The 144,179-nt window shown below is 40.5% G+C and overlaps 3 protein-coding genes across 3 annotated transcripts; 1 reads left to right on the top strand and 2 right to left on the bottom strand.

The window, feature by feature from the left end:
* Nucleotides 1–35,103: 35,103 nt before the first annotated feature.
* tmem229b (transmembrane protein 229B) lies at nucleotides 35,104–50,631 on the bottom strand. The gene is made up of 2 exons (XM_030719037.1): nucleotides 50,485–50,631; nucleotides 35,104–38,584 (listed from the first exon to the last, which is right to left on the bottom strand). The coding sequence occupies exon 2, from the start codon at nucleotides 38,527–38,529 to the stop codon at nucleotides 37,933–37,935; it is 597 nt and encodes a 198-aa protein (XP_030574897.1). The 5' UTR covers nucleotides 38,530–38,584; nucleotides 50,485–50,631; the 3' UTR covers nucleotides 35,104–37,932.
* Nucleotides 50,632–57,386: 6,755 nt separating this feature from the next.
* mta1 (metastasis associated 1) lies at nucleotides 57,387–100,980 on the bottom strand. Its single transcript, XM_030719269.1, is given in 20 exon segments — nucleotides 57,387–58,510; nucleotides 60,254–60,402; nucleotides 62,745–62,900; nucleotides 63,058–63,147; nucleotides 63,260–63,449; nucleotides 64,437–64,475; nucleotides 64,477–64,589; nucleotides 65,273–65,409; nucleotides 65,728–65,750; nucleotides 65,752–65,787; nucleotides 65,985–66,059; nucleotides 67,485–67,673; nucleotides 68,078–68,177; nucleotides 69,493–69,595; nucleotides 70,793–70,910; nucleotides 71,259–71,322; nucleotides 73,914–74,040; nucleotides 87,540–87,633; nucleotides 91,531–91,598; nucleotides 100,849–100,980. Coding segments are annotated over 19 exon segments (1,860 nt in total). The 5' UTR covers nucleotides 100,877–100,980; the 3' UTR covers nucleotides 57,387–58,510; nucleotides 60,254–60,292.
* Nucleotides 100,981–115,247: 14,267 nt separating this feature from the next.
* On the top strand, nucleotides 115,248–132,994 carry crip2 (cysteine-rich protein 2). Its single transcript, XM_030718486.1, has 8 exons — nucleotides 115,248–115,426; nucleotides 127,289–127,383; nucleotides 129,959–130,016; nucleotides 130,289–130,417; nucleotides 131,289–131,357; nucleotides 131,491–131,585; nucleotides 132,121–132,178; nucleotides 132,422–132,994. Exons 1-8 carry the CDS (start codon nucleotides 115,384–115,386, stop codon nucleotides 132,487–132,489), a joined length of 615 nt encoding a protein of 204 aa, XP_030574346.1. The 5' UTR covers nucleotides 115,248–115,383; the 3' UTR covers nucleotides 132,490–132,994.
* The last annotated feature ends 11,185 nt before the right edge of the window (nucleotides 132,995–144,179 follow it).

The raw sequence follows: 144,179 nt of genomic DNA, 5'->3' as shown, positions 1-144,179 counted from the left end.
GCACTTCTCACTTCCTCAAAACCTTTGCAACTGAAAAAAAAAAAAAAAAAAAAAGAAAACAACAAGATGGCTGACCTTAGATCAGGAGGAACACGGCCACTGTGTTAAAGAAATAATTCCAATCACGTGAACCGTGTGCCCAGAGCAGCTGTGTGCTCTGCTGATTCAACACAATTGGAACGCCTTTCAGGTTTATCTTTTTTTTCTTTCAGCCATTTCACCATGTTTGGAGTAAAGTATTTTGACATGATCACATTTTCTATCAGACCAGAGCCCGTCGGAGCTGATCCGAGGCCAGGGCCAAAGAACAGGAAAAATAAGGAAAGGGCGGGAAGGAAAAAAAAACACTCAGAGGGGTTGTTTTGAAAGCCCCAATCGTTTATTACCCACGATTTTCAGTGGCTGAAATTTCAGCCTCGCTGTGAGGAGAAACTCGAACCGGTGGTCCAGCTGTCCACAGCCTGCTAGAATCGAGAAAACCTCCACCGCACATGCTCTCACAGACCCACTCCCACACTCTTCCGTTCCTCTCCCATGTCTCCCGCCCAGGTAATCAATGGGCAAAGCACACCCAAACACAACATGGCACTGAGAAGGATTGGGACAAGCTGTTGTGACATGTAGGCCGTACAAACAAATCTGTCATTTGGCTAGGTTCTCGGTTGTATGTTTTAGAGCAAGCAAAAAAAAAAACACAGACAGGAGATAAAACAATTTCAAATACTCAGCTTTTTATTTTTATTAATTCACAGGAGGAATCTTAGGCTATATCCATTATTGTCACATGTATGCAAATATAAAAGATAGCATATTTCTCACTGCTTCAGTGTCATATTGATGTTTGTCCCACAAGTGGACCCCAGGTGGTTTCCATTCAGAGAAAAAAATGGCAATGTTCCCTTTTTCATGCTATATGTATGAAACTTTATAATTTATCAAAGTGGAACTAAAGAGAGAACAGGAACCTCCAGATCACGGATTGTTGAGCTACTGCTTTATAGTAGCTCTATAGTAGCTTTTGGGGGGGGGGTCATGATCTGCTATCCCAGAGGCTCTCTTTTCTCAATCTACCACAGAGTGAAGGAAGGCCACACTGACCGTACAGTGACTCATCAAAGTCTATGCCACACACAGAGAATTAATGACCTTGAGCACCTGACAGTAAGAAGTTGTCTAAACTGCTTGTCAAATCAGTCTCCTCTAGCAGTCTTTCTGTATCTGGGAAACTTATCATCAGGTCTTTTCAGGCTAAATTCTCCCACAGCCTCCTACAACTCTCTTCAGCTCAGACACAAGATATGTTAACCATGGCAATGTGGAGCTTAGCTTTGATGTGCGATATGGTACAGTAAATCAAATCAATTATACTCCTTCTTGTGTTACTTTATTTATCCTCAACACTTTCCAACAATATTTTTCCATTCAGTAGTAAAAGTTACTTGAAGCTGCACTTGAATGCCTTCAGTCTTTTGAATACAAGTATATATTCTTTTTTTCAAACAGGTGGTATTTTAGTCTTGTACTTTCCTACAAACCGGGCATCACAGAGTCGAAGAGTATGTGTGCAACTGGCTTATGAAAGCAAATATGTAAGAGTTTAAACATGCGCTTGTTAATTTTTTGGCCACTCACCACTGTGATGTTATTCCTCGAAAAGTTGTTATGGGGAAAACATTTCCCTATTTACACATGCAGTAGACGGAGAGCATTAATTTGGAATTTTGGTCATGTCCAGTTTAAAGTTTTCTTTTAGGTTTGCTTTGGTTTTCAAGAACTTGGAGGGAAATGCAATATTTCGCCATTCTGGGCTGCTAGAGTACAGACGATCTATTGGAACAGTTGCCTACTATGTCTTGAGACTGAGTCCTGATGAGAAAAAGAGACAAAAAAAAAACATGAAAACAATCAGCTGAAAGACGGGCCTTTAAATGCTCTGTAAAGTTAAAGGGAAAGTGAGTCTGTCAATAACTTTCTGTGACTTAATCTCCATGATTCGCTGTTTTTACGCTGAAGTAATCAGATCCAGTTTAACTTGAAAGCATTAAATCAGCGCACGCAAGTACAGGAGGCAGCTGTTGGGGATGTTAGGCAACAGTGTAGCAGCGAGGATGCAGAGCCCAAGGTCGTTTTATGCAAACTGAATCAGCATAAAATTGTCTAAAGCAATGTGTTATTGCGAGAGATGAGTAAAAGTCATAGATTTGGAACTTCTGACTATAAAAAAAAAAACGACTTCTGCTTTAACTGCCACCATTTGGTGATGACAGAAGAAAACTGGTAGCTGATGTAAATATGCAATGGATGCAATGAACAAACACAATTCTAAATGTTTTTGAGTAAGAAAATTCATGCAAAAGCTTTGTCGGGCCTCCGGGGTGCACAAGCTTGATGACAAACATACTGATGTGAAACACAACCCTGTGACTGAAGGTGTCCTAACCAAGCAGCAACATCGAGACTGAAAAATGAAGCCAACACTAAAGTGCCAAAACTGCAGTTCCTTTAATGGCCACTTGGGGTTGGCTTCAAAATAGCCATAGAGTTCTATGTTAAAAAGCTCAATTTAATAGCAAAAAATAAACATGATTACAGTCTGGTACAAAATTTATTGTTAATTTCACCTCAAGATAACTGCACTGGAGTGAATTTCTGTATAACTTGCCCATTTAAATTTTATTCAAACTTAAGTTAATGCACAACTGCTTTGAGTGACAGGATTGTGTTTTTTTGTTTTGTTTTGTTTTGTCTTGTCTTGTTCACTGTTCAGCTGTACAAAAAGACATTCTAACATGAGTGAAGATGCTAAAATCAAGACATCGAAACGGTAGCCCAAAAACCAGTAGGTGAACATTGTGGTGCCTACTTCCATCTTTTATATGCATTCTATGTTCTTCACACATGTTTCTGCGCTTTGACCTCATTGCTGTAATATGATCAAAACTATGATACATTAACATCTACGCATTTGTACTTTCTTTCCATTATAATTGGCTTAATAACAAAGTAGCTCCTGTTTCCTAATGAGTTCATAAAACATGTCACATTTAAGCCATCATTCAGCTTTTTAGGTGCTGTTTCCTGGATTTGGAAGTCTGTGATGCCGGCAGTGCCAGAGCAAAATGAAGGGCGGAAGAGGGTACAGGGAGGAGGAACATGGTCCAGCAGATGTTTTAGCTTTTGGGTTTTGGCTAGAAAAGGGCAATTAAGAGCTGCTCTTAATGAGGCTGGCAGCCACCCCATAAACTGTCTGGTTCAGTGAAAGAATTGCTCATTAGACTGAAATGCCCAGAAAAACGCCCACCTCCCCTGATCGCCTCTACCCACACTGGAACAGGAAGTGATGGATCAGAAATTTGAAATATTGTAAGCCAGCATCAGACAAAGTTGCTTTCTGTTATGTCTGGCTTTAAAAACACTAAGTCTTGTGTGCATGTGTTCATGAGTGTGTGTTTCAGTGTGTGTCCTTGTGTGCTGGCATGTTTGTTGCACACCAGGCCAAGAGTGGTAATGATGCACATTTTCCATGAGGTAGCTAACTGCGTACCTCCAGGATTAAAAGGCCAGAGCAGCCAACTGAACATTACTGATGAGAATGGTAACATTAAAAATACCAAACAACCAAAATAGACCCCGCTATGATCTTCAGATGTTGTTTTCCCACCCCCCAATTTTTGTGCACCATAAATTTCTAATTTAGCTAATAAATAGCAAGAACCACAGCAAGGACTCTAGAGAGCTGGCTTACAGCTGGTTATCAGTCAGACACAAATACAGACACTGATTTTATTTCCTCCAGTCACCCACACGCTTCCAAATGAGGACTTCACCAATGGAAAGTACATAAAAGTACCTGAGTTTGTTTCATTCCACTGTATCCTTGTACTCCACTGAAAAGCTCTAATACAATGAGGCCTTTTTATAGATTTAGAAAAGCATTTATTGTTTCAGTGATATTTATGCAAAATACAAAATACTTAATAGTCCTGTTTAACTCTCTTGCATTACAGCCAAATCATTTTTGGCTGGTGGCTGGGCAAAACAAGTAATGAAGGTGCCACTTTGACTCTTCGTAGTTGTTAATTCTCAATATTCACATAAAAATAAATCGACTAATTGACAAAATATTCCACCGATTAACTTTTTCTCCATTGCTGAGGGATTCTCCACTCTCACGCTATCTGATGAGGCCTGTACCCGGACCTGTCTGGCATCGGGAGGGCTTGGCATGACGCTCCCTATTGAGTCTTGACAAAAACTAGGTCACTTGCAAAGCCCTTGCTGGACACGTGCAGTGGAAAGAAAATAAACGGGGCAGATGAATGGAGCTCGACTGGAGGTGGACGGGCTTCCTGTAAGGGCCGCAAAGGGATGCTGAGAGGGAGGTTATAGTAATTGAAAGCGCGTAACGTAATGCTGTTTCTGTTATTTGCTATAGCTGTGGAGATTGTCATCCTTCTGATATCTAAGTCTTCCTTTCATTGTTCCATATTTTGCATGCAATGTAGCTGTCCAAACCTCCTGCTGTTGAGTTCAGTAACATTTATCTGATCCTATAAATCATGCAGGAATTTCAAATCCCATGTCTCTTTCATAAGGCATCCTCCCTTTTCTCTACAGCCACTACAAGCAGGCCCTGGCTAATGTCTGATAGCAATTAAGCTTTGGGGAACTTTACAAACAAACAAAGTTACAACACATATGACCTATTGTTCACAGCACTGCGATGCCTTCGACAAGTTTGCAGCACACATGTTGTTGTCATCACCACAAAGACAAGGCTTCTAGAAATATTGGGTGGAAACCAGCCATGCAGGAAGTGAGAAGAAAAATGCTCAGATGATAGACAGGAAATCAGGCGACTTTTATTGTTGTTTTTTTTTTTTCCCCCCTCATTGTGTCACAGTAGGAAAAGATGCAGTAGTGCCAAACAAAACAGCACAAAAAAGCTCACATTCACACCTGAAAGAGTCATATTTCTCTCAGTGAAAGTACTGAAGTTCTCAGTCAACAGTCCACAGAGTCATGGAATAGATCCCTGCCCCCACATCCTCCCTTCACCATGCGCCTGAAGCGTATGTCTGCCAGATGTCCAAAGCAGAGCGAGGGATATGAAAGAGCCAAAGACTGGCTAGAGGTGTCTTATATCGGAGGAATTATTATCCTAACGATATAACATAACACATGCCGTCAGTCCCTCCAGGAGTAACAACCCTGGATCTGCATTAGAGCCTAATCCCTTTCACTGAGCTGACCTTTTGGAGAAAGAGGAGAGAGAGAGGCAATGAGGATTTTCTTTTTTTTCCATTATAGATAGATAGATAGATAGATAGATAGATAGATAGATAGATAGATAGATAGATAGATAGATAGATAGATAGATAGATAGATAGATAGATAGATAGATAGATAGATAGATAGATAGATAGATAGATAGATAGATAGATAGATAGATAGATAGATAGATAGATAGAGCTGACAAAGAAGGATACTCAAGAAAAGCATAACTCCTACCCTGACCTAACATGAGCAGCTCAAATAATGATGCCTGAAATCTGTTCTTGAGCTTGTGCAAGTTCTCGTAAACTATATAAATGTAGGGAAACCTGATCCACTGACTTGACTGGAGTTGTACTATGTAGCTCACATGTATAGAGGCCCTGCAAGATGGATATCTACTCCTCAGCCCCTAGAGCATTCAGTGAATAGATGAGGAGGAGGGTAGACAGTACCTGACATTTACTTAGTACTGCAGGATAGACAGGGCATTGTCTTTGCTGAAATGAGAAACTCTGCCACAGAAGGGTGAGCAGAGGAGAAAGAGGGTAGTGTCACACAACCTGATCTCAATCTAATGAAATAATAGCAAGTTCTCTGATGTGGATATCTGGGATATCTAGACTTTATACCCCATTGTCAAACTCTTTTTCGACCTTGGGAAGGAGAATGACACAAAAAGGGTGAACTTTGGTACACACACTCACTTTCACTGCCTCAAAAGGAGACACAGGTCAAATAAAGCAAAACTCCCTTTTACGTGAAGCTTCGGTAAGTGTGACCACAGAGAGAGATTTCAAAGGTCTGATTGAGATGGCACTGATGAAACTCACAGGCTGAAATGTCACTCTGTCTGTTGATAGCTAACAGAGAAGTAAACAGGCAGAAAGAGGGAGACAAACAGCACATGTGGCAAGCAGAAACGAACATACAATATAAAGTCCAAGTCCAACAGCACACGATGTCTCCTGATCTGGATTACTTTCCTGCATCTATGCAGGAAAGTAATCCAGATGCAGTAAGACCAACATGCTTCCACAAAAACAGCACGAACCACTCAGCATCCATCAGAAAAAGAGGAAGAGAAAGAAGAAGTCAAGAGCTAGTGAAAGGAAGTGAGACTGAAGCCAGCAAAACATCTGCTCTAGATCCTTTTTAGCAAAGTCCGTCCCCTTCTTGCAGTGTTTTGTTTGTCCGTGGGTCAGGAACACAAGCCAAACACACACACATATATATAGAGACACAATGAGGCGCTCAGAGATGTGTGCACACAGAGGGAGAAGTTAATAAGTCAATAGGACAAGGCTCCATATCTTATTGGGCCTTGTTTTAGTGGCTAGTCCAGGAGAATAATAAACGGGACTGACACAAATCAATGTTATCTTTTCACTCATGAGGGTGGATGGAGTGAGCCAAAGAAACAAAAACAGACAAAAAAGAACACAGGAACAAAAAGGAGGAGAAAAAAGGAGCGAATAAGAGAATGAAAAGCCCCCTTCTGACTCGCAGTGACCCACATACATTTGCCCAGCTTTTCTGGGGCTCGCTCTCTCTTGGCAACCGGCAGCCTCTGTGAAAGAATCCCAGCGTTCAGCCAAAGGCAAAGCCCATGTGAGAGTAGGGTAGGGGAGGGCTGAATGGCAGAGAGAAAGAGAGAGAGCGATGTGGATGGATAGACATCAGGCCCCTCCTTCTTCTCCCAAAGGCCTGTTGCTACTGGTGACGGCGCTAAATGGATTCCTCCAGATCCAAGAGGCTAAGCAAGCACAGACTACAGCACTCGGGAAAAAAATAAAGAGCAAAAAGGTAAAAAAATAAACCAACAATAACACCCAGGTATGAATAACTATGTACAGCATACTCAAAACAACCCCCTGTACGTAAAATATAATTGTGACATATATTATTTGTTTAATTATGGCACCTTCTGTGAAAACGTCATAAGATAAATGTGAGGGAGTGTGACCAAGCAGCAACCTCTTGACCTGAAAAATGAAACTAACATGGAAGTGCCTCAAACCTGCTTTTTTTTTTTTTTTTTTTTTTTTCAGGTAATCCCACAGTTATTGCCCAGCAGAGGGTAACACCTGTAGCTGCAAAAAGATTTGGGTTCCTATAGAAAACTAGGGGGAAATGGCCTTGCAAGCTGACTTAACCCTAGAACACTAACATCGGCTGATTTTTAACCGCGTGAAAGCGAGAGTGATAATGTTACAAAACTCACGTCACGTTTCCAGATGATGATTTACGGTCCCAGTTTTACATTTTGGGTCATATTAAGTGAAACATTAAGGCCCTTTTGTAACTGTTGGTCATTATACATGTCAAATGGGAGAATCATTCACGGTATACTCATCGGCTAACAACTTGTGAGTCACAATAGCCAGTGAGCATGGGGTTTCACATTTAGATCCATCCCTCTTTCATCATGTCTGGTGTCAATGCACCAAAGTGGTTATGGTGAAAAGGCTCATCTCATGGCTTCAGAACCAGACTTCACTAACCAAAATATATGTTCATCTTTTATGCTGTGTATGGTAGTGACACCGGCTATGATGTATGGTTGGGAGACAGTGGAGCTGACAGAAAGACAGGAGGCATAGTTGGAGATGGCAGAGTTGAAGATGCTAAGATTTTGATTGGGAGTGATCAGAATGGACAAGATTAGAAATGAGTGTATCAGAGGGACAGCTCAGGCTGAGCATCTTGGAGACATGTTAGAAAGGGAAGTTGAGATGGTTTGGATATGTGCACAGGAGGGATAGTGGATATACTGGGCAAAGGATGTTTAAATATTGAATATGGAGCTGCCAGGCATGAGGAAAAGAGGAAGATCTCAGAGGAGGTTCATGGACGTAGTGAAGGATGCCATGCACAGGGTTGGTGTGACAGAGAAGGATGCCAGTGACAGGGTGAGATGGAACCAGATGATCCAGTATGGCAATGCCTGAAAGGAGCAGCTGAAAGAAGAACGCATGGAAAAGCAAACACTGCAGTTCTATATGTGTCCGCTTGAATCTGCCTTCAAAAACAAATCAGTAGACTTTGATGTTACAATGCTCAATTTTTCAGGACAAAATAACAAGTCTGGTTAAAGCAACAGCGTTAGTCTGTACAGCTAATTTCCCTTTTACGTCACTTGTATTGGGCTGCTCTTTATATTATTATTATTACTTCGGAGATGTAGTGGGCTAATCAATGAAACATTGGAGATGGAGGGTGCCCACTTGATAACCCTCACCTATCAACCTTATGCCACCCTTATTGTTCTCATGTAAGTGTAACACCTCCCTGTAACAAGGGATTAATTAACATCTCATCCTGTGTTTATCTGAGTCCCAATTTAAACTCTATGAATACTTAAAAGTAACATTATTAATGGCATGGTCTCTTCAAGTGACTGGAGTGCTATACTGGGCTGCATTCTGCTAGGCCTCACCTCAACTAATTCCAGTCGCTGAGCTGGACCTCTCGACCATTGCAGTTAATTGTACAAACACTCTGTCCAAATGTCAGTGATCCAGTAGAATGAAATTCTGGTATTTTAACTATGTGTTAAATTGCAATAATTAGCATGTATGTATACCTGTGCAATGGATCCAGACAGTGTATGGATGCATGTTGCTAACCAAGCTTGCTATGAATTATGTCTTGGGAAAACCACAAATTGCTGAAGATTGATTAACCTGCTCGAGTCTGAAAATAGTGGACAAGAAACAAAATTGTATCTAAGTTATTTTAAATGAACTGCATTATTCCTTCTTTAATCAGAAGATCTTTAAAAAGATTATTATTAATCTGCATACTAATTACAGTTGTCAGATACTGAAGTGAAGTAAAAACTGTGCATTATGGCATAAAATAGAAATACTTAAGTACAACACTTGAGTACATTTACTTACTTACTAGTGGACTGCATTCAGCAGGCTACACTTTGGCAGTTGGTAATGTCAACTTTATTCTTCCAAAAGCACCATCTTCCAAGCATCTATGCAGCTTAACACAAACAGCCGTAATGTAACTTGCCACACCTACATCTATTCACCTTCACCTTTATCAAGGAGAGGAAAAAGAGACAAAACTGAATTATCTTGGCACTCTGGTTTTCACAGGACAGAGCAGCAGCTGCAATCAGTGAACAAACTGAAAAGAGACCAGAAGAAGGTTTTAATAGGGCGTTTGATTGGGATGTCCAGACTTGTAGCCTAATGATGGATGAATGCGGAGCCTTCTAAGCAACAGTGACATAATCAGAGAGCTGTAGGTCTGCTAGTGACAGCTGAGTAGCTGCGGCTGAGCAGGAGAAAGGGCCCTTTCAGCTCCAACGCTCACGGATGCCGATCCAAGTTCATTAGCAGTCAGACTGGCTACAGGGCCTGTTGCAGGCTTCTCCAAGCCACACACATGACACACATACACATGTATCGGCAAGCACTGACACACTGAACATCACATAACAAGCAGCTTTTTCTTCTTAAAGTGAATCCGTTTTTGTTCTTAATGGTCCCAGGCTGTGAATTTTCTCCCCTCTGCTTGCTTTTTAATGGCTCTGGCAAAGCGTTTTATCTATAAACAATAAAAGGTTGGGGCTAAAACATTTTTCTCTGGTTTGGCCCCTTCACTACTAATCATCTATACACTCTCCCCTCTTTTCCTGCCATTAAGCTACGATTGAGCCAAACCCGCAGCCCAGCCAAAGAACCTGATAGTCGTGGAACCCACGCAGCTCTCCCCCACCTTGGAATGCATTTCTGCTGCGCTGCACTTTTCGCCATCCAGCAGGGAATGGATGCAACCCCCCCAAAAAAACCCCACCCGCACCCACCCACTCAGACGCAAACACAACACCACTTGCTTTTTGAAAAATTGCCCTGCAAAGCTCACTACAGTATACTCATGAACTGACTGACACCAAGCAGCAGAAAACATCTACATATTTCACTCAAGCAATTATCAGCTGTAATTAAATGGTTTTATTTTATTCATGCCAAAACCTTTTTTGTAACACTTGTTAAAATAGTTAAATCTACTTGGAACTTTTTGCTTTTCAATCTCAAAGGGAGATTTTCCTTTCAGGTAATGAAATGACTCTTCAAATTATGCAATATTTTAGAAAAGACAAAGAAGAAAATCCAAATTCTTGTACCAGGACATTGTCATTTTCTTCCTATCCCATTAAGTATCTCGCAAACCACTGGGCTATAGTTATCTTTACATTTTCTCATACTTTTACTCTAGACTTCTCCCACCATTACTGACTCCAAATATCAGAGTTTAATAGCACATATAAACTCAACAGGCTCACACAAGCACAAAGAGCCACAAGCACTCACACCCTTCTCCTCATAAATGACCACAACTGAACAGAGACAAATTCCTCCCCCATCACACTTATGCAGCCTCCCCAAACCACAGCAGGAGCAGTGATGGAGAAACCTACTCCTCTGGCCAAATGCTCATTCTGGACGTCCACCTCTGCATGTGTTTTAAAGTCAAAATGCGTAGACACTTCACTTTGTCTTCAACCCCCTTTGCATCAAAGTAGAGCATTTCCTTTCTGGTGCATCTTCCACCTTTCTACACACTGTACTCAACTCACTTCTTCCATCACGCCCCCCAAAATGCCAACCTCACACCTCTTGTGAGTGGGCCTACAAACCTACAGCAGTTTATTTAGATGTGGAGGTGTCTGGACCAAGAATAGGTGCAATGTATCTGTGCTTTGAAATTTAAAATGGGAAGGCAGAGTGCGCAGAAAACTGACAGGCATCCCTACAGTGAAGCCCCCAGTTCCTGTGGGAACTATTCTACTGCCCCCTGGTGGCATAAACCCACAATTAATGACCTTATATACATTGCACACCTCTTTCCCAAAGTACAGTAACACCATACCCTCCTACACAGTTCATTCACTCTCTCTGTGATGACTCAAATTGTACACCGCATTCATTCTATAATTACATAGAACCGAATGCGTTTACCTCATATTAAAAGGCAACACCCCCATGCTCAGGTAAAGTCAAAGGAGCTGCGTGGTCCTTGTGTGATGAAGGTTTTCCACACCCTGCCACACTATACTTCACATGCACATGCCTGCAGTGCAGCAGATTGTTTCATGAAGGCATCAACTGTGTTACGACCTGATTATAGGCATAATGAATGTGGAGGCAAAGAAAAAATGACACCTGAGATTGTCCCCACCCCACCCTGGGGCCTGCCATTCTGCTGTGGGAGTGTGTACAGGGATTTGAGTGTGTGTACTTGTTTGTGAATAACTTTTCTAAACAAATCGCAGAAAGTTTTTCTCAGCTTTAAAACACTTCCTGAAACATTCACAGCTTCACTTTTTCTCGTACTTTTGTGACCTGCTCAAAAGAGAACTCAGCATTGTTTTACAGTGGTAGGTTGACCTTGAATCAATAAACACCCACGAGGGAAAAACTAAACTACACTAAGTCCTTCAGCCCTATAGTGGCAAAGAAGGTATACAGGGAACTTTTTGCTGCTGCTGAGCAAACATTCAGTTTGAATTCAGTTTGAAACCTTAACAGGAAGAAACCTCAGTATAAGCAGACATGCAATAGATGCTGTTTGTACAGACTGGCAGACAGTGTAAACACATATACACAATAAGGATTTGGGATGACACTGAGCAACAGCCTCCTCTCCACCACCTGACAGGCTGAGAATGTGTGGCTCATGCTTTTTTTCACATATGAACTGAACCAGAATATGGCCCATAGCGAAGTAGTGGGTGTGTATTGTGCACGTAATTTAGACTCTCTGCTCTGTTTTTGCTGTTGTTTTCTGACAGACCTCCTGTACTCCTGTATGTAGCCATTTCTTTTGTTATGCTTGCAAATGGCAGGGACTACTTGTAAAAGGAAACATTTCTACTAGCTGAAACAGTGTGGTTTCTATTGTTTTCATCTTTCCTGGAAAGATAGCAGGAAGACAATTTTTTTTGTTTGGTCTGTCTGCAGACAAAACAACAATAACTATCAGCCCTGACAGCCCAGCTGTTTGTCTTCACCATGAGTCTATATGTGTGTGTGTGCGCCACCATGGGAATTTGTGGTCACAGAGACACTGTTGCAGGAATTCCAGCAAAGACAGGTTTTTCTATGTCATGCTTGGAAATCTCTGAGTTGAGTTGCCGTAAAGATTTTATTCAAAGTGATCCCGTCATAGTTACAAAGCTTCACGGATCAAATTGAAGGCCATGTTTGGAATGCACTGACTCCCAGATATATAAACTTTGAAACCCAGTGAGTGTATATTTGCATCAAAAGCACAGCGTGTCTGCATGTGTAGGAGTACATCTGTCTAAGTGCTAGAGCTGGCATGCTTAACTGATGTTAAATGAGCGTGTGTGTGTGTGTTTCTCTGATTTTCCTACAGCCCCATACAGTCTTTCCTACAGTCTTTTCCCTAGCCTGCATTTGAGTAGGTTATGGGCTCTGGCTGCAGTATGGGGAACATAATAGTCTTATTGACTCAATCACAAGCTCTGACCTGCCAGCCTGCCAGCTTTGTGAGCAAGCTGCGGAGTGAACATTATTGCAAAAAGCCTTTTAAAAGTGCTATTAAGCCACATTAGATGCGTGTGTGGGGTGCTAGTTTGAATGGGTTTGTACAGAACAATGTTGTTTTCACACTTTGTAAAGGAGGTAGTACATCGTTTAGTATATCAGTTCAGACAAAGAGCAATTTTGCTGACAGACTTAATGGAAAAAGAACTTGTGAATCACAGGTTTTGTGATTCTTTTTCCTGTGTGGTCGATTCAGGATCTTCGGTTTCTGCTGATGTATCTCAAAAAAAAAAAATTTAGAAGTACACATTCCTACGGCTGATAGTTACTCATCATCATCCCACTGACAGATACAGGTTAGATAATTACAACGAAAATAGGAAAGAAAATCAATGACTTTACCTGTGGCTTAATGTGGTTACACTATCAGGACAAATAAGGGTGCAGAACACCCATGTAGGGCCCTGATACACCAACCCAAGAGCCTACATGGACTATGCACATGCATGAGTAGACACAGCCAGTCAGTAGCCTGTATTGCTTTCCCAGCCTCCTTTCAGTAACCCATCTAAGGACAATATACAAGAGGAATAATAATAAAAGGTGAAACCAAAAGCCACACATCAGCGCTACAGATAGGTGGAAAGAAGAAAACTGCACTATAAAATGTTTTATTTTATTACTTTGTTATGTGAAAGTATAAACTCCCAGTTGGCACAGCTTTAACTAAGTGCAAAATCGCTGGCCAATCAAACAGGTAATGCAGCTGTTTACATCCTAAATTACATCTTATATTATGTCTTAAATTGTCCCAGTGTGACATAATCACCTGGTGACAGACAACAAGTAGTGATGATGGCACCAAGAAATCCAGAAGCAACGGTCTGTTGCTGTTACGATTTATTTACTAAAATGCTGATTCTCAGTCCATCATGAGAATTCTTATTATTTGCTCATTTTTGCTTATTGTGAGTGTGAATCACATTTTATGATGTGAGAAAAACAGTCGCAAAACACAATGATGACTATAATGCCAATCACAAAGTCTCCCACACTTTTAATGGGTATTCTGTGCAATCACGCAATGACTCATATCACTGCACAGTCATAAAATGAATGTGGGTGAGAAAATACAGTTATTCATTATTCTTCCGGGAATTGCTATTGCCATGCACAGCAATGAGACCTGCTAAATATTAACAAATAAAGATCGAAGAATAAAGGCTCAAAGAAAATCTTTTGAAGGCAACATCTGTGTAATTACAAATTTCACATAAGCTTGGAGCCAGTGCTGCCTTAAATTCTTATTCAAATTCATGTGCACATCCATCATCCACCAGAATCTGGTTCTTTTTGTTTTTTTTTCAATACATGCTTTTCATTTCTTTTGTATCCATTCCTTGTATTTCATCTTAAAGTAAAAGTTTTATGCACCAAGACTAATGCATAATGGTTGTGTTTCATGAACACAGGTAATCTCTCTAAAACTTCCCTTGATACATGATCCATGTATTTCATTCTTAGTTGTTAGTTGTTTACTTATTAACTAATTAGTTAGTTTTTGTTTCTGCCCTCAAATATTTTAATTTGTAATTTAAGCTTCCTCCTACTATGCATGCACACATGTACACTCACCGGCAACTTTATTGGTTACAACTTGCAAATACTGGTTTGTACCCCCTTTTTGTCTCAAATCTGTATTAATTCTTCATGGCATAGATTCAATAAGGTGCTGGAAACATTCCTCAGAGATTTTGGTCCGTGTTGGCATGATAGAACTACATGGTTGCTGCAGATTTGTTAGCTGCACATCCATGATACGAATCTCCTGTTCCAACATATCCCAAAGGCGCTCTGTTGAATTGAGATCTGGTGACTGTGGAGGCCATTTGAGTCCAGTGAAATCATATACATGTTCAAGAAACCAGTTTGAGATGATCTGAGTTTTGTGACATAGTACATTATCCTGCTGGAAACAGCCATCAGAAAATGGGTACACTGTGGTCATGAAGAGATGGACATGGTTAATACTCAGCCTGTGGCATTCGAACAATGCTTAATTGGTAATAATTGGCCCAATGTGTGCCAAGAAAATAACTCTCACATATTACACCAGCAGCAGCCTGAGCTGCTGATACAAAGCAGGATGGATCCACGTTTTCCCTTTGTTCACGGTAAATTCTGACCCTACCATCCAAATATTGCAGCAGAAATCAAGGCCTATCAGATCAAGCAGTGTGTTTCCAATCTTCAATCTTCCAATCTTTTGGTGAGCCTGTTGAAATGTAGCCTTAGGTTCCTGCTCTGATCTGACGGGAGTGGCACCCAGGGCTGTCTTCTGCTGCTGTAGCCCATGTGCTTCAAGATTTGGCATGTTTTGTGTTCAGAGATGCTCTCCTGTCTTCCTATCAGCTCAAAGCAGTCTGGCCATTCTCCTCTGACATCAACAAGGTTTTTTTTTTTCCCAGAGAACTGCTGCTCATTGGTTATTGTCTATCAGAACATTCTTGGTAAACCCCAGAGATGGTTATGCAGGAAAATCCCATGCCACAGTCAAAGCCATTTAAATCACATTTTTCCACATTCTGACACTCAGTTTGAACTTCAGCAGGTCTACATGCCTACATACACTGAGTTGCTGCCATGTGATTGGCTGATTAGATAAAAGTGGCTGTAAGTTTATACTGTATATTTATATAAATTATTTGTATATGTAGAGGCTCTCTCTTCTCATCTTTGTACAGCTTATTTTTTTCCCCTTTCCCATCTGAGAATCCCATTGATTTCCCATGTACATTTAGAATAGTCCTAGATGTATTTTGCAATTTTCATGTTAATGTTGAAGTCCTGGAAGGACTCATTCATTCTCTGTAAACCATTTAACTTCACCTTCAGGGTAACAGTCGCAACTGATAAAGGTTTTGCTCCAATAGTGCATGGTACATATCTTTAAAGATGTAATCTAGCCTGCTATAAGTGAAGTAATATGTACTGTATAGTCTTTAGTGGTAATGCTCTCCATATAGCCATACAAGTCCAGTGACCTTTTCTCGGCTTTATGTGTTCCAGCCGTCGAGTCCACATCCGGTTTTAAGGGCCAAGTTAAAATCTCCAGTGATGATTATGATTCCTTTTCCTTGTGTTGTTATCAACTTTATCTTCTGAGTCACACAATGACACATGATCTGCCTCTAGAGGACAATAAACATTTGTCAGAGATGTTTCAGCTTTTTTCTACAACCAAAACAAATCTTACTTCCTTATCCTTTATGCAGGTTATCTTTTCTAAAGTCATGCAGACTTGCAATCATAGCAACAAGCTGTTTGAGTTACATGAGGTCAGAAATACTTGTGCATATTTTTGATGAAAAACCTTTTATATTTAGGCATTAAAAAGATCTAAACTCTACGAGGGATTGTGTAGAAGACATGCAGTTTGATAGCTGAAAACATAAAATTGAGTTAACACTTAACTATCAGTGCTACATGTTTTTCAGTTAGGATTAGGACCAAGATAATCAACCACATTTTTGTTAATCACAAAGTAAAAGTTTTTAACCAAGGAAAAACCCCAAATATGTGCTGTTCCTGACTTTCCAAATATGAGGATGACAAGCAGAATCTTACAATAAAACACAAAATCTCTGTTTGTGTCTTTGACCGCAAACTGTTTCGACACAATCAGGAGTTGAGCAACCAACTTGGCACAGAGGTACATTTTAGGCCCCTGAATGTTCTTATCTATATCAGATATCATGACAACATTATACTGCCAAGCAACCAGTTATGATGAACTAAAGAAACCCACTTTAAAAATTAATGCACGCATAACACCTTTTAAAAGAATTGAATAATTTTTATTTCATGAAAATAACATCTCATGAATAACTACACAAGTTTATGCATGATACACCAACATTTTGTCCTCAAAGTTGTATTAAAAGCAGGAAAAATGGGCTAGTGTAAGGATTTGAGCAAGTTTGACAACCCTTAAGGGAAAATTGTGATGGCTAGAGGACTGGGTCAGAGCATCTCCACAACTGCTGCTCTTGTGGGCTGTTCCTAGCATGCAGTGGTCAGTATCTATCGAAAGTGGTTCTAGGAATGAACAGTGGTGAACCAGCAACAGGGCTATGGGCAACCAAGGATCACTGATGCACATGGGGAGCGAAAACTGGTCTGTGTGATCCAATCCAACAGACAGCTACTCTAGCTCAAGGTGCCAAAAAAATTAATGCTAGAAAGGTGTCAGAATACACGGTGCATCATAATTTGTTACGTATGGGGCTGCATAGCTGCAGACCAATGTTCTGCTGGGAAACCTTGCCATTCACATGGATATTGCTCTGAAATGTACCACCTACCTAAGCACTGTTGTTGTACACCCTTTCATGTAAACTGTATTCTCTGATGGCTGTGGCCTCTTTTAGCAGGATAATGCGCCCTGCCACAAAGCATAAATGTTTCAAGAATAGTTAGAGGGGCACAACGATTAGTTTGAGGTGTTGAGTTCGCCTCCAAATTTCCCAGATCTTAACCCAATCGAGCATCTGTGGGATGTGCTGGACAAATAAGTGGAGCCCCCACCTCACATCTTACAGTACCTCGACAGGTCAGAGACTTTTTGGCAGTAAAAGGGTGACCAACACAATATTAGGCAGGCGGTCATAATGTTATGCTTGATCGGTGTATATTATGAAGCCATCACACTGCCTGGCAATGACCCGTTTTTAGCATTTATACACCTACAACACTTTATGGAAGCATCCTATTTTTAAATTTCATGACAATAACATTTATATCCACAAAACCTGAATAAAACATCCCTAGCAACCAACTAGCAATGGGCTAAAATGACCATTTTTAGCATGTAAACAATAGCTACCACTTCTATTTTTTTTTTTTACCGTTCTCAGTGCAAATAAGTATATCAGCCAAGAGCATGAATAGGGCAAACTGCAGCATGGGTATGTACTAGTATAAATAACATGAAGGCTGAAATGTGTCTTTTTTTTCTTTCTTTGTAATTGAAAAAGATTGATTAACATTAGTCAATAAAATGTTTAAAAAGTACATCACATTTCTAACCCTTCATTGCAATGGTACATTACATATGATTGAGTTAGAAATATAAACAAATGTAATCTTTTTTAATACTAAAGGTCAAGTTTACTCATATTTGAAAAGGTGCCATTTAAAGGCTGGAATGTTCTCAGAAACCCTCAAGTTGCTCCAGTTTATCATTTTTAATGGAAAACAAAATGACAAGTTCACCGGGTGCAAACTAATATATTGTTAAACCGCCTCTGACTGTTGAGACAGCACAAAGCCGTTGAGGCACTGACAAGATCAATTTGTGAAGAGCTGATAGTTTGCGGTTCCAGATATGAATGATTTCTCCCAAAGGTCTTTGGTTTCTCTGAGAAATATCTCCCCATACTTTTTAAGGTACAATGCACTGCAACCACCAGTTAACTTTATTGCATTCATTATTTTCTTACACCAGGAATGTAACATCTGACTACACATAGGGAACAGCAGTAAGTCTGTGAAGCCAAGAAGTGAAGTCCATTGGCCAAAGCCAAAGGTTGCAGTTCTCCGACGATCTGCCCATTATGTCACGTCTCTCTGGTGGTGTCTCACCTGCACACACTGACACAGACAGGTGCTGCTTTAGTCTCAATCCAGTTGGGTTGGATATGTCTGACAACTGTCTTCCCTCCCTCCCTTATCTCCACAAACAGGCTCTTTACCTTTTTTATCTGCGTCTTTAAGAGCCCTTAACATTTCACATCTGCTCCGACAATCTCCAATAAACACTATCAAATGCTTCCCATATCAAAGTCAATCACCTGCCGTTAGTCTGAATAAACAAGGCAAGAAGACTTTGGCCTGCATGTAAAACGGTGAACTGGGGTTAAAGTACTCCAAATTAAGAATGGGCAATATAAAGAGGAAAGTACCTTTAATCTGCTGCATTTAATCTGTCTTCAGTCTGCACTAACCCAGCCTTTGTTGTAAGTATGCATGTGTGTGCCTAATATGAAAGAATGAGCATGTATGTGTGCACTTTGCACACAGTGGATCACTGAATCATTTATTGACTTTAAACAAGTGAGCACAAGTGAATTTCTTTAGATGATATTGAGACTTTGGAATTAACTTACAGAGGCTCTCAATTGTCCCCAATGACAAGGCCACACACTCAGATCATGCCACACACTTCACATGGAGACTGCAATCATAGCAGAGTTTCCCAGGTTGAGAGGGGTCCAGATGGACGGCGGGATGCTCAGATGGACCGCATTCTTGAGAAAATTTAAACCTGCCAGTACATTTTTTCAAATTTGGGTGGTCCGGCAGAGTAATGTAGAGCAAGCAAAGATGCAGAAAAGCACCAACTGTCAGCGAGGCACGATGAGCAGACATCAAAGCAGTCGTGCACGCGGTGGAAAGTGACCCGTGGTCCAGTCTGGCTCAGTCTGTCACCCTGAGCACCCTGCCCCTCTGAGATCACAGCCGCACTGTCAAAGATCTGCTTCATGTTGTCCCAGAGGAGTAATGCTCGAATGCTCACATTCCCAGCATCCCAGAATCCCAGTCAAGGTTGCACTGTGACACCTGCTGAACAGGACTCACAGAGAGGGTTATGTGCAGAAGAGTGGGAACTCCTAACCCTGTAACCCTGTGACCTTTTGAACAGTTTGACCTCTTTTTAAACAGCTGCAGGGGACCAATCACATCTTCCTTTGAGACCTAACTATGTATGAAAAATGGGGCTGTTAAATGAAGATTTTCATTTTATAATTAAAGATAAATGGAGGTTAACATCATCTTTAAGCACATTGAGTTAATCGGAATTCATACTTTACATGGTTACACTGCAGCTAATGTGTTCCTCCCTTAAAAATGTAGATACTTATTAGAGCAATTAAAGTTATGTGCTCGAGATACAAGGAAAACTCATTCCTGTTAGCCTGAGCTTTACTGTTTGTTTAGTGTTCATCTGCAAGCATGCTAATGCGCAAAGTAAAATGGTTTCTGCCCAAGTTCAGAAGAAATCAATCTTAGCCCTCTTGGCCTTTTGGGTAAAGTGTTAGGGTGAGAAAAAATACATTAATATGGGATATTGCTCACTGCCATATAATTCAGTTTCAGTTTGTTTTCCTCTGTATTTCCTTTTTCAAAATTTGTGGCTGGCATGACAACAGAATTCCTTGGAATTAGCATTACCACTTAGCCCTGCTGGTTTCCCAGTCATTGTCTAGACCTGGTAATCTTGGCTCCATGTGATCCTGACCATGTTGTTTTCCAGGGAAATTAAAAGAATGAGGTCAGTGATGAACTCACAGACAATGAGACAGACCTGCTTACTCACCCTGTCCTTGCACAGCCATTCGCACAGCTTACTGCTACCGCTGAAACCCCCCAAACCAGTAATTCCAGTTCGCGCAACCTATTTTTCCATCTTGATCACTAGAAAAGTCAGTGTATGTGTTTGTGTGGATGCCTGCATGATCGTGTGATTGACATGTCAGAACAGCTTGAGCAAACATTAAAGGATCCCTGTGAGCACTGATGAAAGGTTGAAGGGTGTGTGCATTTGTGCGATATTAATGACTAACGTAAAGCATGCTGACTCACAGAGGTCGAAAACAGCTCAGGAGAAACAAAAGGGGAACCCTCAGGTAAAGTTCCCACTGTTACATCACAAAGGCTGTCTACTGCCTGGCCACTGGCTCTAAGCCAGTGAGCTTGATGCAGGGAAGGGCCTGCCAAGATGATGGATGAGGATTAAAGACTATTAGGAACTGGCATCAGTTTAGGAAAGAAAAAGACACATGCTCATCAACAGGTCAGATCACATCTCAGTTATTTCTGTCTCCTCTGAGCTTGGAGATTTATTAGTACTTAACAGTCATGTGGGAAAAAAAAAAATTCACAGGACTCTATTCAGTTCTGTGAAAAAAACTAAGCATACCCCATAATTCAAGAACCACATGTAGCAGCAATAACTTGAAGCAATTATATTCTGCATCACTTTATCATGGCAAAGTTCCTCCACATCCTTGACTCTTTTCTTTTTCAGCCATTCTGTTGTAGATTTGTCCACCTTTTGCCCATCTAATCAAAGGACATTGTTCCAGCAGTCTTGTGGTTTGTTCAGATGTAACTTTGCAAACCTAAGTTCTAAGGGGACTTAAGATGTATTTCTGAAAGCACCTCATGCATGCAGCACCTGCAAAAGGCTGCAACTTTCCCAAAACCTTCTTGTGTCAAAATAAAGTCTACGTGTCAGTGAATACATCCACAGACAAAACATGGGGAGGTTGATGTGGCCACGTCAACCTCACACCTAATGCGCTCCTCCCCAGTGTAATAGAGGAAGAGCTGGCATGCATGCAACATCCATTTTCTGCACTCTTCTGCATCTTGCGGGTATCAATGTAAGCTGGTGACTCATAAAACTGAGGAGAACTGAGGAGAACAGGAGGAAAACCAAACCACAGTTTTATGTTATTTCCATTACTTGGCTGCTTATCTACACACCCTTATGGAAATGTAAAAAAAAAAAGTTTAAAAATATATATCTTATTGTGGGCTGCGGAAAAGAATGAACTTCATGTGAGGTTATTGTGTCACTAGAAGCCTGCCAGCATCCAGTTTATAGTCAGCTTCGATAATTTAGACGAACTGGCCCTTTAAATAGCCCAGATGGCGAGATATCACTCTGTTTTTTAGAGGAAACATCACTTCTATGAAGATGTGAGCAAGTTTTAGTTACTATCTTATGATAAACAGTCATGCAGACAATAATGATACCATAATAGCAACACTTTGGATTAAAGGGAGAAATAGGGGGGACTCTGACAAGAAATATATTTTTGACTTTGGTAAACAGATTAGACCATCCTGTGATTACAACTGTGGTGGATTTGGGGCTAAATCTAAAGACGGCTGCTGTATAAGTAAAACTGTGACACAGCTCAGTTATGTCAGGTCCTCACATAGACATCCATAGGATGGTGAAGTGCCAGTGTTGGCCTTGTGTTGAGTGTTTTCTATCATGGCCTGTAAGTTTGTTATTGTGAATGTTCTTCAGGTTTATCCTGTTAGGATTTCTAGTCTTATTTATTGTTTTGTTTTTTTAAATCTAGATTCTGTTAGCATTTACTCTATGTTGTCTGATTCCTTGTGTTTTGGCTTAGTTCCCTTGTTTCCCTTAGTGTTAGGTTTCTGTGTGCATGTGTGTTTGACCCCTCTAATAACTGCTTCCTGTTTTGCTTTGGTAGTTACTTGTCTCTTGTGTCTTGTGCGCTGTTTTACTTCCCCTCCTGTCTCATTGTCTTCGATTTTTATCACCTGCATCTTGTTACCCTGCTGTGCTCACGTCTCCAAATCACTTTTTTCTTTTTTTCTTTTTTTTTACCTTTTTTTAGGTCTTTTTTTAACCTTTCTGTATCTTAACTGTGTTGTGTACATTTGTTTTTATGTCTGTGAAGCACTTTGTAAATTTTGCTTTTTTTAAAGTGCTACACAAATAAAGCTTTCTTTCAATGCCGATGTGATCGGAAGGCGTGCGTAACGTCTGTGTTTTTATTCCTTAATGCTGAATGCTTCCCACATGAGGGCTTTCAAAAGGACATCTGAGCTGTGACCTCGGCCATTTGTCATAATTACACCTGACGTTGGAAACTTCTCCTGTCACGCTGACAACGGCTCCTATCAAGCAACTTGTACAGCAGTCACCTGCGAGCAATCACTCATCCACATTCTACTGTTCCTTCAAAATCACACTTCTGCACACACTCGTAGGCATGCAGTACCCAAGTCCTGGCCCACAGAGGGGCAATTCTATTGCCAGATGCTGGCGTGCAAAGCTTCAGCTGAGGACTATTTTCATAATGACAAGAGAGATTTGCAGAAAGGGGGAGAGTTGTTTTGGAGAGTAGACATGATGTAAAATAACTGCTTCATAAAATGCACTGGAGGTGGGAGGCAAGGGGGAGCGGGCAAGGGGAAGGAGAAGCTCCCATGAGAGGAACAGGGAAGCTGAGGACCACATTCAGACTACGAAAACCACACCACGCTCTGCGCCAAAATCCACATGAGCAAACTGAGCAAATGCTGTTTTTGTTGCTGCCAAATTGCGCTTTTTTGTTACTTGACCTTTTTGTAGATGGGTAAACATGTATAATTTAACTCCTATTTCTCATTTACAGGATATAAAAATAATTCATAAATGATTTATAATAAGAAATTATAATTAAGCTATAAACATAAGTGTTTATTACTATATTAATTTATATACTAATGCACACTGCTAGTCTATTAATAGTTAAAATAAATGTCCAAGTTTGGGTATTATCATAGAGTTATACAACGGAGTCATCAACCATATAGGGCCGCAATTACATTAAGCCTTGCAGCCTTGCAACAAAGCATGTCAAATAAAGTTGTCTTCTCCCGTGATGAACATTTATTCTGACAGCTCCGCTGTGGCCTGATGCCAGCAGTACAGTACAAGCTTCCTCTCCACATCTCCATGGCGGTGAGAGGAGGACTAACTAAGCAGCAAGGCTCACAGGTGGCTCTCCGCAGAGTTCAGTGGGTCGCCCACAGTTTAACATTGTACCTTGCAAATATCAGCTGTCAGCCTGCACATCAAAGCAGCTCCATAAATAAACGCTGACTGTGCCCCTCTTCTTTCCCCTTCCCCAACTCGAGAGGGTGAAGGGGGTTCTGGTGGTGCAGGAGTGGTTGGAGGCTAAACCACAAAATTGACCCAGGCCGGAAATCACGCTGTTTTCCTTTACTCTCAAATGGGGGCTTTTCTGATCACGGTAAATGGTTGAACAAACAAGGCCAATGAATGTTCAGCATATTTCATAATCACACGTCATACTGCAGCACACCTGCATAAACAGCATTCACACTGTATAGCCTCCTGCAGAGCGGCTCCCATACCAGTGGTTCATACACACAGTATACAGTAATAGCTGTATTTTGGCTAAGGCATGCCCAGCCTATATAGTTTCAACACTGAGTGAAAACAGAGAGCAGAGAGCTGCCGTGTTCACTCGCATACAGCCAAGCATATCAGCATTACAGTGCTTGGGGGGGGTCTTGGGGGCTTATAACTGAAGTCCACTTTACAAACCTACCTACCAACACCACACACATGGTCAGGTGGTCCAATTCAGTGACTTAAATTAGTTGAGCTAATTAGCTGGATACAGTCACCTCTTGCTAGTGAAAGCAATCACTAACTTTAAGCCTCAATAAAGTTTAAAAGGGTGAGTTTTTTTTTTTAATTTGCAAAGAAAGAAAGAAAGAAAGAGGCACTAACTGGTACCATCTTCCTGTCCAAATATGGGCACATGCTTAAAAAACAATAATCATTGGTACTGTCATTAAAAATTTTTTTTTTTAAATCACCGGCCCGCAAACCAGTGGTTTATGTCATGGTGGCTACATCTATCTTTTACATACAGTCTGTGATCTTTACTCATGTTGGTCACAAGATAAATCTAAGGGGGATTTTTTTTTTTTTCTGTAAGGATTGTTTTCATCAGGGGGTCACGAGCCAAAAACTCTGGGAAAATATTTTAAAATAAGTGTTTAATTGGGTATTTATCTTTTTTTATTACTTTTTTAAATTTGGTAATCACTACTTAAGATGAGGCGAGTGTGATTTCCGTGTTTTTAGGACTGAATACACTAAACCTTAAGCCTTGAACCAAAAGAGCAGCATCAACTTTCAGATGTACAGCACCACTCAAAAGTTTGGACACACTCCAAACTTTTGAGTGGTACTGTAGTTCAAAGAAAAATGGTTTGACATTTCTCAGATGTTTCCACTCCACTATAATGTAGTGGAGTGGAAATGTAAAGTAGCATAAAAAGCATGAAAGTGAAATTTTCATGCAAAGTTTAAATGTCTTGACATGAAACTTAAGAGCAGTGCCTCAGTGAATGCAGGTAGCTGCTCTCTCACTGTGCCTGTAATGTCTCCACAGCTGCAGTAACAAAACTAATTCTACGGTATAACCAAAAGATAGTTATTGCTACACATGGGTGACTAAAATAAAAAAAAAAAATTAGGCCATGGGTGCAGAGTGCTAAGGTGGCAGTAAGCCAACATAGCAGAGACCCAAACACACACATACAAACACATAGACACATTCACTCATAGCCACAGTCACTCAGCCTAATAGCATTCTGGAGTTCCTCAAGAGGCCCGTGTCAGACTGCCAAAACCGCTGTTTTCCACAGTTGGCAAACATGACAGGAGGATTGTGACCCATGAGGCTTATGCAACAAAAAGCATCTGCAGCTCCACTCTAGGGGATGCGTAATACTGTTAGATTCTTATCTTAGATTGTTTGAATAAGAAAATATTGTGCACAGACACACACGAGTGTTTGCACCCCACAGCTGTAATTAGTGTAAACAGACGGGTGAGGAGATAGTGATGCCGTTAAATACAGTTAAGTTGTAACTTGGAGGTGACAGGAGGTTTGCGCGCGTCTACTGTAACCTGTTCCATCGCTTTCTCCTGCTATTAATTGCACTCCGTTAGGGCTGTAGTCTTAATCACACAGAGATTTCACAATTTTTACGGTTCTGTCCAGTCTCGGAAAGACTTGTTAAAACAAGTTTTATTACACCTATTAATAAAATGTTGAAATCAGTGTAATGTAATGTAAATTTCATTCTATTATCCAAATGCAAACACTCTCACACATGGATGGACAAGAACGTTTTTTTTATCCATTAATCTCCATTACTGTGGATTAAAAACAAATCTGCGGGGCTATTCTACAGTATGTTAATGATGCAAACATGCTCACAGCATCAGTGCTATTAAATTAACCATGTTGAGCATGGTGATGGTATGACTGCATTTCTACTATGAATAGCAACTCAGAACTATTTCTATTTTATTCTTTTTATCTGTGCTGGCATGTTGTTCTTCCACATTGCAGAACGATGAGGTCAAACTCATAGTGAGGAAGCTTTTGTACTGCTGAGTTATATCTTCTTCTTTCAGATGCTTCCTTTAGGGGGTCACCACAAAGAATCATTTGCCTCCCATCTCATTCTTGATGATCCTCATATGTCATCTGGCAAAGATTTTATGCCAGATGCCCTTCCTGATGCATACCTCCCCATTTACCAGGCTTGGGACTAGCACTAGGAGTAGACTGTAGCAACTGCTTGAGGCCCTGCAAGCGTATTTTGTATTCTGCACTGTTTTCAGGATATAATAGAGAATGAAGAGAAAGTAATGCAGGCAACAAGAGAGCACATTTTATATTTTATAAGGTGTATCTTGCTAGTACCAGGTTGGAACCACTTTTGCTTTCAGAACTGCCTTAATTCTTCATGGTATAGATTCAACTATGTGCTGAAAACATTCATCAGAGAGTTTGGTCCATATTGACAAGATAGCATCACACAGTCGCTCCAGATTTGTTGATTTTGGATTGAATAACGGATTTATGATACAGTGATGAACGAACTGTTAAAACACTATTTGGTTATAACTTTGTTGTAACTGTTAGAACTTCTCTGAGCTGTGTGGAAACAGCCTGAAATATTTCACTTCATAAGCTGCATGTTACACCAACAGAAAGCATGTGCCTGACTCATGAACAAAAATGACACAAAAAACATTTATTACTCATCATAGTCATGCAGTTATTTGTTGCAATGAAAAATGTCACTGCTAACTGGCATAAAGAGAGCCATCTCTGCTCCATCTTAGGTGGCCAAGCGAGTGTCTAAGGTCATGTGCGGTAGGTGGAAAACTGCAGTGTAGTTCAAAAGGAGCGAGCATAACAGAGCCAGACTCTTCAGTTGGATACCATCAAAACCAAACTATGATGGTAGAATGTGCTAAGTGCAAAGATTCCCACTTCAAAGTAGCAAGCAAAGAAGGACCCAAACTCCGGCACAATGTGGCGTCTGTTTGAAGCTTAGCGGACCATATTAAGACACAACACAGACTGGGGCCTTTGGGCCTGCTGGACTGAGGGAAACTGGCATCGACTGTGTTGGACAACTAAGACGCTCTGATCGGTGCCCAAAAAAGCTGGATCTGAAAAGACCAAATGGAAACAAAGCTAGACTTGAGATTAAGCAGGGATGACACATGTGAACACACAAAAAATAAAGAAGCATACGCACCAAAGCCCTCTGAAGAAGGGGAGGGATATATGTTCAATGCGCATCTAAACACAGCTTGCGTTTTTCCTGCAGCCACATCCTCGGCCCACATGAGAAGCAGCAGCATTAATTTTAATAATTGCTCTCATTTTCTTTCCTGCCAGCAGCTATTACCATAATTCACGCTCTGCTTCGTACCTGGAAAGCAGAGCTGCTGTTAATCGTCCCAGACATCGTGAACAGAGAAAGTACACAAACAGAGAAGGCAGGAAGGATAAGGAATGGTGGAAGAGGTTTTAATATCTTTTACAGTGTATAATAAAACTAAGCAACAATGTAAGGCTACATTAAAGAAGTGCAGGAGTTTTAGCAGAAAATCTTACTAAAAATATCAAACAAAACAAAAACCCCTGTTCTGTAGCATAATCCAGACACACAAATCATAATTCAAACAAACAAATCAGGTGACAATCAATGCTGAAACTGTAATAAGGTTCAGTAGTTGAATGTTCGCTTCAAAAATTTACAGTTAGGGATAAATGCAAGATAACTAATTGAAGACGTTTAATAATTAGACGAATAATTTTACACTATTTTCCTCTAGAACTTGCTTTGTTGTGGGATAATGATTAATGTTACCTCTTTTCTGAAGGCATTTGAGAAGTTTACAAGTGAAAGCATTCAACACTCAACAGCATCTGGTCTCTTTGTGAAAGATTGCAAGCACAAAAGAGTGGGAAACCAGAGGTTTAAACATTAACAGTCTGTTGTGTCTTAAGATTAATGATCTTTTAAAATGAAAAGCAACTGTAGTTAATAATAAATGCAAGCATTCCCTCCACAGTGTAGTAGTAGGAGTAATAAAAATGAAGCAGAAGTACTTAGAAAATAAAATACTTCAGTACTTGTTGCAAATATTTGCTTATAATGTGATATACCAAAATACAGGATGTGGTAAATGGGCTGATTTATAGTGCAAACGATGAATATGGAAAAGAGTTTGCACAAAAATAGGCAGGGAATTGGAACATTTCTTCATCTTGGCAGCTTCTCCTTTGACCCCAGGCCTAGATTCGTTGTGCTTGAATGTTGCCTGGTTATGAAAGCACTTTTCGCCCGAGCTTCACAGTACATTGCTTAAATCAGAGTTCACAAGAAGGCTTTGTAGCCATGAGGTTGTTTATGTTGTTTGTATCCCTCCTACCACTTCTGAATCTGAGTTTCACATACTGTAATAATTCAATAATAGCTCACTTAAAGGTTTGGTAATAACACCTTATCTTCAGTGGTTAACTCTGCGCTTTTAACTTCATTACAGGGACTCATGATAGCTCCTCCTTAACACACTTCCATTTCAGACAATTACCCCTGATATAAACACATGTAAAGCAGCGTGGGAAAGCACTGTTCCATCTCGTTATGCAAAGCCTCATAGTAGATAAGCTGTGACCGTTAACAAAACGGCAGGTTTCTAGAGCGCTACAGATGTAAGTTCAAACCGTCAACTTCAAATATGCATAAACCTGCTGCCTGCCTGTTGTGGCTTTACACAGGAGCTTTGCCAGCTACTAACTGGCAGGGTCAGAGGCAAGCTGATTATCCTGACAATCCAAAATACGGATGGTTTTCATTCAGGATGTGTCCCATTTCACATGCCTTAAGATAGGACATAAATAGTGGCTCTGTTTTAAAAGGGACGTCAGGGAGCACACCTGGGAAGCAGGAAAGGTTGCTTTCTGATAATCCAGGACATCGCCACTGTAATTAAAGCTAAGCTGGAGCACTTTACAGAAAATATGGATATAGATTTATATTTTTCTATTTATTTCTAGGCTCCTCCAAAGAATTGCATGTCAGAAGTTGTACCATTTATTTATGGTGAAGCATCTGTAGCCTGGCATATCATATATTACTAAACCAGATTGCATAATAAATGTTAAATCTGGGTTTTTCCTGGATTAAAGTGGGCCTCTGGGGGATTGACTATGCATGCATGCATGCATCACTGAGCTGCATATCGCTAAAATAATGAGTCTATATTTTCATGTTTCCTGACATTTGATAAATAAAAATTAAACTTTAACATAACACTTAAACACTTTATCACTATCCTGATGGTTTTTCTTTAATGGAAGGCAAAAAACCCAGAAGCAACCAATATCCAAAAAATACATTTGCATTGTGCTGTAGCATACTAGCTCATCATTTATTCAACAAAAATTAATCCAAAATGCATAAGCAAAAAAAACTTAATACACCTTTACTGCTTCCATAGGAATTAAGAGGTAATTAGCAGCCAGGTGCTGCACTTGATAAACTGATCATCAGTAAGTGTGAGTACCTTTATAAAAGGTTTGGCAGTTTGCAGTTTGCAGGTCTGGAGCATTCAGGTATGTGTTAACACAATGCCATGGAGGAAAGACATCAGCAATGATCCTTCTGAAGCCACTGTCACAGCCAATTAGTCTACGAGATGCTACAAGGACATTTCTAAACACTTTGAAGTCCATCATTCTGCAATGAGAAAGATGAGTCACAAATGGAAAACATTCAAGACAGCTGCCAATCTTTACAAGAGTGGACGTCCCAACAAATTCACCCCAAGATTAGACTGTGCAACGCTCAGAGAAACTGCAAAGAGAAAGCTTCTTCTCTCCAAAAAGTTCATGGCAGCTCAGCTGAGGTTTGCAAAGTTGCATCTGAACAAACCACAAGACTTCTGGAACAATGTCTTTTGGACAGACGGTACCAAAGTGGAGATGTTTGGCCATAATGTAACATAATGCAACACAGCATACACAGCATATCAGCACAAACACCTCATACCAGCTGTCAAGCACGCTGTACTTTGTTTTTCACACACTGCTTCTGCATTTTGTCTCAGTTTTTGTTAAATAAACAATGACGCTGAGTAATACGACATGTGCTGTTGTTCATCTGAGATTGTGTTTACTTTTTTTTTTATTTTAAGACCTGGTAAGGACTAGATAATTTTTCTACGTCTTGACACATATAACTTAGAACAGACAGAGACTACACTTTCTCTGTTCCATGACTGTATGCATGATGGTTTTATAGCATGCAAGATAGGGATTAAATCTATAAATAAGAACAGCAGTAACTATCAAACACTACATCTAAATGCTAACTTGAGTGTCATGAATTTGGTCATAAATAACATAATTTTGACAATGTGGTGGCACTAGAGTCATAGCAGAGTCAATAGGATTCATCTTAAGGGCACCATAAATGACTGGATAATATCATTGTAACCAAAATGGTGGCCTAGCATGCTGTATATTATATTGTTTTTTTTTTCTTGACTGTTTCTGTAGCCGAGAGTGTTAAATGCATGTATTTTATTGATTTCAATTGTCTAAATGTGGACAGAAGTTTTGAAGTTTCCATGTTGCACTTGTAAGCTACATATTTCACTGTGGTTGCCCTTCAAATTCCAGCATCTAACCCAACACATCAGTCATCATGCCATGTGCATGGCAAAATCAAACATCCAAGAGAGCAGATTTATTTGGCCTCTCTAGAGCAGCCTGAAGACACAGGAGTACAGTAAGGTCAAGGAAAAAAAGAAAGCAAGCGATCAACATGCCGCTCTTCATCCTGTGCTGATCCAACCCTGACTGCAGGAGGGCCCGACTGCCAAGCAGCCTACATGGGAGGAAAAAGTGACTAAAAAGGTCTGAGATTTCCAGTAGGATCTGAGCAAAAGACCTAGACTCTGTCCAAAGCTGTGAAGGCATGAATGTGCTTTAGCAAAGGCCTGACGCATTCGCTCATTCACACGTCAAACAAGTTTCCCCTCAATGGAGAGCTCTTTCTTCACGGGCTCTAATTCAGTGGAAATGCAAATGTTAAGGCCTCGCCTTGATTTGGTGGAATGATTGGTTTTGTCAATTTGCCCTCCCAACCAAACCTCTGCCTTCAACCCCACCCCCAACAACCTTAGTGACGCGCACTAAATGGACCATGGCGCTGTCATTCGGCCCAGTGCTCTGCAATGCCAACCTGACATTCAGCTGTCATCGATCCCTTACATATACACATAGTCAGTTTAACAAATTCAGTATTGCAATAAAAAAGTAAAATGAATGAGTAAAACTTTTGCTTGCCAGCTATAATTTGAGAAGCATGTTAAATTAGAGAGCAAGAAGGTTGTGAAAGCAAACCTGCATGCATTTATCCTTATTACTGTATATTAAAACTGGTGCCAATATTTGATCATTTCATTTCCTAATATTAAATTAACTCATAGATACTCATATATGCTCAGTACCCTAGTGGGTCCTCTCACAGTAAGAGTAAGATACCTTTTGATACTTTTTTCTCTTCAGGGCGCAGAACTTAAAAAGGATGTTTGCCCAGAATCAGCGAGTTTATTTCAAAGGCTCATTTAGTGATAAATACTGGAAGAATTTGACGTAACAAAAAAAGCAACCAAGAAGAGCTCTGAGCTCTTTGACGAGGGTCTCGGTGGAGGTTAAGGAAACTTTAAGCCCAGTTTCACATCCATACAAAATAGAACTGAATAGGACATCATAATTAATTCCTAAAAAGACTACTAGTCTGCTTAAGCATTGTGATTTCTCCCTGGCAATTTAGTTTCAGTGAGGTCAAGCTACTGAGGATATTCTACATTAATCCCTGGACTTTAATCTACTTCCTGTTAAGGAAACTCTAGACCTAACACGGAGAACAATGAAGTTACACAAGAAAAGCCCGGTGAAACTTAAGCCTAACATGCGAGCAACACAACACACTCACAAGACAGTAAGACAGGCCTTAAATTCCCGCCTCAGGCAGGACACTCGCAGGTTCTGAATTTCCTTATTTGGAGTGCGAGAGAGTGATTGGAGGAAGTGCGATGAAGCCACTTGCTGGCAGCACCAATTGAGGCAGGGCCGCAGCAGCTTTGTGCCAATTAGTACAGTCTGGCATGTGAAGGAGACAAACCTACCTACCTGCAGGTAGGTAGGCGTTGCTCTAGTGAAGGGCCTAGGGGCCAATTGGGACTCAGAGCCAACTGATTTGACAAGACATGTTAATGACCCAGATTCACAGTAGCTGGTGCAAGGTGTGGTAGCGAGAGGGAGGCGATGGAAAAATTTTCTGTACTTCTCTTCTACAAACAGCGCACCTTTACGTAACTAAACAAACTCCAGTTTTATTGTGCTTACATAAAATGCTGAATTCAGAGCCTGTCATAAATGAATTACAGGTTTAAAAACAAAGATGAGCAAATCCTTCACATTTTATGGGCAAGTTGATGGCTATAAAATCCTAAAAGTGTGCCGCATACAAAGTTATATTTTAAACCAATCTTTGTCCCGTTGCTTGGAAAGCACAGTCATAAAAACTGCCTACACGACGACCTAATCTTTCGATGACTCAGGATCAACCTGTGTCCTCAAGCTGCCTGTCTGAGGCGGGCTTGTCTTTGTTGGTTAAAAAGAGCCATCGTGTGGTTGAAGAAGTGTGCTGCAGCTTACTGCAAACAAATGTAAAGTAGCTACTACAATGTACCCTCATAGGCCAGGGGTTTACTCTCCATATAAGCAATAGCAAAGAATTTGACAGTAGTCAAGTGGATTACTTGCATGATTGATCATGTTTATGAGAGAGGCATGTGCTCAGAAACATGAAGTGTATAATGTAGGTCACTGCAATCTATACTCTAAATGAAAATTTGGTATTAGTATTGACGGTGTCCACGACTGTGGTTAAGATTGAACTATGTTAACTAGTACTTCTAATACAGTACTGTGCAAAAGTCTCGAGTCACCCCCATTTCTTTATATTTTGCCACAAATATAGGAAAAAGTTGCAGCAATTTATTGAAAGATGAGCAAACACACCTGGAAATACAACATATGAGGTAAAACAGAGTTTGTACAATTTTAATGAGTTTGAAAGACAATATTTGGTATGACCGCCTTTATTCTTCAACACAGCCTGAGCTCTCTTAGGCAGCTTTCTTGTAAGTTCTTTCAGTAGTCTTCAGGAATAGTTCTCCAGGCTTCCTTAAGGACATTCAAAGCTCTTTGGATGTTGGCTGAACTTTTGTTCTGTTTTCTGTCAAGATGATCTCACACTGTTTCTATAATGGTGAGGTCCAGGCGCTGGGGAGGCAAATTCATGACTGACAGTAGTGTTCCATTGTGTTTTTGTAAACAGGAATGCTTTTACTGCATCGGCATTGTTTGTTTGTTTGTTTGTTGCTAATAACAAAGTGGCTAAAAATACAATTTAAAATTGGTTCTTGGCTGAGTTATTTGCTAAGTTGTTTTGTGTAAATACAACACTGGTTTATACCTTGAGTTAGGTGCTTAAATGATTCATAGGTCAGTGTTGAGTGGTTTAACAAACATTCCTCTAATAATGTTCAGATACAAGGACTGCACTGAAAATGAGTGAAAAAGCAGACAATGTCCAAAGAAAAACATTGAAAGACCTATTTCTGGACACCACTTAAAAAAAATTACAAGAAAGTCTGGCTCCTTTGATGCAAAATATAAAAAATGAGGGGTGGCTCAAGACTTCTGTACAATAGTTTATTTCCAATATAAAGTAACAGTCAAAACTTTTGACATATCTGTTTAAACTGTCTTGACAATAGATTGTATGGTTTGTGCTTTGCCATGAAAAGGTAACTGGTAACTGCATTAATTTTAGTGATTTCTTGACTTTTCATCAGCCTTTTAAAACAACAAACAGGAAGAGCAGCAGCCTCAATTGTACTTTGTCCCTTTATGGCGATTTTGCACATGGTAAACACATGATGCATGTTAGCATGCTGAAATTAGCATTCTGTTTTGCTTACCTGCTGAGGAGTTTGCTTAAACAAACCAAGAAGGTTTTGTCACTACTATTCTGCAGGTACTTTAAGTGTACTAGAAGACTTTATTCATCACCTGGATGAAAAAATATTAAGTTTGGTGCAAGATTAAAAAAATATATAAAAATGAATAAAATGAGGACAGATGGAGGACAGTTAGTGAATCAGGAAGTGCAGAGGATTAGTGAGCAGGAAACAAGGGAAGCTGAAGAGGGTGAAGAGCAGAAAGGTGGAGAAAAAAGTCTACTGGTACCGATTTTCAAGAACAAGGGTGATGTGTGGAGCTGTAGCAACTACAGAGTTGATGAGCCGTGAAGCTATGGAAAAGAGTTGTTGAAGCTGAAAGTGTTGAGGAAGAAGTATAGAGAAGGTCAGGAGGAGTTGCACCATGTCTTTGTGGATCTAGAGAAAGCATATGATAAGGTGCTGACATCTATGATGACAGCGAGACAGTGGTGAGGTGTGCGGTAGGAGTCACAGATGGGTTTAAGGTGGGGGTGGGATTAGATCAGGGCTCAACTCTGAGGCCCTTCTTGTTTGCAATGGTGATGGACAGGTTGACAAATGAGGTCAGGCAGGAGTCTCCATGGAGAAACTCTTTGGAGACCCAAAATTGCGATCTGTAGTGAGAGTAGGGAGCAGGTGAAAGGGAGCCTGGAGAGGTGGAGGTATGCTCTGGAGAAAAGAATAATGAGTCAGTAGAAGCAAGACAGAAAACACAGTGAGAAGAAGACAGGTGTAACAGTGAAGCTGCAAGGAGAAGAGGTAGTTAAGGTAGATGAGTTTAAATACCTGGGGTCAACCATCCAAAGCCGCAGAGAATTCAATTCAGGTCAATTTTATTTATATAGCACCAAATCACAATAACCATTGCCTCAAGGCAGTGCACAAGAGATGTGAAGAAGAGAGTGGAGGCAGGGTGGAGCGGGTGGAGGTGAGTGTCAGGGGTGATTTGTGGCAGAGGGATAGCAGCAAGAGTGAAAGGGAAGGTGTATAAGATGGTAATGAGGCCCACTATGATGTATGGTTTGGAGATGGTGGCACTGACAAAAAAACACAGGAGGTGTTGCTGGAGGTCACAGAGCTGAAGACGTTAAAATTTTCACCTATGGGACATATTTTATCCTAATGCAAAACTATTTGTACAAATAATTACACACACAGAAACTGACTTTCTGAGGGTAAATGTGTAAATTTTGTTAGCTGAGATAAATGAAAAAACTTCCATACGCACAAATATTCTGATCAAATAAATATATTTAATCCCAACCATAATCATACATGAACAAAAACAAAATGAGTGATATACAGTACAGTTATTTCACTACAAACTGGTACATTTGAATTTTGTTTTTTGTTTTTTAAAAAAAAGTAACTGTTACAGTGCATGGGAGGCAATAATCAGCAGGTTAAAATCTGAGTTTGACAGGGAAATTTTTGGACATGCACACTGGAGGTAAAAATACCAGAGTATCAACTTTAACATACTTTACATGCACACACAGAGACAGCGTCTCTGCACAACGCCCTAAGCACACTCAGCACTCCTTCACTCACATATTGCAGAGAATACACTTGCATGTTCTTGTAATTTGTTCCATTAAAGCAGTAGTACTAATTAGCTGCATACCAGTTCTCATAATGTAGATCAGTGGACTTTAGAGAACAAGCTGAACATAGATGGGCCAAAGATTATATTGCTTTTAAGCCTGTTGATTCACATATGAAATAACCATGTTGAGTTCAGATAAAAATGCAGTGGGGTTAAAAACATGAAATGTCCTTTGTTTTTTTAAATCTTCATGAGTTTTTTGTGCAGTTGTTTGCTTTATATTTTTCATTGCAGCATAATAAAAGTTGTTTTCCAGTCTTCAAAGTGTCCACTGGGTGGCAGCACTTCATCCCACCTTTGGGAGACGGCGAAGGGAAGCCACTGCATTTCAGTGCTGCCACACTGGTAAAGGTCATCGTTTTGCAAAGTCCATGGGTTTCTAATAACTGCTCAGAGTCTGAGTTTATCTATTGTTAGCACAGTGTGTTCTTCCTGGAGAACATATTCTTTTCAGGAATCACATTCCCATTTCACGTGTGATACCAGTCCTCTACCACCTTGAAATCAAAGTGTCTTGCCTCCTTTTACACTTAAACCATTAGCACCACATATGAAGACTGCCATCATTTCCTGCATATGGAGGCAAGTGTATGTATTTCTTGATCATTCTGCCTGTAGAGCGAGCATTATTCTGTGTGGGTTGCCTGTAATACATGAGAGTTTTGAGCATTTTAAACTAGTTTTATCCTTTCATACCAAAGAGGTCAAATTACACATCAATAATTTATGAAAGAAATGAGCAAACACTCATTTGTGGCTGAAATGCAAGTATTTCTTCAGTAAATTATTAAGAAATTCTGTGGTGCACTTCCTCGCCCTCACTAATTCATTGAATGAAACTGTAAGGGCAAAAATAGAAACCTAAAGACCATAGTTGGATGAAAAAAAAAAAGTGGACAAAATGAATGTGAAGCTTATTGTTGGAAATCAAAGCTTCTCCTTCAGTGTCCATCCATGAGATTTTCCTTTCGCAGAATCACTTCTTCCTCACGTCCCGTGTGTGAACTCTGATTTGACAGGAATGACAATTGTGTTCCAGTGAATGGCAATTAATGATGTGGCATGTATAACCTTGACAACATTAAAGCTAACAAAATGCAGACAGTGAGCCGTGAGCATGTTTTTGAACAGCTGCAAAAAAAAAAAAAAAAGGACATTACCAAGAGGCTTTGTGCTTTATGCTGATGGTCATGACTCATAACCATGACAGCAGAAAGGCGTCCCTGATGTTACTGAAAATGGACTGCATTTACTTAACGCCATCATATAAGCTTACACACACACACACACACACACACACACACACACACACACACACACACACACACACACAGTCACACACGATGGCGGAGAAACTGCCATGCAAGGCCATGACCTGCTCACCGGGAGCAGTTTGGGGTTTGATGTCTCGCTCAAGGACACTTCATCATGCAGTCAGGAGACAACAGGCAATCAACCCTGATGGCTGGCAGACCAGCTCGACCTTCTGAGCTACTATCATTTACACACAAGCAGCAGACTGATTCTGGAGACACACAGTATGGCTGCTGAATGAGCTCCGTAAAAATGTCACATTATATTGGAAGACAATTTCTTTTCATGCATTTTTTTTTTCCAGGCATTGTGGGTGTTCACTAATTGCAGAAAAACATTCTTCATGACATAAGCAGACACATGGCGCATTGCTTCCTGGGTGAACAGTATGCTCTCAGAGGTGCTGCGTAAAAGTGTTTTATTTTGAAAGTTCAGTCACTGCCAACCAGCTTACTCTGGCAAGCCCTATGTTGTGTATCAATACCAGCAGGCCATGCAAAGGTCCTCACACACAGGAACTCTTCATGTTTAACCCTGACTGACCTTTCAAAATAAAATACTTGTGTACAGCACCTTTAAGAATCCTTTTGTAGCTACATTACTACAGTACTTTGAATAATACTAAAGGACAATATGTACATTTTAAAAAGGACATTTCACAATCGAGCTACTTTTTATTATGATTTCTAGTCAGCAAGCATTCTCCTTTAATATAGACTGATGTGCCCCTGAAAAACATTAATAATGCATTTGTTCTTGAATTAATTCCTTCACAGGAAAATCATACATATTCTTTGCAACAGTAGTTTTTGTTTGTTTGTTTTTTTTTCTCTTTTCTTTTACCCAAAGTCTGTGGGACAGGAGAGAGTTGGTCATTCAAAACCCTGATCTCCTTTAGGGTCAAGCCCACATGGAAATGGGTGGTGCGTTATGAAATGCAGCAAACACAGCAGCACAGCATAACTGTGCCACTGTGTTAACGGTGTGTGATTTGGGCATTTAAAGCCCCAGTTAGGCGTTTGTTATCTGACTGTTGTGATACTCTTTACATCTCTGCACACCAGCCCAGTCTACACAGCTGTCTGTTCACCCCATACAGCTGAGGGGGATGACTGCCTATGAAAAGAAGGGATTGGATTGGGCTGGTTTGAATTGTGTCCTTCTAGTAATTCCTTGATTCATTCTCCTTTAAGGTAGCCATTAGCATTATTTTCCATCATCCCGCTCCTCTCTCTTCTCCTTCCACCCCTTACAGTTCCTCCAGGCCCTCGTCCTCCCCCTGCATCTGATCGATGGTTTGACCAACCATCCTCGGGCCCTTCGTGGAAACGCAGTCGCAGTGTTTTGCGGATGACAAGGCGCTCCACGATGAAGGATGCGCAGAACCAGGGCACAGCATACTCGGCCGTGATCAGTCCCATAAAGTTGTAGCGGAACTCAGAGTAGTCCCAGGGGCAGGCGTTGAACTGGCGCAGCAGCAGCCCCGTACCAAACTCCCACAGATACGTCCATAACGTATAGATGATGCAGCGCAGCAACACGGGGCAGCGGCCACGCAGCTTCAGGTACATCTGCTCCACGATGAGGATGCAGGTGCCGTAGATGAAGAGCGCCCATACACTGGTCACACCAGGGAACTTCCAGTTGCAGTTGACTACAAATTCCCAGGCCGCTGTGAACATCACCTCACAGAAGTAGCCGTGGATGGCATACAGGTACCAGCGTGACAGCGCTGTTAGAGGAACGGGAGCCTCTGGGGTTTCCGAGGTCACCATCCTTCCTCCTCTCGTCTTCACACAGGATTTATGTCTAAAGTAAAAAGATGCAGATCTGAGGGGGAAAAAAGAGAAGATGCAGGAAGGTGACATTTAGGCAACAAGACTGTATCAATTCTAACAATTCTGAAGTCCTAATCTTTATGATTCATTGACAGACTGTATATACAGCTGGTATTTTTTCAGCAGTATTTACTCAGTGTATTAATATTCATTAATAGTTTGCATTGTTAGTGTTTAGAGACTAAAATACATATTAGGGGTTAACCACTGTGGCGTTTTCAACTTTGCTGTGTGTTGATGGTTTTGTGTTCATATATAAACACTAAAAAAAAAAAAAAAAAGGTCTTGTGTGTCCTCATTAGGATAGGGATGTGTTGGCGTGCAGGACTGTAGCCTGAGGTTTACATTGTGAAGGGATAATTATGTGACAATACATTTCAGGTCATGTTACAGAGTAATGCGAAACTAATGTAACAAGTAGTGTAATGACTTTCTCAATCAAGTAAATAAGTAATGGACTAAATTACTTTTAAGAACAGTAAGAAGTAATGTGTAATACATTACTTTACTGGCTGTGTGGAAAACTATTCAGACACGTGTCTCCCATACTGTTTGACATTCATACCTACTTTTTATTCCCTTTTTTCCCCCCCAATTCCTTTTTCATGTGTCAGCACTTTTCATGAGAGTCTGAAAACGTACATTCCTGATTTTAAATAACACTGCACCTTCTCCCTTCTGAAGTAGTGATGACAAAAGTGTAAGCTGCCTGGAGCCTACAGCTATATGCTGTTATCTTCATTAACAACAGTTTGCCAGGACTGATATCTTGAGGATTACAACTTTAATTGCAAATGGTGCCAAGCCATAGTTCAATTAAGGACAAGGTGATGAAATGCTGTACTGACATCAGGAAGATTAAATTAGAGACTAGAGGGCTGCAGAGCACTTAAACTCTATTCCCTTCCCTCAGTTGATGCTATTTACTGAGTGACTGCGGGTGTTTCTTATGTAAGGTATAGCTTCATCATCTGACTACCTACATCATGTGCTCTTTTCCAAATCCTGCAGCTTGACACACACAGGCTTTGGTATCAGGTATCAGAAGGCCCACGCAGGGCTAGATCCTTCCTCTATTTAAACACTGCATGTCCAATAGAAAAAACACTGAAGGCAAACAGCCTCACACTGGCAGGTTCAAGAACCACACAGTTTATAAGACCACTGTGTATATATATATCATCTGCTATACAATGCTTCCAGAGGAAACTGTGTCATACCAGCAATGATTATACAATGGATCATAACCGGCCTGTTAAATACAAGCTCTGATAGAGGTTAGGAGTACAAAAGCTGGTTTGAAGAACAAAAGCAGATTTTTCTCTCTTTTTTTGGCTCTTTATGCCTTCAAAGGTTTCCTGGGGCCCAGAGTGAGCCCATGGGGATTAGCACATTTCTCCCAAACAAGAAACAAGGGTTTCATGTGAGGAACTGGGCCACAGCAATGGACCAGTTGACCTCCCTAAACCCTTTATGCCATCTTTTCACTGGCTCCCTGGGAAACACTCTCCTTCTCATCCATTCCAGCAAGACTGGGTCAGCCAATGGTTGTCAAATATTGCCAGCATAAGCTTTACTCTTTTGAGAGAGCCGGTTCCTGTTAATGGGTTTAATGCATCAGAACACTTCCTTGGGACCTTTATGAAAATGATTGAGTAAACTAAACCCCTTTTCACTTTAAAGCCTAAAAGATAAGGAAACTAATGAAATCTTAGCACTTATCTTTAAAATGTAAAAAGCATTGAAAATTCAACACATTCTAAGAGTCAGGCTTCTTAAGTGGCACTGAACTACCGGATATATTAAGTGTGAACTGGTGCCGATAGGTGGATCTTATTTGGATGGAGCCAGGCTAGCAGGTTCCACTTCTTTCCACTCTTTGTCCTGAGCTACGCTGACTGAATTCGAGCTGAAGCAGTATATTTTGTGTTCAGACACGAGTGGTATGGATCTTCAAAATTTTAAACTGCATCTCTATCTGCAGACTGTAAGTGAAGGACTGGATGTAGCCACTTGGTATTAAAAATTAAGCCAATGCACAAGGGCACAAAACGGCACTATTTATAGTAGCCAGCAGGGGGCAATGCTTCTAGCTGCAAAACAGTGCATGAGGACTATGACAAAGGCTATAGTGACTCACTTTCTCAGCAGGGGAGACAGGGGTAAGTTGATGCATGGGGAAAGATGAACCATGCCTGCTAGATGGTCACCGGCACCACCTATACCTGACCCTTCCCATGTGATTTACAGCTGTCTCTAATGAAGCACTTAGCAGCAACAACAGAATTGCAAAAGTCATCCATCAGGAGAGGATTTTGCCTGAACAGATAAATGAATTTCTCACATGCATATAGCAGGTAGATTCATTCATTCTATTCATTAGTATCAGATAGTGTAATTGGGCACTTGTGAAGTTTTAATCAAAGAGAATTTAAAATCAGTTCTGCCTGATATGACTTAATTAAAAAAGGAAAATATACCACTTATAGATTGTTTTATTCTACTGTCATTAGGACAAGGTAACATTAAATAAAGATGCTATTGGTTAAAAAAAAAAAACCTCCTCAGCCAAGATCTGTCTTTGGTGCTACCAGTTCTGTAACTGTGCAGACGATGAGTACTCAGAGCACTGTGAATTAGTAATCGTAGTCCTTGTAATGAACTCTAGTAGTCAAAAGTTTGTCAGACAGTAAGAAGTTAAATTGGATCAACTTGCCCCAATTGGCATGGAAAGTTGAGAGTATATTTTTAAGGCCTCTGTACACCACCACAGAGGATTTTAAATCAAACAATCAAGATGTGACTGAAGTGTAGATTTGTAGCTTTAATTCAGGGGATTTAACAAATATCTTGCATTGATGTTTAGGATTTATAGCCATTTTATTAATTGGACAATTGACTGACAAGCCGTTTCATGGCTCCTGTTATTTCATGACAGACTAAGCAGATAAAAATATATGGAATTGATTCCAAGTACTAATCTTGCATTTATTAGCTTTTCACTGGAACTCTCAATATGATCTCCAAAGGGACATTGATGCAAGTGAAGGAGGCCATCATTAGGCTGAAAACCCAAAGCAAACCAAAAACTTAAGACAAATTAACAATCTGGTAAATTCTTACACTGGCTCCCCATAAAGTTTAGGGTTCAGTTTCAGATTCTGATGATCCCTTTCAGAGCTCTTCATGGTCAGATGTTTCCCTGTATTAGCGAGCTACTACATCCATACTAGGTCTCTGAGGTGAGCTGATCAAGTGCTTGCTGGTGGTAGCTACTGTAGGTCCAGGTTAAGGAGAAAAAGAAAATGTGCTTTGAGGCTGTGAAGTTGTGAAACTCGCTTCCACTGGAAGATCTGTGGTCACTGCTGATACCTTTAAAAAGAAGCATAAGACCCACATATGCAAGCTTGCTTTAATTTAATCTATTTATACTATTGTTAAGTGTTGTATCTTGTAAAGCACTTTGTGACTTTTGTTCTTGAACTTCTTGCGCTGAAACCAAGAAAAATGAATGATGGGAAGAGAAAAGTATGGAGGTGAAAAACGGCTCAGGATCCAAAACACACCCCATTATCTGTGGAGACAGTGCTATGGTATGGGCATGTATGACTGCCAGTGGAACTGGTTCACTAATGTTTATTGATGATGTGACTGCTAGTGGAAGTAGTGGGGTGAATTGTGGAGTATACAGAGCTATACTCTCTGCTCAGATTCAGGTAAAATGCTGCATCTGATCAGACAGAGCTTCACATTGCAAATGGATGATGACCCAAAGCATGCTGCAAAAGCAACCCAAGAGTTTCCCAAGGCAGAAAATTGGATAGTTTCCCAAAACTGAATGCAGAAAGGCCAACAAACGAGCCGACTGCATTAAAAACCCCAGGAAAACACCTCAAAGGATGAAACACAGCATTTGGTGATGTCCATGGATTCTAGACTTTAGGCAGTCATTGATTGCAAAAGATTTCCATCCAAGTATTAAATTCCATCCACTTATTTAAACTTATATCAATTACTTCTTGCCTCTGAAAATGGAGCAGTATGAATAAAAATGACTGTAATTCTTAATACATTTGTTAAAGCCCTTGAATTAAAGCTGAAATCAAACTTTTATTGTTTGATTTAAAATCCACTCTGGTCATGTACAGAGCCAAATTACCCCCCAAAATGTGTCATTGTCCAAAAGCATATGGACCTAAATGTAACTTATTCTCCCATTTAATGGCCTTAAAAGAGCAGTTCACAAACTAATAGGCTTCCCATGCTCACTTGAGTATCACATGCCTTAATTCTGTTCCCACACCTTCTTTCAGTTCAGTTCTCCCTTCCTTTTTTTTTTTTTTTTTTTGCTTCACTGACAGCATCTCACACCCACTAAGCTGCTAATGACGAAAACTATGTGAGGCGACATTTAACCGTCTAACCCTGGACTTTGTGCCAAAAGGCCTATAGATAGATTCAGGGGTGAAAGAAAAGGCTTAAGATGATTAGCTGAGTGGTACAACAAACACGACTTGCTGGACGTTGCTCTATTTTGACACAGTGTGGATTGTTTCTTTCTCACCGGTTGGCTCCTTTCCTGTTTTTAGTCTTTGTAAAGGATTTCTGTTCTACGAGAGGTTCAATATCCATAATCATGTATTTCATATCCTCAGTGCCTCCTGTGTATATATCAGAGATATCAGTATTATCAACCTCCCTGAAAAGTTCAGCAGCCCAGCCTGGTCTTTACACTGCATTTTACGCTGTTAACACAAAGGTTAGATTACATTTGAAATCCTTCTGATTGTTTACTGTACAAAGTCTACTTGCGTATGTACACACGAGCAGTGTCATAATAGGCAAACCTGTTTCTGAGTTTCTCGTAGATGGAAAGAGTGAGTTCACCAACACTTGTATCATATTGGGATGAATGCGGGGAACTTGAAGCCAAATGGTAACATCCTCTTTGCTATGGAAATTAATGTGGTTTGAAACGTAAAACCAAAGTACGGGAACAACTCATCAAAAGTTGGGTTGCATTAAAAACAGGCAAGGTTCTGCCATGGAAATCACTGCATGGGCTCAGGAACATGACTGTGAACACATTTCACCGTGCCATCCTTAAACGCAGGTTAAAGATCTATCATCCAAAGAAGAAGCCATATGTGAATATGATCCAGAAACACTACCATCTTCTCTGGGTCAAAGCTCATTTAAAATGGACTGAGGCAAAGTGGAAAACTGTTCTGTGTTCAGAGGGATCGAAATTTGAAATTGTTTTTGGAAAGCATGGACACCGCATCCCCCCGAACTAAAAAGGAGAGGGACCATCCAGCTTGTTATCGGTGCTTAGTTCCTGCATCTCTGATGGGATGGTATTAGTGCCTATGGAAAGGCAGTATCAATGGTAAAATGTATATACAGGTTTTAGAGCAGCATATACTCCCATCCAGATGTTGTCTTTTGCATATTTCAGCAAAATAATACTAAACCACATAGTGAAGCTATTCAAACAGCATGGCTTTGTAGTAGAAGAGTCTGGGTGCTGCAGTCCAGGCCTTTCTTCTTTTTCTTTCAGCTGCTCCCTTTAGTGATCGCCACAGCAGATCACCTGCCTCCATCTCACTCTATCCCTAGCATCCTCCTCTGTCACATCAGACCTCTGCATACCCTCCTTCACTAAATCCATGAATCTTCTCTGTGGTCTTCCTCTTTTCTGCCAGCCTGGCAGCTCCATCTTCAACATTCCTTGTTCAGTATAGCCACTATTCCTCCTCTGCTCATGACAACAGACCCAGGACTGTTGAGCTACTAGAATCCTCTATCAGACAAGAAGTGGACAACTTGTCCTCTCCCAGAAGTCCAGCAGCTGGTCTCCTTAGTCCCGAGACATTTACACACTGTGTGGCAAAAACATTGCATTCTGTGTTGATTTATATTTTACTCAGCATCCCAACTTTTTTGGAATTGAGTTTGTACTTAAAAACAAACTGTGGCATCAAAAAAAAAAAAAGCTTGTTTGGTTAAACCTTTGGTTCCTTTATTATTCTGAATCAATCAATACTATTAGAGTTACCAGTGGTGACAGATGACTCTGCAGTCATTTTTCAGCATGCCTCTTTTTTTTTCGTCATTTTAACTCTTGTGTCATCAATCCCTAACACCTCTGACTTGGAATTACAGTTGGGAGGTTATTATTATACAGTGAATGTTAACACCGGACACCGCAGACATTGTTACCTGACCTTTTTGCTCCATTTTTGCCTTTTTTAGTCAGACAGTGGGGAGCTGACGGGAAATCAGGGGAGAGGTGCTGGTGATGACACATACAAAGGGCCCTTGCTGGTTGCTGTGATTACATTGTCAGCATCTTAAAAGCTGACAGGACAGCACTGCTCACCCTTTAGATGTGTGTGTAGGCATATCTATTGACTTGTTGCCTCAGCGTGACACAGTTCACACACTGGGCGCTATTTGATTCTGCTGCTGTTGCAGTTGTTGTAGGATATCGCCCACCAACCCGCCGCCCCACCAGTTCTCTCATCGGGCCAAAGTATTGATCAGCAAGGCTCCTGCCAGCTCCTGCTGCTGCGACCCGCTTCGCCATTGCACTCTATTGAGCCCCGCGACGGGGCATCACAGTTTGATGATGATCAGAATGGCAGATGTGATAGAGCTGCCCGCTTTGTAAATCTCAGGATGACCATGGGGAGACACAACACAGGCGGGGTGCTCTCTGAACTGAAAGAGGGGGGACGTCTAACCATGGACTGAGAGGGGTTTGTCTGAGGACACAGAGGGTAGACACCAACTGTGTGCGAGCTTTTAAATGAAAACAAAGCTGAGGGTCTGGTTGAAAACAAGGGTGTCAGGTCTCTGAGATGCCTCTCTTGACAGCAGTGGAAAAAAGAAAGGCTTAAACAAAACAGACCGATGCAGAAGTCAGCCAAGGTTAAAAAGAAAACATACAAAATACACACAGAGATACCTTTACATTACTAGCATTATGCTGACAGCTGTGAACTCTGACACTCTATGAGAAACATACCACATTGCAGCACAGGATAATCCCTTCATGTACCATATATCTTCTCCCTGTGGCACAGATCCCAGGCCTATGCAGACTTTTAGAAGGTCACTTTTTGGAGCCTGCAGTGGAGTGTATAAAAACCAGCAATATCCATTGCAGCTAAGTGCCAGTGACCAAGGTGACCTAACCACTGCTTCATCTCCAGTGATGGAAACAGCAAGTGCAAGAGACATGGCCTTGATATAATCAACTTGAAAATACAGCCGATTTAAAGCAAACATATTTCTGTCTTGTGCCTTGTTGTCCTAAAATACACAAGTCCGAACTGTGATGAGCAGATAGGATTAGCCACTGATGCTAAAAAGCCCTATTCTGTTTTTTTTTTTTAAATTAAAATAACCCATTAATTCACTGACAGTGAACAGAAAAGATACACAATTTTAAATTAATTCTAGTTCTGAAATCTATTGGATTGCTGCGTCTTACCTGGTAACCATTACCTGACCCTGAGTAACATTGCTTCTTTAGAAGCATCATGAGCAAGTGGCAAGGAGTGTGTGTGTTTATTGAGGGCCTGAATAAAAAAGACAGATAAGAGCTGGGGGGAGCAAGAAGGGGTGGCGTGGGGGGGACTACCGAGACAGCGCAAAATAAACTGATCCCGATCGATTCCAAAAGCCCGGTCAATTACCCCTGAAACAGCAAGCTGCCACTCAGCCTAAACACCATCACTTCTTCCTTTTCTATAAAAGACAGCAAATAAGGGCTGTAATACAAAATATGCTCAACAAGCCACATCTACATAATGCATTACTTTTTTGACCAACAATTCCAACATGTCCCATGGCACACCCACACATTGCATGTGTATTTTTGAGAAACACACCAGTGCTCTATCATATCCGCGATAATACCGCTATAAATTTTTATGCAATACAAAAAAAAAAAAGTCACATCACGATATGGCTGTGAAGGAGGAGATACTAACAGCTGGTTGTGTTTGACCCAAAAGTAAACAAATGACTCAACCAAGCATCCCTGGAGCACGCAATATGACAGGAAGAGCAGACAGTGGATGGAAATTACTGATGTGGATACAGCAGGGCTTTAAGCAGCTGGTTTAAAAACTCACCAAGATACATCTCAGGTAGAAAATATTTCTCAGCTTTATTATGTGGCAGGTTTAGTTACTTTAGTTATTATTAAACTGAAGTGTTTACACTACCTAGGCTCCATTTGTGCTTCCACTGGAATCACACTGTGACACTGGGTATAATGCTGTAGTACTACTATTGCACTGTAATGATATTATTTTTGATGCTATATCACCCACCCCTCCTGGGAGAACCATCAAACCTTGAGAGCTGCACATTGAAGTAACTGAAGTAAAGGGCATGAAAAACAGAAGAGTATTATTTTAAGAAGTCTTACGACACTATTGTAACTGTTCCTCCCTGCAGGGGATGACTGCAAAGAGTGCTCATCTGAAGTACTTTCATGTTTTTGTTTGTTTTGTTTTGTTTTTGGTTTATGCGTGAAGCAGGATATGAAGCAGGAAATTCTCATAATCTAGAATCTGTGATAGGGCAATGTTTCTATTTTGGTTTGAATCATCAAAAATATCTGAATATTTTTCTGCTGATTGATCAAGCATTGAGAAACTAATCATCCTCCAAGGCTCAGTTAGAAGAAGTATTCTGATTCTGAATATTCATTCCAGTCTCTGGTTTGAAGATGGGATTTCACATAATCCACGATTATAAACAAATGAAAACAGATGGAATTACAATACGATGATACCTTGATGCTAAAGACAACTAAATATTAAATTCCCTTACTCCATTCTCAGCACATTATTCCTTCTTTCTTCCTCCACAGATTCCCCTAAATCCAGAGATTCCCCGGAGGTACGTAAAGTATCCGGGTATCACAAACAAGCTGAGCTTCTGATATAGAGGGAGAGACGCCATGAGGGCGAAGACTAAAAGCCTGGATGCAGCACAGCCAGCAGAGGCTCATATAACTTTATAGTAGGCATTCTTTCTATATCTGCAAGGTGAAAGCCTGAACAAAACAAGCAGAGTGGTGGGGGAGGAGTGCTCTAAGTAAACAGCGTGGTTTGAGCACTGAAGGGTTCATACTCAACAGCCTATATTGATTTGGTAGAAATAAGAATACCTGATAACCTGTCAAAAAAAAAAAGGGTGCAATATCACTTTTGTCAGTCAACATTGCTGCAATATTGAGATAGGTCTTAAATGCTGTGCCTTTAAGTTATTTAAGGCAGTCTGATTTAAATTGATTTAGTTTCTGGAAGTCATTAAATTGACAGTTACATTCTCAATTATATAAGCTTACAGTTATTCTGAACAGCCACACATTAAAGGGGACACAGAGCCGCGGTCTCCCCTGTAAAGCACTCACAGTGCTTCACTCGGTCGTACTCCTGAAAAGTGACAGAAATAGCTGAGGAGCGTCATGAATGAAACAGGAGAGCCTGACAGAGGAGTGAGTTCATCTCTTTACCGCTTCCTCACCTCTCCGGTGACGTGGGATTTCCAAAGCTATTTGACCATCCAACATGCAGAGCTGAGGAAGTATACTTTGTGCTGTTGGTAGGAATACCATTACGGAGACTGATGTTTAAAAGATGAGTGTGTTCGGGTATCCTGGAAGCTGGAAATGCACTGGGTTGTTTCCAGTACAGTTAAACTGCACGTCCTTCTATTGTACTTCTTCTCTGCCAGCCTACATGTGAGTTTACCCTCTCACCTTATTACCTGATAAACAGCTTAAGAATTACCCTTACATGCACAGACCCTCGAAGTTCCAAAAATACTCTCATACTGTCTTCTTCCCATTCTTCCACTCACACTCATTCCACCGCTTGAGCTCGTTGCAATTTAATGAGAGGCCCAAAGACATTGGAGCTAAGCCCTCTAGCCTGGATAGCATGCGGGTCATGGACCGTAGATTAGAAATCTTTGAGCGGCTGTAAAGAAAGCAGGAGATTTACTGACACGGTCATCATGCTGCCATGGAGAGTAATGTCTCTAATGGAGGGGTGCAGGCGCATGATAATCTGCTGTCAGACAAAGAAGCTTTATAATCCATCGCTGACAGTGCACAATTGATGAAGGTCTCGGTGCACAGATTTTAAGGGGGAAGAGATCTTTGAAAAACAAAAGTTCAGTGCTGAACTGTCGCCTGCTCTGATTAGAGTTAAAGGCGGATGGGGTGTTTTTCACATAAATTCCTTAAATTTGGTTACAATATTAACCCAAGTTTTGTGACTCTTTTATGCATGTTATAGATGTCAGCATGTGGATGCTTACTTTTAATCTCTAATTTCTTATTTTCTGTGTTTTGACTGTGATCAATACCTTCAAACACACATAATATATATATAAGGGTAACAATTCAACAATGGTTCTTTTTAACTGACTAAACACAACACAAAAAATATAAATGTACACTCTCTGGCCACTTCATGTATACCCGTCAGACTGCTCATTAAGACAAATATCTAATCACATGGCAGCAACTCAATGCATTAATACATGTAGTCATGGTCAAGAGGACCTGCTGAAGTTCAAACCGAGCAACAGAATGGGAAAGAAAGGTGATTTAAGTGATTTTGAACGACCTGCTAGACCACCTGGTCTGAGTACTTCAGAAACTGCTGATCTGCTGATAAATGCCTTGTTGATGCCAGAGGTCAGAGGAGAAGAGCCAGACGGCTTCAGGCTGATAGAAAAGCAAACAACTAAAAAAAAGAAAAAGTTTAAATTAAGAAGAAGTTAGAAACCTCCATATGTGCACGAAGACAGGTAACAGGCCTATTTGTACAACTGCATTAATTTAGACTGAATGCCCGCACGCTGATGAATGCAGTTCTTACAAGCATTTGATTTTCTATTCCATTCGGGGAATCCTTGCTCTGAAGGCTAGTGAATGGGTTATAAATAGGTCCAAAATGTCAATAGAGTCAGTGTAAAAGGCTGAGGGGGGATATAGGCTACAGAAGCAGCAGCAGCAGGGATTATCTCACCCCAAATGATAGTGAACTGCAGGCCTTACATGGAATAAATCAATGAGGGATTTTGAAAATCCAAACCCCCCATATGGCACCATATTTGTGCAAAAACACATCCCAAAAATGTGGTCATGGTGCGGAAGAGAAATCATGACAGCAACGAATCGGCCCTCTAGTTGTAATTAGATGGCCAAAGTCATCTTATTCCGTCCCTGGAAAACTACGGGCCACTGCGCAGGCCCGGCTGCTGAGACTCCGCTGCAGCATCACGCCTCCTTCCTACTGAGCAGTGCGGTATGGTTTATCCTTGACAAATAACAATTAAAAAAAAAAAAAAAAAGACAAGGTTCAACACGAGGAGGACTTGAAAACAGTTGCTTTCCCTTTACAAAGCATCGCCGTAATCAGAAAAACACATTTATACACGCAGGCTGCTGCTGCTATAATGCGCTCATCTACGCTTAGACCGCCAGTTATCCATATTTTAACAGGTGCAACAACTAAACTGTGCGCAAAACACGCCGAGTAAAGAGCAGTCCGACCGGTGTCAATACAGGGCGTGCAGCTGTTTTCTTTCATTAAACTACAATGCAGTACATTTGTGGCACAGTTAGAAGGCACACGGCTACACAACTAACAACTTGCAAGCAAACACTCATTAAGAACAAGCGGCTGAAATTCCCGTGGTTGGATACATTACGAAAACCTGCAAAATAATAATTGGAGAGCCTCGCGAATACTTGTTTTTATTGTGAACAGCCATTCCTCCTACAGCCTAACATGTTGGCTACATGTCGCTGAGCTCCAGCTGACCGACGTGAATCATCGTCTGCATTTCCTTTACCTTCAGGCTGAGCTCTGCGGTGTCCCTCAGCACACGAGCCGGCCGATCAAACGCATCCCACCCCCCCGTGAGATTGTCCTGGATGACTCGGTGTCCGCCTCCTGCCGCTCATCTGCTGTCCCCGGCTTCTCCTCCACGGTGTCTCTACTGTCCGATGAAAATTGACACATTTTACTTCACTGCAGCAGCGGCGGCACCAGCAGCACATGCTCAGACAGACTCATGCAGTTCTTGCATCTTTGGTTAACCATTTCTCCACCGGAGCTCAGCGTGTGCGGCGCTTCAGGTTGCTTATTACTGAGCTGGAAGTCAGGTGGAAGTCTTCTCACTCAGGTGGTGTAGTGTGAAGCCACAGGACGGGTTGGAAAAAAAAACCACACAATCACACGCCCAGCTGGGCACTAAATGGTTCGTTTTAACAGTTTAGCTTCGTTAACCTCATGTAAACAACAAATATAAAGACCTTTATAAAGAAGTAGCTACACAAAACACTAAGATAGATACAGTGGCTTGCAAAAGTATTCATACCCCTTGAACTTTTCCATATTTTGTCACATTACAACCACAAACATAAGTATATTTCACTGGAATTTAACATGAAAGTCCAACACAAAGTGGTATACAATTGTGAAGTGGAAAGAACATTATACATGATTCAAAACATTTTTTACAAATAAAAAACTGAAAAGTGCAGCGTGCAAAAGTATTCAGCCCCCTTTTCTCTGAGTGCAACCAATTGCATTCAAAAGTTACCTGATGACTGCTAATGACTAAAAAGAGTCCACCTGTGTGTAATCTAATCTCAGTACAAATACAGCTGCTCCGTGACGGCCTCAGAGGTTGGTTAAGAGAATATTGGGGAGTAAACAGCATCATGAAGTCCAAAGAACACAGCAGACAGGTCAGGAATAAGGTTGTGGAGAAGTTTAAAGCAGGCTCAGGATATAAAAAGATTTCCCAAGCTTTGAACATCTCACGGTGCACTGTTCAATCCATTATCCGGAAATGGAAAGAGTATGGCACAACTGTAAACCTACCAAGACAAGGCCGTCCACCTAAACTTACAGGCTGAACAAGGAGAGCACTGATCAGAGATGCAGCCAAGAGGCCCATGGTGACTCTGGACCAAATGCAGACATCCACAGCTCAGGTGGGGGAATCTGTCCACAGGACAACTATTAGTCGTGCACTGCACAAATGTGGTCTTTATGGAAGAGTGGGAAGAAGAAAGCCATTGTTAAAAGAAAACCATAAAAAGTCATGCTCTGGGGCTGCTTCTCTTCAGCAGGGACAGGGAAGTTGGTCAGAGTTGATGGGAAGATGGATGGAGCCAAATGCAGGGCAATCTTGAAAGAAAACCTGTTGGAGTCTGCAAAAGACTTGAGACTGGGGCGGAGGTTCATCTTCCAGCAGGACAACGACCCTAAACATAAAGCCAGGGCTACAATGGAATGGTTTCAAACCAAACATATCCATGTGTTAGAACGGCCCAGTCAAAGTCCAGACCTAAACCCAATCGAGAATTTGTGGCAAGATCTGAAAACTGCTGTTCACAAACGCTTTCCATCTAATCTGACTGAGCTTGAGCTGTTTTGCAAAGAAGAATTGGCAATAATTTCAGTCACTAGATGTGCAAAGCTGGTGGAGACATACCCTAAAAGACTTGTAGCTGTAACTGCAGCAAAAGGTGGTTCCACAAAATATTGACTCAGGGGGGCTGAATACTTTTGCACACCACACTTTTCAGTTTTTTATTTGTAAAAAATGTTTTGAATCATGTATAATTTTCTTTCCACTTTACAATTGTATACCACTTTGTGTTGGTCTTTCACAATAAATTCCAGTGAAATATATTTGTTTGTGGTTGTAATGTGACAAAATATGGAAAAGTTCAAGGGGTATGAATACTTTTGCAAGCCACTGTGGGTAGATAGATACTAGTATTAAAACTTTTAATCCAACCGTTTTTTATCTACACCCTGTACATTATACTGCTCCCTACTCTCACTACTGCCCTCAGTTCCTTCCTACTCATCCTCTGCACTTCCTCATTCACTGTCTTATATCCATCCTCTTCTCTCTCATTTTATTCATTCATGAGTTCCTCAAAGAACTCAACACACTCTCTTCACTTATTAGTACATTTCCATCTCTGTCCTTAATTCTCTCTCTCTCTCTCTCTCTCTCTCTCTCTCTCTCTCTCTCTCTCTCTCTCTCTTCTCTCTCTCTCTCTCTCTCTCTCTCTCCAATCAATACAAGTCCTCTTCTCCTTAAGTGTCCAGCCTCACTTACAGCTCATTTTAAGCTTTTTCCTTTGCCACCTCTTTGTTGTGCACCTAGCCTCCCAGTTCTCCTACTTTCTTCATCTCCCCATCTGTCCTACTTTTTCTTTGCTAATGTCTTCCTTTGAATACTTTCCTGTACTTCCTCATTCCACCACCAAGTTTCTTAGTTTTCTTTCCTCTGATTAGAGGATATACCTGTGAACACCTTCTTGGCAGTTTCCCTCAGCACTACAGCTGTACTTTCCCAGTCATCTGGTAAAGCCTTCCCTACTACCCAGAGCCTGTCTCAACTCCTCCCTGAACTCTGTGCAATATTCTTCCTTCGTTAGCTTTCCAGCATTTAATCCTTCCTCGTCTTGATTTCCAGTGTTATCCAACAGATGCTGCCTAGCTGCTTACTCCCCTGCCACAACCTTGAAGTCTCCCATCTTTTTCAGATTACACCTTCTCCAGAAGATGTAGTCAACCTGTGTGCACCTTCCTCCAGTCTTATACGTCACCCTATGTTCCTCCCTCTTCTTCCACCATCTGTCCTTCTGCATTTCTCACCTTAATACCTCTCTAGCACCTCCTCATCACCTCTGTTCCCTTCACCTATATGTCCACTGAAGTCTGCTCCAATCACCACTCTGGAGACACTCTCTACCAGTTCATCCAACTTACTCCAGAATTCCTCTTTCTCTTCTAATTGACATCCAACCTGTGATTCACTAACAACATTCAATATCACTCCTTTGATTTCCAGCTTCAAATTCATGATCCTGTCTGTCATTCTCTTCTTTTGCACAACACTATTCACACATTCTTCCTTCAAGATTGTCCCTACTCCACTTCTCTTCCCGTCCACACCATGGTAGAAGAACTTGAATCCCTCTCCCATACTCCTGGCCTTGCTTCTCTTCCACCTTGTCTCCATGCACAATATATCTACCTTTCTTGTCTTCGTCATATCAGCCAGCTCTCTCGCTTCAGACATTCCTGCCTTTCCTTTTCTCTTGCTGCCTCCTAGCACACCTTCCCCCTCTCCTCTCCCTTTTGTTGTCAGCCAGCAGTACCACACTTTCCACCAGCATTCTTTTGACCAACAGCAGTGGAGGTGGTCATCCTTAACACAGACCCTGACCTGATGGAAATCTCATTCTCGATCCACATGTTTGATTTGGCAAAGATTTTACGCCGGATGCCCTTCCTGACACAACCCTCCCCATTTATCCAGGCTTGGGACCGGCACTAGGAGTAGACTGACTTGTGCCCCCCCATGGCTGTGTTGCATTTATTTACAAACAGTATGTAAAAAGAAATGACATTTGGCTCATTAATGCTTTGTTTTCCCACTCATTCAAATACAGACAGGAAGCATTATGTTTTTATTTTTTAATCCTCTTTCAAAACTCCCTCAACAAAAGTCAAACTCTTTAAGCAACTGCTGCCCTGATATGATGCAAGTCTCTGGAGCTAACGTCCTTTTCAGGCTAAATATATATTTAATTCTCAGAAAACACACACAGTACATAAACATCATTTCCAAACATCCATTGTTACTTGTTCCTGTTTAGACCTTTGATCTTCAACTCATGGACATGTAGGAATTTTCCCACAGCCTTCCAGCTGAATGAATATTTTTGGAGTTTGCTGAGGTATGGAAATCCAGTGACACCTGCATCTCTTTTTCTTTCAGTTTGTGAAAAGAAGCCGGTCATGGTGTTTACTGGACATGTAGCAAACTGAACCTTACTGTCAAACTACTTACTTCAGCAGAAAAAAAAAACCAGGTGCTTCAGTTACATGATGCAGTTGCTATATAGTCACATAAAACAAGAGCTTAGGTAAGGAATTTCCATCAGTCATTCTAGCATTTAAGAAAACTAATTTCATTCAATGTGCTGCCCAAGAAATATATGTTTGAGGGGAATCAGGGACTGTGAACTGCACTGTAAAAATACAGTATGTACAGTAGATGATGCAGTCTAAACAACAGATAATGTACTGCCTAGCCTTATACACAGTAATGAAAGTAATATTATGTATAATCATTAATCCTGGCATAATGCACTACAGGACATAACTGAAATATTAATATCAACTCTAAGTGGTTCGCAAAGTACCCATAACAAGATTTGAAAGGCCACTCAGTGTTTTGAAAAACTTTATTATATGATTATGGTAATGCTATCTGTATGCTTGGGCACATCACTAGCCAGGTATGGTTTCAAGTGGACTTTAATGGCAGATGCTAAAATACCACAAAGACGTCATTTTCCACGAGGCCACATAAAGCCAGGAGGGAAGCTCTCAGAGTCATTATCAGCATCGACCTCTGGATGAGCAGGCTGGAACAGACTATGCCTGTGTGATATGTAAGAACTGTACCTGCAGGTACTGTAAACATCGAGCTCAGACAGAAGTGATGAGTGCCATGCCCCAAAGATTTTAACAAGATATGCTGGAAGGCTTCAAAACAAAGATCCAGACTCAGAGATTACACAGATCATCTGCCTCTTATCAGACAAGGAAAACTGGGTGAAATTGCTCAAATAAAGCTGTAAAGCTCTCAAACTATGTTTAGCATAGAGCTGCTTGATTCACTAGTTTACCTTGTTATTGTGATTTAAGATTTCTAGCAATTGACATTTGCTCTTCCTGTTATTCCTTGATACAAATTTAATAGCTTAGTTCTGAGCAACTTTTGATGCGAAGTATCAACTTGGCATCAGGGATCTCCTTCCCCAAAATTTGAACACTGTATATTTCACTGCACTGAAGTCATTATTTTAGAATATCGGATGGTTTTGGTTTTGTGACGTCAACAGGACTTTCAACACATCGGTGTTAAAACCACATCAGTACCTGTGCTCAGTCTCCATCTTGACTGAGTGTCCTCCCATTAAAGCTCGCTGTGGAGGTACATTTTTCAACGTCATCCTTCAAATAGTTCTCAGTGAATCCCCAATACTACCATTCTTACCGATTTGTGAAACCTCTAGTTTTGAGTTGCTATAGGCTCATGTCATGAAAAATCAAACAAGTTTTTTGTTTTGCAATAAAATCTTTGTAAATTTTTAGCTTTAAAACATGAACAGTTACTGGCCCCTGAAGAAAATAAGGGTGCTTTGTGCTTTTTTACATTTTTTGAAGATTTTTGAGCCCTCATAACTTTGAGTCTGGATGTAGGTAAGGAGGAGACCTGTTACTTTACTCAAAATGCACATTTTTGAAGTTTTATCCTATGACTGATCAAACATCCATGGGCATTGACGCACATTTCTGCTGTTCTACATCAGACATTAAATTGGTGCAGTTTGGTCAGTCCTATGATATTGATGCTTGAATTTGGTTAGAAAAAAAAAAAAAAAGCTGTGCTGAACACAAGTGAGATTCTGTACTTGTGAAGTTATGGGGGCTCATCTATTTCAGTGCCTGTAACCAAAAATTTTACACACCTTATTTAATTATACTAAAGTTATTTGAAAATGTTTGATTCAGAGAACAGTCAGCATGGTATTTGTTTCAGATTTGATTGATTTTGTATGGAATTACCCTATACTTCTCCCATCATGGAAAAGCATTTTATATTAGTATGTATAGCAACCCTAACTCAAAAATCAAGTTTCTTTTCTGAGACATTTTTCCTTTAAAAACTTTTATCATAGTCCGTGGACAACTGTATTTCCCCCTTATTTTGGCCTTTCTCCCTTAAATTAGTTACCAATCAGACCGGAATAGTGCAGCAGATAGCATTACAGGAAAATCACTTACAGATGGATACAAGTAGCAAAACTTGTACATATACTATTTTATGATCACTTTTTTTTTTTTATAAAAGCCTATTAGCCAACCAATGGGTGTCAAATGACTGTGTCACATTCAACCATGTAGAAACCAATAAGTCATTTGCCAACAGTGGTGTGGGATGCAATAGTAGAACTCAGTTATATTTCCTGGATCAACCCATTACACTCCTCACTGGTTATTTACTTTCCACTTATGTGATTCTCAAGTGGCTGTAGGTGTGACGGTATGCAGTTAGCTGTTAAAACTTAACAAGGCATTTTTGTACATTCAATATATAAAATTAATTGAAGCTCACAAGAATAACTTGGCACCAGATGAATGTTAAATGTCCAAAGTGTACTATGAAAGGGGTTTTAAGTTACAAATGTGACTTACTTATAGTCAAAAGTGCACAAATCAAGAGTAAAACCTCTGAAATCTATCCAATTCTGTAATAAACTCTAATAAAAGAAGCTGTTTCCTAAGGTGGAAATGATGGCCAAGTTGGAAAATTTAGTGGGAAGTTAATGGGATTTCTCAAATGTCTCCAGCGCAGACAAACATGCAAATTCTGTTGCTCATGTCCACTTTTGAAAGATTTCAGTTATCTGCTGCACTACAAGTACTGGAAACTGTGCACGTTCTGACCAGTTTTCCTCAAGTGTTTCGGGGTTAGTTAGCATCATTACTTCAAAGTGAGTTCAGTCCACCTTCGTCCAGAGCACGATGACGCAAACTGATTTTACAGGTCAGATAAACCTGCTTTGCACAGCCACTTGATTAGAGACTTTAAGGTTCTCAGATATGCTGTGAGGCACAGATATAAGGCTAAAGAGCCAGCACAGGTTTGTTCTGACAGTATTTATCGATGGATGTGATGAACAGAATTGCAAGCAGATGCCTAGAATGTTATCCAAAAGTGAAAAATGTTTGTAGGTGAAGAGATGTAATCTGCCCAGCTGCTAATGAACATACAATAAACACACTGACAAAGGACAGGACATGAAAGCAGAGCACATTCCTGCTTTTTCTTTTCTTTTTTTTTTTTAGTTTTCAGAGGTTTGCTTACAAAACATGTTTCTGTTTGTGCAGGAAATCTTTTCTAATACTAATCATATAACATATAAAGCAATTAGGAATGAAAAGTTCATTACTTTTTTTTTTTTTTGCATATACCCTGTTTGCATACCTGTGGGAGTAAGAAAAACAGGTAAACACCAGCTCGAAAACAGAACATTCAGTGCAAGTTTTGACACCTTTCACCTCTGTGCACAGACACCAAAAGAATTCGTTAAAAATCAATTATCTCTTTTTTTTTAATTACATTTTAGAAGCATAGATGCATTACTTGTGAAAAAAGTAGAAAAAACACCAAGTCTTTCTCAATAAGTTAAACCTCTCTGGCCAAAGAGCAGGGCCGGCTCACACAACAGAAAATTTCCTAGAAAGCATTCAAATTCAGTGAAACCAAAGACAGTTTGAACTTGTGTCGCTGAAATCAAGTGCGTCTCTCTTCTTCTTCTTTTTTTTTTTTGACTTGAACTTGAGGAAAAAAACAAAAAAAAACAAAAACACAGAAGATGCAAGTGGCTTTTGTTACTTTCCTTTCACCCTTTTCCACAGGGTTGTTGCAAGCATTTTTCTTGAAACTTCAAGTTTCATCGTTTGATCGACAAACAATAAGCTGAGTTATAATTGGTAAAAAAAAAAAAAAAAAAAAAAAAAAAAAAATTAAAATAACAATAACAATAATTACAAAGACAGTAATAACGAGAAATGTAAGTAATAAACACAGTCCTGTACAGTCAGGCTCATTTTCTGATTGACCACAGCCAAACTGATCGATTAGTCTTCAGCAGTCTGATAGACCCATACTGATTGAAGAAAGGTGGCCGATGCTGTCGTCTCCTTTCAGCTTCCTCAGCTGTAGTTTAGTGGAAAAAGCCTCATCCAACTTATACACCCCTCTGCTGTGGAAGAAACACACATGAGAGAAGATTTACACACGGGTACTGACAAAAAACAAGTCCAGTGTTTGCTCACTTAGGAACGCAACATCCTCATACAATTATGCAGAATGCAGGCGACTCACAGCTGGCATGTACTTCTATATTTTATATATTCTCACAAGGGTTAAGGTCTGAACTCTGTGGTCCAGTGTAAAATGAACCACTGTTTCATAATTTGAGCCTGATTAACTCTTAATATTGTTATCTTGAAATATGCCCGTGCCGTCAGAGGGGAGGGGGAAATCGATTGACGGAAAAACCTGGCCATTTAGTATATTCAGGTAATCAGCTGACCTCATTTTTTGAGGCACATAATATCGACCTGACCACATGAAGCAACCCCAGCTCATAACACAGCTGCCACAGACTCGTACGGCAAGCAGTAAGGGTGGTGGGTGCATCACATCATCAGCTTCTCTTCTTACCCGGATGGAGCAGGATAAAGCTACTCACCACATCAATTAGAGTTAAATAAGCTATTGCTGCTGAAAAGATATTATATAATTATCACTGCAGTAATTATCAGGTAGTGTACAACACTAAGAAGTCCTTTCAGTCGAGATCACATGAGTAATATAAAGAGTGGAAAAAGTCTACTGAAGAAGTATGGCCCCTGGTGAACATTCACCTGAGGGGGGGCGGGGGGGATCCCATCTGGCCTGAAGACAGAAGTCAGCACTGACCTATTTTTAACAGGTATGAAACATGTGGATATGTGCGTGTTTGCTGAGAGGGGCTTAAAGCACAAAGGCAAAAGCTGCAGGAGGAGGACATTGTTTCTCCCTTTTTTTCAGATTAATACTGCTGGAGTTTAATCTTTCAATAACTACTTTTTTTGGGGGCATTTGGAAGCTGTCCAGTCAGTCAGGAAGGCCCCATCCACACAGGTCTAGAGACCAGTTGGCTACCACTTCTCACTAGGGGGAAAATGTGTATTCCCAGACCAGTTAGTGAGCGGTTGTTGGATGTTTCTAGCACTCATTAGGTGAAATTAGCTGAAGAAGTATACAGTGCTGTGCATATTTATCTGCAGATAGTGGCCAACTACTTGCCAAGCGATAGTGAAACTGTGAAAAGTGCAACCAAACCAGAGACTGAGCGCACCTTTTCAAATGCGCTGGTTGCAACTTTGACTTTAAAGGTGAACATTCGCTGTCAGACTTTTTCAAGTTTCACTACCTCGTGGTAAGCAGGTTGGCGAATGCACATTTTCCCCCAGTGACTTAAGATTGAAAGGGGGTTACTGACCAGCCCCTACACCTGCGGGACTGAGGCCTAACATGGCAGTATATCTGAATATGTGTGAACAGTTTGGCTTCTTTAAAAAAAGAAGAGATAGAAGTTAAGAGGCACACTAAACCACAAAACCAACAATGTATTTCTTTAAAAATACACAGTACATGTGCTTTTTTTTTCTTAATATTTAGAGGTCTGATTATCTTAGACATTCAATAGTATTTTCTCTCAGCAGTTATTTGTTTTCAGTGCACTGGTATCTATTTTAATTTTGTTTTAAAAAATCTTTGGCATCTCAGTTACAGTGGTAGGTGGCTCAGGGTTTGTTTTTTGTTCTTCCTTTGGTTGCTTGCTTGCTTGCATTCCAAGTTTGGGCCACATGAAACAACACTGTTAGAGAGCACAGCATAACATGAAAACTACTACTAAAAAAAGACAATCAGATCTTCACAGCAAGGAATTTCTCACCTCACTGGGATTTGCAGCAGAGGTCGTCCCACGGAGCATTCAGTCCAGTTCATGTACCTCGTCCTGCAGGGACGATGAGGACCGCCCTGCCTCGCTCACTCGTTTGGCCATAATGTCCCACTGTGGAGCCAATATTTTGGATTTGGCACCTACAGAAAAAGAAGCCAATGAGAGATGTCACAGGAGAAAGCACACACAACTCCCTTACTCACAAGGGGTTGATTTCTTCTGCCCTCTGCTGGTTTTATGAAGTACAGAGTAGAAACTCAACACCAAACCTTATTTTTGTATGTTAGAAATACCCCCAGAACGTGTTCCTACACCTTTTCCACTTCACTAGTTTCTATTTGCTTACATCAGAGCCCATCAGTCCAACGCCATTAACGATCAGATGTTTTTTTGACAGTAAGTAATAGTCAATGAAGTAACATTCAAGTTCATTCTAAATTAGAGTGAATTTTTAACAAACATTTCTCTGTGACTGCAAAAAGTTCTTCTTTTCTCTCTACTCTTTCCTCTCTCCCCAAAGGAGTATAGCAAATGATCACCCTTCCCGAGCCTGGAAGGAAGATTTTTCCCTTCTCTGTCAATAGCTTCTTGCTTACAGGTGTATATGTATAGTGTCGTCTGGGTTAAGCAAACAAGAAAAAATGTAGCAGATTCTCGAAGTAAGCACGTCAAGTGAAAGAAGTTTCTTTGACCACTCGGGGGCAGCAAACACAACACTGATACACCTAAATATAGAGAAGTTGCCATTTAGACATCCAACAAATACAGAATCAAGATTTAAACCTCTTTTGGTCCCGTTTGTGGTATCTGCTAACTCTTAGGGGAAACACAGCCCTTAGGTTAACGCTTCACCATTTTCATTAGCTCGTCACTGTGTCTGTTTGCAGCCAAAAAAGATGCTTTGAGAGCATGAGAGTGAATCCAAACAGTAAACCTGCGGGCTGAAAAGCTGAACAATGGGCTGAAACGCATTAAGACACTCCATAAACCCAAGGCAAGCAGCTGACTTAGGTCGTAACTTCCTGTGAGTCCTGACCACAAACTATAACTTTTACCATGTTGCACAATAAATCTATTTAACAAGTAAGAGAGAGGAATCATACCGATTAAAAGTAATGAAAATAAACATACAACAGAAACCCTTTCTGTCCTCTGATATGATTGAGTCAGCTAGTTGGAAGTGAAACAAACAAAAATGAATCTCTAATCCTCAAACCTGGCCGATTTCCAACTCAGATTTTCTCCTGGTGTGTGTTTATCCCAGCCTGGGCCTGAGGTGGGCTCACAGACCAGTGGAGATACTCTCCCTCAGGATACACTTACCGAACCCTCCTGATCCTCCTCTCCCGTTACCATGACAACATAGACCGTAGCCTCCAGCAAAAGAAGCAAGGCCGATCCGATCCTGTTGCAATCTTCCTCTTGCTCCCTCTTCTCTCCATCTTTCCCTGGCATTCTCTCACCCTCTTCATCTCCCAGTCTGTTTCTACCCCTCTCTCATTTCACAGGGGAGAGAAAAAGTGGGACGTAACCCAAAAATATATATATAAATAAATAAGATCCCCGCTCAAATGTGTAACCCTATGGCAGTGGATCTTAACTGTGTGCCGTAGCCATTGAGTAAGCCATGGAGGTCAGGTGTACATTTATATTCTGCTTAAATAATCTGTGTTAAATAATACATAATAGCAAGACAATAAAATGTAAACACTGTATATAAGTGCAATACATTTTAACAAATTGGATTTTTTTTTTTTTTATTAAAGACTGATACATTAAGTATTATTTCTTTCAACTTCCAAACATGAGAACTACTTCATTAAAGGCCCATTGTGACACAAACTGAAACAAACAAACTAAACTAAGGCAAATTCAAGCTGCCTGTAAGTCTTGTCTTAAAAGTAATTGTTAAACAAGATTAGGTTTAAAATGGTATTTTCCTTTTAGCTTCAATGGGGATTTTGATTAGAATATATATTAAATGGCATAAATAGTAGAAGTCATTAATAACCAAAACAAAAACAAAAAAACAAAGTGTAAAAAACAAACAAACAAACAAACAAAAGAAACCGAAAACAATGATGCTCAACAGTATAGAGTTGACTTGGGTGTGTGTTGAAGTCCCAGCTGACACAGACTTGGCTGATAAGATTTCTAGCTGCTTGAGCCTCCCTGCAGCTACTGCACATCTGCAAGACACTTTGCAACCCCCCCACCCCCTCTCAGACTGTTCTGTTCTATACAAGAGTCTTGCTGCTGCTCTCCCTGCCTTTGGTATTCCACATATCTATGAGGATGGGTGGAGAGGTGCAAGAACAAAGCCATGCTGCCAAATATATACTACTGCAGATGGAAATAATCTTCTTTTGACTATGGTGGTCATGACAAACAGAGTTCAGTAAAGGTAAAATTCTTTGACGCTTACGAAGCAAACACATACAGACTGTACATGTGCTTCCAAGTCTCTAGCTGTCTGGCTCACCATCCAGTCCATTGTGTTGCTCGTAGGTGCGCTTTCCCAGGATGGTGGGAGAGCCGTTGTTTAGGATGGGAGAGGACTTTATAGGCGTCAGGCTGCCTGTGGAAATTGACCCTCCGCGAGTCGGTGGATCGGTTTTGGATGGACGGGGATGTGCTTCTGAAACATGAACAGAGATGGATGAGAAAGGGACAGAGAATTTTTATTTGCTCGTGTTGTCACAATATTGAACATCTATCCATAGGTAACACATCCAGTTAAAAGTGACTAAAACTAGAAACTGAAATATGAACACGCACTGGGTGATTCATCTCACCTAAATAACGAACAACAGACTCCAGAGGTTTACGCTCCACAGGTTTCAGTGGCAAAGGCTTTTTTGGCCTGTCTGGTAACCGCAGAGCACCTGCAGGCATTCAGTAAAACAACACAGTTATTAGAAATATGATGAAGTGTATATATAGAGTACACAAAGTTATTAGGTGTCATAGTTATGCACGGGGCAATCAGGCCCTTACATTCTGCTTTGATGGCTGCTGTGTTGACTGGGAGGTAGGGGTGCCTAGCCATATATCGAGGCCTGATGATGTCCTGGCAGAGGCGACGTGCCATCCGCGTTAGGCCGGTGGTCTGCAGGTAAAAAGCCTGCCGTGTCTTTACAGCAAACTTGGGGCTGCCGCTGTGGCGTAGGGGCAGGCCATGGGGGCTCTGGAGGTAGAGAGAGATGAATAACTTCTTTTATATCTAACCTGTACTCGTGGAAATGTGCATTAAACAGCTGAATGCAAAATGATGAATTAGGGACGGGTCTCAATCACAGGACTGAAGACAAAGAAAACATCTGGAATAAATTATTGTCTGATATGAATTAATGGCTACCGAAGGGAAAGAGAGATGCTTAGAGTGCTTTTTATAATGCACCACCCATTCAACACGCTGGGCACACTGAAAAGGCTAAAGTGGAGAATGTTTCTGTACTGTGCAGGGTTTTTGATATTTGGTCTTTCTCCAAAAGAAAAGTGAATAGGGACTGTAATTTAAAAAAAAAAAACAAAAACAAAATACATTTGTGTTTACAAAAAAGGACAGAAATAAAAACAGAAATGCATAGACTCATGGCCTAACTGCCATCTGTCGACCCAAAACATGGACATTATTACTTAAAGTAATTTAACTTCTTCACAGGAGACATCTTGACTTGTCTTTCCCATATTGCGCAGTAGAAAGCACATTTAGAACGGCTGCACTGAAAGAGGGAAAGATCCTATTTTTGCACATGCTGGTTCACTCTTACGGCTTACTGGGACAATTAAAGGAACTGGGCTATCATTAACTCCACCTATGCTTTTCCTGCTGTCACAAATCAAAATGACTGTTTTGATTATATTTCCCAAACAAAATATCCATCATTTACTGATTCAAGCATCTCAAATGTAAGAATTTGATACACAAGTTAAATGAAAATGTTTTGGTTTGTGTTGGATTAATAAAAAGGGTAAAAGTAAACTAATTGCTACTCAATTAAACCTGTTGGATCAATCAGAATGAAATAAGTAAAACTTAAAGCTGGTTCAATTTGTATGAGATTTTCTCTGGAAGACGAACTTTTGGTTTCCCACCACACATTAAGGCTGTTATTTGTGGAAAGGCAAATGAGTCAAGTCAATGTCTGGTGAAGTGTGTGTGAGCTTGTACCATGTTGTTACGGTTGGGTCCAGGCCTCTCGCCTCCAGCCCCGTGTGGGCATCTTCAGCCCTCCGTATTTCTTCCAGTAGGTCCAGCATGAAGCGCACAGGCGACATTGCATGTTGGGAGGTCCCCAAGAGTACCACTGGTAGGAGCTGCTGGCTACACACAGACACACACACACACACACAGACCAAAAAAAAAAAAAAAAAAAAATCACATGGCTAGCACAGATGATTACAGAGAAATGTAGAGAGCATAAACACACACAGAATCATGAACGCATGCATGTGAGAGCCCTGACTTTAATCATTCGTCAGTAAATTAAGTACAGCCTCTAAAATAATTCAAACAATACTCTGCTGCGGGGCACATAAGGCTATTTTCTCTTCTCTCCATTATGTCCAATATCAAATGTGTGCCACACACATAGAGTACAGAGCAAATCTTTAAATCATCTGTACTAATCTGAAAACAATGATGACGGAGATACCATTTAATGTACAACATAAGCTGATTAGCTAAATAAGATCAATAAAATCAGTACAAAGGGATGCTGTAATCATGTATACTAAAAATTCAACCACAGTACTAAAGATCGGTGCCAGGTTTATTCTTGTATTTGCAATTAATAAAGTAAACAGATTTTTACAGATATGCAATTTTCACATCAAAACTGATTAAAATTTGCCAGAATCTGTGGCTTAGACAGTAGATTCATCACAACAACCTTATTTCCTCTAAGAACAGCTAAGAATTCCAACATCAGATCACCAAAAAAGCAAAAAACTAAAATTGTATCTACAGCAGTTTCAATGATAATAGTATACAATAGAATGACTTACTGTAGCAGCTTTCACAGGCTCTACCCAGGCCTGGGGTCAGCACTGAGCCTGGAGGTCCTGGGACCACTGTACCAGCTGCTCCATTTACCAGAGCTGGCTTTATATTGTTACTCAGCTGGTTAGGGTTTGGCTTGTTACTGACATAAGAAGAGAGACAGGGTCAGACCAGCAAAGACGAGACAGGCCACCTCTGAGTACATTCACTAAGGAAAAAGATAACATTCACCAGCCTGCAGCCAGAAACAGCACTTATACTGATACTGTACTGTGAGCTGCCATGAATACTAAAAGAAGAGTCTGTACATTATAATGAGCTACAAGTGTTCAACTTCAATAGACCAGAGTTGTTGCTGTGACCTTCTCAGCAACATCAACTGATTTAATACATCATAATATGTAGGAAAAGAAAAGAAGTCTCACAAACCAAGGCACAAATCTTGCATCAAAGTACTCACTAGTTAGGGATGTAGACCTGCTTTCAACTTGATTTCTGCCTCGGCTGCTTTTAAACCGTTCTGGAGTAGAAAAAGGAGGTTGATGACGAGGGCCAAAAGGAGAGAATAAGCAGTGGTTAGACCTAGTCAATTTCTAACCCACATGCACCAACAGCAGATTTGTGAATCACACGCAAATATAAAATTAATCAGTGTGGGACAACAAAAAGTATTCAACAAAGTTTTTTCCCTTAGAAATGTATAATGGAAGTTGTTACCTGTTGTACGTATCTATCTGTGGTCTTCCACATGTAGTAATACTCAATAATACTCGTCAGGGACTTCCAGGGCAACTACACAGAGATGAAAGAGGGAAAATAATTGTTGTTTTAGTGCAGGTGATATTAAAGACATGGGAGCAAACAGAAAGAGGAAATCTTGTTGAAGGCAGGCAGGCAGGCTTTAAAATTAAAGCTGAAACTATTAGTTGATTAGACAGTCATTCAACTGAAAATATTTGCAACAGTCTAACTGCTTTAATTGACTGAGAAAATGAGGTTGCAGGTACTTAAATAGAATATTCTCTCCCGTGACAAATATAATTATAAACACTAAAGTATCTGTGCATTTCTTTCAGATTTTAACAAACAAGCCCTCATTCAGCCTAGTGAATATGAATTGTTAAGTTGCCTCTGTGAAGTCTGAAAGAAAATGAGCCTTTAACTGGTGGCCCCACCCATACTGGCGGTGTGGTTTTTGTTGTTGGAAAAAAAAAAAGGCCCGAGTAGAAACAAGTCTGCAGCACTGACAGCAGACGGCCACCAGGTGGCAGAATGACGCATACAGTGAGGGAACAGTGCATTGTAAAGTAGAAAAGTCCACTAAGGGCAGCACCATTCTTCTCAGGCTGAAAGCACAGAAGAACATGAAGAGCTACAGCAGAGAGGAGGCTGCCTTCACCAGAGGTTTGTTTAAGATGCTTTAAAGCATAAATGATCACTATTCCTTCTTAACCTTGGGGTGGACACAGCACTACTTCACAACACTACTGTTGTGCTTAAAATTATGAAAAAAGGAAAATCAGTTAAATGCCTAAATTAAAAATCACATCTGCTCTAAACCTTCAGCTCCAACTCTGTGGGTTCAGAACTATGGGTGCAGTGAATGCTTACATCTTTAAGATCTCCAAAAGAGAATTAGGCAATTAGGCAAATATTCTTTACAATACAGTCCTTTTGTAACAATGCTACACCGTTTCATTGCACAGAAATATCTACTCCAACCACACAGGAAAATCACTTACAAAATACAGTTCACAGCTATCCAGTTAAAAGAATAGTTCAACATTAAGGAAAATGGGGAGACTCATGATTGAGCCGTAGAGGTGCTGCTAAGTGTATTTCATAGGGGTAGAGCCAGATCTAACTCCAAGAATTTTCTTTATGTTTCCTGTACATACATTTTAAAAAAATCTAATTTCAGTGTTATCAATTAATTATTTTGTTACTGCATGAATTGATAATGATTATCAAGCTTGATGATTTGCAGAAAAATCTGCAGAAAAAAAAAAAGAAATTTCAAGTGGCTGTATTTGCAGCTTTTTACATAAACCAAGGACACTGCGATACATTTCATTCATTTAAAAACCAAAGTGGAAAACTGTGTGTGTGTGTGTGTGTTTGCCCATGTCCCAGCTTACAGTCTTCATGCAAACCATGTAGTTTCATATACTGCACACAGATATGGGAGTGACACATGTAGAACGAAATCACACTTACAAAATCCTGTTGGATATCGGTAAAGTCTTTGCCATATTTCTCGAGCGCCTCCTCAAAGAGGTTGGCCTCTGAGGCGCTCCACTCTTCCATTTCATCCCTGCAGAGGACGGGCCCACCCTGAGGAACCAGTGCTGCGATGGCTCGAGTCATGTCGTAGCCTGTAGCATGGAGGGTGTCCATAGCATGAAACTAAATACAAGACAGAAAGAAGTAAATGTCAGTGCATAAGTTGAACCAATTATGCAATTAATTTCAGCAATATTCAGCTGTATGATGATAGTTTACCAGTTCAGTCCATAGTGTGAGGATTTGTGCTGTTTGTGTGTGTCTATGTGGGTAGCTAGGGCTCTCATGTATGTTTTATATATGAGGATAAGATCTGGGGCAGAATAGACCCACACAAGGTTTTGGGACAAAATGCTTGTTAAAGATAACCAGACACAGGGCTCAACAATCACTGACAGACTCACAAACAAACATGTAGTGCAGGGATTTTCTGATTAACAGTCCTCTGTCGCTACTACACCTTTCACATGTGTTGTGATAATAGTTTAAACCAAGCCTACTTTCATATATATATATGTCTATCTCACCAAGGTGATGTCCCTGGAGGCTGCAGCAGCACTCATATGGAGGCTGGGCTGCCGGACAGAACTACTGCAGTCCAAAGCTCTGGCAAAGGTGCCTACTGACCTGTGGGACACAGAGACGTAACATTAAAAAGGTAAAAAGAAAAAATATAAATAAAGAAAGAAAATCCACACTTTTAATATAGTTTTCTTTTTCTGAAGAAATTCTGCAGAAAAAAGTGGAAGTCAAATCAGCAAAGTCCTAACTCTGATGCTTCCTAATAAAATATTTAACTCTGTAGTGTGGTCGGGCAGATAATACACTTCAAGCAAATTTAGACTTGAACAGGCTAAAACTGCTTAGCAACCCAATATAGCTTGAAAACTAGAAATGACCCGATTTCAGGAAAAGTTCTCTCATGATGAGAACCAGATAATTGCAGCATCTTTGCGAGGTGCAATCCTAAAGTTTCAAAAGTTATGCCCTATTTAAATTTTTAATCTTCCCAAGCAGCACCGCACTGCTTTCAGTGCAGCTGCCATTTTATTTCCTATTCATCGTTCCCTGGAAGTCCCACTCAGATCACTTGCACTCGTGTGTCTAGAACGTGCACCGGATCTGCCCAACTGTGTCAAAACCACAACTCCTCATCATGAATTACATAAAGAGGAATAGAGTGAAGTCGCAGGGAGCCATAGTTGAGAGTGTTTCTTCTAAATTTTCTCCTTCGACCACCTTAGGACACCAAACAACAACAGCAGCAACAACAAGCATGTTCCTGGTGCCACTCCTCACTGACATGTCCTTGCTCTCTCTAACAGTGATGAGAGGCTGGGCTGGGTCAGCTTGACAGAGAAATTGATGATTGCTCTCTGGCAAGTCTAAGCTCCATGGTAAAACAATGTGCCCATGTAAGCAGTCAGAAAGGGACTTCCAGGAAGCAATGTAAAAATAGCAGCCGAGCTGGTACCCATCCAGGACGTGATGTTGAAGAGAAAATTTGAACAATTTAAACTGGTGTGGATTTTAAATTTGATGAGTCGGGAAAAAAAAAAAAAAAAAAAAACTTCTTGGTTGCAACCCAAGCTTTTAGGTGATCCTTTAGGAAGCTTTAAACTCCACAATGCACAAGCACAAGCTCATGGTCACTTTGGATTGAAGTACACCAAAGTACATGTAGCACACTGCTTGGAAAAGTGTGTATGTTTTATAATAATTGTTATAAATGAGTTTCCTGTGATCGTCACCATGAAGAAGTCACTGCTCTTAGATTGGATGGATGAGGTTTACATGATGTAGTGTTTTAAATAAGCGAGCATTTGTGCCAGGGAACATTTAACTAACTTTTCTAACTCTCTCCAAAAGTGAAACAATTTATTCAAACCATTTTTTTTGTTGTTATTGTTATACAAATTTTTTGCACACCGAGTTGGCTTACCGTGCTACTACTAAAAACTGATCAATCTGTTTCTCTGTCAGTGAGCTGTTGGGATCCCAGACCTTCTCCTCCAGTTTCTCCAGGTCCCTGCCGTCATCCTCATCTAAATGCACCCAGAAGGCAAACAGATGTGGACACGGGTCAATTTTGCACTTGACTACCACAAGTCCTTACTGCTCACTTATGCATATCAGAAATTAAAGAAAAAAAGAAGGGGAAAAAAAAAACACAATCAAGTTAGATTCTTCCTGATTTTCCTTTCAGATTAAAAAAAAAACATCCTGCTTTGTGTGGTGTTTTAATGAATCCCAGAGTTGAAGAGGTGGGCTCTGTCAAGTTGCCAGCCTTCAACCAACGAGCCAACCTGCCTGAGATTCTAACACATGTAGAAGAATTTCATTAACATGGGTTTAATTAGCAAGCCTAGTGTCCCATGGTGCTTTAATTGCAATTTCAGATGCATCCCACCTGCTAAGAATAAAATTCTGGCACAACACAGAATGCCAGCAAATCACCGTAATCTGGCTGAAAAACAGTCACATTTGAAAATGATTACCTGATTAATGTTTACCATACAAACTATTGGCAGAGAATGTCTGGAAAATATCTTTCTGCTCATCTGACTGAAAATAATAATAGATTTATGCTACTGACAAGTTGCAAGGGGGAAAAAAAAAACTGTGAAAAGTATCATTTCTAAACAGACAATTTAAACACAGAGTTTATCCAAAACTGTAACCACTGTTAAGTTCCAGATATTAATGTCCAAGTGAATGCTTACAAATATTTTTGCTATACTGTATGTCATATTATATTCAATTGTGAGTGTAAACATCAGCAAGTTTTGCTGACGTCAGATTTGAGATGTGTTATGAACAGTTGTCTTCTCTGCGGGTGACTGCAAAGTCATTTGTTGTGCAGCACAAATCCAATAATCTGCTATTTAAAATGCTGTGGTTATGTATAATCATTGTGAGGCCACAATGTGATTGCTATGGAAACCTAACTTATTTATTCTGTTAACTTTACTTGTAGAAAGAAAAAAAAAAATGGTGTCTTAAGGCAGAAAAGTCATAAAAGTTCACGACATGTTCCTGAGATTTGAGCAGTTACACAAACATTAAAAACTTTGACAGTCATGGCTCAGACTGTTAAACTTTTCCTATTAATGCAGACATATTGCTAAAAAAAAATAATCAGTACACTGCAGGCTAAAAAGTCCCCTGCAGAAAAACTATACAGTGCTTCTCAGTGAATAAATCATTTTTAAAAAGCAGCAAAAAATTTAAGTATAACGTACCGTCCTTCAGGAGGTCGGTGATGTCGGCCTGGTACTTGTTCCCAACGCGGATCTCCCCCTTATCAGCCAGGAGGGTTTTCTGCTGAGGGTCGTACACCAGCGAGTAGAAGAAGGCATCCTGGGAAATACAGATGGCAGGAAGGTTTGAAGATGGAATGAAAGGAACAGGAAGCAGGATGGGCAAGCGGAGAGGCGAAAGAGTGGGATTTATCTGTTGGTCTGCGTGTGAGTATGTTTGTGTCTGTGTATTTTCCCCTCTCCTAGTCTCTCGTCTCCTCATTACTGTACGTGAACAGAACATTCTAGGTCAACACGTTGAATAATTCATCTAGAAACAAAAATCTTTAAACTCATAAGATTCTTACTCCCCTCCTCTCTCACACTCACATACACACACACACCTAGATAACCCCTGAAATCTAACAAACCTAATCATCATTGAAGATACCTCATCATGAACACATACCTCTCTGTCCAGGTAGGACTTCAGAGCTTCCGTCTCATTCAGCAGTGTCACACAGCACTTTCCCCTGAAGGATTGTAAGAAAACAGTTGAGGAAGGAGTGAAAGAAAGAAAGAAGAACAGATGAGGACACAAACAGGAGGAAGTCAGAGGAGTAAAAAGCAAGCCAATATTTAACACGGGAAATACAGAATAGCAGACGGGACTTAAAGTCCATGGGGTTTTAAGTGGTTATGTAAGTGCAAGATGAAAGCTGCACTCTGGTCCAAACTCCTCTGCAAGAGAAATGTAGGATAGAGCTCAGAATCTCCGGTGATGATATTGATTTAGGTCCAGTGTGTTGACACTGACAGCACTCATCCCTGTCCCCAAACTGCTACTGTCTGAACTGAGATTATTTACCAGCTAATTAGTCATACCTCTCTAGCCTGAAGCAAATACGATTTGGCAGGGTAATAAACTCAGACACATTGTGCAACCTCGCCACACACTGTTAAGTTAGAAAACTTAATCAAGCTTGAATTCGCACTAAACAAACTGCTCATCAGAGCATCTTTATTCAAGCAGATGTCAGTTTGCTCTTCCTGTGACTTCAGAAATGTCAAGTAATAATGCGCTAATGATTAGGTGGGTTTGCCTCAAGCTTACTGATGAGCAAAGGCAGGTTTATATCTAGAACTGGCTTTCTGTTGACATTTAGTGCTCAGCGTGTACCCTGCATTTGGGTGGATTATTTTGTGTCTGTCTTTTTTCGTCATCAGATTCATTTCTAGCCGACAACGTGACATCAAGGTCAATCACGAAATTAATGGGAAATTGCAGCTTTTACAGCAAAACGCATGAATTCACATTATAACCATTGAAACAGTTTAAATGCATGTTAAAAAAAGAAAAAAAGAGAGAGAGCAACATGGAAATGGAAATAACAGTTGGATAAAAATAATAAAAGGCTTCCAACAAGGATAATGTTTGTTTGTTATACTGCAAGTCTTAACAAGTCTGAATTTTTCAGCATTAGAAACTCATTTCCCTCATTCCCGTCACACTTATTTACATTTGTCAGTAGTCCATGCTTAATGTGTCCACCTTTCCTGCACTAGATCTAGATTTCCTACTGAAGCAAAAGGGGATTCATGTGCATTGATGTTGTAATCCATCTCAATTTTAAGCCTTGGTCAAACTTCATCAACAACTTGCAACCAGTTGGGGAACACACATTTTTTTCCCCCCTCTCTCTCGCAACTGGTGGTTGCCAGATGGTTGCTAGCTGATCTCTAGGCCTGTGTGACTGAGGCATTAATCAGCCTCGAAGCTTCCTCATTTACAGCACCGCTGCTGCATGAAGACAGTGTCAATCAAAACCGAATATTTCCAACCACCACCAATTTTCATTAACAGAAAAATGTGAACCGGCTTTTATCTTTAAGCCAACACAGAAAAACAACAGCATTTATAACTGCTAATTAAAAACGAGACAGCAAAACAAAATTTGCTGTCATTTTTGGCATTTTTTCCATTTTCTGAAACTGAGTTTGTAACTACCGTATTTTCCGGAGTATAAGTCGCACTTTTTTTCATAGTTTGGCTGGGGGTGCGACCTATACTCCGGAGCGACTTATATGTGAAATTTATAACACATGAACCAAAATACTCCAGCCACTTGACATCTCCGTGAACTGCAGCTTTAAGGCAGTCTGGCGTAACCTGTGGGCGCAGTGGATGATGGATGGTGAGCACAGCTTAACGGCAACTGGGAGAATGCGCCACCCAACTTTCCTGGAAGTCATTGGATGGATCAAGAAAACATGGGCTTCAGTGACAACCAAACCATCCTGTTGGGATTCAGAAAGGCTGGAATAATTGGAACTGCAGCTGACAACGAGTCTGACGAAAGCGGCACAGAAGAGGAAGTGGCGGTTCGTCTACCTACGGAGTGTACGGAGTTGTTTAGAAGTGGCACAGAGGATAAAGAATTCAATGGATTGATGGTTTGGTTAACTTGTTAGCATGTTCTTTAATAATAATAACTGTTAATGTTACGTTAACATACCAAACACGTACTCTGTTCGTTGTGCGTCATGTAGCTGAATGTGTTACGTTAGCATAACGTAGGCGTAACCGTGTTCGCCCTGTTCTTTAATCCATTATTATTTTAAATTGCCTTTCAAGATGGAATTTCTGCTCTGGGTCTCGGATTCTATCAAAAAAACCCCCCCCCAAAAAAAAGTGCGACTTATAGTTCAGTCCGACTTATATATGTTTTTTTCTTCTTTAATATGCATTTTTTGGCTGGTGTGACTTATACTCCGGAGCGACTTATAGTCCGAAAAATACGGTACTTATTCTAAAAACAAGTCTGTTCTCTCTCTCTCTTGTTTTCACTTTACTGAACCCCCCCCCCCCTTTACTATCTAAGAACAATTCATCAGAAATGTCCTGTTTGGAGAAGTTTTGCTGAAATCCATCTCCATCTCTCACTGAAAAGATGAAAAAACATTTGGTAAACGCGGCTTTATTCACAGGATAGGTATTTGAAACCAAAATAGTACATTAAGTAGGTTTAGAAGTTGCAAAAGCCTGTCCCATATAAAGAAATAAAAGTTAGAATAAAAAGAAAGTAAATAGAACATCTAATCCTGTGATACCAGTGAGGTGTACCTGATGTGTGTGGCTGGTAAAGACTCCAGCTGTCGAGAAAGGAAGAGCTCTCTGTGTCTGAGCTGGTGTTTCTGTTTTTCAGGGAGATCCCGCATCTCTGGATTCTCCATCTCCTCCTCCAGCTCCCCTAGGTGACAAAAAAAAAAGGCATAAGGGTCAAACATAAGTCCTTTAGATGAGGCAGAACAATGGTGTCCATGGGGAGGGAAAAAAATGGGAGGGAAAAAAATGGAATGGAAAGCGTAGCTGCTGCAGCCACACACTCAGTCTCAGGTGCATAAAACACAAGGATGCACATTTGATGAGGTGGAACGGTAGAGCCCGAAGGAGGAGGGGAGCTGTGTATATGTATGTATGTATGTATGTATATATAATATATATTATATTATATATTATCTATATATATATATATTATATATCTATATATATATCTTATATAGATATATATATATATATATCTATATATATCTATATTATCTATCTATATATATCTTCTTATCTATCTATATATATCTATACTATATATCTATCTATATATCTCTCTATCTAATCTATATATCTCTCTATATATATCTCTATCTCTTCTCTATCTCTCCTCTCTCTCTCTCTCTCTATCTCTCTTCTCTCTCTCTCTCCTCTCTTCCTCTCTCTCTCTCACTCTCCATCCTTATACTAGATATAGATATTATATATAATCGATTAATATCATAATATATTATATATATCTAGATATATATATATATAACTACATGTACATGGAATTATAAACATTACATGTAGCATGAATCAAAGAGGACTCCAAGGTTTTCGCCTCAAATTCTGCCAGTTGGCCTATGTTACTTATGCAGCATCATGGGTATCACTGTGCTTTTCATTCCTATGTGTTCCCTTAGGACAGTCCATACTTTCAATACCCTTCCACTCTGCTTCCAGTATATTATTTGTTTATTATGTCCAGTATTTTTAAGCACATAAACTATCATTTAAAGATTAACAGTATGTGAAAACTTAAAGAAAAACTATATCAATGAATAATTTACACTTTGATGTCAATATAAAACAGAAAAGAACACATTACGCAGCTCAAAAATGAATATTTTGTGCTTTGAAGTCATCCATCTGTTGATATTAATAAAACAGACTTTTACAACCAACTCAAAATCAATTCACCTCTATCGACGTGTGGTATCAACATTAGCAAAAAGAGCATAGAAAAGAAAAAAAAAAACACATTCTATTTGATTATGACTTGGAATGCAGTTTTTGAATATATAGATAAATTTTCAAAAATTATGTCAGGCTACAGAAATCAGTAAGGGATTTTAACTCATGTCTTTAAAAAATGCCCCCATATAAACCAAATACCAGTATGTATTTGTGCTGTACTTTTTCATAAAGATGAGATTCAACAAAGTCAGAATCGCAGGGAAAGTTAAAGTTCAGTCAGCTTTAAATATCAATTTTAAAATGCCTGATGTACCAAAAAAATAAATAAATAAAAAAAATAAATAAATAAAAAAAGAATACAGCTCTGTTTAGGTATTCCAAGGAGAAGCAGCAGGCAAGAAGTTTCTGGGTTCGAACATGCCAGGCAGCTGGTGCCTGTCTGTTTGGTCCTGTAAATGGCCGTAGGTGTGAGCATGAATGATTGTCTGTCTCTCTGCGTTATCCTGCCAACCTGTCCAGGGTGTACCTTGTCTCTAGCTTAATGTCAGATGGGACATGCTCCAGCCTCCCCCATGACATTTAAATAGATAGGAGGTTAAGAAACTGAATGAATGGGTGGGTGGATGGATGGATGGATAAAAGAAGTGCTGGGTCCTATATTTCCCAAACACAATCAGTAAGATCTCGTTGTTAGTCTCTCCCCACTTATGTCTGCAAACTGTTATTTTTTCAGACTTTATCAAAGTCCTTTGTTGTCACATTATTCAACTGTTTTCACAGGCTTGATAGTACATCAACTGACTAGCAAACTGACCTTTATCTATAACACTTGGAGTTTCCCTTTAGTGGTGTGCTGCTGATAGAGCTAATTTCTCCAGAGTCATGAGCCAAGATCAAAGATTTGTCTTCTATTATTGTACTTTACACCAAACAGTTTGCATGTAAAAAAAACAAAAATCAAAGGTATCAGGTAAAAAACAATCCTAGGGAAGAAGTCCAAAAACGAATGCACAAAGAGATTGCTGAAGAGATGCCTGTCTGTTTGAGCAAGTCATGTATCTGAGTCATTCTTGAGTAATAGATTCAGCCATGGCTAGTAGGTTAGCACATCTCCAATGTTAATTCCTTTTCCCATTTGTGGAAGAACGAGGAAAACACAGAGGGGAAAAGGAGGTGAGATGGATGATAAAATAAAGAGAGACAGAAAATAGCATAGAAGAACACAGGAGCAAAAATGTGACAAAAGTGATAAAGAGAACGGAAGCTTAAGATGAAGACAGAGAGACATAAACACATCGAGGAAGAGCGAGGGAGAGGAGGAAGGGGAGCAATAGAGAAATCAGCAGGGAGAGCGGGAGTGGGAGAGTGAGAGCGAGAGAGCGAGGAAGGAGGCTGGTAAGAGAGCAGAAGTGAAACGAAGAGTGGGAGAGCAGTCAGTACGTGCTCCAATTCATTTGGAGTTTCATTAGAGGAAGCGAGACAGAAAGAGGGAGACAGGGAGCAGAACAAAAGCAATCAAGGGATTTTCAGGAGAAGAGATGTGTGGCCAAAATCAATAAGTACTCCTTCACTCCCTCACTCTGCCCAGCACTCAGCACCCAGCAGACACACTATCAATGCCCAGGCAGAGCAACACACACAGACAAGCGCGCGTGTGCGCGCACACACACACACACACAGCGTGGGCTTCACCATCTCCTTCCATGTGAAGGCAAGAAAATATGGACCGAGATCCAAACTGGAAAAAATATAACCTAGGGAGATGTTTTGTGCACCTCATTTCTATATAGATATTTCTTTACATTTCAGGTGGTGAATGCACCGATGTTCTCAGTTACCATGAATCAGGTGGATACAAATGAGATTAAAAATTGGAAGTATATGTAGGTTTTCCTTTACACACCATTGCTCTGGTATCACTAAATCAAAAAGATTTACCAGATTTACCAATAAATCAAACTGGGTCAAGATTTTTTGGTACTTTTTGGAAAGTAAATCCATTTAACATTGGTTATCAGCAGTAACAATGTTAAAGCCCTCACAAAGAGGTCAAAGAGTCCTGTTGAAGACTTAAAACCTGAAACTTAGTATGTCTTGGAATCAAAATGTTTTGTGGCTCCTTCAACAAGAAGCAGAATGCCTAACGCATTTAAATTTGGCTGTTGTCTCCTTTTGTACCTCTGAACTGCTTTGAGCACTCTTGCCAAGTTAGGAACACAGTCCTGAATCTTGAATAATCAGGCTCCATCTTATCTTAAAGACCTCATAGTACCATATCACCCCAATAGAGCACTTCGCTCTCAGACTGCTGGCTTACTTGTGGTTCCTAGGATACCTAAGAGTAGAATGGGAGGCAGAGCCTTCAGCTTTCAGGCCCCTCTTCTGTGGAACCAGCTCCCAGCTTGGATTTGGGAGACAGACACCCTCTCTATTTTTAAGATTAGGCTTAAAACTTTCCTTTTTGATAAAGCTTATAGTTAGGGTTGGATCAGGTGACCCTGAACCATCCCTTAGTTATGCTACTATAGGCCTAGGCTGCTGGGAGGTTCCCATGATGTTTCTTTTCAATCACCTCTTTTTATTCTGTTTATACTTCACTCTGCATTTAATTATTAGTTATTATTAATTTGTGTCTCTCTTCCAAAGCATGTCTTTTGTCCTGTCTCTCTCCCCTCAGCCCCAACCAGTCGTGGCAGATGACTGCCCCTCCCTGAGCCTGATTCTGCTGGAGGTTTTTTCCTGTTAAAAGGGAGTTTTTCCTTCTCACTGTCGCCAAATGCTTGCTCATAGGGGGTCATTTTGACTGTTGGGTTTTCTCTATATTATTGTAGGGTCTTTACCTACAATACAAAGCACCTTGAGGCGACTGTTGTGATTTGGCACTATACAAATAAAATTGAATTGAATATGACTATGACTGAATAAGGCATGGCTTTTGTGTTTTCATGGGTGGAATCACAAAACCTCTCAAGAACACTATGTTTATTGCATACCTCCCCATTTTGTGTTTTATGGAGTTTCTTCCCTGCAAAAGTTTACTGGTGAATGAATCAATAGTGCCTTTCATGTTATTCAGATTGTAAAGCCCTTGAAGCAAATGTATGATTCTTGATTTTGCAATACAAATAATATCAGCTTGACTTCAAAGCTGAGTCTCAGTATGTGGGTGTCAGCGTTTGGATGTGTTACTCTGCGTCTGTATGCCTATATCCATTAGTGCACACACACACACGCACACACACACACACACACACACACACACACACACGGGATTATGTAGTGGTCCATCAGCAGGCTGGTCCTTCCAGCTGGCCCCTGGCTGTGAGTCCTTGAGAAGCAACTCAACTCCCCAGCCTCAGTGCTCCTCCTTGGAGCCAATCTCCTGGCAGTGCACCCACACCATACTCTACAAATTGCCTCTCCATCTCACCTGTCCCAGCCAATTATCAATTATTGATGAATGGGTCGCCTTACTGGGTTGAGATGGTGAGAGGAGGAAAAAGAGAGGAGAGAGCAGGCCTGAGGGCAAGCTGAGGAGGTGAGGAAAGCATAGCTGACTAGTGCTAACTTAACCAAATGATTACACCTCTATGAAACAGCACATCTACAGAGAGACTCGTGCAATTACTAAAATATCACTGGTCCACGTCCTATTATTATTATCTATGAGTATTAAATATTTATATCTGTTAATACACACACACACACACACACAAAACTGCTCAAAAAAAATTAAAGGAACACTTCAAAATCACATCAGATCTCAATGGGGAAAAAATCATGCTGGATATCTATACTAATAGACCCTTTTACTGTTTGTAAACAATGATGACGTAGGTAGCAATGTGCGCGCATCTACAAGAAGTGATTATCAACAAAAGATCGTGAAATCTACCTGCAAAAATTAATTTTGACAACCAGCAACTGACTCCGATCCCTGTGGTATGTTAGCAAGTGGCCCAGTATCCGTGGGGAGATATATATGTGTATTTGGTGGAGAAACCCAGCCTATACACTGGAGAGAAGTTGCAGCGCATATAAATCACTGGATGCTTACAATTATGTTTGTGGCAGTGTACAAAACGCCAGATATCGTGACACAGACTCTGAGTTTTGTGTCTTGAAGGCAGAAGTTCTTCCGAGTCAAAGACAAGGAAACAGGACCGCTGTGTACGAGGCTCAGGCCATTGTAAACAAGTCAGAGAACTACGTCCTCACAGCAAATTGTACCTGCATGGCAGCATGAGTACTTTGTCAAACTTCTTTTCTAGCTTGTTAAGAGTTTTCCAGCTGCAGATATTAGTGATTTACAATGAAGAAAAAAAAAAATATTACATACACACATACACACACACACACACACACACACACACACACACACACACAGTTCCAGTCACACTGTGAGACTCAACCAACCATTCATGTGTGAGTCTGCTCAGACTTTTGACTGGCACTGCATTTTGAAATCTATAGTGCGATTAAATATTAATTTAAAAATCAGGACTCCCTGAGTCCAGCAATGCCTCACCTGTAAATAGCCAGCCACACTACAGTTTAAAAGCCAAATAGCCTACCAGCTAACGCTGTTTACGTTAGATACCTGACATCCCGGTATAAACAACGGAAGATAAATAACTTTACCTGATATAAAAATGGAAGCTTCAAACGTGAGCATTTCTGATCCTCTCCTCAGTCCCGATCGTGTCCTCAGTCCAATTTTTATCAATACATTTGATGGCTTGCAACCACAGACGCCTCTGTTTTCTCTTAAACAGCAGTGACCCCGTGGGATTCGGTACAACATCAGTCCACTTTTGGCAGAGCAGAAATTCTGACAGCCAAACACGCAACAGCCAGACATTTTGATGCTGATATCGCTTTTAAATCACGTTGAAACGCTGCGCAGTCTCCTTGTTCTTATTGATTTGAATGGAGTAGCAGTTCACTTCCGTTGCCAAAATGCGTGCACATCCTTTGATGACGTAGGCTGTAAAAGGGTCTATATGGACCGGGTCAGGTTTGGAACAAAAGGATGGCACATCAGTTTGATGGAAATGAAAATTATCAACCTACAGATGACTGAATTAAAAGACAGCTCAAAAATCAAAGTAAAAAAACTATGCGGCAGGCTAATCCCTTTTGCCGAAATTTCATTGCAGCAACTCAGAATGGTACTCAGTAGTTTGTATGGCCCCCACTTACTTGTATGCATGCCTGACAATAACAGGGCACGCACCTAATGAGACGACAGATGACAGTCCTGGGGGGTCTCTTCCCAGAACTGGACCAGGGTATCACTGAGCTCCTAGATAGTCTGATGTGCAACCTGGTGGTGTCAAACCCAAACAATGTCCCAGAGGTGTTCTATTGGATTTAGATCAGTTGAGTGTGGGAGCCAGCCAATGGTATCTATTCCGTCATCCTCCAAAAACTGCCTGTATACTCTCGCCGGGCATTGTCGTGCACCAGGTGGAACCCAGGACCCACTGCACCAGCATTGGGTCTGACAAGGGATCCAAGAATTTCATCCCAAAACCTAATGGGAGTCAGGATGCAATTGCCTAGCCTGCAGAGGTCGGTGCCTGTAACATCATTCAGCATGACCTGTTTGGTGGCCCATCCCCCCAATGGATGGGCCACCAAACAGGTCATGCTGAATGATGTTACAGGCAGAATAACATTATCCATGGCTTCTCCAGACCCATTCATGTCGGGCCCTCCTCATGAAGTCTGATTGTTTGGTCAGACATTCACACCAGTTGCCTCTTGAAGGTCATTTTGTAGGGATCTTGCAGAGCTCATCCTGTTCCTCCTTCCACAAAGGAGCAGATAATGATCCTGCTGATGGGTTAAAGACCTTCTACGGCCCTGTCCAGGTCTTGAATAGTAACTGCCTGTCTCCTGCAATCTCCTCCATGCTCTTGAGACTGTGCTGGGAGACACAGCAAACCTTCTGGCATTGGCACTTAATGATGTACCATCCCCTAGAGGAGTTGGACCTCTGTAGGGTCCAGGTATCACCTCATGCTATCAGTAGTGACACTGACCCTAGTCAAATGCAAAACTAGTGAAAAAACAGTCAGAAAAGATGTAAAACCATTCCTGTTTTGGGAGTTGGCTCATTGTTGCCTCTCTAGTCTAACTGTTGTAATTTCATTAACCCAAAGCAGCTGAAACTGATTAAACAGCCCCCTCAACTGATCAGATCAATATCCCAGATGTTTAACTGAATTTATGCTATACTTATTTATTTATTTTGAGCAGTTTATATCTCAATATTGTGTTGTGGAATTGCTCATTTTATTCATTGAATTTTAATTTCAACCCCAATTCCAAAAAGGTTGTTGGGAGGCTGTGTAAAATGTAAAACGCACACACACACACGGCAATGATTTGCAGATCTCTTAAATCCGTATTTTATTTCACTGTAGAACATATAAAACATTAAATATTTAAACTAAGAAAATGTACCATTTTAAGAAAAAATATTAGCTCATTTTGAATAATATGGCAACATGTCTCAAAAGTTGGGACGTGAGCAACAAAAGGCTGGGAAAATAAGGTGCTTAAAAGAAACCACTGGAGGAACAATTTTGCAGCTATTTAGTTTAATTGGCAACAGGCCGGTAACATAATTGTGTATAAAAAGAGCATCTTAGAGAGGCAGAGTCTCTTACAGGTAAAGCTGGGCAGAGGTTCACCAATCTGGAAAAGGAAAAAAAAAAAAAAAAAAAAAAAGTGTCTAGAAATTGTAGAAAAATTTGACAATAATATTCCTCAACACAGTATTGTGAGGACTCTGAATCTCTCATCTACAGTACATAATAAAAAATAATTCTGAATCTGCAGAAATAATTGTGATTATGGTTTTTGGCAATAAATCAGCAGCCCAATATTGCACTGATAGGTAAGTGTAAAAAATTATACTAACAGCCCTGTCCATCATTAACAGTTTTCTTTTGAGAGATTAAATTTACCTTCTACTTAAAAAAAAAAAAAAAAAAAAAAAAAACTTTAGCAGTAATTACACCTACACGTGAATATTTGTAAATACTGTGTAGTTACATAAAAAAAATGACATCATCTGCACATCAAGGATGAGATAAACAAAAAGGTATTTTGATTTTGAACGTCTTTCCATCTCACCCAAGTGCACTGTGAAGATTTTTTTTTCCTTCACATCACATTCCAAGCAAGAGTAAGAACAACAGTGAAGTCAGCTGAAGAGGGGAAAAAAAAAAAAAAGGGGACGACAATGCAGTGTTAGAGTGCCGATCATTTTTTCTGCATCTGTTGCATTATGGCTACAATGGGACTTCAGTTCCAGTCTGCACCCATTTGAGGTTTGTTTGTGTGTTGTTTCTCCCTCAAACCGCAAAAATCACCCTGTATCTTGTTCGGATGTTGGAACAGACCACATTTTATCCCTCGGCTCAAGACCGAAAGGGCACAGTATAACAAAGGTTCTGCAATGAATGAAGAGATTCAGAAATTCAAGTACATATAAATACCAAGAGGCATAATAAGCAAATCTTCATGTACATTGTTTTAGAATATGTGGTTCGACTGATTAATGTTCATTTGAATCAAGCTAGAATGAATAACCACAGAAGTGTCTTTAAAGTCACAAAACAATAAATCATGTCTTTTAGAGATTCAGGCCATGACTGAAACATGGAGGCCTATCCTTCGCATACTGCAAAGACTTAGGAATAAGTGACGCATGTATGTGAGCATAGGATGTTCCATTTGAATAAAATGTATGTATAGCATTTCTAAAGGACTGAGCTTTATTCCCATTAAATGAACTATTAGAACAGCTATATTAAATTGTTCAATTAGATGTTGAGAAACAAAAAATATGTTCATAATAGATAGACTTGGATTACATGTCCATCAACCATCCATCCACGCAATACAGGGCCAAAAGGGACTGGAGTGTCTCACAGCTGACTTTCGGTGAGAGACCAGGTAAACTGTGGACAGGTCACCAGTCCATCACAAGCTCAAATTCACACACCTAAAACCAATTTAGAATCACCAATTAACCTAGCAAGCATGTCTTTAATCTATGGGAGTAATTGGGGTATATGGTGTGGAGTACACCCAGGGGGCAGATTTAAACCCAGAACCTTCTCACGGTGGCACTGATGCACATGTGGTCACATGTTTAAGACTGGTGATACAACAGTGCCTAGAACAGTGTGTTTCAAATTGCCAGGTCATGTCACCAGTATATCTAAAAAAAAAAACCTGCCAGCTTTTGTAGGAAACATGATAAGTACAGCATTAGAATAATCTGGTCATTGTGTGTATGCAGAAATTCAGACAGGCTGACAAAAACATATTTTTTCTCAAAAATTTGTTTTCATGAGTGCATGCAAATATAACAAAAAAAAAAAAAAAAGCCCAAGGGTATTAAAAACAAATGCAGTTGTGTTTATACCAGAAGCACATCAATCAGCAACAAAAAGCAAACTCCTTCAAGCTGACAGGTTGCAGGGAGAGGAGATATGGATTTCACTTTGCACTTTAATTTGTTTACGCTTATTTATTTACACAATATTTAAAGCAAAATACAAAATTAGGCAGAAAGGGCCTGAAAATTCTCGCTACCTGGTACATTATTCTAGAAAATCCATATGTTAGCCTAACACTGTATGTAGGCATTTTATATTAGCAAAGAAACAGGAAACGCCAGTCTGAATGGCAAACTTGGAATGGTCATCATTTTTCAAATATCCAAATAGTATACAATTTTTATTAAAAAAATTTTGTCTTAAAATACATATTTTCCTTTTACTTGCTTGTGGTAGACAAAGCATGCATCCTGCTGTGACATAAGACAGGAGAAACAGAAAAACACAGACAGCTGTCAAAAAGCTGTGTGGAACCCTTTAAAAAACAACAACAAAAAAAAACCCTATCCGATCCCTAACACCACTTATTATATTCTTCCTAAATGCAACACAGAGACTATATATGCTTCACAAAATGAACAGCAACAAGTCAACACAAGGGAGGATGCAGCGACTGCTCTACTAATCTTTATCAGTCGTCATTTTAGCCTGAAAAAAGGGAAGTGGCTGTAATACAATGCAGTTATCCCAGAACCTGTTTGACTTTGATCAAGCTGGTTCAACTTTTGTGCATCATTTCACTGGCAACAGTGTTTTCTATTGTTTACAGAAGCAAAGAGCCACATCTCCAAAATAGAAAAGAGGTTTGAGTCATGGCAAATTCAAATGTCTGAAGGGAGGGGCCGCGGAGGTAAAATGCCAAATCTGCCACAGAGGCTGACCACTCAGAAGCCTGCTTCACTTGGAGGGGAGGAGCTACCACTGGATTCGGAGGCCCCATTGAGGGAGTGCTCTGAATCTTTGCGAGCAAAATATTTGATCAATGACTCACAGCAGACACACATTAAAAGCACGCACACACACACACACACACACACACACACACACACACACACACACACACACACACACACACTCCCCTGATCCACAACGAAACTGAATTAAATGCACCCTTCCAGCAATTCCTCAGAGCTAAGAACTCAAGTACATGATGCGCCTATAACATGTACCCACACAAGCTTACAGACGCACATATACACTCAAAGTGTGGCTGCAGCTACATAAATGCAGACAGGATGCAGCCCACACCCATGTGGTGCACAGCCATTCCTTCCATGCATTTTTTACATATTGCAAATGTCTAGAAGCCCCCTCAGTGAACTGCAGCTGGCAGCGAGACCTATACAGGAACAGTCCCCTGATGCTCATTCACAGAAACTCAAATTATATATTTTTAAAAAATGTGTTTACCTATCAAGAAACAACAAAGAGGATGCACGTGATCCATAAAAATATCCAAATATTGTAGCTCGTAATATTTCATAATTCTTTCAGCCACAAAATAAGAACATTTTTCTTGTTCAATCAACACCAGAGCAACAACAACAACAACAACAAACAAAAAAATAAATGAATCAGATTTTCTCAAAAGGCAACACACTCTGAGAAGCTGATGCTGTGTGGTCCAGCAGAACAAACAATCCCCTTTTGCCATGGATACACCCCCCAGGCCTCCTCAGTAGACTCTGTGGTTAAGATGCGCACACACACACACACACACACACACACACACACACACACACACACACACACACACACACACACACACACACAGGATACTTGGTAGTTCTCAGACGCACTGGCACGTACACTTTCACGCCCGGAGAGCTAACATTTATCCTGCCACACCCAGTCAAAGTCTGGTGGCTAGTTTTGCTGGTCTCAACTACAGGATGTTAACGTTTCTACTGCTGGTTATATGGATAATGGATTGATTTAAATCAGAAAGGTGGAAGTAGATTTTTGTTTGGGCTTTAGCTGGATCTGTTTCAGGAGTGCTTTCACAGCAAATTTTAAGTCTACTTGATAAAAGTGTGTGCTGAAGCAGAAGGCCACACTGCTCTGGACACCAAGAGTACCCGACTTTAATATTTTTGAGCTTTCACAACCTGTGTGTGTCAGGAGTGTTGGCCACTCTTATGAAGCACACTATTACACAGAAAGAAAAAAACTAGTTATATCTGCCTTTTCCCATAGCAGAAGAAACCAGTTGAGTATGTTTCCTTCTGTCAGCCTCTTATCCTCACCTAGGAAGGTACATCACTAATTCAGGATTACAAAGAGGCCAAAAAAAAAAAAAAACAGCCAAAAAACACAAACAAAAAAAAAAAGGTTAACTCAATTCAATTCCATTTTATTTATTTAGCACCAAATCCCTATATACAAAATCACAACGGTTGCCTCAAGATAGTTACTTATGAAACCTCGAGAAATCTAGACTAAGAGAGACACTTAGGAATAATGAATCTCCTGTTCAAAAACAAATAAATGAAAATAAAGTAATTAGTACTGATTAAACCAATTTTTAAATTCTAGGCTGATGTTTAAAATATCAATTTGGTTAATAGCCAATGCTAGTGTTTTTTTTTCTTTTTTTCCCAAATTGACCCCACATGGCCACTGCCATAGGTGAATGTCATCTTACTGATGGCACACAATGTGAAGAATAACTGCTGATAGATCACTACATTTATTTAGCCTTTATTTAAGCAGGAAATGAAACTCTTTGAGATTAAGAATCTCATACACAGGCTACATTAACCCAAGAAAGCCCTACCCGGGTTTGAATCTAGGACTCTCTTGTTGTGAGGCAACAGGAGGGTCCACAGTGGCAGCATGGATGAGATTACAAACTAGTAGTGGGTAGTGGTGGGCAATTATGTTTTCCCACCAGAATAAATCCTGAGTAGACAGACGACAGTTACCACCGAGGATGAATGCAGGTCTTTTCAAATTAAATTTTAAATAAATATAATCTTCCAAGGCAAGGTTGGCTTGCAGACGAGGTTTACAACTCTATTCACCTAACAACTGAACTGCGTGGGGTTTCATTAACTGAATTTTAAAATATGTTAAGAAAATAAGATGAAAATGCATAGACTAAAGTAAAGCAAACTGCCTTAACTATGTGCAGACAAACTGTGTGTAGTTACCACACCAAAGGTCCATTTTTGAGTCAGGAAAAAACACATAGTGATACCTTAAAATGGCACTTTTTACATGGTCAAAGAGGTGATATGGAAGAGGTGCTCATGCCAAAAGCAGTATCTTAAAGTGGCAATAAATCCTGCATCCTTCTCTGCTTCTTTAGGCACTCTGGAGCACTGCCCTGAAGGCATAATTTCCAACTGACCACTAGGGAGGTGACCCAGTTGTCTCAATAGTTTGGCCTTTAAATGACACACTTCTGTTACCTGTTAACATTTTTCATCTGCACACCTTTCTTTTACTGCTAATAAAATTAGACCTACCATATCCTGTGTCCCTCTGAGCTTCTGCACTTCACCCTCTGTGTTTGACAGCTCATCTCTCAGACAAAACATCCTGGTAGCCAGAACATTAAAAGGCCACACAAAACCGCCTGAGGTAGAGCCCAGGCAGCATTTCTCCAAGCTCTGAAGGACAGCACCCCATTCAAGCACAAGATGAATACTCACACATTAAGAAAAAGAGCCCATGTGCACAAACACAAAAACCCAGGTGTCGCCATATTAATACACACAACAAATCGAACGCTATCTGCAATCAGGTCTATCAGAGGAGGGGCTGAAGTCTGGGCCAGCTTAGTAAAAGAACAAACTTCATTTTGTATCACCCCTTGATAAAATCTGGGGCACAAACAAGCTTACAATCAAGCCAAACACAAGCAAAGCCAGATTTTTCTGTTCAGGGAAATCTTGTTCGATTGGATGTGAAAGTACCACAAGTTTGCAGTGGAAAATGACTGCAGAGGGTTGTCAGAAAGAAATGTTTCATGTCCTGTTTGGCAGTGTTTTTTGATGCATGATTTTGGCTGGCTGGGTTATGGTCGGTCACTCACTTGCATGTTTGTCTGCCAGAGCGATGAGTGTGCTGGAGATGTCCCTGCGCCGGTAAAAACACACCACTTTGGCCTCCACATTCCCATTGGCTGTCTGCAAACCAGAGACAATCAGCGTTACCATGGCAACAAGTGGTGCCGCACAGAGAGCACCAACACGCCCGTGCATGCGCACGCACACAGATGAAAAACCCATAGCTGAGGCTAGTTTTTTTTTTTTTTAACTTTGCCTGAAAACAAAGTGGCCACAGTAATCCCCCAAAAATCATGTGTTCCAGTAATGAGGACAGTGGATGTGCAAGCCCAAGATCTTTTTCCTTCATAGCAATTACTACACAGATGTTTTGATACAGGACTGGTTTTAAATTAGAAGCTGCATGATATTTTATTGAATAATACCTAAAAAAAAGGAAACTCCAGGTACCTTTACCTTTTTCAAGTCCCTACATAAAGTTTTGACCAACTTTTCTGTGAGTTTGTACTTTAAGAGGGTTGAAGAGATGACAAAGAATAGCCAAACAAAGTGAACACATAGCATACATTTACATTCTGCAGACACTTCAGCTCTGCAGACTTTCTACTTTCCCAATCATCAAATAATTAAAATCCAATTTTCTAGTTCTATTTTTGAACAAAGTCTGTAGAACAGAAGAAAGATAATTGGATCATTTATGACAGCAAAATAAAACACTTTCTTTACAAATGAACAAAGTTTTGAATAAAATGCAGAGGATTCCTACAGCACCCCGTTATAGTTATATATATATATATATATATATATATATATATATATATATATATATATATATATATATATATATTTTTTTTTTTTTTTTTTAAGTTGCACATACCCTGTACAGTGCTTACAGCTTAAATCAGCACATACATAATTTTATGAAATGATATTGGAAATACTAAGATTAACTGTTTCAAGGTGCGCCTGCCCAAAGTTCCAGCCAGCGGTTGATCACCCAGTGCTGTGCTTGGCTGGGCCGCCTCTCCAGCAAGTCTCCTTCCTCTCTGGCAGCTCAGCACAGAGGCACATGAACCAGCTCTTCACCTGACGCAGGTTTGGGGTAGAGTGGCTCTACAGCTCACATTGTATTTTGAGCAGAATAAGAAATACTGATGGCAGTATCCCAGAATGTCATTTACAGAATATGGGTCTTCAAATATAATTTTGCTGCTGTTAATATACTGAGCAGACTGCCCAAGTAAAGTGTATGTATTGATAACAGTGAAAAATACAATTTCCTCTCACAATACTATTATAAATCCACACACACTGGTTACAAGTTATAAGCTAGCTATATACTGCATAATTATTTGTTCAATTTTTGAAGAAAATCTAATATTTTCTAGCATCTTAATTCTTTATTGGTCAGATAAAACAATCAATCTCACACTTAAGAATTTTTTTCACTACTTTATTCCAGTTCATAAAACAAAAACATAATTGAGGCAGTAAGCAGTTGTTTCCTTCAAATAAATTATTTGCTCACATTTTAATCACTAAGCAAAGATATTGATTTGCAGGTTATTGATGTACACTTTAGACTGCACTTCAAGGTTTTCAGATTAAACTGCTCAATTTATCAAACTTTAGTTTTGATCAATGCAGATTTTTTTTTTCCCCCCATCAGACACCATATTTTCTAAACCTGCATCTCAGGCCTCATGAAAGAGAAACCCAACTATCCCAGAGGAGCGCAGAGACTGACAGAGACAGGCAGAATAGAAGGCCGACTCTGAGCTCTGTGTCAATCACATTAAACAGCCTCCATATTATCCAGCACAGGCCTGGAATAGGGGACAGACAGCAGGCACCTGTAACTAGTCTACAGAGACAGAACTCTTTTTCTGCTTCTTTAACTGTATAACGTACAAAATAGCAGGCTGGGATTTACCCAGCACCTTCACAGCATCATCAGTGTAACGCTATAATGCAATACTGCTTTCATTATTGCATTATAGTGACTAAAGATTAAACTGTTTGCTATATGCACCACAAAATTCATATATTTATAATGGCAGATTAGAATTTTACCTTGCATAAAATACATTAAATATATTATATGATATAGTGATCACCATAAATTAATTCTATAATAAAATCTGCCTACTAACATTTAGTTTCACTCACAATTACAATGCTGACTATTCTTATTCTTAATCATCATTTGGTCTGTAGACTTTGTCAAGACCGGCATCACAGCTTCAAATACACTCTGTCATTTCTGAGGTTTGACATATCAGGACGTAATTTTAAAAAAAGGATTTCGTCCTTACCAGGTCTTAAAATGAGGTAGATACAACCTCAGATGAACAGCAGCACATGACATTAACAGAGTCATTATTTAATTAAGCCAAAATGCAGAAGTGGTGTGTGAAAAACTAATTACACCCAACGATTTGAAGAACCACTTTTAGCAGTAATAACTTGAAGTAATCATTTTATGTATCACTTCATCAGTCTCTCACATCGTTGCTGAGGAATTCTGGCCCACTCTTCTTTACGTTGCTTCAGCATATTGAGGTTTGCAGGCATTTGTTTATGTCTTTAAGGTCCAGCCGGAGGATTTCAATCAGGTTGAGGTCTGGACTTTGACTGGGACACTGCAGCACCTTGAGTCTTTTCTTTTTCAGCCATTCTCTTGTAGATTTGCTGAGTTTGGGATCATTATCCTATTGTGTGACCCAATTTTGGCCAAGCTTTAGGTGTTGGACAGATGGCCTCACATTTGACTCTAGAATACTTTGGTATACAGAGGAGTTCATGGTCGACTCAATGACTGCAAGGTCCTGTGGCAGCAAAATGAGCCCAAATCATCACCCTTTCACCACAGTGTTTGACAGCTGGTATGGGGTGTTTGTGCTGATATGCTGTGTTTGGTTTTCTCCTAATGTGGTGCTGTGCATTATAGCCCAACATCTCCACTTTGGTCTTGCCTATACAAAGGACATTGTTCGAGAAGTCTTGTGGTTTGTTCAGATGCAACTCTGCAAACCTAAGCTGTGCTGCCTTGTTCTTTTCAGAGAGAGAAGAGTCTTTCTGACAACCTTTCCAAACAACTCACACTTGTTCAGCCATTTTCTAATTGCACTGTCACGATCAAATGTTTAATTTGCTAACTGAGGCCTGTAGTTTCTGACATGCTGCTCTTGGATTTATTTTTTTGTAATTTCTCTGGCGTACTGCGTGATCTGACCTTGTGGTGAATTTGCTGGGATGTCCACTTCTAAGAAGACTGGCAAGTGTGAATAATCTTTCTCACTGTATAATGATGGACTTCAAAAGCAACAGCTGCCTCTTTAAGATCATTGCTGAGGGCTTTCCTCCTTGGAACTGTGTTAACACACACCTGAATGCTCCAAACCAGCAAACTGACAAAGCTTCTGCTTTTATAGAGGGGGTCAAACTTGCTAATGATCGAGTGCATTTGATTAGCAGCACTAGTCTAGACTAGACTAATTCTGAAGACCAATGAAATCTCATTTGCTGTCACAGAAGAAGAAAATCTCAAATCATCACACTTCAGAGGCTGGAACACTTCAACACAGATAATGATTTTGTTTCTGTCAATAAACAAATCAGCTTTTCATTTCAGACCTCTTTTCAACATTACCAAACCAAAATTTGCAATGTAATCAGAGTGTAATTTGTTCAGGCATTAGGTTCAGTCTAATAAATTATAAAGTGATACAACACATGTATGGTTAAAAAAAAATAATAATTAAGCAGTTTAATATTTCTCCTTCTACCTAAGAGGAAGAGAGTTTTATATATCAATAATTCTACACTAGGAGCTGCATTTTTTTCTTTTTGCTTCAAATACACAAAGAAAGGCAGCTAGCATTAGTTAAAATGTGCATTTTTTAAAGTTTCCTTGAATGGTTGAGATGGAGGCATTAATACTGGATTTACAGTAGTAGGTTATGTGCTGCATTCAAGGGTATAAATTCAACCTCAGACACCCACTCACTCACTCACCTTGTTCAGCTCCTCTATCCTCCTGATCAGCAGTGGGTTACTGGACGAGTTCTCAAAATAAACATAATCTGCAGAGGAACAGCGAGAAGGAGAAGGAGGAACAGAAAGAGAAACGGAGTGGAGAATGGAAAGAGAAAGACAAAGAAGCGTCAGTTAGCGATGTGAGGTCAGTCAAATGTTCAGGGCAATTTCCAGTTGGACCACACAACGACAGCTTGATTAGTCAAGAGGAAAGTGCAGCAGAGACATACACAAAATGTTGATTTAACTCGATTAGGCTAATTTCATACACAGCAGTTGTAAGAAAAGTCTGACAGAATGAGATGTTGACGTGCTAATGCACACTCGCACACAAACAACAAATCTGGCTCTCCAAACCATCCATTCAGACAGCAAACCTTGTATTTCCTCAGCCCTCATGCTTTCTTTGTCTTATTGCTCCATTCATTCTCCCCATGTGTGGTGTTGTTTGTATGCACAGTGTGTCTGCATGAGAGACACTGCACAGGCTTTACCACGCGTGTGTGGATTTACTATGCATTTGTGTTAATGTGTATGCGTGTGTGTGTGTGTGTGTTGCTCCTGGCACCACTCCAGGCCCATTGGAGGCTTAGCTCTCACCAGGATGTCCCCACAGGCCCCAGTCTTGGTAGGGTGCCTGGTCTTAGCCCTGCATGTGTCTTGGCTGAGTGCTGTCAGATTATACCCCACACTTGGTATGTTGCCTGGAGCTGGAGCTATCCTCCCTTCACCCTGAATCTGCCCCCTCCCATCCCCCACGCTCCCCTAAGACCCGTCTTCTTGACCGTCTAGGCCAGAGATCGCCCAAAATTCCACCAGCACAATCACAACATACACTGACCCTTGTCTTCATTTCTTGCTCCTCCTGTGTCCAACACTTAACTGGTTTAGACATGCACCCATCCTGTTAGCACACCCATAACCTGCAACGACATTCAAATCTACCCAGCACAATAATAAGTGCCACCGTTAAAGGACAAATCCTCATACAAAACCTTATAACATTATTACAACAACTATCTGAGATGCATTTCTCAAGCAGTTCTGTTTCCAGCTTCTTTTTTAGGTGACATGCAAATGGTTCATTTTGTCCAACCAACAGTCCAAAGCAAGAAGATATTCCATTTTTGACTCAAAAGATTTTTGGCATCATCTTTGAAAACCAACTGAATAAATTATTCAGATATTGATAAAGTTTTTTTTTTCCTGGTGGAAAATGTAAATCTAGTCTCAGTACATTAGTCTCAGCCTTGCCTCTGCCTATCGTAGTTTTTGATCTCGGTCCAGATGACTCATGACTCATGACTCAAACTTCCAGCATTCGAATCTTTGAGGTTTCATTGATCATTTACGTACTGCTTATCTGGGGTCCATCTGAGGTGAAAGTAGTGGACTCAGAGACATACTAAGACACAGGCAGTTGAAGCTTTAGCTTTACAGAATAGTTTTGCACTGACCTTTATTTTCATGCTTCTGTCTGGCATGTATAAATAAAAGTATTTAATTTGTGTCTGGAAGCATACTGTATGTTCTTAGTACTCCCCACATAATGGCCAGGATGCATGTATGTCGTAGTGCACCAAGGATACAAAACAATCAAACTTTTAGGGAAATGTGCAATGCTGCTTGATACCACAGGAACACGCAGTGATTCTGCCTTTGAACAAAGTTTAATAGTGGTTTGGGTTTTTTTTGGTTTTCCTCTTTCCTCAGTTCTCAAACCAGTCTGGACTCATTCACAGTGTCTTTGGCTCAGCCAAACCATCTCCTGACAATTCACAAACATCCAACATTTGTTGAAAAATTTAGGAAAGTACCAAAGAGTTATAATACTGAATTATTTTCACATCTGACCTGTATATATAATAATCAACAGTCAAACAATGAAATGTCTACTATCTCAGAGACACTCACTGCCTACGCTGATCTTCAGCAGACATTGATGCAAAGCAACCACAACATCTGCACAGGAGGCACACCTCGACTTCTCCACTGGAAAACCTTTTGCTCCACTGTGCCTATTGGTATACGTCTCTCCACCCACACATACATAACAGGATACAAGAGATTCATACCCAATCGTAATGTAAGCTAACTCTAATTTAGAGAGCTGAAAGCTTATAGTTGGTCATTTTATTTATTTAAATCCTAAAAAAAAAAAAAAAATGTTTTATGCATCATACCACTGAATAACCATCACTTGCATGAAGATGCAAGAATTTAGCACTTCCTCTAAGTAGCAAAAGCAGTTCAGAAGGTATGCAGAGTCCAATTTTTATGACTTGCTTCTTCTAGCAACCCTTTTTCACTGCTGAACATTGCTACAAGATTGGAAAAGATCGTCACATCATGCCTGTCTTCTCTTCACCTTGTAACAGCTTGTTACTAGACTCCACTGCCACTGTGACATCTCCGTCCTGCTGCTGAATATCAAATAGGCCAAGCTGAAATTGATCGGCACACTGAGAAAGAAAATGAAGACAAGATATCCGACTTGCTCGTTTTCAGACACAAAGGCGAGGCAGCAGGACGGAGGTCAGGGGGTTGAAGAAACTGGCTTGTGACTAGTTGTGATCACCAGATTAGCTGTGAAACTGTGGGAAAGTGACCAAGACACTATCCTTTGATTTATTTATTTATAATTTGTTCATCACTAACAGAAACTGGTTAGCTAACTGAATTAATCAGAAACTATCCATTTTCTTCCTCTTAGCCTTTTCAGGGTCGCTGGGGTGCAGGGGGCTGGAGCTCAGCTGTCATCAAGCGAGAGGCAGGGTACACAGAGAGACACAATCATTCACACTCACATTCACACCTTTGGGCAATTTAGAATCACCAATTAACCTAACCCCACTAAGCGTATGTCTCTGGACTGTGGGAGGAAACCACAGTATCTGGAGAAAACCCACGCAAACGCGGGGAAAACATGCAAACTCCACACATGGCCAAGGTGGACCTTCTTGCTGTAAGGCAACAGTGCCAACCACCGCGTCATCCTGCTGCCCTAATCAGAAACTATGTATAAAAAATTAATCCTTCAAACATCCTGCATTGTCTAAATAAGCTTCAAATGTGACAACCACCTTTCACACGTGGTTTTACATCACAGAAAGTGAAATATTTGTTTTGGTTTTCAGTTATTTAAATGCATTTGAAGCTTTGTAGGTCAAATTATTTAATATTCAAAGAAAGAATTAGCAGATTACAATGAAAGTAATCCTGCAGTCCAAGACCCATAAGTTGAGGTAATGTCTTTATGTTAAAACTGACTGAATTTTATTTTACAAAATGGTCCAACAGAGGGCAAAGGAGTAAAACTGCAAACCAACAGATATTTGGCTTCAATAAACTGATATATCCATATATTAGTATATCCTATCACTGAATACATGGCGAAATGTTTTAATTAAACATGCTAGCAGAGAAAATTCCTCTGGACACTAAAGCTGAAAAAAATTTAAAAGCTTAAAAAGTTGTTTTTGAAAATTAGGGACAAGTCTCTTGACAAAGATTGGGGAAAAACGTTGACGTGAAGCTGTGGCCCTCAAATGCTCACCAGCTCTGAGGGACCCATTAATCGGGAGCCAAAATGCGTCATCACCAGTTTAAAAAATGAAGCACAACCACATATTGAACTTTCAGTTTTGATGTGGTGTTGGGTGTGAATCACCACCACATACTAAGATTTTTTTTTTTTTTTTCTTGGTTGGTGACAACATGTCTCCTGCTACATTTAGAGAAGGTGGGACTTTGGGCAAAGCTCGCTGTGTTCTTTTTTCCTGGCACGGAAACTTAAGTTACCAAGAATGGAAACACTTTTAAGTTCAACCCATGTCCCCTCCTGCCACCTCCAGAAGAAGAAAATAAAATTAACATGGGAGAAAAATGGCTCAGTGACTGTCAAGAACAGCCTGGTTGAATGTTGGAGTTTCCACATGTGAGGAGCTGAAGCCTGGTGGACAGCAAGCTGGAGAGAACTCAAAATGAGAGCAACAGAGAGAGAGGGCCTGTAGGCAATGAGCAGCGTCAGTCTCTCAATTTCCCATCAGCCCTCCCGTCACATCAACCCGCGTACAACCACCCCACTCTCCATCCCCCACCTTCAGCATCAGCCAATCAGTGGGCTCCGACGGCTATGATGTCATAGTGCAGTCAAATTTTCTGTGAGCCAATCAAGGCACATTATTGAGCCCCAAAAGAGAGAGACTGCTGGGCTGATTCAAACCAGGCCAAAGAGACAGACAGGCAGAGATGCAATGATGAGAGAGAGAGAGAGAGAGAAAACATGAGATAAGTAATCAGCCAAAAAGACATATAGGTGGGCAAAATCTAAAATAAGGTGAAACAGGTGTATGAATTAAAATCAAACTAACTGGAAAATACACCAACCTCTAAACAAACATTCACTGTAAACTTCAGTTAAGGTCTCGAAATGTTATTCATTCAGTATCTGAATGGCTCTGACTGGAAAGTGCACTGTATTCCATCTTTTAACACTTGTTAAAGTCTGGTCTGACTGATATGTGGCCTTACATATGGTGCATTATTATGCTAAATATGCTTTCCAAAAAGTACAATACGAGGAATTGCACATTAAAAAATTAACATGTTAAACTTTTCTGATTGTACATCCACAGATGTCAAGAGGATACAAGAAACCTGAACAGAAACCTATGGCCAACACCAAAAGATAGTGGTTCCCCCAAGCAGCCAATCATCTACATTATAACAGATGAAGCAGGAAACATAATAAGCGCACTGCGTTGTTGCACTGATCCAAGAGCACAGTCGAGGTTCACAAATATTTTAACAGTGATCAGTACTGTAGTAAAGGTGTAGGTAAGTGTAACTACAGTTTTTCTTGTCTTACTGTAACCAGAACATGAATAAGCACAGCATTTGTTCAAGTACTCTGACCCCAAGTTGCCAGTCATCTCAGCACTTTAAACAGAGAATGAAGTTCTCGTAAAACTGCCATGTCATAAAACTTTACACATATCTAGTAAAAGTATAAGCTGTGGATTTAAAAAAAAAAAAAAAAAAAAAAAGTTTAAACTCTATGTTTTTGTTGATTTTTTTAAAAATTAAATATGACTGGTGATTTTTTGGTATGTCTCACTGACTACTGAAATCAAAGTTACAGCTCTCTCCTCATTTATTTATTAAGCCCTCTGACTTGGGATGGGATTATTTTCTGACCTTCTACAGACTACATGGGTAAGCAACAAGGGAATCAACAGATGCACAGACGTTTTAAACAATAGCTGGGACCCTACTTGAACATCCATGAAAGGGAGCTCTACCAATTATTATTGTGTATTGTGATTAACTGACAGAAAAACCAACAACACAGTACCTAACTCATCTTTGCCTCCACTCAGTATGCAACACACCAGCAGCAAAGCCTAATAAAACTGCACCCTGGCATATCCAAATATACCAAGTAAATCAGCAAGAATGGGTATGGTTTAAAAATGTCCAACTTGATGAAAGGATGCAATTTATTTCACATTCAAAAATACTCTTACTTCAAACTCATCTCTACCGAACAGTGTCTATACGCAGTACAACATACTTTAATCATTTTTTTTTTTTAAAGGGGTGGGTTACAGCTAGAAACAGCGATGGAGAAGCAGCAGAGGAAGAGCATGAACATCTGCCCACGCTACTCCATGCACACATACCCCCTCAACAGCCCACACCCCATCCGATGCTTACTCACACAGTCACACTGAGAGGTGTGTCTGTTGTCATACGCAGCAACCACAGAAGAGATTATAGACTGTCATAGAATGGATGAAGGTTTCTGTGGTAATAGCAGCTAATTTTATATTCTGAAGTCAAACTCGCATCTTATTTTCATACTATGATTTCACTCACAATCACTCCAAAAAGGTATGATCAGCTGTAGGCACAGCTGCACACACCTCTTGAGTCTATACATCTACCTGGCCTGCTAATATTTTCTGTGGTTCCTGGCTGAAGCAGCAAAGAGACAGAAACGCCTTTCATATCCCGTCTCCTTCTCCTATGACATGGGAATATTTTACACTAAAAAAAAATTTTTTTTTTTTTTTTAAAACAGCTTCACACAAAATCCGTAGTGGTATTAAAGTTGAGATGGATGTGATCTTATAATAATTAGATAGCAACTCCCATGACATCATGAAATCGTGCTGCAGCAGCCACTGCAGCTTACACTTACCAAATGTGAAAAATCAGCAAACCTTTCCACTCTTTTCTCAAACATCCATTCTAGTGAAGTTTAGACAACCAGATCTTTAAGTCCATATGACCAGGCGGCCAGCAAACAGTGTTCATTGTGATGGGTATATGTACTGTTTGCCCTCTTCAGAAACACAATGATGGGGGCACTTTGCTGAATGGATGTAAAAGGCTGTCACGTATCTGTCCAGCTAGTTGTCCTGAATTTGGCAGGATGGAAGCAAAGAAGCCTCAGATCTCCAATTTATGAGTACACCCACCAGACCCTGCAAGAGAGACAACTGCCAGCGTGGGAAATTAACACCAGGCATGAGCCAAACAAAGTGTGGGCACTGTCAAAGTTTGTAAGTTAGTCAGTTTGTAGATTAATAAACAGTGCAACACCTTTAAGCACATTCTGAATAATTACAGTAGAAAATCCTCACCATCCGACAAGAACTGTGGGCATTAACACCCAAGTTTGTCACTTTTTAAGTTAGTAAACAATTCAACACATTTAGCACACTCTGTGCAAGAGCTGTCACAATCCAAAGACCTCACTGCAAGTACTTATTTAAAGGATGGCTCCCTATTTTCTAATTCCCTCTTTAAATAACAGGCCGGTGCCCATATGAAGACTGAAATAGTCTTTGCATGCTGTAATCATTCCTCATAACCATAACATCCTCGGAGACGGCCTCATACTGCAGTTCCGATGCAGGTGGGAAATCAAACCCAGTCCTCGTTTTATGCAGAAATATATTTTGCCCTCAACACGGCAACACAATGTGAGAAACCACAAAGGAAACATCTTTTACTAAAAAGTTTTATGCTTTGGAACATATCTGTCAAAGTACAGCCACATTAAGAGGCCTCTTTATATATGAATAAAACAAACAAACAGGATCATAGGGCCAAAAACTGAACCTGGCTTAACACCATCCAGCAACTTACCACACCATTTACCACACAATCACAGCTCCACAGCTTTAAAACCCTGTCCTCTGCTTTAACGATGGGTCTGAATGAAAAGAGTAGTAAACTTTCTACAAAACTCCTGTTAATGATACAAAATTAAGAATGTCATACTCCCAGGAAAGAGTTGTTTTCACTTGGGGAAAACAAATCACCAGCAAGTCTTTGCAGCTTTTTAAAAATTTCACTGCGTTCATAAAAAAATAAATAAATAAAATTCTGACAACCACCGAAATGGTTAAAGTTATCATTTAGCCTACACTTAGTCACCGGCACTTTCCTGCACATGAGGGAAAGCACTAGGAAGAAGTGCGGCAGGCACCGGAAGAGTGGCTTGTGGCCTGCATGGTAAAAAAAAACAGACATCAAGACCTTTTGTCTTTTGTCCACTGCTCATTCAAGGGAAGTCCTGCTTTTCCAAGATGATCCTGCATTGTCTTGCAAAGAAGCAGTCATCTTTGTGAGAGCTTCTCCTTTGTTCTGATGTTGGCCTGGAGAAGCTTCAATCAATTATAAGGTCTATTTTTGAGTCAAACTCTGAATGTTTTTTTTTTAATCTAGACTATGATTGTAAGACAAATTAAGTGTATGCTTATTAAGTTATGTTTCGTGGTTTCAGAATGCCAATTAGGCCTACTTGTAATGTTTCACTTTTCCAGCAAAGTAAACAGCTTTGCTTTGATGATTGAGCATTAACTTTTATCTAGTTCGATTGATCAAATTTCTGTCAAATCACACAACCTTAAAGCTGCAAGGTAGACATAAAGGGAAATAAATCACCAATTATTACCGCAAATTAGTGTGCTGCAAAGAAAACATGTAAGAGGCTGACAACATGAACAGATATACCAAACTAACTAAGATCTGGGTGGTAAAGTGTTAACTTTTTACTCTGCTCTGGGCATAATCCTGCTCTCACTCAGGTAGGCTTTGTTTCATTTGACTAAATAAGAGGGCCATTACGTTCGACATAGGCTATTTTTGATGCATGCTCCAAGCCAACTGGAATCACATCAGTCACATTTCACAAGACTACTATCAGTTGTCATATTTAAATATATCTTAAAAATATAATCACTCTTGCTTTCCCTCCCTTTTCTTCTGACAAATGCACATCGTGTCCAAAAAGACATTAAAGTGGATGCAAGGCGACCCAGAAAGAATAAAGAAACAGTCCTCTGAATGCCTATAGCTGCCGTCTGCCTTATCAAACCTATGTGCAGTGACACTTTTTGACAGCTAAATTTGAAGTCTTCTGAACACACATCTCCATAGCCAGTGATTCAGTGTAACCTGCACCCAAAACAAACAAACAAACAAAAAAAAACAAACAACTAGTGTCTATTTAAACTACAGTGCACCTACAGTGATTTTCATGTGACTATTTTCACACTACCTACAGGATGTGAATCAGGGGAACATATGCAGAAAATGAGTGGGAGGGGAAATCAGGAATTTTAATTAGGTATTAAGTTGAATTGCCTGTATTTGGGAGGGGGGGAAAAAAGGCAGACACCCTGGTTATAAATGTGTAAAATGGATCTTTAAGCGTGGTTTGGGATTTGTATTGGTTCTTGCAGGTACAGAGCTGTCTTTAACTTTTTGTCCCACTCCTTCCCTGCATTTTAAAAGCATGCACTCTCTGCTGCTTTCTTGTGAGCCTTGAGAGGTTTCTGCAGGACACTTAAGCACTTATGATGTTACTTATTGTTATGAGCGTACAGACCGGGCAGTAGTTAAATGGCACGCAAAACTTTTACAATATATTCGCCGCGTTACATCAAAAATATACAGAAGCACAATGCATGTGACTTAAGGTGCATCGTTACACTAAAGTTGTTGTTTGCTAAGTTAGAAGAAACACACAAAAGAAGCGAGGAAATCCGGGAGCAGTTTTTTGTAAAAGAACCACTACTCTTCATCACCATCCTCCTCTTCACACAGTCACCATCATCATCATCTGTGAAGCACAAGGCTCTTTAGCTTTAGGGAAATAAAAGAAGGGAAGCAAAAGACGCACCACGCTCTGTAAATACATAAAAGAACCGACGTGAATCATGGCGAGTCCGCCATAAAAAATTACGGGAAGGACTTAAAATGTTGCCCCCGCCACCTTACCTCCAACCCGATACATGTTTGCTGCCATGACTGCCCCCGGTCCCTGGCTTCCTCTCCAGGTAGAGGGGTGGCTCTCTTCTCTCTCGCGCTGCCGGAGCTGTGTTAGCACTGCCGCCGCTCTGTGTTGGAAAATGGTGGATTGATCAATACGAAAGAGACTGGCTGGTTGCCTTAAAGAGACAGTGCACTTTTTTTTCTTTTTTTTTTTTTTAAATCCACAACTTTGGAGCTGTAAAAGAGAATCAGCAGTGTAGCAAATTAAAGCTTTAATTGAAGTAATTTTGTTACCTTAAAAAAAAAAAAAAAAAAAAAAACACTCTAAGCCTTTTCAAATTGTACCCACGCCATTGTTTGCAAGCGTCCCACAAGTGAGCACTTGCTCGTCGAAATGAAACGCTGTCGCGTTAATTTTGTTACCCAGTTAACCTTACATAAATAGTTCATTTCTCTTTTACCTGCCAGTTTAGATGACAAACGGATGGAAATAGGTTATTTTTTATTAATAACTCATGTAACGCGGATACTAGTTAAAAGGGTTTTTTTAATTCATTAAAATTACGCAACTCTTCAATCAACTAACCGGGGTAAGTATCGTGATCATTTGGGGTGCAAAAACTCTTTAAAACAAGAGTGAAAACTTCCAGGGCCCATACCTACTTAGCACTGTATCAACTCCCACACTGGATGACTCATGAAATGTGGGCAGGTTCCAGAGCTGGTTTTAAAATAAGCCATTTACCTGGAACCGTATAGCTGTGTAAAATGCATCAGGCCTAAAATAAGCCAGTGCTGTGATCCCAAATCCCTTGGTGCTCACAGTGTCAGTGGAGGTCAGAGGTCAGTGGACCAGCAGGGGAGGGAACCATGGGCTTAAATGCAAATAATAACAAGAGTATGTTAAATTTAATTCATCTACATTAGAATGGCACAGGGCCATCCCCATGGTCTAATTGTTAGGGAGGCTTTTGTACTTGCTTTTACTGGGCATAGTGTCATGTAACTATATATATTGCTCAGTATATTAATGTTATGAAGCGTTCTCCTTAACTACTACAGTTTATTTACAAAGGAAAGGAAGACATATGGAAATGCTTCTGATCTAATAAGGTGCATCAAAGTTGCAGTGAAGGCAGAAACATGCAATAACTGATGGTATGATACTATGAGATACACAGGATTCTGGAAATACTATGGAGATTTAGAACTATTAAGCTTATTACAATCATAATCTGACATTAAATGGGATGTTTGTCCTGCTACAAGGAGTAGCAACAATGTTTCTGTTGTTTTTAGTGGTATTTTCTTTTCAAATTTTTTTAAAATCCTACCACAAACATACCATATAGTTCCATATCTCTGTGGATATGGTACTATAAATTGTCAATCAAACCATAAAATGCTACAAAAACCCACAAGAGCATAGCTTTTCCCTCATGGTAATCAGTCTTTTATGAAAAGGTATCTATTATGTGTGATACTGAATACCAGATAGTTGTTTGATTGGCTCACTTTTCTTTGTGGATACAAGCATAGGGCCTCTGTGACAGAGGAATGCTGTGGTGAAGGCTATGTCTGATCTATACCATATGGAAGCCTCAATTACTGTGGCCTAACACAGGGGACCACAATCTGCAGTCACATGATTGTTATAGGCCAATCACGTGTACTTACAGTATGCACTCCTACTCAAGTGTGCAGTCTCAGTGTTGGAACTGTGCTGCATTGGAGGGATTCTGTATTATGTCTCGGGGCTCTTTTATGAAAAGGAATGAGAGACAAGTAGTGTGTGTGTGTGTGTGTGTGTGTGTGTGTGTGTGTGTGTTTTTGTGCACGTGTGTTTATGTATGGGTGTGTACAAGCATTTACAGTTACACTATGTCATTCAGATTAAATTATATTGCATTTGAGATGTTTTCAGTGCCAGTAATGAACTACACAGAATAGTTGTGTGCTCAAGAATGAAAGAGCATCACTATATTGTACATTTATTTTTCAGTATGCACTGCTATGTGCAACATACAGTGCATTCCTGTATAAAACACAGCAAGTGTCCAATTCAATGCTGCTGCTTATTTTTATACGCATTGCGCTGGTATACAAGGCTGCAATGTCAGCCACCTATTTTCCTTTAATTAAAGACATTGCAAGTGTCCAACTGAATGCTGCTGCTTATTTTTTATACACAATGCATTGCTATCTTGTGGAATAATACAAGTGTAAAGCATAAGCTGGCATATCCTTGCACACTGTGTGTTATTTGTCATGCATATGCAGACACATGTGAGCGGTCTTTTGAGCTGTTGTAATTTCCCCCAATAAGCTGAGAAGAGAACACTGCCAATGCTTAATATGTCTTTAATTAAAGGAAAATAGGTGGTCGACATTGCAGCCTTGTATTTGGGAACTGTTACCACTTTCATTAGAACTGTTTGTTTACTTGGCTGCTTGATGCTGTGCAGATGTTCTTTTTTTTAATACACTTGCTCCTCTGCCAGATGTTGCTGCATTCAGGAAGACAAGAAGACAAGCATGCAGGCAGAGCTCTGTACAGAGCAGTGCAGTGCAGGTGTTCTCCCAGATGAATCTCAGTCTGTGGAGATGGATTGGCTTGAGACACAGTCTGCAGAAACTCCCCTCGCTTTGGAAGAAGACCTCTGATGGCCTCTCTTTCTCTCTTCCTGCTTTCTTTCCTCCCTCGTCTTCTTTCTTTCCTCTGCTCCTCCATGTAGCAGATGAATGTAGAGAAGAGACAAAGGCACAGAGGAAATCAGTTAGACCTGTTTTCTTGCAGAAACTATTTCATATTTTTTTTTAATTCTGTTTCTGCATGTGTTCTCTCAATGAGGGCGATACCTGGCTCCAGAGACACTATGGGCGGTGCAGCAATAAAGGGACTATTGTTTGAGCTCTTTCTCCTCCACACCTGTCTTTGTATGGGTGTATTCTTAATTAAAGGTGAATTACCTTGTACTTTGGAACATCCTGTCACGCTGCTCTCTATATGTTTGAGCATTTTCACTGCCCAGAAGGTTAGTGACAATGACCTTACGCTGTGAGTCATGCTATATATATATATATATATATATATATATATATATATATATATATATATATATATATATATATATATATATATATATATATATATATATATATATATATATATAATATATATATATATATAAAATGGACATATATAAGTATAGCAGGATAAATATTACTAATGCTAATAATGTGAGCTACTATATGCTATCACAGATGCATAGATTCTTGAATCCATATGTAAACTGCTCTCTGCTTCTATCTAAAACACATTTACTGCCATTGCTGTTGTTATTAAATACACTTTTCATAAATAGTGGAGGCTATGAATCTATGTTTTCAGTCCTCTGAAAGCTCTGGGAGGAGGCAGCACTGACTCTTATACAGAGAATCTCGTGTGTAGGGGAAACTAAAAGGCAGCTTCAAAATATGAGTTTGTATTTATATACAGTCAACATCAGGGGGAGCTATTGTCTAGCTTTTTATAAAATAACCTGTCAAGACAAAGGAATGAGTGCTTTAAAACCATGCACAGTCAGGCGTACTGTTATCCACTGTCTTTAGCTCACGTAAAACACAAAGTTAAGCTCTGAAAATCATGACTCATGAACAACGGTAATTCTAATGCTTAGCAGAAAAACAAATGCTCCAAGTTGCACTGACCACAGTCTGCCAGGAGGGGGCATCATGTATGCAGCTATTTCCATTGTCCTTATTTTCTCCCAGACGAGCAGTCATGCAGTGGGAAGAAAAAAGGCCAGTGATGTGGCCATCACTAACAGCAGAAATGCTGTGATTTCTGGGATGAAATCACAACAGCTGAGATGACCTATACAGACCTGTAGATCAGAAGCATGGTATGATCATTTTTTGTCATTAAATCAATTTCACTGTGTCTTCTAGTTTCCCGGTGTGTTGCTATTGGAAGGCATCACTCAGTCTGTCATCTGTCACATAGCTTTGAATTAAACACTCAGCCTCCCAAGAATGCTTGGCCCTAATCCAGAGGGATTAAAAATATTGCACTTGTGGGTTATTGATACTGACCCTTACAGTATGAATAGGGAGTAACTGTGAGACTGTCCCACATATGGATGCAGACAGTGGAAATATGTAGCACTCAAAAATATATCCCTTGCAATTTCCAGACCCCACCTTGAAAGAGAATCCTGTCACTGAGTGCCCACCCTTAACCACAGGACCCTTTGCCAAAAAGCCAGGAGCCGCCAGACAAGTGTAACACATTTTTGAGTGTGAGTGTGTGAGAAACAGCTGGTTGAACTGCTAAAAATGTCTCCATCTTTGCACTGGCATTTGGTGACTGACTTGGGGAAAACCCACAACAGTTAGGAAAAAAAACTGAGTGACTGGAATGGCAAACACTTGCTCAGCAACTTGAGATTTTGTGTTTGGTTTGTTAATATATCTAACCACAGAAAAAACACACACAAACTCATAGATGCACATACAGTCATAACACATCAATCAAGTCAAACCATTGTTTTTTTGTGCAGCAACATGGATAACATAGCCCAAACGTGGTGCATTGTATGCCATTGTTAAACTCAATTAATCCCGTGTCTTAATGTCTTGAATTCATCAAATTACAGTATAAACAACAAAGTATAAACAACTTATCTGAAACCACATCATAAAGAAGTGTGCAAACTAACCATAAATGTACAGTATGCTCATAGTGAATTTGTTTGCAAGTTTGAAGTGAGGTCATGCTTTTTTTTTTTTTATTCCAGAGACATGTATAAGAGGTAGCTGACTTCACAAGGTCTGACTTGCATAGGCCCATGCCCTCCAAAAGTGCCCTCCTCAGTCATGCTGTTGTGTTACTATTAACCAAATAATTAACAAGGGCTTGGCTGTTACTACAATGTGATGTGGGTGTTTAACATTTTCATTACCAAATCGTTACCTATTCATTACTGACATGCTTAATTTTAAAGCATTTAATGTCCAAACTTTTGACTGGTGCTGTAAGTAGAATTCAGCTGAGGGGGCAGAGTGATTTTTTTGGACAGGTATGGACCCCCGGGGCCCATCCATAACACTGATGCTGGTCATAGACAAACATAGGTGTACACACAGCTTTAAAAAAAAAAAAAAAAAAAAAAAAGCAAAAAGACAGTCATACTAAAAAAAAAAAAAACAGCTCTATTTAGGGGTAATTTACTTGATAGCTATTTATTCAAGTGTCTGGGCTTCTTATTCTGCAATAATTATCTTTTGTAACATTTAATTTACATCAAATAAACTATTAGTATCTAAACAGTACAACTTAGCTCTATTAGATTTACAGGTAGCACTTTACTGATAACACATATGGCTTTGTAATGTGAATGCAAATGCCTAGAATGATTGATTGATGTGCAGATCTTTTAAACACAAGATGCATGAATGATGTACTTGTTACTGCACCTGGTGAGCTTGTCTCTTAAGGCTCCATCCAAGCACCTAAAATCCGGGTGGGACCTGGAAGATTTTTGTTTTGTTTTCCATTGTAGCACCACCCATGTCGAGCAGGTCTAATTATACACCACAGAATTACACAGTAGGTCTCTTTACATCGAGTGGAACAAAACTTTTCTATGCACTGAATGTGACCAGTCAGTTTGACTTGGCATGAGAACTTCATCTGAAATGTTTCTACTCATGTGGAGGAAACAGGCAGGCTTTGTTAAATACTGAGGTAAAGAACATTTCCGAGTGCTGAGATTTCTATTGTAAATATGGGCTTCGGAGGGTCAAGCAGGCAAGATCTTGTCGCAGTGACTTCTGATAGGCCTGTGTTGTTTGTGAGCAAACTGTAAGATGAAAGAAGGGAAGGGATAGACAGCTGCTCTATGGGGATTTTCGAAGATCTCTGACTTTAGTGTGTTCACAATAACATGAGAGCTTATGTTGGGAAACCAATGATCCAGTATTATTTTCATGACCAAGAAACTAAATATTAGTCTTTAAAAGTGCCACAACATGTTAGAAATTGATGCCAAAATAGTTATTTTGTCTGCTGAATGCGTCTCTGACATGAACTCTCCAAATCACAGTAGCAAATTAAAAGAACAAGGAGTATACATAGTGAATTTCCTGCCTAAAGAAGATTGAGAAATGGCTCAGTGATGGTCCGGGGAGGTATATCCATGGAGGGACGCACAGACCTCTACAGGCTAAGCAACAGCACACTGACTGCCATTAGGTATCAGGATGAAATGCTTGGACCCATTGTCAGAACTTAGACTGGTGCAGTGGGTCCTGGGTTCCTCCTGGTGTACAGTACCCGGCCTCATGTGGTAAGAGTATGCAGGCATTTCTGGCCCCCACGCTCACCTGACCTAAATCCAACAGAACACCTATGGGACATTATGTCTCGGCCCATACAACACCGCCAGGTTGCACCTCAGACTGTCCAGGAGCTCAATGATGCTCCGGTCCAGATCTGGGAGGAGATCCCGCAGGCCACTATTCGTTGTCTCATTAGGAGCATGTCCCAATGTTGTCAGGCATGCGTGCATGCACATGGGAGCCATGTGCATGCACGCATGCCTGACATGCGTGCATGCGTGCATGCACATGGGAGCCATGCAAACTACTGAGTACTTTTTAAATGTATTTATTTATTTTGAGCAGTGCATTTTTCCCTGCTTTCTGTCTTTATGCCAATCTCAGCTAATTGTCTGCTGGCTGTGCCTGTATATTTAGTGTACAAACATCAGGCTCAATTGATTTACTCATTCAGATGTCTGCAAGAAAGCACATGAACACATTTCTCACCATGTCAGGCTATTGCTGTGGAGTTTGTATCAATAGATGTAGATTACATGATTGAGACAGCTGTCCAGCTGTCAGTTTGTGACTCTAGCTAATGACTTCTCTGCTGACTGAAGCTTAATGAATGAAGCTCACACAGCACATTCTCCACGGTTATATCACTAATCAGAGGGGTATTGATCACTGTACTGTGTACACTTTAACAACATGCTGCCAACAAGGCTTCTTCTTTTTCTTTTAGCTGCTCCTTTTAGGGGTCACCACAGCAGGTTATGTGCCTCCATCTCATCCTATCCTTAGCATTCCCCTCTGCCATATCAACCCTCTGTATGTCCTCCTTCACTACATCCATGAATCTTCTCTGTGGTTTTTCTCTTATCCTTTAATATTTCCACTATCCCTCCTCTGCACATGTCCAAACCATCTCAGCCTTGTCTCTCTCATCTTGTCTTCAAAATGCTCAACCTGAGCTGTCCCTCTGATATACTCATTTCTAATCCTGTGCATCCTGGTCACTCCCAATAAAAATCTTAGCATCTTCATCTCTGCCACCTCCAGCTCAGCCTCCTGTCTTTTTGTTAGTGCCACTCTCTCCAAACCATACATCATAGCAGGTCTCACTGCCATCTTGTAAACCTTCCCTTTTACTCTTGTTACTATCCTGCTGTCACAAATCATCCCTGAAACATTTCTCCACCCTACCTGCACACTCTTCTACACCTCTCTTGTGCACTGTCCATGCTTTCGATCATTTACCTCGGGTATTTAAATTCACCTATCTTCAATGACTCTGCTCCTTGTGTATTCACCTCTCTACCTGTCTCCCTCTCATTCAAGCATGTTTTCTGTCTTGCTTCTACTGTCTTCATTCCTCTTCTATCCAGAGCATACCTCCACCTCTCCGGGCTTTCTTACACCTGATCTGTACGCTCACTACAGAACGCAATGTTATCTGCAAACATCTTTGTCCATGGAGATTCCTGCCTGATCTCATTTATCAACCACTGCAAACAAGAAGGGGCTCAGATTAGATCCCTGATGTAATACCACCCCCACCTTTAACCCATCTGTCACTCCTACCACACACCTCACCACTGTCTTGCTGTCCTCATGCATGTCCTGCACCACCCTCATGTACTTCTCTGTCACTCCTGACTCCCTCGTGCAGTTCCTCTCTTGGCACCCTATCATAAGCTTTCATGAGATCCACAAAGACAATGCAGCTCCACAGGGGGCCACAATCCTGCTGATCCCAAGCCCAGATAAACGGGGAGGGTTGCATCTGGAAGAGCATCTGGCATAAAATATTGGCCAAATCAAATATGCAGCTCATAAAGAATTAGCCAGATGAATGGCTATGCATGTAAAACTTTTAAAGGATGGTATTTTATGCTCATATTTTCAGTCTATGTAGTTTCTGTGTATACAATGCAACTCAAATGTGTGACTCTAGAGTGACTCCCTTAGAAATGATAGGGAGCTCTATGAGAGGGAGGATCACAGAACTTGGCGATAGCAAGATCAAAACCTCTAAAATTGTCTGCCAGCTGCCTCCACCACACCCTCGCTACATAGGGGCCCTCACTGGATTTCAGCATGGGTGCCACACCTTTATTACATCCGTTGACACAGTACAGCACATGCGCCTCCAAAAATTTTTTGACAGATGCACTGAATATTTACAGTGTGCAATGGCTAAAAATAGGCTTTTAGATTCAACGGGAAGCAGTGAAAGTGTATCCAATAGACTGTTGACCAGCAGTGGGCAATTTAGACATTTGCCAAGTAAAACAATACACCCACATCACTAAAAATGGCATTCAGTGGAGTCTAAACCCGTCTCAGTCCCAGTGGGAGTAAAATACTTTAAAACTTACTATCCAGGGTTAAAGACACAGGAGGACTATGTATGGGGCAAGTCAGGAGTAAAAAACACACTCAAAATCATACATCATTGTTTGGAAAAAGTTTTGTAATGTCTCCAAATGTGCTGTTTGAAATACTATTTGGAATATTATTCAATTAATTGCTTCCAGTGCCACAAATTTTCAATAATTAACCAAGTGGCTCCTTACCAAAACTGCACCAAAAGTGATTAATAAGGAATGACTTGGCACCTACAAATAAGGTAGGTCTCATCTCTTGAGCATTACTCTTGAGTTTTTCTTTTTTCCATTGATAGAATCATCACAGTGATCCTGAGTTAGCTGTTAAAATGTGCCATATTCAATTTATTAAAATACCACAAGACAAAATTCATCCTTAAATCTTATTCTATCATGTAGCATCACTGTTTGCACCTGACTTAATAGGACCTTGGAGGTGACAATGGGAACATATACATATATACAGAGAGGCTGGTTGGAATGTGGTCAAAAGGGTCCTAATGGTGGAAAAGTGGCATCAGAATCTTTAATGTTTGTGTTAATTGTTGATGATTTTTGCCTCAAGAAGAAGAATCCTTTCATTGTAGAAATAGTTTCCCTTTCTTACTGTCAACATCTTTTTTCTTTGTGTTACAAAGTTTTTCCATACATTATGGTTTATGTTGTTTTCAGCAATAAAAAAATAGTTGACTCAAATATTTGGCTTGAATGTGACTTTTTGTTGCCTCACAGGACGTTTCCTGGTTCAAACCTTCTGGTCATCTGAAGACTTTCTGTGTCAAGTTCACATCTTCTACCTGTTCCTGTGTTTGTTTCTTCCCACAGGCCAAAGACATCCGACTCTGTGTATTACCCCTTTTACGGACTGGTGACCAGGGTGTACACTGCTATCACCTTGTCAACTCCTATTGATAGGCCAACACCCAGACCATAAATTGGATAAGCAGTTAAAAAAATGGATGGATGGATGGATGGATGGATGGATGGATAAAGTATGTTGTGCTGGTGTCACCTTTTTTTCAAGGTCATACAAGTATCTAACACTGTGGGACTGCTAGTTTGCATTTGATTAACTCAGTGTGAATTATTGTGGGTAATTTGTGTACTACTATGACCTTAAATTGTATCATGGCTTAACAACAGGTGAGGACCCAAGAGAAAAGGTCCATCCTATTTTCAGACCCTGTAAAAGACTGTCCTCTCAGTCTTATCCAGTAGATAAAGTATCTCTCTATTAAAATCTCACAGACCACTCAGTCTCCTCATGCAACATATAGCTTATCATCTGCTGAGAATGTTCAGTCTAACCCCTGTATCCTAGCAGAGCTAAACATAGGCTACTGTGTCTAAAATAATCACCGCTCTGGAACGTGTGCTGTGGGAATATTTCAATAATTAATTCAGGCTTTTTTTTTCTCTTTCTTTTACTCAAAGACGTGCACATGCTCAGATCACGTGTTGTCCATGCAAACAGTATGTGCTCCAATTTTCAGAAACTACACAGCTGTCTGAGGTCCTTCAAATGATGTGCTTGCACATTTAAAATAGGATCCTCAGAATGCCTCAGTCAAAACTAACGGTTGCCTCTGTCTCTTGTACTTGACGACAGAGGTGGCCTGTTGTGGTCTTTGGCTGTGCACAGGCTGGTTTTTTTATGTAGGCTCCTCAGAGCAGACGACTCGGCACGTGTTTCATGTGGAATTATGTCTTCACTTTCATCTGTGGAGCTTTAATGTGTGAGTTTGTATGCGGGGGCGGGACAGACAGGAAGGAAAAAGGAAGGATCTAAAGGCAGAAATGCTGGATTTTCCAGATAGCAGGTGCTGCTATCTTCGGGCAATGGGCTTGTCCTGGGGTGAGTAGTGTTTAGGACAGGTGTTCTGCTGGTATTCATAAACAGCCTCCTGCTGTAGGCTGGGTAACAGCTCTGTGGCTGGTAGTCCTGCTAGGAGAGTCTGCTTTCCACATTCATGAGCTGCACAGATCTGCTAGGGGCTGAGTTACATAAATGTTATCATCAGAGGGTGTATGAGGTGACCATTACAATACAAGGGCACCAACTGTGCATGCTTCCTACAAGCAAATCAGAAAGTTGTATAATAGCATCAACTACAGGTCTCTTGTGTTGGCAGGAAGTCAGTGTGCACAAGGAAGTATAATCCTGATCTGAGACTGTGAGCCAAGGGTTCCACACAATTCCCAATCACTATGTGATTGGGAATGATTTTTATACGTCCTTTTGTCATTAACTTCAAGTCAGCAAGAAGTCAGAGAAAGGATTGTCCCATATTTTCCTTAAACTCTCACAATTTGACAACCTTTGAAACAGAATGTGACTGTCTTAATAAAGCAGAATAGTTGGGAGCATTCTTGTAGTTTCTTTAAGTATGTAAGTCTTCAGGAATAGTTCTCCAGGCTTCCTGAAGGACATTCAAAGCTCTTCTTTGGATGTTGGCTGCCCTTTGTTCTATTCAAGATGATCCCACACTGTTTCAATACTGTTGAGGTCCGAGCTCTTACTGATAGTGTTCCGTTGTGTGTTTGTCCTATAAGGTATGCTTTTACTGCACTGGCAGGGCACTTGATTTGTTGTCATGCTGAAAAATGAAGCTGTTGCCAATCAGATGCTTTCCAGATGGTACTGCATGGTGAATCAAAATCCGACAGTACTTTTTTGAGTTTATAATTCCATCAATTTTGACAAGATCACCAACACCACTGGCTGAAATGCAGTCCAAAATCATGAGAGAGACTCCACAAACAAATCAAGTGGGAACAAATCAATTGTTTTTGTGACAGGTTGCTAGTAACAAACTACCTAAAGATACTATTTAAAATTGGTTTATTTGCTAAGTTTTCAGTTATGTGTAGACACAAGACTGATCCATCCCTTTGATATGCTTTAATTAGTGGTTAGTGGTTTAACAACAAAAAAAAAAGACATTCTTCCAAAAATGGTTAGGTGCAGGGACTGGATTGAAAATGAGTGAAAAAGCAGTCAATGCTGAAAGAAAAACTTTGAAAGCCTGGAGAACTATTGCTCAAGACCACTTTAAGAATTACAAGAAAATTTGTCTCCTTGGATGAAAAATATAAAGAAATGACGAGTAGCTTGAAACTTTTGCACAGTACTTTATATTCTGGGATTTTTATTGCTATGGAGACTAAAAGACTATTTGGAATGGCTTAGTAATTAGTAATACTGTTATTAAATTGATGCATTCCCCTTTAAGAGTGGTTTTGACAAAGTGACTTTAGTGTGTCACATTGTGGTGTTCTTGTTCAGTCAGTACTAACATGCTTTACGTCCCTTAGGACCACCTCAGCCTTCCCTCTAAACCATTGCTTTCTATTTCTGTCTATCCCTGTGGGGCTAGATTCTTGATCTGCTCTGAAGGAGCATTACGGATTTGAACCAAACACCAGATCAGAATCAAGTTAAAAGTAAAACTAGTGGCCTGGATATGTCCACTCCGGTCTCCGTGGCATTACCCACTCCTCAAAAGCATCAAATCACGTCACACTGCTTCAGAGCCTGTCAGGGGCAGCTGTTCCCTTACTCGTCAATCCATATATATACACTGAAATGACTAAAATTAAGTTTTTAAACTTCAGTTTTCAAGGCAAGGTTTGTTTATAGTACATTGTATGTTTCAGCCTCACATAAATGCAGGCAGTGGGGATAATACACCCCTCTTTTTTCTTTATCATGTGTTCAGTGAGCCAAGGATTTTGCAGAACACTGGCCCTTCAGTTTCAGTGTCCTAGTCTGCTTTGTCTCCAGTTCACTCCATAGTGTATTTGACCTTCTCCTCTCATCGGCTTTGAGTGTGTACTGCAGCTGAACGGGCAGCAAACCTGCAGCCGCAGCACAGAGCTGGAGGTGAACCCTTATGTTCTCTGTGAAACCCACCAGATGATCTATTGTCTAACTGCTGAGTGTACAGTTTTGCTGCCTTAGAGAACCCTTATTGACTGTTGGGCTGAGGTCTTTTAAAAACACTGCACTCATCAGAGATAAGGAGGGACCGGTTACAGGCATGCTGACGGGTGCTAATCAGTTGGGACACAGATATGGGAAATTTCAGTGCGTCCGTTCCAGGACCAGGATCTGCTCTGTGTCACCAAGCAGATAGACCAGGCAATACCAATGTGTGAAAGAGATGATCTCAGTTAACCTCAAGAGTGGGAAGAGACAGACACTCTGCCGGAGGAAGTGATAATCTCTTGAGTGTGTTAATAAGTCATCATAAGTGAGGGCAACAGCTATATGTCATCCTGGGCTGTGAGAAATTCTGCTGCTGCTTTCCAGGTCTGCCTGTCTCTCTCATTGGGCCTAATTTGTCATGAAGCCAGCAAGCCTTCTAAAGGGAAAGCTGATCCACCCGAGCCACGTTTCAGCATCTTCCTAACAAATTCCTACGAGTCACTCACTCTGAAAGAAAGCATTGTGATTCATCCAAACACTGCCTGCTCCTCCTGTGGAAAAGGGAAAAAAGGAAGTGGGAGTGCATTTGGCCCAGTGGACTTACCCACCACTTGCCCCAAAGCATTCCCGCCTGAACATAACTAACTATGGCGGACAGGGTATCCCATAGAGAAAGGCTGCTGCCTTTAAGTACTGCTCGTAAGACTTACAACTCAAAATCAAGCTTGAAAGATTGTGAAGTATGTTTTAAAGAAACCACACGATAGAGTATGTTATTCAGTCTCATCTAAAGTTAGAGTTTGCGTGCAAGACAACAACAAATATCATAATTCTAATTTTATCTAATAGAAGATTACAAAATGCTATAACAACAAAACATCCCTGGAACAGTGGAATTTAAAAAAGAATAAAAATTTGGTATGATAGGATAACTGAGTAAAAATCAGAAGAAACAGACTGCAAATAGAGGCAAGCAGCTGCAACAAAGCTAAGGTAAAGTGTAAGAATAAAAAAGGGGGGGCTTCAACAAGGTTGATTTCCGCAGGTCCTTTTAGGGCATCAGAACCCTGATAGCTAAAGCATGGACCACCTTTTGCCATTGTTCTGGCTACAGAGCAGGCCCAGAGGATCCCAGGTTTTGCAAAGGCTCTTAAAATCTTGACTAAAAGCTGGGTACCTGCCTCTGAAGTATGATAAAAGTAATGCTTAAAAAGCATCTGGAGTAGAAGTAGCTAAACTCAATGCACCTGACCCATTGGTAATTAAAGTCAGATTTTCAGTTTTTGAAGAAAAGACAGACTCATCCCAATCCTGACATGAGTAAAAGACAAGCATTTAGACACTCTTTAAGCATCCAACAAGCACTTTGGAGCATAATTTAAAACCAATGGATTTGACTTGCCATGGAAAAAGATTCCCCAGACATTCAAGCCACAATGATCTGATGAAACAGGAGACAGATATTTACTTAAATAGTTGTACAGTGGTTGACTAGTTCCTGGAATATTGAAGAATTCCAGGCAAAAAAAATAAAGCATTAAAGTGTACTTTCAACCAAGAACAAGTAACATTTATTTAATTATCTAAGCTCTGCAGATCACACAATAAATTTTCAATATTGCATCTCTGTTGTCCCGACAGAAAATTTCGGCGTTTTTACAGGTTTGCTGCGAAATTACGACATTTCCCACTACAGTTGAAGGAGGCATGTGGACTGTTTTCCTAGCGTGGGGGGCGGAGCTATGCAAATGAGGAGCCGTTGGCTGAATAGATGCTCCAGCTTCTGTGAGCGGAGCGGGACACTTGCTGTGGAGAGCAGAGCTAAAGGACAAATTGAGAGTGGAAACCGCTGCGGACAACCAAAATACACCGCTTTCACTCGACCCACAACATTCAAAAATGGCCTCAAAGTGTCCTAAGTGCGAGAAGACTGTGTATTTCGGTAAGTGATTCACGGGTTAAGGGGTCCAGTATGATTAAATTACTTTTTGGCTCGTTAGCTAATATATATTCATAACAATCAAATCGATTTACATTTTATGCCTTAATGCTCTTAATTTAGAAATGCCACGAGCGTTTCTTTGAATGGGATATAAAGTACTTGCGCATTTTTTTCAATGTTCATTCATTAAAAATAAAATACATTCGAGATATGTTAAGTAGCAGCGTTTACACTGATTTGCTAAAAATGCTTGATTTTTAATTGAGGTTCTGAATGTAAACATGAACTTTTGCTGCCTCTTGTGTATTTTGTTTGACGAATTTGTGAAACTGTAGTCTGCTATTGTTGCTATCGGTATAGCTCTCTATATAAGGATGTGTAAAAAAAATTAATCTCCTATAGTTATTTATAGGTATTTATATATAGGGTGTTAGGTCTTTTTAGACTAAAGGTTGCTGATAAGGTAAATGATTCACAGAAAAATACTTTGGGAAACCTAGAAGCTGTAGTGGCAGAGGGGTTAGTGTAAACAAAAGTTCAAACATTTCTTGTTTGTTTTTTTTTTTCTTTTTCTTTTTCTTTTTGTACATTAAACGCTTCTAACTTACGTGAGTGGAAACATGCCCTGTTTACACTTGTCTACACAAGACCGGATGAATGATTTATCTTATTTCGACACTGATCTGTGCCATTTTTAATTTGTTGTGTTTGGTAAACATCCAAGCCTGGCAGTTGGCTTTGGAGAGTTGGCTGATGGAGGCTGTTGCCAAGAGTGCAGAAATGCCATATGCTGAGATTGCCCACTCAGAGAGGAGCGCAGCACCATCATGCTGCGTCAGTGGGATAAAAACCTGAAAACATGCATCTTTCACATCCTTGTAAACAAAGATATGAAATCAAGGCACCCACTGGAGTGCAGAGCTTTGACTCGCACTCAGTCACAGCGAGAGAGATTGCACCTCATATTTACTATGACAGATGTTTACAGTGCAAAATAATCTACAGGCAGAGCAGTGGATTAAAGGAGCTCATTTACATCTGAAGGCTGCACTTGACATGCTCATTCCTCAGTTTATTTTTATTGCTGTAATACTGTTGAACTTTGAGTATTTCTATGGTTGTGTTTGGATGCACGCTGGGAACAAAAAAAAAAATCTTCGGTACTGATCTGTTCTACACTTCACAGCACACATCTGAGCTGTCACGGGGGTCAAAACCAATTATGTGAGTGGATGGAAGTCCTCTTGCATAACACGGGTGGCAGTGAACATCCTAGCTGCTGCTCTTCCTATGAGTCCCAAGAGTCATCAGCATGGAATAATAAAATTACAAATAAGATTTATTTTCCTCCAATACAAATTTTATGCATCGTAGCTGTGATGCGCTGCAGTGGCTGAGTCACAGCTCCTTTTTTTTTTTTTTTTTTTTTTTTTTTTTTTTATGTAACATGTTGAGATCCAACCTAGTGGAGTTATTTTTGGTTGGGGTGTGTTTCATTGGGTGGAGAGCAATGATGATGACGATAAAGGGCTACTGGAAGCTAGCGCTTGCTGAATTGGCTGCACTCATCCAGCCAAGAAAGTAAGGGGAGGTGAATGGCAGTATTATTAAAGTTTTAGTCATTTCAAGGGAGACTGTGAAAACTGTGACAATACATGGGAGAGGTCAGGGTGGGAGAAGAGTTCAGCTGCCCACAGACTGAGTATCAACATGATGTCAGATGTTGTAGATGAGCTCAGCAGCTCCACCTACACACGCCCTCCTCTCAGCCACTTTGCTTTACAGAGAGATGAGAAATGCAGAGCTGAGGTGATTATTCAGGTCTGCAGAACTGTTAAAGTCAGAGAAAAGGTATGAATGGGGGTGTAAAGTGGAAAATAAAAACCCCGTGCTTCAGAAGCATGCACCATGACATGTGTTGTCGATAGAGAAAATTGTCTATTTCCCGTCTTATTTTGCTCCCCCTTTTCTTCATGTGGTGGTGGTTTGGGGTGTGCTTTACAGTGCGGTGATGGGCCCACTCTGCAGGTACCCACCTGGTCCTCTTGCTTATTGGCCAAGTCCCACTGTAGGACTTGGAAAGAAAGTTATTTCAAGTGGCCTCAGTGAGCCGCAGTCTGGAATGGAAATTCTTTTGGGTTTGGGCAAATGTTATTTTTATTATTATTTTCCTTTCAGTTTTAAAGGACAGCTGTCTTCTGGTGGTGACAGTTCAATTTCATTGCCACTCAAGGCACATGTTGGAACATTTTCTCCACTTTTGAAGTTTCTGCAGCCTCGAGTACAGGCTTATTTTTAAGAAACCCAAATAAGCAGTAGCAGAAAAAGGAAGCCTTCTCTTGGTGCTGGTATTAAAAGAATGCAAACATCTCAAAGATGGTCACTTTTTAATTGTAGGGAATGGTGACTCAAATTCTCAGCGTTCACATTGCGGCCACGCATTGGTTAGTTCCTGTGGTACAGAGATGCTCATAATACACAGGGGACTATTTGCTGGCACGTGGAATACACTGTTGGCGTGTGAAGGAGAACAAAATGGTTCACTAAACATGTATCGAGCACCCAAGTTCAGCTGAGTGATGCAACTCTTGTGCATGACAAATGGGAGCAGTGCATCTTTGTGCAGCTAACTGAATAAATGAGAGCTCAATGGGAACTAATGGTGTTCCCTTTTCTCTCTTTCATTCACCAGTCCTTCTCATTCTGGCTCTCTTTCCTCTTCTTCAATCGGTCAGTGATGCCTCAGGCCCTGAATTTCTCTTCCCATTTTTTTTTTTCTTAACTGCAAAGACTGGGGGAAATGGGGTGAGATGGCTTGCCTTTATTTAAATTGAGACTCTCAAAGTGCTTCATGCATTATAATGAGAAAGGACATCTCTATTCACACAAGGCTCTTTCTGTCTCTGCGTACATTTGTCCTTCTGTAGAGACAGAATACCTTCGTCCCCTCAGTCTGCCGACAGGGACCAGTTCACTGTTTCCCACACACCTCCTTTTTTTTTTTATTTTTTAAATCCCGCTTTTACCCCAAACATTCACACAATACCCCTTTTTTCCCCCTCACCTCTTTTCTGTCAACACTAGAGTACCCTGTTTTCCACTTGGCTGCCCAGTGGGCTGTGTGAATGTGCCTTTTCAGTTATGTAACATCATTTCTTGAGTTGTTGCCTCCTGCTCAGTGCCATTGCATAACCTATCAGCTCCTGCATGCCACTCAATGAGAATCCCTTTTCTCTGCCTTTTTGAGGCACAAATATGATCCCCTAATGGAGATGGCATTAAGCTAGGTGCTGACAATTGAGCTCTCCCCCTACCCCACCTCCCGACACAGGTGAGCCCTTCCAGCAGAATGACCTGTTACATAAAGGCACAGAAAAACAAAGGTGACTGTGTGCAGTTCATCCAGATGACTTGCACATTACAGTCTACAGTTTTAGAGATTGCATTATTGAAACAACTTTTATATTGTTTATGGGCAAATTTTGTTCAGCAATAGCAATTTGGTGTATTTGTATTCTGAAGTTATTGCTATGTTGATGCCTACTATATGTACATGTGCGCAGTTACCTGGCAGGTTTCCAGTAAAACTGGAGGCTGATAAAACACAGAACATTCAGTGATAGACTGTAAATCAGAAAGATATGAGGCCTGATTAGATAACAGGTTTTTTGTGTGAGGAGGAAAAACTGGTAGCTATTCACAAATGAAATGGAAGAGCGTGCAACAGAAACAGGCCTAACAAACCAGTCATGATGTACATAAAGCATGTGACTGCTTGTCACTCAGAAAAGCCAAGTTTGTCTTAGAAACTCAACGTAGTTTTTCATTGGTTGGGTTTTAATTGGAACTCTAAAAATAATCTTTTTGTGCCCTCTTCTCCAGTGGTTTAGCAACACAGCCAACCACCAAAAACTCCTAATGTTTCCATAACAGCAGTGGACTGAAACATAAGTTAGCCTGCCAGGCTGTGGTCAGTGGTCAGAAATCTGTAGGCCTGTAGACCTACAGCTGTTTAGTGTCACCTTATTAGACCATACCTCCCTTAGTTGCCGTCTTTAACTTTGAGCTTTAATATAGTTGAAACAAGTGTTATTAAAAAATGATAAATTGAGAAAATAGTTTGTACTCTGCTTTTCCTACCTAAAACTGGGCATTTTAACATGGGTTCATATGGACTGACTAGATTTGGAGTGGGCTTCAAATAATGGGAGGAACTGCACTTTTTGGCACTTCTGTGTTACTTTAATTTTTCCATTCACGAGGTTATTACTTGGATAGTGGGTTTCTTCTGTTTGTGATTATCACAGAGTAGCCACTCAAGATGAATTTGCTGGCCCAAGTGATGCTGGTGTGATTTTGAACATTGCCATTTGGGCCGTTTTTATTAAAAATCTCTTCTTCTTTTTTTTTTTTTCTTTTTTTTTAACCGTGCTCTTACATTGAACCGTTGCAGTACAACATGCTTTTATTACTCGACTTTACACAACTCAGATGATTTCACTTAACTGCTACAGTTTATGCCTCTGTCATATGATGGCTCTCTCCCTCAGGGGTTCATTATCAAAATTACCACTGGCTGAAACTAAAGGAATTCCAGTGATCCTGCTTTCATTTTTTGAATGCATCACCCGCTACTCTAAGCTGTGCATCCAGACTAGATCTTCTGGAAACCCCTGCAGCTGGGGCAAAGCGTCCTGACTGGTTAGAGAAGAGATGCGGTGCAGGGGTAAGCAGGCGCAGGGGTTCAGGGAGGGCGAACAAGTCACTGAGACGGACTGTGGTGAGGGTGCTTTGCCTGCGGCTCCTCTGGCCAGCCCCGACAGGATGTGAGTTAACTGCAGTCCATTTACGTCAGTCAACAGGATTCACGAGGTCGGCATCTTTTATCCACAGTGGGAGGGGAGAAAGCCTGGGGAGGAAACCTCGCCTTGGCTGAGGCGACAGACGACCTCCAGAGCTAAGTTTTGCTATGGGGTTGCATCAGCCAAAGGGAGACTGATCCAAATACGTGTTTCCTAGCCGCTCTTTTGCATAGTTCTCCACCCTGCAGTGTCACTGAGCACCACAGGGAACTGCAGGCACACATTCACCCTGAACAGATCAATTTAGTGCTCAACACAACAGTGCCAGGGTCAGCTTACTTTAGGTTTGCACAGATACAGCACAAGACGGTCTTAAAACTCTTTTCCTACCAAGTGTGGATGATTTTTTTTTTTTAACAAATTCAGCCCATAGAGCTTGCAGTGGCCATTGTTCCTTAACGAGATTGTAAATGAAAAGTTGTCACGATAGTGTGAATATCAATTTTGAGTCTACAGTTTGATTATAGAACAGTTTGACCCCACTTCACCACAGGATAAAGAGGCCACAAATGAACAAATTCCTTAAATTAAAACTCCCTCAAGGCCACTTGTGAGGCTAGACACTCTTATGTGTACAAATGAATGGCCATTGTCTTTAAGCTGAGTAAAAGGTTGCACGTCCTTGAGGGTGTTTGTACTCTAGAGAGCTGAAAAATAAAAGGATGCAGAGGAGGAAATACGGACTGCTTATTTTTTCCTTTCTTACCTTCCACGATGTACCCTTCACGCTTGGGTCCAGCGTTGCCTTTGGGGCCCTCCAGTTTGCCAGTCAGGTGTGTGCTGTTTATTAGGACATGTAGCCATCACGCTGTTGTGACAAAAGCCAGAAAAGCAAAGCACCCGTGTAGACTCAGCTGTCACCGATGGACGAAGGGACTGAGAAATGGATGGAGAGCGCGCGTGTGTGTGTGTTAGTTTGTAAGTGTGTTTTAGAGGAGTTTATTGTAGCTGAACAGATGGGTCCACATTACCAGAGGGTGCAACAGAACAGAAGCCAGCCAGCCATGAGTTAGAGATATTTACAATAACACTGGTTACATCATGAACATTACGAAAGACTTGAGCTTAATCAGCTGCAAAAATGTAAATAAGTTACTAATTTGATGTCCACACGGCCTTAACTGTGACAAGCAAATTGTGAACACTTATAAACGGTAAATTATCTATCTATTTTTGTCTTTGATGCTGTAGCCTTCTCATAAATATAAACAGAAGCCTGTACAGTGATTTTTATCTCATTGCAGAGACGAACTCCAGCTGCACGCAGAGCTGTGGCCCTGTTGTCCTCCTCTTTGTCAGACACATTAGATTTCCCCCCCGCTGCACGCTGATCGAATTATTGAGTGATAAGAGGGCACCCATATGCGATGTGCAGAGCCCGGCTCCCTGGCTGACATTCCTCCTGCGCTGCGTGGTGGGAGTTCAGCTGTGTAAATGTTGTTCGGTACATTGTGCTTGTTTATCTGTTATGACTCCGAGTAAAACAGCAGACAAATTTCCTCCTGACCCGGGGTGGATATATTAGGCTGCCGTCAGCTCTGGTGTATCGGTGCAGCTCCTTCGTCACTGTTGACAATCAGGCAACTGTGATTAAGTCACTGGGAGAAATGGGGCCTTAATGATTATTTCCTCTGAAGAACCCTTGTTAAAGTCCTGTTGCTTAATGTTCTGTGCAATTACCCTGTGTTCGTAGACCATTTGCTGCAGGCCTTCTCTGATGCTTCTCCCTTTATAGGCTGAGGAACTTTGTATGAGAATAACAGCATTTGCTCCTAATGCAGTCTGATGCGTAATGGCATCTTGTAGCTGAACAAACAAGGTAAATTAAGTTATAACCTGATCAAAGTTCTCTGAGGTACCGCTGTGTTTGAAAGTGGAACAGATATTCTTACCAGCTGAAACTCAATCAGACAAGTAATTCATTTTCAGACATCCTGCATCTATTTGATGTTGAATTGCTGTTTTTGTCCTCTGCATTAAACGTCTTATGATTCCAATTTCCCGAGAAAAAGTTAGACAAAAGAATCATGCTGACCCTTAATAAAACATTCAGATCAGAATAATGCGGTGGAGTTCCCCTGTTTTAGTGCACTAATTTCTTTATGAAATTGCACTTGGGTTTCTCCTTTTTCTTTTTTTTTCTTTTATTTTTTTTTTTTTTTTCAAGTTCAGTATGTTGAGTTTTGCCTCCTTTACTTTGATTAATGGCTAAATCAGTGAGAAGAGGGATCAGCAGCAGGCTCACTCAGTGATTTAAACCATATTGACAATGCAATCAGAGCAACCGAGCGCAGACCGAAGAGCTTAGACCAGGAATTTACAAATGAAGTTAAGCAGCTTACAGTGGTGCAGGTATCATATGGTTATAGTGATGACCTCTGTCCAGCACTCTTTCTCATTTGGAGCGCAGTGTGCCTGCAGTAGCATCATCTCTGTTGGGACTTTATATAAATAGTGACATTTATTTTCACTTTAAAAGTTCAGCAAATTAAGAAGTTTATTGTTTTTTTTTAATGCTTTAATGCAAATCCTTTCCAGTTGATAACTGGGGTCTGGGACACATGGACATCACCAAATATCTAGTTTGCTCCCTTGAGATATTTTGCCAGGCTGTTATTGCAGCAGTCTTTGGTTGCTGCTTGTTTGTGGGTCTTTCTGCTCCTTCTATCAACATAAAACAGTGATCCGGTTCTATTGGCAGCCTTATGCTACCATTGCACTAGAGAAAACGGCACAACCAAAATTACTGCAACTGTGTCCAATGAACTTGCAACCTCTGTGCCTTTGAAATGGTTGCTTCAAAGATGGGGACCAGGTCTGCGGCCACAGACACGTCACAGATAATTTGCGTTAAATCTGCACAGACTGACTCAGATTGATTTCAATGTGTTGGCAATCTGTGTTTATAAATTAGATGGCAATTATCTGGAAACCTTCACCCATCTCTCTGAGAGTGATTGCAGTCTGAGTTGGACAGCAATTGTTTGGAGACAGGTTGCCTCTCACCAGGCATTCAACCACCAGTTTTTTTGCAAAGAGGTTGCCATCCTATTTTTTACTCTAGCGTGACTGAGCCAGTACATGCCAATGCTGTGATACTGCCTCCACCTTGTTTGACAAATGGCTTTTGGTCTGATTTGGATCACAATCAATTCCCTTCAATCTTCTAGAACTAACAGTCTAATCTAGACTAATCTGCCCTCTATGTTAAGTGTGGTTTGCATCTCGAGGTAAACCTGTTGTATCTGCATTCATACAGATGTCTTTTGATTGTAGACTTTGACAACAATTAGTTGTCTTCTGTGGTGTTTGGGGGCTGTTGGTGTTTATCTTGCCAGTTAAATCCTTCTTGCACCAAAGGCTGATTTAGTCACTCCTGAAGGTTCTTCTGCCAATGGCCTCCTTTCCTTTTATCAACCCTCTTTGGGCCACATATTGAGTTTCCTAGATCAGCTATCAAATGTAAGCACAAGGCTTGGTGTCATGTCACTATATCTCATGTCACATTCAATTTAGTTAGTGTGTTTTGGGTTAGACGGCAGTCACACTCATTAATATTTTCAATCTACTGTGCGACAGTGTGTCTTTTTTTTTTTTTTTATACCCTGAAGGTTTCAGCCCACCGACGCTATTTTAACACAGTTAGAACCCAGGAATTGTTGGAGTTACTTCAGATATAAAGCAAAAGCAGAAAGGTGCCACCGCTGTTAAGCAGTGATTTTTCTTAAGGACTTCTGCTGTTTACATTAAGTCATGGGGGAATTCTTTTTTTGTGTGCTTTTGAGTGAGGCAAATTGCATGTTGTGAGAGAAAACAGTCTGGCCAAAAGGATTTGGCACATCCTCATCGATGTTGACAATGTAAACGTGAGTATCCAGAGAGGCTTCCCTATGAACAGGATCTTGCTCGTTTACACAAGTGGGTGCATTCTCTCATGTTGTTGCTGTAACAAGGTGGAGGGAAGATGTGGTGGCATTTATTTGCACCCACACAGTTACTATTTTGGGATACTGAGACTATCTACCGTCCCTTGGCGCAGTCATTATGTAACTTTAATTAATTTATTTATAACTTTAGTTTTTTTCCCCTTTTTTTCCACATGCATGTGAAATGCCAAACCCAAATGCAAATGTTCCAGTTTTACTTAGGAGTCAGGGGCATATTAAGGATAATAAGGGCTGGCTGAAACATGTGGGCCAGATGAAGATCCCCCTCTACCTCCCCCACTCTATAACTCCCCCAGCACATAATGGAGACAGACAAGCTCACCCCTCTTACAACAACAGCTGGCCTTTAAAGCAGGGAGCTCTTAAACAGTGGACAGTGGAGGAATGAGGACATGCTGGTGAGGCTCTGACGTCCATTTCCATTCATGAGCTGACTTCAAATCTGTCTGGAGGTGTGTCTGCATTCATGAATCAGTCAGGGACAAATACAGCACTGAAGATGCACTGGCAGGCTCCCTGCAGTCCATTTATGGAGTCTATTTTAACATTGCATACATGCCAAGAAGTAGATGTGTATCCTCAGATTTATGAGGAAATAAATCACACACTCAGACAGGGTGAGCTCCTATTGGTTTTATTTGCACTGTCTTCAAACATCACCTGAAGGTTTATTAAAAGAAACCTGAAAAGGCACTAAATGTTCACTGTGAAAATGCAAGTACTAACACTGCAAATAGGTTAAAACAGCTTAAAAGGTCTTTCCTGTGAAGTACTGCTAGAGTTGTTAAAGATGAAACATCAAAAGGAACTAAAAAGCTCAAAGCATTTGAAGTTTATGCCACACGTATGTGCAGCAGTGTCACATGCATCATCTCGCACCCCCTTCCTCCGCTATTCTCCAGGGCCTTGTTGTTGCCCTTTCTGTCTCAGTGTTGTAACGGCCAGTGAAATTGTTTGCAAGTGGAAACCTCAGCAGGGACTAATCAGATCTCCCAAATCAATCCTTTCCACACAAAACTCCAAATCTAATTTTTTGTCATTCACATCAAATCAAATCAAAGTTAACTTGGTTATCCAAAGAATAAAGCTGATTTAATCAGAAGTGCCAAAAATATAAGGGCCCTCTAGAAAAATTCAAAGAAACAGGCGCAGTCCTTCCAAAGAGCATTTCCAGAAGAAAGGAACTATATCATGATCTGAGACGTGCTGTTGCTTTAACTCCTACCTCTTTCCACACTATGAATTCAATTTCAATTTTCAATTTTATTTATTTGGGACAATGCACATTAATAAAACAATCAATACTTTGTACGGATTGTAAATGAGCCAGATTATAGCATATTTGCTAATTTGCATCTGTAGTCCCTAGGCAGAAGGACAAACAACAGAAGACATCATGAGTATACAATAACAGTAAAAAGACAACACATTGACAAACATTCAAACAATATACAAGTGAAAATGAAAATCAGTGAAAGTGCGAACATGTCTGGGAACTTTTAATAAACTGCTTAAGGTGCTTTTTAAAAGTACTGTAAGTGGAGCATTCTCTGATGTTAGTCGGTACAGTATTCCAGAAATGACCCCCTCTGACTGACAGAACCGTTTGTCCAAAGGTTGTTTTTCTACGGGGGATCTCAAGGTCTCCTCTGGAAGAGGCTCTGGTGCAAAAACCTCGGTCAGATCTTAATTTAATGTATGTAGAAAGTGGAAGTGGAGCTAGTCCATGAAGAATTCTTCCTCAAATAAAAGGATACTAAGAGATGACACTCACTGTTTACTCTTCTGTCATATGCAAGTTTGCAGTCATTCCAAATACCAATAAATATCCAAAGAAATTAGAATGATGTAAAAATACATTCAATACTATTCTTTGTGCTTTCTCAAAACGAGGATGTGAGTCCACATATTTTAACTCTGGTTTTCATTAATCGCATTGCTGTTGAGATGTGACCTTAGTGCTCTGCTGATTTCAATTAGCTGTAATAAAGAAATGCTGGCAAAAATCAAAAATTGCTATAACTTTACTGAGGGTTGGTCTGAAGGTCATCTGTTCTAGCCTGTGACAGTGTTCTATTGTGATTTTCACTAAGTGCACACAGCCCAGTCAAATTATGCATTACACTAGTAAGTACATGCAGTAGATAGTGTTCTGTGTGCATTAATGTGTATTAATGATTAAAATAAGCCACAAAAGGATTGTTGTTTTGAAACTCAAAATCTCAAATTTCCTAAGTCTGAATTTGAATTGTTGGATTTACAGAGGAGGAAGAAAACAACATGAGAAAGAATCAATTGATCTTTATATCTGCATGTGTGATGTGCATATGTTTGTGTGTTTTTCAGTCCAGGGTATGTAAGGAAGCAGATTCCTGTATCCGGCTATTTGTGCCCTGCCTTGATAAGAGAAGGCGCTTCCGCTGCCGCCCGTGCAAATCCTTGGGGCTCATTGTGTGGAAGCAGTGGTGATTTATTATTGGAAAGTGTATAATAAGGCTCCCTGGCTAGTCTAGAGGGCCAGTCAGACTGGGTGACTGGGGGGAAAAAAAGTGTCGGAAATGTGTGGAGGGAGGGGCTGTCTCCAGCATCCAGCAGGATGGGTTATACTGTTAACTGGGGGATGGGTGTGTGTGTGTGTGTTTGGAGGTGTAACACAAAAGAATTGGGTTAGATGTGGGCACCCCCCGCTGCTAACGCTGGACTGGGACTAACGCAGCTGCCTGTCTATCCATCGATGATATCATCACAGCATCCTGTGTGGTACACAGGCATTCCCACTCTCCTCCCTCCTCTCCCCTCACTCCCAGCTGGCATGTTGACGGGTTTTCCATCAGGGCACAGAGCTACAGTACAAGGTTATTGTGGAGAGTGAAGCAATGAGGGACGTCATTCCTCTCGGCGATTACTGATTGAACAGTACACACAAAGCCCAACACAGCTGATGGAGGAAAATAAAGGGCGTTGTTCCAAGTAATCTATGTAAATGCTGCTTTATGTGAGTGTTTGCATTCATGCCCTTTTTCCTTTCTTTGTTTTTTGTCTTTCATGTGCAGCTGAAAAGGTGTCATCACTGGGGAAGGACTGGCACAAACTGTGTCTCAAATGTGACCGCTGCAATAAGCTTCTGAACGCCGGAGGCCACGCTGAGGTCAGTGAGATCTAACGAAGCTGCTGTGTGCACGTGTGTCCAAAATCTTATCTGATTTTCCAGCTAATCATTTTTTCCCATCATCTGTTAATCTTTTAGTTTTCCATTAAGTATTTCATTCAAATGACCCAGAGAAATCTATGAAGCGCTTCAGGAAAGTGGCCAATTTTAGCATGATGGAAGTCTAAAATCAGAGAAGCTTTTTTTTTTTTTTTTTTTTAAGTGTTTTAGCCTCAAATGTGTAAAATCTCATGACCCATATAGAATAGACTCTTGAAATGGAGACTTTGCATTCGGGTCAGTTTATTTTACAGACCTTGTGCAGGAAATTGCTGCATGGACGTCCCTTTCCTGCCTTGTTTTATGTCTGGTTGCATCTGTCAATATGTTTTCCCCCCCTCACGGGAATTTGACCCCCTTTAGCCCTGCAGGATGAGTTGCTTTCAGATCCTTCCTCTTAGTCTTGCATAACCAGACTGCACTATCATGTCTCAGCATATTGTAGATTCCCCTGACTTTTCATTATCTGGCACCTTCACGCTGGGGATTTTCTTATCTCGCCCTTTTTATTTTTGCCTCTCATACCCTGGCCAGCAATTCAATTTCACCCTCTTGATTGTCACTCACACACCTTTTTGAGTCTCTCACTCCTGATTAAGGAGGATGTGATCTCAGCCTCTTTGTACACAAAAGCAATTTCCCTGCAGACCCCAAAGGATGCTGCTCTGCTGTTTTAATCTCTTCATGATTACAGTAGTGCAGTCACACAATCTCTCTGAGGCCCATGCTCTCTGCCCACCATCCTCCCTCTCTCTCCATGGATGGCATCCAAATCCTGCCCTGGGCTGCAGCACCATGCCACAAGCGTGACTTTAGTTGGAAAAAACTTCCATCATCATGGAAACAGAACGAGTCAGAGTGACATTTCATATTTTTAAAAAAAATGTAAAGGGACTGTGGGATTGTCTGGGAGGGTGTTTGATGTTATCTAAAGCCTGGTATGCAGAAGGTTGTGAACTTTGGAGCAGCATTGGCTGCTTCTTTAAAAGGAGTCAAGGGGACAGGATGAAGCCCAGTGCGGTCAGTTGTTTGTGGGCTAAAGGAAAAGGAAGCAGCTCTCTCTGACTGATGCAATGACCCAAAATGGACGCATTAAGGTGAAGTCTTGACATTTGACCCTGAATGCATGCAAATGTGGCAAAGTTTGGTGCCTGTGAAATGAATGAGGGTGAACTGAATGGAAGTTAATCAACTTTGAGTAAAGAAGAAGAAACTTAAGCCAAAAAGTTGGGAACCATTTACCCTAAAACACCTAAAGTACCATGTGCACTGTATGATAAATGAGGAAATAATGAAAAGGAGAAGTTGGGACCAAAGTAGCCAAATGTTTGAAGTTAATCCACCTTCTCTTCAGTGTCTCACATAGCACCTTAAATCCAACAAAGCAGTGAGAAGTTGTTGAGGCACAAAGCATAAGAGGAGGATGTAGAAGGTCGGGAACGAAAAGAAATTTGAGAAGAATAGATGGAGAAGACAGATTTAAACTTCAGGATGTAGGAGGTTAACTGCTGGGAAGAGAGTGGGCCGTACTGCGATGGATAATCCATTTTTAGGGTCTCTTTGGCTCTTGATTGTTCATATCTGCTGCCATATGGAGACTTTTGCATAGCAGACTATTAACAGCTCTTGACAGAGGAGCCCTTTGTTTTCTGAGAGTCACCACTGCTTACTCACAGCCTGGCATCGGCGGCCGAACCTTCACGGATCTCGTAAATGTCAAACAGGAAGTGTGAAAGGAGTGTGTGGCTGCTTTAACGGTAGCTGATCCTATCATGGTTGATGCATTATTAAAGCTGAGAGAACAGTCTTTTATTTTTTTTTTTTCCTGCCACACCGTCTGAGGAAAAGGAGCTCATATGGCCAAAGCAGAGGGGATTATGGGCAGTATGTGCCTTGTTTAATGCCAGTTGTCTGTTTTTTTTTTTTTTTACCCCTACCACCCTGGGCCTGGCACCATGCCTACTGAATTACTTGATTCTTCTCATCTATGGGCATTGGGCTCTGGACCAGTGGCTACCCTGGCTCTCAGCCCTGATCCCCTACCCGAGCTGGTCACATGCTCTTGCAACGACCGCCACATTCCCAGCATGCATCAGCAACAGGCCATCTATGTCTTTGACTAGCTCCCCCCCCCCCCCCCCCCCCCCCCCCCCCTCTCAAGTGGGAACTCAGCGCACACACATGCAGACACATGGCTCACTTTGAAGTGTGGTGTGAATTTATCAACACAGGCCTGTTCCGTGGATACAGCCATTCTCATTAAAGTAACCTGTGACAATGACATCATCATTAGGCAGCAGTGAGATGGCAAAAAAAGAAGACTCAGCTCCATTTTTGGACACAGTCACTCCACCATTTCTTTTTCCACCCCCCAAAAAAGATCAAAATTAAATATATGATCTCAGAAAAGTGTGTAAAATAAATAAATAAATAAATAAATTGCGTCAATAGGGTTTTTTGCATGTTGAATCAGTCTGTATCTGTAGGTCATGGTGTTTTTCTGTCTCTCATACAGCACGATGGAAGGCCCTACTGCCACAAACCATGCTATGCTGCCCTCTTTGGGCCAAAAGGTGAAGTGCAAGTCAACTTTCTCATCCTGTGAGGTCTTTGTAAACCAATGTTAACACATCTTAATGAGTTCATAAATAAGCAAAAACATTAAAAAAATTAAAAAAAAGATATATTGAAAGATACAAGTTGATTCATCTGGAAAAATACATCAGTCTTTTTTTTTTCCATGTTTCGGTGGATATACATTTATTTGTTTGTGCATTTCTATCTTGTAGTTACTGAAACCCACCCCCCCAGCCCATCCCTCACATCCTCTCTTACGCATTTATAGGTGTGAACATTGGTGGAGCAGGTTCTTATGTGTATGATACTCCTGCCAACAGCACGTCTCCCACCAGCGTGGATTCAGTAACCAAAGCTGAAGAGAAGCGTGTGTATGCACCTAAGGTGCCATCAAAAGGTAAACAGGAAAGTGTATTCATGCTTCGAATTGTGGCTCTTTCAGCTACTCAGTAGGATTTTCTGTTCCTCCCCATGAAGATTTGGGTGTTTTCAAGAAGCTGTTGGTCAGAATGGAAGCTGCTAGCTTGGTGATAAGAAAATTGGTGCACAAAGTCTCTTGAAACTAGATGGGTCAGACAGGGTGGGTGTCCTGAGAGAGCAGATGAAAAAAATTATTGAAATGATGTTTATTCCTGCTGTGCAACATCATTAGGCTGCAGTAACCTCAAGAAAATGAGGCTCTTGAACCTGACAGTGATGCATTAATTTGTTGGACATTTCTGCAAAGTTTCAGTATGTTGGGGCTAAATTTGGACCAGCTCAGCAGATAAGAGGACGTGATCTCTTATCATTTTGAAAACAGGAAGTTTAAACAAATGCTTTAAGTTGTTTTTTTTTAAATAAAAAGAGAGATTTGTGTACTGAAGCAGTTTGTATATTGCCTGATATTTGGCATATGCTTCATTTTTTTTTGTGAGTATGTGGAAAAATGTGTTGCATTGGTTGGTTGAAGGAAAACTGAACCAGTGTTTTTGCCTTTTGACTCTGCCTGTCATTCTCAGCGGACCAAATGATTGCCTCCTGCAGGAGGGAATGAGAGAGGTGTTTTAATTTGGCAACCTGTGTATCTACATTGGCTGGATTAATGTCTTTAAAGAATATTGCTCCCTTGAAATGTATAAAAGCTACTTAGCGCTTGGCTAAATTTATTTTTATAACCCTGTGTTATTAGTTGACTAGATTTTCACACCTGGGAAAACAGGTGGCCATTTATTAAACCATTCCCTCTGCCTTGCCACTATTGTAATGTGTCTGCAATGTGTCAACAGCTGGCAGCATCACCACTTTTTCTGGGGAGGCCAACCTGTGCCCTCGGTGCAACAAGAAGGTGTATTTTGGTAAGCAGTTTCACACTTCCAGGAAATGAGAGGGATGAGGAAACATGTCTGAGTAAGAAGGTGTGAAAGTGCAAAGTGGCTGCTACAGTGTGTCACCAGTGTTGTATGCATTTGTGTGTGTCTGCCACTATAGCCGAGAAGGTGACGTCACTGGGCAAGGACTGGCATCGGCCCTGTCTGCGCTGTGAGAGATGCAGCAAGACTCTTGCTGCTGGCAGCCACGCAGAGGTGAGGGAACGGGGCAGTTAGGGGAAGGAACAAAAAGCAGAAAACAAAAATCTCACACAAGTAAGACGAAGGGTTTCACAGTGTGGGGCTGCAAGGGAGCAGACAAAAATCTAGTAGCCTGCAGCAGGTATAGTTTGCAAGTGATATTGGATACCTAATAAAAAATATTAGATAATATTAACAGGATGGCAGTGTATGTGTGGCACAAATAAAGAGGAAATGTTTTGGTATGGGGGCAACCCAGTGGTAGCATCGCTCCACAGTGTGTGGAGTTTGCATGTTCTCCCTGTGGGAAGCACCCCCCCTTCAGTCTAGAAACATGCTTGTTAAATGAATTGGTGATTCTAAACTGGCCGTAGGCGTGTACTGACACATCTGCTCACAAGAATAATTTGCAGAAGTAAATTAACAAAGTCATGGTTAAACATTTGTGGCTGGTTAAATTAATCCCTCTGTCTTCACAGCTTTAGTTATGCACTCTGCTTTAATAAGGTGGTATTAATCATATATATTTTTTTTTTTTTTTACATTACAGCATGATGGCCAGCCCTACTGCCACAAACCGTGTTATGCTGTTCTCTTCGGGCCCAAAGGTAACCGCTAGGTGGTGCTGTCAACCCACCAGTTATCAGCTACACTTGAAGCAGAATGTCTGAGCCGCACATGTTGCACATTTCAGTCATTTCATCATAACTTTGTATGCGTCACAGAAGCTTCTTTCACCCTGAGGTTAACCATACAGGAAATGTTTTGCAACTTGTCCTGCTCATGTTGTACCTTGCCTCTCCCTCTTTATTAACCCGTGACTCCCCCTGCTGTCCCTGTGGTTTTTCCAGGTGTGAACACTGGTGGTGTGGGCAGCTACATCTATGACAAGGAGCCCAGTGCAGTGACCCAGCCTTGAACCTTTTGTCCCCTCAGCCTCACCTCTCTTCTCTACACAACACTGACCATCAACCACAGTATTATTTGCAACCTCTTTTCTCTTCCCCATCCGTGTGTTCGTACCCAAGACAACCAGCCTTCTGCTCCAGATCCTCTCCTAAGTCTCTGCTGTTCTCCTTTACTCTGCCCCGGATCAAATTTAGCTACACAAGGAATGATTCATTGACTACAAGTGCTGCCTAGACATGTGTTATATGTATTTGCTGCAGGAGCACAAAACACATCCAGCATTCCCACATTAATGATATTGCACACCAGCGATGTTTACACATTTCTAAATATATATATATGAACACATTAAATGTCACTACATTAAAACATAAAGGTCTTAAATTTCAAATCTTTCACCCACAAAACAAATGTTTGTGATGATGCGTGTGTAAAGAAAACAAACAAAAAGAAAAGAGGTGAAAAAAAAAAAAAAAGCAATCAGAAAGGGATTCTCAGGTGTGCAAAAAGTGCTCTGCAGGTAGAGGGAGGTGCAGGTATTGACTGTAATGTGCTGACAGCCTGAGGAATTTCACCTCGGAGAGTGCTGCACACACAGGCGGTGCTGTGTAGCGCGTTGCCAATAAATCTGTGTTTTACAAATGCCATATTTTTAGTTTGGCTGCCTGACAACATTCCCTATGTGGGGGGGGGGGGGGGGGGGGTTTGGGGAGGGGGAGTCCTGTTATGTTGCTTAAAAGGTGGGAATGTGGAATGTCGGAGCCAGTTGCTGATGATTTTTCAGAATAATGCAAATGAACCGTTTGTCAGAATCTGGATAACGTATGATGTGCTTATACATAAATATTCTGATCGAGTTATATACATAAAGTCTTAGTGAAGTTTAAGGAAGGTTGGGCTACAGACAAACCTGTATTTATTCTTTTCATTCAAGTCCTTTGAGTTACCCCTCTTGGGACTGATTTTGAAGGAGGTAAAATGAGGCTGCATAAGCTGCATAATTCTCTATGATCAAGATTTTTATTATTTTTCAAATAAATAACCCCGCTGTTATTTTTCCAAGAGATGACGCGTTATTTGAAGTATAATATTTTTTTTGCCATTAACGAACAAAGTAGTTTAGCTTGTAGAAAGAGCCTGCAGACAAGTCATTCTGTAAGAATGTGCATCCTAGTATTACTGTATGACTGTTATTGTGTTTATTACCTGTTGTACATCGTAGGGCTTAACAGACCCTGCGGGGCTCGCTGTTTGTGGAGCTGAATCACCCTGATGCATTCATCTTTTTAATCCCTTGGATAAATATTGCAGAACGTCTTCATTTGTGTGTGACAGATTCTCAGCTCCTTTTTCTGTTCATGAATTGCAATAAACAAAACACTACATGTGGTGCGAGTTTTTGGTATTTGGTCTCATTTGTTCTCATAAGAAGGATTGTGTAACTTTTTGTGTTTTTCATTCAGGGGAAAGTAATTTGTTAGTCTCCTAAGTAAGAGCCAGTGAATAGCAGCACAGGAAAATGAATGGAGAACATTATTATTTAAGTAAACGAATTAGTCAATAACCTTCTCATAAGCAGAATTTAAGTAGTGTGGGTTATGGCACCATAATGCAATGTGTTTCCTATTAAAGAAAGGCATTATGAAGTGTTTCACAGCCTCCCAGTTTTGTTACGGCATATCTGCAGTGGTTAAACAAAATCACTGTGCTGCACATCTGCTGCTTTTCTTAGTGACAACTGTGTTGCCGCTTAGTGTGTATATGACACTCAGTATCACTTTAAATCGCTATTTATCATGTATAAGCAGTATAAATATGCAGCAAATAGAATAAACACTTCACTTTAGCTGTAGGTGGATGTAAACTCATTTTAAGCGTTGTGTGCAATATCTGAAAAACCAAAGCTTTTCCTTTGAAGAGTTTTCTTTATATTCCTACAGTTGCATTTTATTGTTTTGTCATTTATCAGTCTGGCTTGTAAGGCCACAGCAAAAGGGTGGACACACTGTTTGGCAGTTTAAGAAAGTATTAAGCCAACACAGATAAATACAAAATTAATGACGTGTGCAAATCAGTAAGATCAGTGGTATTGGGTGTGTATGGGTGGAGGTGAAGAGGCAGAATCGAGTGCCAAACACAACTTTATAGTCTGGGAACAGGGCCCAGGTGTTCCCTGTTGACACTGATGAGCCACCCACGTGGAATCTGGAATACGTGCGGTGGAAAAGATACTTTTATGCATCAGTATACCTGCAGAAGGAAAGAGTTGACAGCTTTGCTCATTTAAATACATAGTTTTCAACATATGGGCCACAATCTAAAACACTGTATAAACTTATTCTTCTCGTACTTATTTAATAGTGCAGTCATTTTTATGGCCATTTGACTATTAGTTCGTATTGATGTGATATCATCATGTGGTTGCAGCATATTTGTCAACAGCACATCCATGATGCAAATCTCCTGTTCCACCACATCCCAAAGGTGCTCTGTTGGATTGAGATCTGGTGACTGTGGAGGCCACGTGAGAACAGTGAACTGATTGTCATGTTATAGAAACCAGTTTGACGAGCAGCCATCAGGAGATGGGAACACTGTGGTCACGAAGTGAAGGACATGGTCAGCGACAATACTCAAATAGGCTGTGGCATTTAAACAATGCTCAGTTAGCGCTAAGGGGGCCCAAAGTGTGCCAAAAAAAAAAATATTTTCAACACCATTACATCACCAGCCTGAATCTTTGAAACAATCCTTTCACGTTGTCAACATCAAATTCTGACTCTGTTATCTGAAAGTCATTGCAGAAATTGAGGCTCTTCAGAACAGGCGAATCTTTATTGTCCAGTTTTGGTGAACTCTCACCAAAACCTCTGAATTCTGGTGAATCTGCTTCATGGTTTGACGTGTTCTGCACCATGTCTACATGCCTGATTGCATTGAGTTCCTGCCATGTGATGATTACGTTATTTGCTTTAACAATCAGTCGAGCAAGCGTACTTAATAAAGTGACTGTGAGAGTATGAAGAGTATTTGTGTTTCGTCATGTTTTTAGGTATTTCAGTTATTTTATCCGTTGCTCCAAGTGTCAAACCAGTAGTAGTGAAGAATGATATGAGGTAAGTATCACTAACTGATGCTAATACCAAAACTTGTATCAGCATGCTGAAACCTTGCTGAATGTTTGAAATGACTGGAAGGTGTCGTTTTTTACTGTCACACACACACATTTCCAAACATGATGAGTGACAGCAGCAGGAGCGTCTTCATTCTGCTGCATGCTTTCAGGACTTTTCAACAAGTTTCACAGTAGTATAGGTGTGGCTGCATTGCTGCTGCATGCTAAAGTCAAAATATGAACTACCGTTTTTTTTTTTTCCCAGCATTCAAGTACGTCCAGCAACACTGTGGAAACATTTTTGCGCCACTGGGCTGGACCACACCCTGAAACCTGTATGGTTTCCTGGATACCAAACACATATCTGTATGTATGGAGTCACTGAGCCACCTACACTGTTTTCACATCAGTGACTACAAGGTCACATGCACCTTGGATGGACTGTGGGCTTTTGATGGAGACTGCCAAATAAAACCATCTGTTGCAGGCAAAATTAGACACGCAGGAATTAGAGAGAATACAGTTGTCACCACTCGTACAACGCCCTGGCTTCAGAAATAAAGATTGTGCTGTCACGTTCACCTCAGTTTTAGAACATGCTGAATTTGAAAAGATCCACTGTATAATAAGTCTAAGCCCTGTGTGTCCTGGCAAGTAAAGAGATTTCATGTGAGAGTATTATCTGTAAAAGTAAAGTCTCGTAACTGCTTTTCCAATAAGGAGCTATCAGTTCCTCCCTCTCTCTTTTTTCCTTTTGGATCATTTCCTTTTCATTGAGGGGAGCGAGCTATGTCGCACATCATAAAACAATATTTCCAGCAGTTATTCCCTAAATAGATATTGCATACTTCCACAGACCTAACCCATCTACCAGATGTCCAAAAGTTTCAGTAAAGTGACCAAAGTAGCCATACTGCAGAGGAGTATAGGTCACTGTACTGGATCAGGGACAAATCTCTGGGGAAACCTTTGTCACTTTCCCCAGAAGGCCAGTTTTGCCTATGTAAAGCAACTGCTTCCCATAATACAGTTTGCTTTTAAACATAGCTTTGTTGCAAAGATATACAATGCTGAGAGTTGAAGGGCTCAGTTTTTAGTGAACTCAATCAAGACGCATATAGACTGCATATAAAAGATGGACATTGCCACCATGACATCACCACCCACTGGTTTGAGTATTTTGGCTGCCTTTGGTATGAAGTGAGAGGGTGGAGTGCGAAGTTGTCAGCTTATGTAACCAAATTTGGTTGACATGCAACATCCACAAACTGCCCGGATGCCACACACAAACACAGACACAGACACCTTCTATGTGTGTCTAGTATTGTATTAGTAGCAGATGAATAAATTACTATAATAGGCTGCTAATAAAATAAATGGATGGTGGATGGACTTGGATGGTCAGTACTTCAAGTATCTTGGGATCTTTTTTATGAGTAATGGGAAGCTGGAGTGTGAGTTGGTGCGGTGTCATGAGTACTGTTGTTTCTGAGTGAAAAGGTGAAGCTTTCGATTTACCGGTCTATCTATTTCCCAAATCTCACCTGAGGTCTTGAGATCTGGGTAAAGAGTAAGGTAGTGAGTACAAGCAGTTAAAATGAGTTTCTGGACTCAGCCTTAGAGATAGCGTGAGGAGTTTGGACATGATGGATGGCTAAATAATCCACTGAAATGCTACAAAAGGAACCAACACCACAACCATGGTGGAATTAGTGGGGATGAGGCCAGGCAGAGGGAAAAAAAAGCTACAACTGCCTGTCTTGGCACACCTGTCAACCACACCCAAACTTTTAACCTTTGTGGTATCCTGATGAGCGAGTTATTTAAAAAAAAAAAAGAAAATCACCCTTGTACAGTTATTGAAGGCAGAAACTGTCCATGGAGACCAAAAATTTGTTTTGTACCAGGCTGTAAACATGCCATTAAAGCTGTGAGGCTGGGCATTTTAACATCAGTCTGTGGGGATTAACCCTGTTTTGGAGCCAGCCTCAAGTGGCTGCTCCAGGAACTAAGTTTCTGGTTTTTGACCCTTCTGTGTTCTCCAAAGCAGCCATGGAGATTTCTGCTTTGTAGAGACCAAAAATGGAGCTAAGAGTGAATACTCCAAAACTTCAAATAAATAATAATATTGCTCAATACAAACTGAGAAGTCTGCTTTCATTTCTTACAGCAATAAGCTGATTAACAAAAGAGTTTTTTGGGGGGATCTCTAGCCCCCCCCCCAACAGTGACTCTTAAAAGTCTTGTGTCAGTCTGACCCTGATGCTGTTAAACAGCTGAGCTCCTCTGGATCTCATCCACGTTAGATTAACTTCTGTCCCAGTGAAGTGGGTGACAGACTGCATGGCAGTCACAGCTTCATTTCTCCTCAGACTGAATTATTGAGGCGCCTTTTGGTAATTAGGCTTCAAATTTCAAAATGCTTGCTAATCTGCTGTGATATTATATGGAGCAGCTATATGATAAGAAATTTATATTGCATTTCTGGTGATTTTACCAACCAAACCAAACCCAAAACACCTGACGGGAGCTGCACATAATAGCATGAGTCATATTAGAACCCTAGGCTTTGCACCAGGAGTTTGGTTTAACTGTACAGTTACATCAGATCCTCTGTATTAGTGAAAGGTGTCAGCAGCATTGTGAGCATTGTTCTCTTCATCACAGTGACAGTGCCATCTGTACATCCTTCCACTGTCTCAAAAAGACAGTGGAAGGACAGTTTTCAAAAGACACTGTGAAAGCTTTTGTTTATAGTCTTCCTATCATCAGCATTGAGCGTGTGTGCAATATTAATGCAGAGAAGCAGATGTCAGAGTTTAATCACAGCACAGGCATTCAGCCTCTACCTCCTTCTGCTCATAGCATCCACCCTGTGGCTACCACAGCTGGACCCACGCTGAAAGTGAGATGACGGTATTGCATGCAATGGATAAAACTGAACCCCAGAACCTCCCTGCTACCCCGATAGACCAAAATGATATGCTGTTTCTCCAGCACAGCCCCAAGCTACCTCACAAGAACAATCACTGAGCACAGGTGGGCCGTCTGCTGTTTCAAATTGCCGAGTACAGCAGCGGGGAGACATGAAACTGTGGCAAGCTGCCACTGTCTAGGCCTAAAGCCAAGGCCTTCCCTCTCTCCTTCTTTTGTATCGTTTTCCCACTGTTCCCCCAGGGCTTAGCCCAGCCTGCGATGAAGGGATTTTTATCATGCTTTTTGGTAAAGGGAGCTCTATTTTTCACAGATATCGGTAACTCAAAGAGGCCAGCTGCCTTTCTAGGTTACATTACAATTCATGGCAAGGATAATTGAAGGCTGGCGGCAAAGAAAATAGGGATAACCTTGGTTTTAGGTCACCTTTTGTTTATACCATCGAAACAGGCCACAGATTAGTTAACGAGGTATCCAAAGAAGGTCCCTTTGGTTGCAAATCCAAGAGCAACAGCACAGCCTTTTGCTGTCATTTATCTCATCTGTCAAGTTGGAGAACAGATAAAACAAAGTGAGATTGGAAAAACAGACTTGGTGCTGATATTGGAGGGATGCTTTTGAAGCTCTGGCTGAACTTACATGTACCACTCCCTTTCTGACCCTCCCATCTGTCCTTTCTGCAATATCTTAAGCAAATAGAAGCCCAGCGAAAAGCATGCTTTTGTGTGCTTACTGATGTCAGATCGGTTACATAATGTTGAGCCACACCCATCAGACGACCAGGAAGCAGCTGCTAAACCGATCGCATGAAACAGCCGGCTCCTCATCATCACATCTGAGTTTTTTCCCTCTTTTGTCACCTTTTCCTGTTTTTCCTCTTTTCTGCTTTCCATTGTGCACATTTAATTGATCACACATACCTACACGAGCTACAGCAGGGTTATTAAAAGTACCAAATGAGCGATGGAAAAAATAAAAGAGATCTCAAGATAAATATGGAAAGCTGAGGAGCCTCCTGCCATGTATTTTAAAAGGAAAGTTGGAAGTCCATTCAGCTTTTAGGGGATTTTTTACCCATTTGGAAACTTGCAAGGGTGCTGAAGCGGAGGAGGCATGAAAAATCTGGTGGGCTTTTACATTCATATCTTTACATGATGGATTCACTGAAAAGAAAGGAGAAGAGCAATGGCCAGCATTTCTATTTTAATAGCTACACAGCTAACACATGCAGTGGAATCAAACCAGATTCCCATAAATTGGGTTCTAATAAACTTTTGTCTTTTCTGATAATGACAAAGATGTTTTAAAAGTGCATCAATGAACTGAAAGCAGCAGAGCTGCACTTTACAAAGTCATTTTCATGCATCTCATCTGGGATGGTGAGCTATTAAAGCTGCACTAGTCAACATTTTTTATTTTTAACAATGCGCGATGTGAAAGATGTTGCTTTCAGAGATGAAACCTCAAACATCTTATTCATTTATTTAGATTTGTTTTGAACAGGTTCATAAGCTTTCATCTTCTTTATGGTCTTGCCAGAATTGCTTAAGCAAATGCTTTGACAAAAGCAGCCTGATATAAATCACAAATTTCTGCTGAAAAAAAACAATTTCACCTGAATGTTGCTCCATGTTTGCTGGATCTGTAAATAAGTTTGCAGTACCCATCAGAGAACCACTGACTCTTGGCAGGAATATGATGCAAGTGTCTGAACCTTCAACATCCTGCTTGAGTCAACTTCTTATTAGCAAATTCTGGTGAAATCGGTCTGCCAAATGAGAAAGATGAACTTCCTGAAATGTGTGTGACTGAATGTCTGCAAATGCAGGAGCACTCACAAGTAATTCCCATAATTCTTATCTCTAACTGAGCTCAGATAAAACAGTGACTCAGTGGGCAAAAAAAAATCACACATAGCACATGAAGAATGAGAAGGCAAATATTTAGTTTCTATAGTGACTTTGGTTTCATTCATCTTTCTGCACATTTATATTTTCATCATACATGTGTTATGGCTCGGCTGTGTGGCAGGTAAAGCAGGACCCAAATGCAGGACTCAGGGAACAGATTTAACGCAGGCTTTACTGCTGCAAATCACTGGGTGAGAAAATACAAAGCATTATCTAGGCTTGGCTTGGACTGTGAGTCAACATGGGAAACATGGAGCAAGGAAGCACGCAGCGTGAGGGAGCACATAACAAAGAACAGGGGGAGCGACAGATAATAAATGCACATATAGGTAATGAAGAGAGAGTGGAGACAGCAGGGGAGAGCAGGTGAACAAAATCTAACTAATGAGACAAGGGAAGCAAAACTGAAAACAAAGCACATGATACCAGGAGCTGGCAAAGCAAAACAGGAAGTAAGAAAGCATGGAAACAGAAATGCAGACTTGACACAACACAGGGAGGCAGACACACTGAGGAAATACAATAACACAGTACACAAATGAACATAACACCTCAAGGCAGATATGCGAGAGAAAGAAACACACAGGGAGGAACTAAACTAAAGCACAAGAAACTGAGAATACAATGATTTTTTAAGCACAAGGAATAATAAACTAAACAAAACCTCAAAGTCCACAAGACTCAAAAGATTGGGTCAAAGACCCAGGCCCGTGACAACCTGTCCTTAATAAATACAGCACATGTCTCACAGTTAGGGCATCTGTCTCTGTCCAAGGCCACACCCGCTGACGTCACAGCAGCTTTCCACATTGTTGAGTATCCTGTAAATGGATAGCGGCCTCTCTGTGTACAATGGACTCAGTGTGCACGCTGAAAGACTGAGCTGGAAAACAAATGAGGAGGGGTGCAGAGCTAAAGCGCTGCAACCAGTTTGTGTCGCTTATGGAGGAGGATGAGCGATGACTGGAATGTGAATGAGGGGAGATGATAGGCAAAAGGACAATTGCAGCAGTGAGGACAAGAAAATAATTGTGTAAAGCTCCATAACCAGACTCACTTCTTGATGTAAAAACCTGAATTTTAAAAAATTAGAAAATAATAACTATAGTATTTTTCTTAAGAACTGACTTTTTAATTTTGTTTTTATTTGCTAAAAAATGTAATTACAAAAAAGTATTTTTATTCTGTGAGGCATACCATTACTGTTATTTCATTGGTCCAGTAGCTGTGCAGGTTAGTTATCTCAGCACAGATTTAAAGTCTGCACAGGAAAAAGTGTTAGTCATGACATTTGAGGGTTTATGTGTGTGGTGAACACACATGTGAACCAAAAAGCTGGGTTGGGAACCAGAGCAGATGCTAGCAGGCCCACTTTCTGAGGATAATTAATAGCATTATAGAGCAACCCAATTATTAAAAGAGAACTTATAAATTTTACATATGAAAAACATTTTTTTTTTTTATAGGTTTTGTTTATGGCTTTATACACTCACTGGTACACCAATACTGGGCTGGACCCCCGTTTGCATTTAGAACTGCCTAAATTCTTCACGGCATACAACAAGGTGCTGGAAATTTTCCTTAAAGATTCTGGTCCATATTGACATGATAGCACCACACAGTTACACATCCATGACAAAAGTCTCCTCTTCCAGCTTTATGACACTGTGGTCATAAAGTGTTGGACATGGTCAGCAACAATTCTCAGTGTTTAAATGATGCTCAGTTGGTACTAAGGAACCCAAAGTGTGACAAAAAACACCATTACACCGCCAGTAGCCACCTGAACGATGGCAAAATGGATCCATGCTTTCATGTTTATGCCAAATTCTGACCCTACTGTCATAATATCACTGCAGAAATTGAGACTCATCAAACCAGGCAATGTTTTTCCAATCTTCTGTTGTTCAGTTTTAGTGTGTCAATATGAATTGTAGCCTCAGTTTTGTGCTCTTAGCAGATAAGCTGACAGGATAAGCACCAAATATGGTCTTCTGCTGCTGTAGCCCATCTGCTTCAAAGTTCAGAGATGTTCTTCTGCAGACCTTGTGTTGTAACGCAGTGTCATTTGAGTTACCGTTGCCTTCCTATCAACTCAAAGCAGTCCGGCCATTCTCCTCTGGCTTATGCCATCAACAAGGCATTTTCACCCAGAGAACTGCAGCTCACTGGATATTTTCTCTTTTTTCAACCATTCTCTGTAAACCCTAGAGATGGTTGTGTGGGAAAATCCCATTAGATCAGTAGATTCTGAAACACTCAGACCAGCCCATCTGGTACCAACAACCATGACATGTTTAAAGTCACTTAAATTAGCTTTCTGCTCCATTCTGATGCTCAGTTTGAACTTCAGCAGATCATCTTCACCATGTCTACATGCCTGAATGCATTGCGTTGCAGTTGAATAGGTGTGCCTAACAAAGTTGCTGGAGAGTGGCCTGTTCAAAGTCCACTAAATTTCCTCAAGTGCTGGAGTTACAAAGAAGTGAACCCACCACACTTATGCAGCCTGTATCCAGGCTAGCAGTTTCAGGGTTTTAGCTCTTACTCATATAATACACCCACATCTGTATTCTGAACTGCATGCATTACTGTGGGTAATGCGGGTGCCAGGTTTCAACAAGAACAAAGAATGCGAAGAATAGAAATACTCATCCATGATGAGTCTCAGTGTTATCAGAGTGGAATGCAAAATCAGTGGAAAACGGTCAATATTATAAAGCATTTTGAACCATTTTAAAATGGCACATAAACATAGTTATGTTTCCACACAAATGTGGGGAGAACTCATATTTCAGCTCTGCTTCCTGGCAGTTTCATGCAATTTTAATTTAGAAGTCTGTTGTTTCCCATCTAACTGTACTCCTGTCTAGCTGCAAAAGCACAAGATGCCAGATGAAACACAAACCAGAGCAAATAAAGCAGACACTCACAGGATATCAATTGTGCATGCTAAGTCTGCAAAGACCCCAGCTGTTGCTCCATATTATCTCACAGACTTCTTCAGTGGTCGCAAAGTGTTCCCACATAATCAAAGTCCACTACAGGGACTCTCCAGAGACCATCACTTGGGAAAACATTTTCTCCGCTTTCACCCTTTATTTGCCTGGAGCAGGAATCGAGGTCTGTTTGTGTTACTGGGAGGCGGTTGCCAAGGAGACCTATGTTTCTCAGACGAGGAGCATTCCAAGTTATTTTGAACATCTCTCACTTTTGCGTAAATTGCACCGTGTCTTTTCTGATGAAACGTGTCTGCATTCGGAGATCGCTCCTTTTTCTCCTCAGCGGTGGACACTACTTAGGAAAACGTAATCCAGATGCAAACATGTCTCCAGAGTTATACGTATTTGAAGTAACATGCTTATTAGTGCTTGATTATTCAGTAGTGTGTGGCTGCGCCGGCCTCTTAAGGCTGGCAGAAATGTGGCTCAAATATCCCCCAACCAGAATAACCTTTATTTGATTTGGCCCAGGCAGAAATTGGTTAAGGAAAACCAGCAGAGTCTATACTTCCCTCCAGCAAGTAGCTCGCCTTAAAAATACTCTTTGTTTAGAAAAATGTCTTTTGGCTTTTCCATAAATGCCACGTTATATATTTGTCTGCAGTATGACCCTTTTTTTTTTTTAACTATGCTGTAGCTGGGACAAAGGTTTTTTTTTTTTTTAAAGCTTGCTTTGGATTTCTCCACATGCAGTGTGCATTGGGTTTAAAACTATACAGTAGTAAGTAGGAGAACAGCT

This window comes from Archocentrus centrarchus, chromosome 22 (genome assembly GCF_007364275.1).
Source record: "Archocentrus centrarchus isolate MPI-CPG fArcCen1 chromosome 22, fArcCen1, whole genome shotgun sequence".
NCBI lineage: Eukaryota > Metazoa > Chordata > Actinopteri > Cichliformes > Cichlidae > Archocentrus > Archocentrus centrarchus.
The sequence above is the reverse complement of the archived record's forward strand: the minus strand, read 5'-3'. Positions and strand labels throughout refer to the sequence as shown.

What these genes read in the sequence shown, in the direction of transcription:
- tmem229b (XM_030719037.1), bottom strand. Translation starts at nt 38,529, where the DNA reads ATGGTGACCTCGGAAACCCCAGAGGCTCCCGTTCCTCTAACAGCGCTG.
- crip2 (XM_030718486.1), top strand. Translation starts at nt 115,384, where the DNA reads ATGGCCTCAAAGTGTCCTAAGTGCGAGAAGACTGTGTATTTCG. An exon ending in ACCTAAGGTGCCATCAAAAG is followed by an intron (nt 130,418 to 131,288) that starts GTAAACAGGAAA and finishes ATGTGTCAACAG; the next exon opens with CTGGCAGCATCACCACTTTT. An exon ending in TGTTCTCTTCGGGCCCAAAG is followed by an intron (nt 132,179 to 132,421) that starts GTAACCGCTAGG and finishes TGGTTTTTCCAG; the next exon opens with GTGTGAACACTGGTGGTGTG.